General features: G+C 42.4%; 1 protein-coding gene across 1 annotated transcript; it reads right to left on the reverse strand.

The window, feature by feature from the left end:
• Window positions 1-22,661: 22,661 nt before the first annotated feature.
• On the reverse strand, window positions 22,662-52,880 carry CASR (calcium sensing receptor; the record flags this gene model as incomplete). The annotated part of the gene is made up of 6 exons (XM_079767326.1): window positions 22,662-24,163; window positions 25,417-25,540; window positions 36,889-37,119; window positions 46,122-47,006; window positions 50,776-51,082; window positions 52,696-52,880. The coding sequence occupies 6 exons, from the start codon at window positions 52,878-52,880 to the stop codon at window positions 22,662-22,664; spliced, it is 3,234 nt and encodes a 1,077-aa protein (XP_079623452.1).
• Window positions 52,881-101,558: the final 48,678 nt, after the last annotated feature.

A 101,558-nucleotide genomic window follows, 5' to 3' on the forward strand; every position in this document is an offset into this window, starting at 1 on the left:
ATTATGAAGTGTTGCTTTAATACAAATAGAAATCAGCATTGACCATTCACATATACGTATTTAAAAAGTCTAAAAGGCAAATTATACAAAACAATAGGAGAAACCAAGATGGAGGCAGAGGTAAACAGCTGAACTTGCTGCCTCGCACAACCACTTCAAAACTACAATTAAAAGACAAAACGGACATCATCCAGAACAACAGGAAGGCTGGCTGAGTGGAAATTCTACAACTAGAAGGAAAGAGAAAAGCACACTGAGACTCAGAGGAGCTGCGGAAGTAAAGTGCAGAGGTACGGAGGCGCGCGCTTGGAAAGGGCTGGCAACTGAGTACGTGGCTGTCTTTTTCAATCTGCAGGGAGACACAAGCTCCCAACTGCTCTGAACTCCAGTTCTGGGCGAGACTCTGGGGACCCAGACTCATACGGGGAGAAACTGGACTGTCTGGCATCGGGTGGAACTCGAGGGTGCCTTTCTCTCAGAGGTGCTTGCAGTGATTACCGAGGGACACAGAGACCCAGGGGCCTCTTAGGGCAAGGCTGACGGGAAGCCATTGCTGTTTGCTCCTCCCTGAGATTTCGCCCCACCCAAGCTGTGCACAGAGGCTTTTGCATATAAATGGCCTGGTCCTTTGAAAACTAAACTTACCTATCAAACTGCAGCTGAGTCACAGAGACCCAGAACATCCAAAAGAAGGCCCAAGGCCCCACAACAGCTTACATTGCTTCACAGCTCGGCGTCATCTGGGCACCTCCAAAACCCAAACAAAGAAGAAGAATCTGACAATCTCTCCATATCTCCTGCTGGAAGGCCTCAGGAAGAGGTTAAATTAACACCTCCTTGGAGATCCAAGAGCCAGTGTACCCAGTGGTCAGAGTGGGACCATCCAGAGTACAACTCCTCAGATCCATAAGGGACACATTCAGGGGACAGACTCAGTGAGCACCAAAGCCCCACTGAAGCAAGTCTTGCCTCATAAGTGTGTCTCCAGCACAGAAGTTCTCCCATCGTAGACCCAGCTGATCCTCACAACCAATTGGCCTGGAGGTCAATTCCTCCCAGTGATACCAACAACAATCAAGGCTTAACTACAACAAGACTGTGCACACAGCCCACAAAGGGGTGCACCAAGAGTGTCCACCTCAGGTAACTGGGGAGGCTGAGCCACTGGGCCCTATAGGACATCTAGCACACAAAGTCACTCTATCAACAGGAAGCAGCTAAAATGCGGAGACAAAGAAACAGGTCACAAATGAAAGAAATGGAGGATATAGAGTTCAAAACCACGGTTATAAGGTTTTTCAAGAATTTTCTAGAAAAGGCCGATAAATTTAGCGAGACCCTCGAGGATATGAAAAAGGACTAACTAGAAATTAAGCATACACTGACTGAAATAAAGAATAATATACAGAGATCCAACAGCAGACAGGAGGATCCCAAGAATCAAGTCAAAGATTTGAAATACAAAGAAGCAAAAAACACCCAACCGGAAAAGCAAAAAGAAAAAAGAATCCAAAAATATGAAGATAGTGTAAGGAGCCTCTGGGACAACTTCAAGCATGCCAACATCCGAATTATGGGGGTGCCAGAAGAAGAGAGAGAGCAAGATATTGAAAACCTATTTGAAGAAATAATGACAGAAAACTTCTTCCACCTGGTGAAAGAAATAGACGTACAAATCCAGGAAGCGCAGAGAACCCCAAACAAAAGGAATCCCAAGAGGACCACACTAAGACACATCATAATTAAAATGCCAAGAACAAAAGACAGAGAGAATATTAAAAGTTGCCAGAGAAAAACAGTTAGTTACCTACAAGGGAGTACCCATACGATTGTCATCTGATTTCTCAACAGAAACTATGCAGGCCAGACGGGAGTGGCAAGAAATATTCAAAGTGATGAATAGCAAGAACCTACAACCAAGATTCCTCTACCCAGCAAAGTTATTCAGAATTGAAGGTCAGATAAAGAGCTTCACAGATAAGAAAAAGCTAAAGGAGTTCATCACTGCCAAACCAGTATTATATGAAACTAGAGGCCCAGTGTATGAAGATTCATGCACTCGGGGGCGTCCCTCAGCCCAAACACCCTCTCACAATCCGGGACCCCTCGGGTAGGGTCCCTAGGCCTGGCCTGAGATCAGGGCTTATTGGGTCTTTCCTTCCCTGGTCTGCAGGAAGCTGGCCCCACCCCCGCTGCTGCCACTGCTTGCCATCTGTGCAGCACTGCCTCCCCTCCCCTGCCACCGGTGGCCTCCCTCTGCAGGCGACAGGCTGGGGTGCAATGGATTGGCTGGCCTGGGCCTCCCTCTTTCTTTGCTGGGTGGTGGGGCCAGCCATGCAAGGGGCTGTCTGCCTACCTGATTGCCCTTAACCGCTTGCCTACCTGCCTGATCACCCCTAACCACTAGTCTGCCTACCTGATCACCCCTATCCACTCTGCCTGCCTGCCTGATTGCCCCTAAGAGCTTGCTTGGGGGTGGGGCCAGCCCAGTGAGGGTCTGTCTGCCTACCTGATCACCCCTACCGCTGGTCTGCCTACCTGATCTCCCCTAACCACTTGCCTGCCTACCTGATCTCCCCTAACCACTGATCTGCCTACCTGATCACCCCTAACCCCTCTGCCTGCCTGCCTGATTGCCCCTAACCGCTTGCTTGGGGGCGGGGCCAGCACTGACTTCCAGTTGGTCAGCCTCTGGTTGTCGCAGGAGCCGACCACCAGTTGCCTGCCATCCGCTGCAGGCTCCCCGCTGGTGCCCAAGGCCGGAAAAGCCTCCCGTGGAGGCTTTTCCGGCCTTGGGCTTGGCCGCACCCCAGTGTCCTGGCGACAGATCGCAGGAGCCGACTGCCAGTTGCCTGCCATCCCTTGCAGGGTGCCCAAGGCTGGAAAAGCCTCCTGCGAAGGCTTTCCCAGCCTTGGGCTTGGCCGCACCCCAGCGTCCTGGGGATGGATCTCCTGGTGCCTAAGGCCGGAAAAGCCACCGGCAGGATGGTTTCCTGGTGGGCGTGGCTGGTGGGCGTGGCTGGTGGGTGTAGCGAAGGTACGGTCAATTTGAATATCACTCTATTATTAGGTAGGATGCTGAAAGGTATTCTCTAAGAAGAGGAGGAAGAAGAAAAAGGTAAAGATAAAAATTATGAACAACAAATACATATCTATCAATAAGTGAATCTAAAAATCAAGTGAATAAAAAATCTGATGAACAGAATAAACTGGTGAATGTAATAGAATCAGGGGCATAGAAAGGCAGTGGACTGACAATCCTCAGGGGGAAAGGGGTGTGGGGGGTGCGGGAAGAGACTGGACAAAAATCATACACCTTTGGATGAGGACAGTGGTGGTGGGGGTAATGGTAGGGAGTGGGGTGGGAACTGGGTGGAGGGGAGCTCTGGGGGGAAAAAAGAGGAACAACTGTAATAATCTGAACAATAAAGATTTATTTAAAAAATTATACAAAAAATATATATTTTTTTATCAGCAGCTCATCCTGTTCTTATCTCTGGACTGACTAGAATTCTATTTATTTTTTTCTTCTTTTTGTTTTGTTTTGTTAATCCTCACCCAAGGATATTTTTCCATTGATTTTTATAGAGAGTGGAAGGAATGGGGAAAGACACGGAGAGAGAAATATTGATGTCAGAGAGACACATCAATTGGTTGCCTCCCACACCTGACCCTAAACAGGCAGGGGTTGAGCCTGCAACCCAGGAGCCCAGGACCCTTCAGTCCTAGGGCAGACACTGTATACTGAGCCAAACTGGCTAGGGCTAGAATGCTATTTCTTAATATCCTCTTATGTTCGCTTATAGTAATATGTCAATAGGAAACTGGGTAACTTAATTTTCTTGCAGTTTCCTTCTGCTACTACCTCTAGGATGTTGGGGTTTAGGGAATAATTTTGTGCCTGTCTTTTACTTGACCTTAAGTTTTCATTTTTTTTTTTAATTTTCAAAGTTTCATTTTTATCCCTTCACTTGGCAAAATCAAGAAATGAAAATATGTGATCTGCTGAGACCAAAAATCCCCGTCCCACCGGTTACTTAATTCAATTACAGGGCAGCAACTTTCCACTGATTCATAGACTGACATCACTTTTTCCCCCATCAGCTTTCTAACTGGAAACTCATTTAAACTATTTTACATATGATGGTTACTTATCTTGTCACATCCTAGCCACAAATCTAAGTCATTACAAGTAATGTTAGAAAGTTCTATTCACAGAGAATATTTAAAACCAAATGTAAAGTTTCTGAGCAATAAACACCTCTATACCACCACTCAGGTTAAACAATTATTAATATTTTGCTTTATATTTTAATAAATTTCTATATATTTTGGTGAAACATTTAAAAGTAAGTTGCAGGTATTCTGACATTTACCCCTAAACTGTCCAGTCAGCACCCCCTAAAAATAAAAGGACATTATCACCCTAAGAAAATTAACAATTCATTTTTAATTTCATCTAATAACTAGTCCATATTCACATTTTCCAAATTTCCCTCAAATTCAAGTTTCACACATTACTTTTGGTTGCTATTTAGAATTTTTTTTTTTAAATCTAGAAAGGCCTTGAAAACAATGATACTGACTTTCTGAAGACGCTAGGACAGTTGTCTGACTTGTAGTATCATTTAGTTCTAAGAGCATATTTTTGTCAAATTAACTTTAGGACAACTAATTCCTATTACCATGTGAAAGTTTTCAGGAGTTGCAGTGGTTTGAAGCCACAAAATCTTTTGGTCTGACTGATTCTCTCATGGTTTGGGAAGACATGCAACCATAGAATGCCCAAGCAGGAAAGCCCACCCCACACTGACACTTAAAAGGGAAAGTGTAACGGTTTCCTATTGCTGCTGTAACAAATCACTTCAAAAATAGTGGCTTAAAACAACACAGAGGTCAGCAGTCTGAAATGTGTCTCACTGGGCTAACATCAAAGCTGTGTTCCTTTCTGGAGGCGCTAAGGGAAACTCATTCCTTGCTTTTCCCAGCTTGAGGCCACCTGTATTCCTTGGTTTATGGTCCCCTCCTCCAACCTCAAAGACGGCAGTATAGCATCTTCAAATTTCTCTCTGACCCTGACCTTAACTTGCCCGCTTCCCTCTTCCACTTTAAAGGACTCTTGTGATTACAAAGGGCCAACCTGAATAATCCAGGATACCCTCCCTATTTCAAGGTCAGCCAATTACCCATCTTAATTGCATACACAGCTGAATTTTCCCTTGCCCTGTGATGTAACATATTCACAGGTTTTGGGCACCAGGATGAAGGCATCACTGGGGCCATTATTCTGCCTAGGACAGGAAGTGACCTGAAAAAGATTAGTAAGTTACTCACAAGAGTCCTTTTAATACATTGCAACCTTACATGTTTGTTTGTTTTGCCTGGGAATTCAGTAAAATATGATTCTAAGATTAATCCTGTCTGTGAGACTTTAATAAAAGAGGCATTAGAAGGATTTTATTACATAATCAAATTCTCATAACCATGTGGTTCTGGAGGATAGTGCTGACTTGTGTATCTGATATATCTGAAGTCAGATTGTTTCACTTGTTAGTTTCACTGGATTTTGATAAGGAAGTTAAGAGTTTTCTGTGACTATAATTACAGAATCCAAATGACTTAAATCTTCCAATTCAGTTCGACCCAACATTCTAAGTTGTCTTCTTCCATCTCTTCAAGGTATAGTAAGAGTCCAAAAATGCAGGTGGGCTCACACATCTCCTCCCTGAGTTATCTGTTCAAATCAGATTTGAGGTGGATCTTGCTGTTGACACCTCGTCTGGTATAGTGTCCGGACTGAACACTTTATTGAAAGGTGAGGTTCTGGAGTGGTTTTGGGCCCACTCAACGTCCACAGGGCTTTCTGGGTGCTGGTCTCTTGTTATAATTTTTATAACTGCTAATGCAATAGAATTTTTGTTACTGGTTAAATAAATATTCTTTTTTTAAAAAAAATATATTTTATTGATTTTCCACAGAGAGGAAGGGAGAGGGATAGAGAGCTAGAAACATCAATGAGCGAGAAACATCGACCAGCTGCCTCCTGCACACCCCCCACCGGGGATGTGCCCGCAACCAATGTACATGCCCCTGACCGGAATCGAACCTGGGACCCTTCAGTCCGCAGACCAACGCTCTATCCACTGAGCCAAACCGGTTTCGGCAAATAAATAATCTTTTCTCAGGTTTAAGAAAAATCAGACTCCTTGATGTCTCGTTAAATGCAATGAAATCTGTCCCACTAACGTTGGTGGGGTTTTTCTGAAGTGGTAAATGAAAATTGTTAAGTATTACTAATCAGGTAGGGAAATCTAGTTTATTGGGAAAGGAAAATTATGAGGTTTTAGTTAGTAGAAGTGAAATGTCTTAAGTAAGTGAATTTAGGGAGTTCATTGGGCGAGTCAGAAAAAATAAGAAGGAAGAAACTATAGAATCTTGAGTATACAACAGAGAGATGAGCTAAAAAAAATAGCTAGAGTTGAACAAGGTATATCAGGGGATTCTTGAGTGCCCTTTTTATGAAACCTACTTTTTAAATGAATGATATTACACTGGGAAAACCACAACCTCCACGCTGGGAGAATGTCTAGAAGGAGTTTGGGAGGGGCTTGTGCAATGGACCCAGAAAGTGATCCTGAGGGCATGGTTTTGGATTACAAGTCACAGAAAGATCTAAATATCTTGGGAGCTTTAACTGTGCTGAATGTCCCACCATTGTGGTTGTGTCAGGGGAAGTAAATCAGAATGTTTTTGTGTATCTGCATTGCATCATTTATTCTACCCAGTGGAAGAGAACCCCAGGGCAATGAGAATGTAGAGCTTATTTCTTCTGTGTCTTCTTAGATCCTGACCAAGAGGGCCACCAGTAGGGGGAAACGGAGAAACTGGAGATACTGCAGGATGCTTGGGAGTTAAGTGAGGAGAGCATATCACCTCCATTAAGGAACCTGCAGGAGAGGGGTCTCTAGCAATGGAGGTGGTCTCCAAAGAATGTATAAAGGCCCCATGAACAAAAGGGTCAGCTTTAAACACCCGCTGTGTACCAGTCAGAATGAGGGTTTTCTGCCCAATTTAACTTCTTTTTTTAAAAAAAATATATTTTTATTTCAGAAAGGGAGGGAGATAGAAACATCAGCGATGAGAGAGAATCACTGATCGGCTGCCTCCTGCATACCCCCCACTGGGTACCGAGCCCAAAATCCAGGCATGTGCCCTGACAGGGAATGGAATCCTGACTTCCTGATTCATAGGTCTATGCTCAACCACTTTGCCACGCCCACCAGGCACCAATTTGACCTTTCTTTCTCTCTGTACCCCAACCTTAGAGGGGTTAGCCATACCTATAGGGAGGAAAGGTCATATCACACATGGGGGAAATTGGGAAATAGCTGACCACACTCCCTTTCTGAGTGCTGGCTTCTCTTTCTGCAGGAGGCCTGAGCTGAGGAAAGGGAGGAGGCCTAAATGAAACTACGTTATTCAGACTATAACATGAAATTGGACATTTTAATTACTGATTATGACCACGTGTCTTCTAAGAGTTTCCAGAGAAGTCATACCCAAGTTTTTTATTTAGAGGCAGAACTAGCCTCATGGAACAGATTTTAGATGGATGATGGGAAATAAACATTGCTTTAGGATTATATCTCATGAGTCTTGCTTGTTCAGTATGATTGTTACAATTGTGAAAGTCTAGGACAGAGATGTCTGGTGCCTTAATTAGCATGCTGGGGTAGGAGGGTCAAGAGACTGAGAAAAGAGGTGAGGGAGGAATGCTAATACCATTGTGTTTGTTTTATATTTGGCTTAATGTTTACTTAACTATATTGTATAACAAAAAAAAGTGATTTTAAAATGCATTCCTTGAATGTTTTACCTTCCACCTTACCTAAAGTCACTTAAGATTGAGGAAACTCCATACTGTTTTCCACAGTGGCTGCATCAGTCTGCATTCCCACCATCAGTGTACTAGGGTTCCCTTTCCTCCATATCCTCACCAGCAATTGTCATTTGTTGATGATAGCCATTCTGACAGGTGTGGGGTGATACTTCATTGTCGTTTTAATTTGTATCTCTCTGATGATTAGTGACTGAGCATTTTTTCATTTGTCTCTTGGCCTTCTGTATGTCCACTTTGGAGAGTGTCTATTTAGGTCCTTTGCCCATTTTTTTGGTTTTATTTATTTTTTTACAAAAAATACATTTTATTTTAACATGAAAATATCACAAAAATTAGTAAGCCTGAGACGTAGGGTTTTGGTGAAAAACAAGAGGCTTGTAGTGTTTTGGCTGCTGATAAAGATGCATGTATTGAGCTGGGTGAAAGCAGAAGAATGCACTTATTTCTTCCGCATGCCAGTATCTTCAGACACAGTAAGCCACATGCAGCCTTTCTCTCCTTGTCCAACAGAGGCAGGTCCATTTTTTGTTTTTTGTTTTAATTAATTAAATAAATAATTACATTTTTTCCCTCTGTCCTTTGCCCATTTTTAAAATTGGATTGTTTGTCTTCCTTTTGTTCAGTTGCATGAGTTCCTTATATATTTTAGAAATTAACCCCTTATCAGGTTATCATTGGCAAATATGTTCTCCCATGAAGTAGGTTCCATTTTCATTTTGTTGATGGTTTCTTTAGTTGTGCAGAAGCTTTTTATTTTGATGTAGTCCCATTTGTTTATTTTCTCCTTAGTTTCCCTTGCCTTAGGAGATGTATTGGTAAACATATTGCTATAAGAGATGTCTGAGGTGGAGTTTTCTCAAAAAATTAAATATGGAACTGCCATTTGACTAGTGATCCCACTTCTAGGAATATATTCTAAGAAATCTGAAACACCAACCAGAAAGAATGTATGCACTTCTATGTTCATAGCAGCACAATTTACGATAGCTAAGATCTGGAAACAGCCCAAATGCCCATCAGTATATGAGTAGATAAAAAAGCTGTGGTACCTTTACACTATGCAACTGTAAAAAAGAAGGATCTCTTACCATTTGAGACAGCATGGAGGGACCTGGAGAATATTGGAATGTATATGCATAGATGCATAGCCCATGGACACAGTGTGGTGAAGGCCTCTGAGGGGTGGGGGTAGGTGGAAGGGGTCAATGGGGGGAAAAAGGGACATCTGTAATACTTTCAACAATAAAGATAAATTAAAAAAAAATAAAGTCACTTAAGATTGGCTAGGGTGTAGGGAAATGAACTAATACTGTCCATAGCTTATCCAATCAAGAGCCGATAAGTGATTTCTTCTAATCTACTGTCTTGGCATTATTGGTCCTTAAATAGTAGCTAAAATACCTCAGGCAAGGCTGTGTTTCTTCCTCTTTTCCCCCTTCCCTTCTTTCCTCATTTCAATGAAGTTATAAAACTTTACAAAAGAAAGAAGCAAGCAAATAATAAACTACTTTTCTCCTTTGCATTCATTCCCTTTTCTTCCTTTCCAATTAAATTTTATTCGTGTTATTCTGTGTGGACTTACTATTCTGTGTCCTGCTCTCCCCCTTAACCTTCTAAACTTGGCTACCCGTTTTGACATAGTGCACACACTTGTCATAGCTGATGTTTGTGGCTCCCCCCCAATGGGATTATAGCATAATTTCATTTCCTGAGCCATCCCCTGGGTATTGGGCATCTGGACTCTCTCTGTTTGCATCACAGGACTCGGCAGTGTGTCAATGCTCCCCTGGGTGTAGGCCTCCTGGCACGCGGCCCGGGCAGTTTTTCATTTAGCCAAAACACATTGGTGCTAATTAATTTTGTTGCCTGTTGCATTATTTTCTTGGGAGTGTGTACATAAACGAGAAATGACTGGTGCAAAGGCTGAGAAGGATTTGTTAAAGACTTTTAAACCTTTTGCCAGAGGACAATCTAGAAAACTTGAAACCAGCCCTCAGTTGGTTAACTCAGGATAAGATAGATCATAATAGATCATGTCAGAAAATCCAGGGAGACTTGTCTTTCAAGAAGGCCTTTCTGAAAAAAGTAATTCAAATAATTACTTTTTTTTTTTTTTTTTTTTTTTTTTTACTTAAACAACAGAAATTCATTTTCTAACAGTTCTGGAGGCTGGAAGTCTAAGATCAAAGTGCCGACAGGATTGGTTTCTGGTGAAGCCTCTCTCCTCAGCTTGCAATTGGAGCCTCAAAAAATTACTTTTTGAACCTTGTTGTAAAGATCTTAGTTTTATTTAAAAATTTTTGCTTTTCAACTAAAATGTCAGCTGCTTGGCAGACGTTTAGGTTCTTTTTGTTTGAGCGTTTGATGCCCTGACTTCTTTTGTGACAAATGGAACCAGTCAAATTTTGAAATTCTTTTGTGTGATTTTTTTTTTTTAACTGATGAGTTTTTGTTATCCTTTGGCTGGTTTTTTAAAATTAAATTTTTATTATAGAAATTAAAAGTAACACAAAAAAGAAGAAATAGAAAAATGAAGCCCCATGTACCAACCACCCAGCTTCAGTAACATGAACTTTCTGCTGTTCTTTCTTATCTTTCCCCCTAGATGCTTATTCCCTCCCCTCACCTCATGGTATATTAATGCAAATCCTGAGTATTATATAGTTTCACTCATAAATACTTCCTCACCTGCCTCACACTTAGCACCCATGACACTGGAAACCAAACACTGGAGCCTAGATTGTAGCCAGAGGAACCGTGTGGTCATGTTTTTTTTTTGTTTTTTTTTAATGACCACAGTGTAGATGAGAAAGTAAATGGGATAAAATGTTATCAATAAATAAATCTGTGTAGAATGAGTACAAGTGTTTTTGTTTTTTTTTTCCACTTTTTTTTTATTTAGGTATTATACAAGTGTTTTTTGTACTACTTATTTTTGCAAATTTTCTGTAAGTTTGAAATTATTTCTAAATAAAAAGTAAAAGCAAGCAAACAAACAAACAAACAAAATGAGCATAATATCATCACACCTAATAATCCAGGAACATATTTTTCTTATTTTCTATAAGTCATGCTCATGGAAAGAAATTAAGGGAAAACTCCAAAAATATTTAAAAAGAAAATAAAAATTACTCATATTTCTAACACCCAGACTTAATCACTATTAAATGATTATGTATTTTTCTAGGCTACAAACACACACAGATAGACACACAAACACACATATGCACATTATATAAAAACTCAAATAGTAGTAACAGGCTTATAATCAAACATACTGATTACTATCTTCCCATTCCCTCCAGACCCATCCCCTGAAGTGCTTGCCCTTGCTTGCTCTCTTGTAGACAGCAGGCTCTCTCATGGAAAAATGCCAGCTGCAGCTCTGTTTTAAGCACAATATCCTTCTGATTTACCACAGCTGTTAAGATGAAAGGGAATCATATTTTGCTTTTCTTCCCCCCCTCAGGAGTGTTTTTCATTTTGTGTTTGATCTTAAAAATACTTTGTGGGCAATGAATATTCCAGATTGACTTATTCATTACTCACTTTAACATCCTTTGAGCATGTCTTCCTAGACGATAGAGGCTGGGCAGCAAAAGCTACATTTCCAGACTCCCTTGAAGCTATGGTTCTGCACATGGTCAGTGGGACACTTGGAAATAGGACCAAGCACAATGTAGATCCTCTGGCTACAATGTAGGCTCCAATGTTTGGTTTCCAGTGTCATGGGTGCTTAGTGTGAGGCAGGTGAGGTAGTGAAGTTTCTGTCAGAGCAAACCCATGGAGGGATTAAGTATTTCTCCTGGCTGCATTGTTCCTGATTATGTAGCATGCAAGCTTGTTCATCAGAAGTTTAGAAGCACCTTAATGCCCTATAACAAATCCCTTTCTGCTTAAACTAGTTAGAGTGGATTCTATTGTCTCCAACTAAGAAACTCTATAGGAGAAATCATTGAACTCTATGCTACTTCTTGAGTATCTATTAAAAAATCCCTCTAAACTTCAATCATCTGTGGTTTTAATGATTTTCTATATTTTTCCTATGCTTCTGAAGGTGACACTTTTACATCAATTATTTTATTTGGCAAATAACAATAGTTGGTAATTATGGCAGGTAATATATTATATCCTCTTTATATAAGAAACTGAGACAAAGGAAGGTTAAGTACCTTATCCAAAGATGTTAGTGTATCTGTTATATAGTTTAGAATCCCACTTTTGGTTTTCCACTATTTCACATACTCAGCCTGTTAATGAATAAATAAAACAGATAAAAGATAGTTCCTGAGACCAAATATAGTTCTAGCAAAACTTTATAGGAGGGGCAACTGACCTAACAGGGTTATTCTTACCCAAGTTTGTATGGTTATCTGTTTAAAACCTTATTACATGGTTATTATTTAAAATTACTTATTTTCTAATATAATTTAGTGCTTAATGTATAAAATTTTGAAAGTATAGATAATTCTAAAGAAGCCAAAGTCTCCATTTATAATTTGAATGTTTTTAGAGGCCAGGTAGAAACAAAACGTTTAAAGAAAATTGGGAGATTTTCAGCAATAACCACATCTTTGGGTTAATGTTAAGAAGAATAGCCACAACCAAAAAAAACACAAAAAAAAACCCACACAAAAAAAAACCAACAATACAAAAGATCAACAAAACCAAGAGCTGGTTCTTTGAAAGGTTAAACAAGATTGATGAACCTCTAGCCAGGCTCACCAAGAAGCAAAGAGAGAGGACCCAAATAAACAAAATTAGAAATGAAAGAGGGGAAGTGACAACTGATCCCACAGAAATACAAATGATTATGAAAAAAACTAGAGGCCTGGTGCACGAAATTCGTGCATGGGTGTGTGTGTGTGTGTGTGTGTGTGTGTGTGTCCCTCAGTCCAGCCTGCACCCTCTCCAATCTGGGACCCTTCGAGGGATGTCCAATTGCCCATTTAGGCCTGATCCCACAACAGGCAGTCAAACATCCCTCTCACAATTCAGGACTGCTGGCTCCTAACTGCTTGCCTGCCTGCCTGCCTGATTGCCCCTAACTGCTTCTGCCTGCCAGCCTGATCACACCCTAACCACTCCCCTGCCAGCCTGGTAACCCGTAACTGTCCTCCCCTGAAGGCCTGGGTCCCCCGCAATTACCCACCCCTGCAGGCCTGGTCACCCCCAAATGCCCTCCTCTGCTGGCCATCTTGTGGCAGCCATCTTGTGTCCACATGGGGGCAGCCATCTTTGACCACATGGGGGCGGCCATCTTGTGTGTTGGAGTGATGGTCAATTTGCATGTCACTCTTTTATTAGATAGGATACTATGAACAACTCTATTTCAACAAAATGGACAACCTAGATGAAATGGACAGATTCTTAGGAAAATACAAGCTCCCAAAACTCAATCAAGAAGAATAAAAAAACCTGAATAGGACAATAACTACTGAAGAAATTGAAGCATCGTTCAAAAATCTTCCAGCAAACAAAAGCCCTGGTCTGGACAGCTTTACAGGGGAGTTCTACCAAGCATTCAAAAAAGAACTAAAACCTATCCTCCTCAGACTATTCCAAAATATTCAAGAGGAAGGCACACTTCCAAGCTCTTTCTATGAAGCCAGCATTACTCTAATTCCAAAACCAGATAAAGACACCACAAAAAAAGAAAAGAGAAAGAACTATCGGCCAATATCCTTGATGAACATAGATGCTAAAATCCTCAACAAAATTCTAGCAAATCAGATTCAGCATTACATTAGGAAGATCATACACCATGACCAAGTGGAATTTATTCTGGGGATGCAACGATGGTACAATATTCGCAAATCAATAAATGTGATACATCACATAAACAAACTGAGAGACAAAAATCACATAATCATGTCAATCGATGCAGAAAAAGCATTTGACAAAATCCAACACCCTTTCTTTTTTTTTCCAATTTTTTTTATTAAGGTATTATATGTGTACATATCTTACCATTGCCCCCCCTACCCCACTCCCATATATGCCCTCACCCATCAGAGTTTTGCGCCCATTGGTTATGTTTATATGCATGCATACAAGTCCTTTGGTTGATCTCTTATCTCCCCCACCTCTCCCTAACCTTCCTGCTGTAATTTGACAGACTGTTTGATGCTCTACTGCCTCTGTATCTATCTTTTTGTTCAAGTTTATAATGTTCTTTATTATCCATAAATGAGTGAGACCATGTGGTATTTTTCTTTCATTGACTGGCTTATTTCACTCAGCATAATGTTCTCCAATTCCATCCATGTTGCTGCAAATGGTAAGAATTCCTTCTTTTTTATGGCAGCATAATATTCCATTGTGTAGATGTACCATAGCTTTCTGATCCAGTCATCTGCTGATGGGCACCTAGGCTGTTTCCAGATCTTAGCTATTGTAAATTGTGCTGCTATGAACATAGGGGTGCATATATCCTTTCTTATTGGTGTTCCCAGTTTCTTAGGATATATTCCTAGGAGTGGGATTACTGGGTCAAATGGGAGTTCCATTTTCAGTTTTTTGAGGAAACTCCATACTGTTCTCCACAGTGGCTGCACCAGTCTGCATTCCCACCAGCAGTGCACGAGGGTTCCTTTTTCTCCGCATCCTCGCCAACACTTGTCGTTTGTTGATTTGCTGATGATAGCCATTCTGACAGGTGTGAGATGGTACCGCATTGTTGTTTTGATTTGCATCTCTCGGATAATTAGTGACGTTAAGCATGTTTTCATGCAACACCCTTTCTTGATAAAAACTCTCAGCAAAGTGGGATTAGAGGGAATCACACCTCAACATAATAAAAGCCTTACATGACAAACCTACAGCCAACATCATACTCAATGGGCAAAAACTAAACTCATTTCCTCTAAGAACAGGAACATGACAGGGATGCCCACTATCACCACTCCTGTTAGCTATATTACTGGATGTGCTAGCTATAGCGATCAGATAAGAAGAAGAAATAAAAGGCATCCAAATTGGAAAAGAAGAAGTAAAACTCTCCTTGTTCGCAGATGACATGATACTATACATAGAAAACCCCAAAGACTCCATCAAAAAACTACTAGACCTAATAAATGAATTTGGCAATGTAGCAGGATACAAAATTAACACCCAGAAATCTATGGCCTTTTTATACACTAATAATGAACTCACAGAAAGAGAAACAAACAAACAAAAAAATCCCATTTACCAGTGCACCAAAAAAAAATTAAGATACCTAGGAATAAATTTAGCTACGGACGTAAAAGACCTGTACTTAAAAAACTTTAGGACATTGAAAAAAGAGATAGAGGAAGACATAAACAAAAGGAAGAATATGCCATGTTCATGGATTGGTAGAATCAACATCATTAAAATGTACATACTACCCAAAGCAATCTACAGATTCAATGCAATCCCCATTAAATGCCAACAGCATATTTCAAAGATCTAGAACAAACTCTCCAAAAATTCACCTGGAATTAAAAAAAAAGACCCTAAATAGCCACAGCAATCCTGAGAAAGAAGAACAAAGTTGGAGGGATCACAATACCAGATATCAAGCTATATTACAAAGTCACAGTTCTCAAAACTGCCTGGTACTGGCACAAGAACAGACATATAGACCAATGGAACAGAATAGAGAACCCAGAAATCAATGAGATACCATCTCACACCTGTCAGAATGGCTGTCATCCACAAATCAACAAATGACAAGTGTTGGCGAGGATGCGGAGAAAAAGGAACCCTCGTGCACTGCTGGTGGGAATGCACACTGTGCAGCCACTGTGGAAAACAGTATGAAGTTTCCTCAAAAATGGAACTCCCATTTGACCCAGTAATCCCACTCCTAGGACTATATCCCAAGAAGCCAGAAACACCAGTCAGAAAGGATATATGCACCCCTATATTCATAGCAGCACAATTTATAATAGCTAAGATTTGAAAACAGCTTAAGTGCCCATCAGCAGATGAGTGGATTAAAAAACTGTGGTACATCTATACAATGGAATATGATGATGCTATAAAAAAGAAGGAACTTTTAACATTTGCAACAACATGGATGGAACTGGAGAACATTATCTTAAGCGAAATAAGCCAGTCGGAGAAAGATAAATATCACATGATCTCACTCATATGTGGGATATAATGATCAACATAATTTGATGAACAAGAATAGATCGATCTAGAGACAAATGATAGGGGAGGGGGGCGGGTTAGAGAACAACCAAAGGACTTGTATGCATGCATATTAGCATAACCAATGGACACAGACACTGGGCCAGTGGGGGTTTGCCCGGGGTGGGAATGGCTAGGGTGGGGGGAGGGGGAGGTCAATTGGGGAAAAAGGAGACATATGTAAAACTTTACACAATAAAAGAGAAAAAAATGTAAAAAAGAAAAAAAAAAAAGAATAGCCACATCCTTCCAAAATCATTTCCTGATGCTTTTGTCAGGGATCAAGTCTTGTTCTGACCCTGAAGGTTATTCTTGGGCTTTGATCTCTTACCTGTTTTCACTATACTCATAAGCATTTGCCCATCATGTGCTGGGAACTCAGGCCTAGTTAATTGTTTTCATTAATTCTAGCCTCCTACTCTAGCTAGTTAGCCAGGTAGCTAGTGTCTAAATTTCAGGGGAAGGCAGCTGGTGACATATCTCCATAGCTCACTGCTCCCTCCAATCCAGCTCTTGATAAAAGTAGGTACCCTACCTCCGCTCCAAACTCCATGCTTGTGCAGGATTCATGGGAGGGCGGTGATGTGCTGGTCATTCCAGCAGAGGAGAAGGTCTCCTTAACTCTGTTTGATGCCTTGGTTGTTCCTCCAAACCCTAAATACACTTTCATGCTGGTTCTGCCTCCCTCCCCGCCACTCCCCCAATTTGGCCTTCTTCTATGAATTCTCCACTTCTCATACAACTGGCTGAGCAGTTTCCCTTAAGGCTAAAACACTTCTCCCTATCCTTGAAATGAAATGCAACTTGGTTCTCCTGACTGGTTCTACCTTGTACCTGTAGTATCCCTGACCCTTACCTCACCCCTTGTACAATAGCGAAGTTCTCATTCAACCCTGAGTATTCTTTCATGACCCGGGACAGGAAATCCGGGGTCTCCTGGAGACCAGTGATCTCACTACAATAACTTTCTTCCACCTACCCAAATTCCACCCACCTTTGGGAGATGCCTTTGTCCCCAACAGACTCCTAAAATGACCAGCTGGGATTAGACCAATGCAGGCTACCTCCTCCAGTGATTAACCAGCACTCCTTACTGATGTTCTCTTATTCTTCTATCACTGGTAAGTTTGAATGCAGATGAGCAGAGGGAAACTCTGGTTCAATGCAGAACTAGCTCACAGCTTATATTACTTTAGCCAGGCCAAAAGGAGAAATAACATTGACCTTAAATACAACTGTTGTAGACAGAGGTAGGGCAGCCCTGATTTCCCCAAAATTGAAACTAATGCAATTATTCAACTCTTAATGATCATAGGGACTTTCAGGGGGACAGTGTTATATGCTAATCATTACCTCTGAACTACCAACATACATTTTTAAAGTCTTCTAGGAAATGTTTTCATTGGAATGAAAGTCCTTTATAACTGTATAATTCATTTTTTCTTTTCCAAAGAAAAATAGTTTCCCATTGCCAGAGGACTATAAAGAATCTTGCCAGAGAATCTAAAGGAAAATCTCCTGACCTATTTTATTATTATTTTTAATTAAAATACATTTTTATTGATTTCAGAGAGGAAAGGAGAGGGAGAGAGAGAAACATCAATGATGAGAGAGAATCATTAATCGGCTGCCTCCTGCACTCCCCACACTGGGGATTGAGCCTGACCCGGGCATGTGCCTGACCAGGAATCGAACCATGACCTCCTGGTTCATAGGTCAGCACTCAACCACTGAGTCACGCCAGCCGAGCAACCTGACTTATTTTAGACAAGAGAAAAACAAACCCTGGTTTGTTGAAGCCACTGTTTTTCAGATTTCTACGACTAACAGATAATAGATTGAGAGAAAATGGCTATCGTCTAAAACCAAAACCCAGAAGGACTCAGAAAACAAGGTTTATACTTCTCCCCAAAAGGATCTGGAGAAATAGAATATTGTCAGAACTTTCTTCTGAGGGGAGAGCGGGGAAACTAGTCGGTGGAGAGAACGCTACAGAGAGCAGGTATGGATCTGTGAGGAAGGCCCAGGCTTGTTCCCTGAGCTGCCACCACTCAGGGAGGGAGAGGATGGTAAGACTGTGGTGCTAATTTCCTGTTGCTGCTGGAACAGATTTCCACAAGCCTAGTGGCTTAAGGCAACATAAAGATATTATCTTACAGTTCTGGAGTCTAAAAAGGGTCTCACTGGGCTAAAATTAAGGTGTTCACAGGGCTGGTTCCTTCTGGAAACTCAGGAGAATTGGTCTTCTTGCCTGTTCCAGCTTCTAGAAGCTGCCTGCATTCCTTGGCTCATGGCCCCCTTCCCTATTCAAAGGCGGCAATGGCCAGTGGAGTTGTTGTCACATTGCATCACTCTCACACTGATCCTTCCGCTTCCCTCTCCCACTTTTAAGGAGCCTTGTGATTACAGTGGGCCCACCTGTATAATTCAAACTCATTTTCCTCTCCCAAGGTCAGCTGATTAGCAACTTTAATTCCACCTGCAGCCTTAGTTTACCCTCGTGGTATAACATATCATCACAGGCTCTGGAGATTGGAATGTGGGCATCTTTGGGGAACCTTATTCGGCCTTCCACAAATGCCTATGCAGGTTTAGAGGCATGTGAGCCGTTTTTCTTCTGGTGCCTTGGAAGCTTGTTAGCCTTCTTGAATTCTTCATACCTGCATGGCAGGCAGCAGTCAAGTAGACGTGGCAGTGTAGGGTGCCTGGAGGGAGGGGCCTGAGAGCTGCCCAGTAGTTCTCAGGCCCCAGTGCCCTCTCTCATGAGAGAGCTGGCAGGCCTGGGAGGGGTGATGCAGCTGAGGAAACCACTGTGGATCCCATGTGTGGGGACCCTATGGGGATGCAATGCCTCAGAGAATGCTAGCATGGAGGCATATTAATTATTGGGGGACGAGATAAGAATGTTCTCAGAGATGTCAACAGCAGCTGCCCATATATGAGGAACCCCACCCCTTTTACACTACAAAAAAAACCCTCCTGGGAGGGGAAAGGAACAAACCTCTGAAGTCAGCCAAAACCGGTTTGGCTCAGTGGATAGAGTGTCGGCCTGCGGACTGAAAGGTCCCAGGTTCGATTCCGGTCAAGGGCATGTACCTTGGTTGCAGGCACATCCCCAGTAGGGGGTGTGCGGGAGGCAGCTGATCGATGTTTCTCTCTCATCGATGTTTCTAGCTCTCTGTCCCTCTCCCTTCCTCTCTGTAAAAAAATCAATAAAATATATTTAAAAAATACCCAAAAACCTCTGAAGTCAGACCCCCCAGAAATTTAAATTGATTCAGAAAACTGGGCACTCCCCTTCAGTGCTCACAGCCCACGGGTAAGGAGGCGGGGCAATGATTCGGGGCTGCAGTTTATTCTGGCATGGGTACACTATGAGAGGCCTACAGAGAAGGGCCCACCAGAAACCCATTGCCATGCTCTGATTCAGAAACCTTTGAAGTTACTGGGAAAAATCCCAAGTTGACTAAGATGAAGTTTCTGTCACAAGGCTGAATGGGAATTTGAGATAGAAACCAGTTTATTACAGAAAAATAATGCGAGTTCATATTTCATACCTTTGGTTTTGTGCTGAGAGCTATCCCAGCTACATGTCAATGAGGACAACGATGCCGAGTCTCCCTTTCCGACAAGGATAACGGGAGAGAGTGCTTTATTTGCAAGCACTTGGTGAAATGAAGCTCAGCGTAACCGGTGTGTGTTGTCTGTGATGAGCCCCCTTGCTCCCCTCCAGATCACTACATGATGGGTGAGCTGCACCGTGAAATCAATCTCAGGAACGATAAGTATGTGACATTTTGCATAGCTAATAGCTATTTCCACATAACTATTCTGACACATAAAAATCAAGCCATCAATCTTTCAGCTTTAAGAAAAGCAGACCGAGTGAAATGTTAAATATGAACCTTCACTCAGCTCGGTGCCTTGCTCATAGGTGTGAGCAGGGAGGGAACAGCAGGCTGGCCTGGCTAGGGGAGCAGGTGCCTCACCGGGGCTTTCCTGGGTGAAACCTTCCCTTAATCTCAGTCATGCTCCCATGTGGCACCCTCTATTGTCTTTTCGTCCAAATGAACAGCTGTCATATCAACAGGTTACTTTAAAAATCACGGAAAGGCAGCCCTTTGGAGGAAGGCGGTCAGAGGAAGGAGTTAGCAGCTATAAAGTTTGAGGCCTCACCCAGTTATAATTGCTATGTTTGGCCTTGGCTTAAGAGCAGCAACTGAGCCCTAGCCGGTTTGGCTCAGTGGATAGAACGTCAGCCTGCAGACTGAAGGGTCCCAGGTTCAATTCCAGCCAAGGGCACATGCCTGGGTTGCGGGCTTTATCCCCAGTGGGGGATGTGTAGGAGGCAGCCAATCAATGATTCTCTCTCATCATTGATGTTTCTATCTCTCTTCCCCTCTCCCTTTCTGAAATCAATAAAGATATATTTTTAAAAAGAGCTTAAAAAAAAAAAAAAGAGCAGCAATTGAGAAGAGAACAAAAGAAGAGACATGAACAGCAAATCTGACCGTGGCGATCCTAGTGCTCTGACGAATCCAACCACAGAAGCACACGGTTCTTCTTTTTTTAATGTTAAAGGGAATGTTAGTCAATTCACTGTCATATAAACTACCTGAGAGACTACGGCCAGACTGGGATGGTCTTCCATTGGTGCTGGAGATCTGGGTGCTGACACCACAGAGGCAGAGTGTGGAGCCTCTGGGCAAGTGCCTGACCTGCCTTCTTCAGCACAAGCGATATCACCAGGGCTCGCACCTGGACCTGGGCCCCGAGTTCTTGGGTTTATTATGGAGAACGTTATTGTCATCAGTGGGCTTGTTGTTAAAATCTGAATGATAAACAAGCTTGTTTTGTATTTTAAACAAGTGAAAAAATAATTACAATATTAGTAATAATAGTAACTAATATTTATTGTGTGCTTACTATGTGCTAGGCACCACGCTAAAGTACTTTACATACATTATCTCATTTTTTTTTTAATAAGAGAAAGTTTATTTAGGAAGTCACAGAGGTAGAAGAAGTGAGCCTAGAAGAAATGGGCTCAGGAAACAAGTGACAGAGGCAAAAGAAAGGCCTTTGGAGCTTAGGAGAAAGAGAGAGGCAAGGAAAACACGCCTGGGGAAGGGGGTCAGGAAAGGCATGGGTGTGCTAAAAAGAGAGGGAGAGAGAGAGAGAGGGAGAGAGAGAGAGAGACCCATACATTATCTTATTTAATCCACATAAGAGCTCTGAGGGAAAAGAATGATTATTATCCCCATTTTGGAGACAAAGAAGCTGGGGCTTAGCAAGGCCAGCGTTCCTGGTCTATGGTCACTCAACTTATAAGTGATCAACCCAGGGCTTGAACCTAGGTTTCTGTGCTTAGAGCCTGACATCTCAGCTGTATGCCATTCAACCCCTTTAACTACCCATGGGCAGGCTTCCACGGCTGGAGGGAACGTGGTATGGCATTGGGGGGATGGAGTGCCAGGCTAATGCCCTGGGAGAGCTCTCTTGAAACCACACTGTCTCACCCCAGCACCTGGTAGGGGACCAGTGACTGAGAGCTTATTCTCCACAGGCGCAAGGACACATCTGGCTTCAGGAAGCCTTTGGGGCAAGGACGGGTGCAGATGCTGGACTCCTGACCCCCTGAAAGGGCTCACATAGGGCTTAGCTTATGGGGTGGGGGAGGTGGGGTGGGCAAGGAATACGGAGCTCAGTAACACTGCCTTATATCGGCCAAACTGTGACTTTTTTCAGTTTACATTGTCCATGGACTGTTACAACAGAAGCATTTTCCTAAGGGGAAAGGTACCTAGAGCCATATTAATTTCAGATACAGCTCATCGGGTACAGCCCCCGTCCAACGATTTGAGGTGGTTCTTTATCCTCCTGGAATCTAAGCGTGGCCTCGCGCTCACATTCTGCGTGAAACCAGGTGCACTGGTGCAGCAGGAGGGCTAACCTTCTAGGTGCCACATGACAGCAGCAGCAAGTAGAAGACCACATATCTCATGGTTTCCATACGTAGGAGGGGACACATTCACCTATGGGTTTGAACGTGTAATGTTGTTCCCCTTGTTAAGGTGTTGGGCAACACTGGTGACCTTCTGCCTTTGAGACTCTTAACCCTAGTGGTGGCCAAGATGATGTCCTGCCACTCTGCACACTGTCCCTGGGCCAGGCTGTCCACAAGGCTCAGGGCGGCCCTGTCAGTGGGGGGTGGGTAGGGAGGGGGGAGGGGAGGAAAGGAAGAGGAGAGGGTGGAGGGTAAGTGAATCGTTTAAAGCCTGTTCCATCTCTGGGCTGCTGGGTCAGATAGAACAGAAGAAGAGAACAAAAGAAGAGACAAGAACGGCAAATCTGACCATGGCGACCCCAGGCTCTGATGAATCCAACCACAGAAGCACACGGCTCTTCTTTTAATTTTAAAGGGAACATCAGTCAACTCACTGCCCTATAAAAACAGTGCAGCTACGTTCGAGGCGTTTGGCATGTCTATTATCCCTCCTTCCCCAGAGGAAAAGAGTTGGGAGCAGCCCCTCATCCCCGTCGGAGGGTGTGTGGCTCCCAGGAAACCTCTGCATCCCTCCGGGCCCGGCCTCCTCCTCCCATTTTAGGAGTGCAGCCTGCTCTCCGTGACCGTGCTGCCTCCGCCGCTGATGACGAAGCTCCGGGAGTTGGACACCACCAGGGCTGGGGGCATCTCTTCGGGGTCCTCGGTCCCCGGCTGGCGGTCTCCGCCCGCAGGCGCTGGCAGGCCTGTCTCCTGGGCGGCCCGTTCCGAGTCGGGCTCCCCGCACTGCAGCGGGAGCAAGGCCTGGTGCCGGGGGAGGGTGTCGTTGCTTTGCTGGGACTCCAGGGAGTTCTGGTGCGTGGAATTCCTGTGGGCCGCCGCACTCTTCTGAGGCTCGTCAAAGCTCAGCGAGAAGGTGACGGTGCCGCTGCCGAAGATGACCTGCTTGCACCTGGGCTGCTGCTGCGGCTGCAGGGCCGAGGGCGGCGGCGGCGGCGGCGGCGGCGGCTCTTGCTGGGGCAGGGCGAGCGGCTGCTGCGGCTTCTGCCCCTCGGGCTGCGGGAAGGGGTCTTCGCTGTTGCTCTTGCTGCTGATGGAGGAGGAGGGGGTGGATCCCGTGGAGCCCCCGAGGCTGCCGGACCGCCTGCGGGAGACGTTGCTGCGGCGCAGCGTGGCCCGGGCGGCCACCTTGAAGGCGTGCGCGGCGGTGCTGCAGCGCACCTCCTCGATGGTGTTGCGGGACGGCTTGAAGAGGATGATGTAGACCTTGTTGAAGAAGATGCAGGCCAGCAGGCCGAAGCTGGCCGCCAGGATGGCGATCACCTCCACGGCCGAGACGAACTTGCCGTAGGTGCTGGCGTAGGCGGGGATGAAGGAGATCCAGACGATGAAGAAGATGAGCATGCTGAAGGTGATGAACTTGGCCTCGTTGAAGTTCTCCGGCAGCTTCCGGGACTTGAAGGCGAAGAAGAAGCAGATGGCGGCCAGCAGGCAGGTGTAGCCGATCAGGAAGCCCAGCGCCATGAGCGAGCCCTCGTGGCAGGTGATGAAGATGACCTCGTCCTCCAGCTCGTGGTTGCGGTAGCTGGAGGGCGGCGCGGTGTAGAGCCAGATCACACAGATGACGATCTGCATGAAGGTGCAGAGGAAGACCAGCAGGAACTGCAGGTTGAGCCCCCACCACTTGCGGTGGAAGCTGGTGGGGATCTTGGCCTCAAACACCAGCAGGACGCGGTTGGTTTTCACCAGGATGCAGGAGATGCAGAGCACGAAGCTGATGCCGAAGGCCGGCTGGCGCAGGCGGCAGGTCCAGTCCTGGGGCTCCCCGATGAAGAACAAGGAGCTGGAGAAGCAGCAGAGCAGCGAGAAGAGGAGGAGGTAGGAGAGCTCGCGGTTGGTGGCCTTGACGATGGGCGTGTTGCGGAACTTGATGAAGACCCCCAGCACGAAGGCCGTCAGGAAGATGCCCAGCACGGCAAAGAGGGTGAGCGCGATCCCAAAGGGCTCCGTCCAGGACAGAAACTCAATCTCCTTGGCGATGCAGGAAGTGTGGTTCTCATTGGACCAGAAGTCATCCGGGCACTTGTCGCAGGCACTTGCATCTGTAAAATGTCCCAGTGGAGAGGGAGTGACTGAGTAGCAGAGACTAAAATTGATGAGTGTGAAGGTGGTGGTGAGAGTACACAGGTTATTGGGAGTGGTCACTCTATATGGTACTTACCGATGAAAATTGTGATTTTTACATGATCAAATAATATATTGAACCCTGACATGTTTAATTCTCCACTTAATTTCATGTGCCTTTGATGATGCTATAATTTTTGGCCCTTTGTACATTGGGGGCAGGGGGTGTACATGTTTTCTTTAAGACTGTCTGCTGATGGTTTGCAGCAGAGAATGATCAGTCTTGCTGGACAGGTGGCTGCCCAGAGGTATGACATAGTCCACCAACTTCTCACAGAACGATCCAAGCTCAGCCTGACTCATTCTGGATATGTGGATGGGCTTTGTAGACATGCCAGAGAAGACATCCTCAGATCAAGGCAGAGTATCGCACACCTATGACCCGTGCCTTCCTCCAAGACTTTCCAGTGAAGGAGGCTATAGACTCATTTAATCAAGGAACGTTTAATAAGTCTCTGGCGTGTCCCTCGCAGCATGAAGTTTGGGGAAGTGAAAGGAACATGGGCTTTGCAGTCAGAGAGCTGGATGGGAATCCTGGCCCTGCTATTTACTAGCTGTATGGCCTTTGGGCCTCCGTTTTCTCATGTATGAACTGGAAGCAATAATAACCCCATTATGATGGGGAGGATGAAATGAGATAATAGCAATTATAGTTAATATTTATAGAGTGCTTCCAATATGCCCATCAAGGATTTTATTGAATAGACGTTTACTTTGAACTTACCATGTGCTTTACCAATATTAACTCATTTAATTCTCACTTTAGAGGTGAGGAAACTGAGGCACAGGAAAAACATGAGTAAGTCAGCAAGTACAGTGCCAGGCACCCAGAGGCCATCTGTCATGGCCTATTAACTCTGGAGCCTGGAACAGACAGAAGTTTGTCTATTCAGGGCCTCTGAGCTATAAGAAAAGAAAAACAATATTGGAAAGTAGTATCAAAGTAAACGAAAGATGTATAACAGGTGTGTTTGTAAGCTCTCATGGTGTTGTAAGACATCTAGCATTTCTTTTCTATCTCCCTCAGGGCCCAGCCCAGCATGATGCTCAGATACACCTTGTTAAATGAGAAACTGTGCTAAGCTTCATCTCAGCCTAGCCCTTCCAGGGACTTCACTGACCCCAGGTCCCCAAAGCTCTACACGATGCCCACAAAGGGCTGTCCCTTTACCTGTCTCATCGCTGTACTCCCCATCAGGACACTCCACGCACTCAAAGCAGCAGGTGGGCTCCCCCTCAATGATTCCCTTCCTGGTCCCTGCCAGGCAGATCCGGCTGCAATTGGAGAAAGGCACCTGGAAGATGGAGAGCACAAAAGTGAGGGGCTGCAGCTGTGGGATCAGTCTTACAGCTCCTCTGACACATACAAGGCGGAGGAGTTGGGCTCAAAGACCAGTGTGGCAGCCTCTAGGCCCTTTCCAGGCAGAGGATGGTCCAGAGACTCTACCTCATGGGGTCTATGAAGGGGAGAGATGCCTATGGACCAGTGAACATGCAAGTGCGCGCGCGCGCACACACACACACACACACACCCCACACACACACCTGTGGGATTCTAGGAAAATTAATTGTTGGGAAGACACCAGGACCAAAATCCTTCTTACATAACCCCCCTTCCATTCCCTCCAGGTCCCAGAACAAGCCATCTGTTTACTCTCCATGGAAGTAGAAGTTTGAGACAAACTAAAAGATACAAGGACATGGACCTACACACAGAGGGACAATCACAAGGGAAATGCGGAGATGAGGGGAAATTTGTTTGAAAATGAGACTGTAAAGTTTGCAGTGCATTGCAATTCTTGCAATTTTATTTTAGGCTTTGCAGGGAGATTTCTGAGATCCTCAGGGAGGCAGGCGGTACAGGCATGAAGGGGTTGAAGGTAAATGGATCAGAAAGCTATATCAGCAACTCTTAACCAAAAGAAAGCTGCGGTAGCTACATTAATTTCAGATAACATAGATTTTAGTTGACATATTTATTTCCTTAATGGGCTTTAAGTGCACAGAATTTAATTACTCATAAGCCTTGTTTCTTTCCATCATTACTTGTTCATGCTTGAGTCACTTTTAGTTAGTCATTTTGAATAACAACCACCCAAAACAAAAGCTAAGACTGAAACAAAAACACTACATCTAACTATATCCTTCCTCTGCCCCTGACTTCCACCCCCACCACATATTCATATCCTGGGTTCATCACAGGCAAGTAACACTAAATTTTCAAAGGACAGACCAACCTAATCTTATACAAACTCTACTGGAAATTAGGAAAAATAAAAATAAAAAAAGGAACACCCTGCACCTCATTTTTGTAAAGTCACTATAACCCTGAGTCCAAAACCAGACAAGAACAGTATGAAAAAGAAAAAAATAAATACAGGCCCATTTCACACATTAAGTTGTTTTCAAAAACAGACTTAAGTCAGGAATTTATGTTTGAGTAATTTATAAAGAAAGTTCTTCCAATGGAAACAGGAAGAGAATGGAGGAAGTAGAACACAGAAGGGAGGGGAGAAGCAAGGGTGTGATCTTGAGCAAAGTCCCTCAGAGGGTAGCTCCTGACTGGTCCCCAGGGGAACTCAGAACAGTCCTGATCTGAGGAGAAGGGGCTAGGGCTTTCAGACTTCCACCCCACTCACTGGTTAAGTCATTTCAGGGAAATGTAAACTCCTAGGCCCTTCTGCCTCTCTGAGCCTGTGGGCAAAGTGGGTTCTATTAGCCTGCAGGCAAGGCAGTCTTCTGAGAAAGAGCAGCAAGTTCTGGTTATTGGAAACAAAACTATACAGAAGTCTTGGAGGCACATGCGAAGTGTAAGGAATGTGAAAGGAACTGAGAAGAATACAACTATTTTCCACTTCTTGAAAATAGATGAAAAATATGAAAACAATGAACAAACTCAAAGGACATAAAAAAGAAAACACACCTTGATCATGTTAGGTTTATGCCAGGAATGCAAACAAGTTTAATATTAGAAAAATCTGTGTCATTCACTGCAATAGTAAATTAACACAGAAAAAATATGATCATCAACAGATGAAAAAAAAAAAAAAGCATTTGATGAGCCCTGGCTGCGTGGCTCAGTTAATGGGAGCATCGTCCTGTACACCAAAAGGTTGCAGGTTCGGTTCCCCGGCAGTTCACATAGTTTGTGGGTTCGATCCCTGGTCAGGCATATATGGAGACAACTGATCAATGTTTCTCTCTTTCTGTCTCTCTCTCTCCCCTTTCTCTCTCTAAATTCAATGGAAACATTTCCTCCAGTAAGGATTTAAAAAATAAAGAAGCATTTGATGAAATTCAATGAAGACTAGTGATAAAAATTTAATGAAAAAGAGCAGGAATATCTTTAACTTGCAAAAGGGTAACAAAATAATCATCCAAATAAGACAATATTTATAGCATTTTCTTTAAAACAAGGGTGCCCACTATCACAACTGTTATTAAATACTGCATTGGAGTTCCTAACTAGTAAGTAGAATAAGACAAAAAAAAAAAAAAAAGAGGCTTAAATATTGGAAAGGACTAAATAAAACTGTTATATTTGCAGATGATAAGACTGTCCAAAAGAGTCAACAATCAAATTATTTAAAATAATTGGAGAGCAGCTCCAGGCTAAAATATCACAGCCTAACAGTGTTTTTGAAAATGAAGCCCAAGTTTAATTGATTTTATAAACATTTTTATTGAATACAGTATACTGGGGTGACATTGGTTAATAAAATTATATAGGTTTCAAGTGTACAATTCTGTAACACATCACCTGTATATTATAGTGTGTGTTCACCATCCAAAGTTGTCTCTTTCCATTACTATTTATCCCCTCTTTACCCTCTTCTACCTCCTTCCACCCCATTTTCCTCTTATAGTCACCATACTCTGCACTTTTTTTCTTAATACCTTCACCTTTTTTCACTCAGCCCCCCACTTCCCCTCCCCTCTGACAGCTGTCATTATGTTCTCTGTATCTATGAGTCCATTTCTACTTTGTTTATTTTGCTATGGCCTTATAGCATAGTTTGATATTAGGTAGTGTGATTCCTCCAACTTTGTTCTTCCTCAAGATTGCTGTTGCTATCGGGATCTTTTGTGGTTCCATATTAATTTTTGGGATATTTGTTCTAGTTCTGTGAAATATGCTATTGGTATCTTGATAGAAATTGCATTGAATTTATAGATTGCTTTGGGTAGTATGGACATTTTAATGAACATGGAATATGCTTTCACTTATTTGTACCTCCTTTAGTTTCTTTCTTCAGTGTCTTATAATTTTCTGAGCACAACTTTACATCCTGGGTTAAATTCACTCCTCGGTATTTTATTTATTTATTTATTTTTGATGCAATTATAAATGGGATTTTTCTTAGTTTCCCTTTCTGAAAGTTAATTATTGGTGAATACTGGTAAAAATGCAACCAATTTCTGGATATTTATTTTGTATTCTGATACTTCATTGAATTCATTTATCAGTTCTGATAGGTTTTTTTTTTTTAATAGAATCTTTAGGGTTCTCTATATACAGTATCATGTCAACTGCAAATAGTGACAGTTTTATTTCTTCCTTTCCAATTTAAATGGCTTTTATTTCTTCTTCTTGTCTGATTGCCATGGCTGGAACTTCTAGTACTATGTTGAATACTAGTAAGAATGGTGAAAGCAGATATCCCTGTCTTGTTCCTGCTCTTAAGGGAAACACTTTTAGTTTTTGTACATTGGGTATGATGTTGGCTATGTGTTTTTTGTTTTGTTTTTAAAAAAATATATAGCTTTTATTATATTGAGGTATGTTCCCTCTATTCCCACATTACTGAGAGTTTTTAATCGTAAACTAGAGGCCTGATGCATGAAGTTCGGGCACTGGAGGGGTGTCCCTCAGCCCAGCCTGCACCCTCTCCAATCTGGGACATCCCTCTTACAATCTGGGACTGCTGGCTCCTAACCACTCACCTGCCTGCCTGCCTCTAACCACTTCTGCCTGCCAGCCTGATTGATGCCTAACTGATCCCCTGCCAACCTGATCGCCCCCAACTGCCCTCCCCTGCAGGCCTGATGGCCCCCAACTGCCCTTCCTTGCTGGCCTGCCTAGTTGCCCCCAACTGCCCTCCCCTGCTGGCCTGGTTGCCCCCAACTGCCCTCCCCTGCCGGCCTGATCTTGCCCCCAACTGCCCTCCCCTGCTGGCCTGATGGCTCTCAACTGCCCTCCCCTGCTGGCCTGGTTGCCCCTAACTGCCCTCCCCTGCAGGCCTGAGGCCCCCAACTGCCCTCCCCTGCTGGCCTGCCTAGTCGCCCCCAACTGCCCTCCCTTGCCAGCCAGGTCACCCCACCTGCCCTCTCCTGCCAGCCTGGTTGCCCCCAACTGCCCTCCCCTGCTGGCCTGATCTTGCCCCCAACTGCCCTCCCCTGCTGGCCTGATGGCTCTCAACTGCCCTCCCCTGCTGGCCATCTTGTGGCAACCATCTTGTGGTGGCCATCTTGTGACAGCATGGGGTGGCCATCTTGTGATGACGTGAGGGCATGAGGGCCACCTAGGCTTTTATTAGTATAGATAGATGGGTGCTGGATTTTATAAAATGCTTTTTCTGCATCTATGTGATTTTAATCCTTCATTTTGTTATGTGGTGTATTACATCTATTGATTTACGGATATTGTACCAATCTTTCATCCCCAGAAAAAAATCCCACCTGATCATGTTGTATGATCTTTTTAATGTATTGCTGGACCTGATTTGCTAATATTTTGTTGAGAAATTTAGCATCTATGTTCATTAGGGATATTGGCCTATAATTTTTTTCTTTGTAGTGTCTTTTTCTGGTTTTGAAATTAGGATAATGCTGGCCTTGTCTTCCCTCCTCTTGATTTTACAAAAGTATTTTTATTTATTTCAGAGAGGAAGGGAGGGGGAGAGAGAGATAGAAACACCAATGATGAGAGAGAATCATTGATTGGCTGCCTTCTATATGCCCCACACTGGGGATCAAGCCTGCAATCCGGGCATGTGCCCTGACCAGGAATCGAACCATGACCTCCTGGTTCATAGGTCAATGCTCAACCACTGAGCCACGATAGCTGGGCTCTTCTTGAATTTTTTGGAATTATTTAAGAAGGACAAATGTTAGTTTTTTTAATGTTTGGTAAAATTTACCTGTGAAGTTATCTGATCCAGGGCTCTTGTTTGCTGGGAAATTTTTGATTACTACTTCAATTTTATTAGTTGTAATTAGTCTTTCAGATTTTCTGTTTCTTCTTGATTCAGTTTTGGAAGATTGTATGTTTCTAGGAATTTATACATTTTGTTCAGATTGTCCAATTTGTTGGCATATAGTGTTTACAGTATTTTATTACAATCCTTTGTATTTCTGTGGTGTCAGTTGTTACTTCTCTTTCATTTATGATTTTACTTATTTGGGTTTTTTCTCTTTTTTTTCTTGATGAGTCTGAATAAAAGTTTGTCAATCTTATTTATCTTTTCAAAGAACCACTCTTGGTTTATTGCTCTTCTGTGTTGTTTCTTTTTAGATTCTATTTCATTTATTTCTACTCTGATCTTTATTATTTCTTTTCTTGTACTCACTTTGGGTTTTGTTTGTTGTTCTTTGTTGTTGTTCCTTTAAGTGTAAAGTTATATTGTTGATTTGAGATTTTTCTTGTTTCTTGAGGTAGGCCTGTAATGCTGTGAATTTCCCGCTTAGGCCTGCTTTTATGGTGACCCATAAGTTTTGGCTTGTTGAGTTCTCATTTTCATTTGTTTCAAGGTATCTTTTGATTTTTTCCTTGATATCATTATTAACCCATTTATTGTTTTGTAACATATAGCCTCCATGTCTTTGTGTTTTTTTTCAGTTTTTTCTTGTGATTGATTTCAAGTTTCATACCATAATGGTCAGAGAAGATGATTGATCTGATTTCAGTCTTCTTAAATTTATTGAAACTTGTTTTGTGTTCTAACATGTGGTCTATCCTAGAAAATGTTCCATGTGCACTTGAAAAGAATATAAATCCTATTGCTTTGGGGTAGAATGCTCTGAAGATATAAATTAAATCCATTTGATATAGTGTGTCATTTAAGGCTGCTGTTTCCTGATTGATTTCCTGTCTGGAAGATCTATCTATTGATGTCAAAGGGGTGTTAAAATTCCCTACAATGACTGTATTACTATTGATCTCTCCCTTTATGTCAATCAAGATTTGATTTACATATTTAGGTAGGTGCTCCTATGTTGGGTGCATAAATGTTTAGAAGAGTTATAACGTCTTATTGGATTAATTCCTTTATCATTATGTAGTGTCCTTTTTTTATTTTTTATTATAGCCTTTATTTTAAAATATATTTTGTCAGATATAAGTATTGCTATTCCAGCTTTTTGTTTGTTTGTCTTTTGAATTTTTATAAGGGTTTATTTGAGCCAAATTGACAACATGATGGGGAGCAAGACCTCAAGTGCTCTCCCCAGCTTTTGTTTTCATTTCTATTTGCATGAACTATTTTTTTCCATCCCTTTACTTTTAGTCTTTGTGTATTTTTCATTATGAGGTGGGTCTCTTGTAGACTACATATGTATGGGTCTTGCTTTCTTATCCATTCAGCTACCTTATTTTTTTGATTAGAGGATTTAAGCCATTTATATTTAAAGTGATTATTGAAGTTACATGTTATTGCCATTTTATTCTTTGTAACTATGTTCTTCTGTTGTTTTTTTTTTAAATTATTTTTCTTCTTCTTCTTAAAGAAGATCCTTTAACATTTCTTATAACACTGGTTTGGTGGTAATAAACTCTTTGAGCTTTTTCTTGTCTGGAAAGCTCTTTATTTCTTTTTCAATTTTAAATGATAGCCTTGCTAGGTATAGTAGTCTTGGATGTAGGTCTTTGCTTCTTCACTTTGAATATTTTATACTAATTCCTTCAGGCCTGAAATGTTTCTGTTGAGAAATCAGCTGAAAGTCCTATGGAATTTCCTTTGTAGGTAATTCACTGTTTTTTTTTTTCTTGCTGCTTTTAAGATTCTCTCTTTGTCTTTAAACTTTGCCATTTTAATTATGATGTGTCTTGGTATGGGCCTCTTTGGGTTCATTTTGTTTGGGTCTCTCTGCACTTTCTGGACTTGTGTGTCTTTTCCCTTCACCAGGTTAGGGAATTTTCAGCCATTATTTCTTCAAGTAGGTTCTTGATCTGTTGTTTTTTTTTTTCTTTTCCTTCTGGTACTCATATGATACAGATATTGTTATATTTCATGTTGTCTCAAAGGTCCCTTAAACTATTCTCATATGATTGGATTCTTTTTTCTTTTTGCTGCTCCAATTGGGTGTTTTACTGTTACCTTGTCTTCCAAATTGCTGATTTGATCCTCTGCTTCATCCAACCTACTATTTATTTCTTATAGTGATTTCTTCACTTCAAATTCTGTATTCTTCACTTCTGACTGTTTTTTTTATGGTTTCTATGGCTGTTTTCATGCTGTTGTAGTTCTCAATAAGTTTCTTGTAGTTCTTACTCAGTTTCTTGAGCATCCTTATAACCATGTTTTTGAACTGTATATCTGGTAAATTGCTTGCCTCCATTTCATTTAGCCCCTTTTTTTTCCTGGAGATTTCTCCTATTCTTTCATTTGGGGCATGTTTCTTTGTCTTCCCATTTTGGCTGCCTTTTTGTATTTGTTTCTATGTATTAAGTAGATATGCTATGTCTTCCAGTATTGGTAGGGTGTCCTTATATAATAGGTGTCCTGTGGGATCCAGTGGTGCAGTCTCCTTGATAACCTGAGTTGGGTGCTCTCGGAATGTTCCTTATGTGGATTATGTAAGTCCTCCTGTTGTAATTGAGTCTTTATTGCTATTGGCCCATTTGTGGGTGGGTTCAGCCCTCAAGCTGGCTAGCTGTGAGGTTCAACCTTGAACACAGTGTATGAGTTGCTGTGTAGGTACTGACCACATTAAGCAAAATTTGCTTCAGCAGGTTCTGGTGCCTGCTGAGATCTCCCTTTGGATATGCCACTTGTAAAACTAATTGGATCCTGCCTTGATTTTGTCTGAAGTTGGCCACTGGGTGTGTTGGTTCTGGGGTCTCTTAGGAAGAACTCTGGTGCAGGTCAATATCAGACACTGCCTATGATTGGTCTTGAGCTACCTGTCACTTTGTGGCTGCCTCTGCTGGGCCTCAATGTGTGTGGGAAGGACCAAGGTGTGCACCAAGGCAGAATTTCACCAGCACCAACTCTGGGGACACGTCAGCAAAAAGGCCTAAGGGACTCCTAGGTCCATTTCTGCCTGCCTCCACCTGCTGGCTGCCTATTAGGCTCAGTTACTGAAAGAGCCTCTGGTGGTACTTGAGTTGCATGAGGCAAGTTCTCAGTGAGTCACCAGGTAGGGTGAATGGTGTTCACCAGATTTATATAGGTTCAATCTCCATGCCAGTACAAGGTCTGAGGCTACTCAGCAAAAATCCCAGTGTACACCAAGTCTAGCTGCTACCTGCAGGGCATCTGGTTTCTAGAAAGAAGGATCAAGGAAAAGATGAAGAAGAGAACAAAGGATTCTTGCAAGCACTTTCTTAAAAGAAGGTTCCCAGATTCCATCACATAACACTGCCACTTGCATCCCATTCTGCAGGATTTAGTCATGTGGCCATACTTAGTTGAGACCGGGAAATTTTTAAATTCTGGATGGTCATGTGCCCAGTTAAAATTGAGTTCTATTATTTAAAAAAAGGGAGAACAAACATTGGGGGCCTCTAGCAGTCTCTGTCATACCAAGTTTTTCTTCATAATGGTTAAAAAACAAGCTCAAGGTCATACAGTGACTTATTGGAGAGCTTGGATTCACACCCAGGTAAGTATTCCAAAGTCTGTACTTTTCACTGTACGAAAACCCTGCTTTATAGTAGTGAAGAATTGGAATAATGCCAACCTCTGAGCCCTCTTACTGCCTCCTTCTGCATCCCTCAGCTAAAGAGAAATTCCACCACCAAAGGAGTGGGCTAGACAGCCATCAAGAAGAATCCATTTTGCAAAAAGCCAGCAAGTATCTTTAATTCTTCTGAATAGCTTCATCAAAGATACCTATCCAATTCTGGCCAAGGAAGACCATCTGAATTCCAAGACCCCAAAGAAGATGCCTCTTTTCCTTATTTGTTGTAATAAAATAAGGACATAATTATGGAGAGTATAGTGTAGAGGATGGAGCACTAGGGTCTGAGTCAGAGCACTTGGATCCTAGTCTCAACTCTTATACTGACCATCTATCTTGTCTTGAAATCACCCATTCCCACCTAAACCTCAGTGTCATAAACTTCAAATTGGGGTGTTGGATACAAAGATATTTAAAGCCCCTCTAGCTCAAAAAAAAAAAAAAAAGACCCTTTGGTTCTAAAGTGCTTCATTAGAAAGTAAATCGAGACATTGATTAATATATTATAACTAGAGGCCCGATGCACAAAATTCGTGCACAGGGGAAGGGGGGCTCTCAGCCCGGCCTGCACCCTCTTGCAATCTGGGACCCCTCACTCCTAACTGCCCACTTGCTTGCTCCTAACTGGCTGCCTGCTCGCTCCTAACTGCCCGCCTGCTCGCCCCTTACCATTTGGCTTGCTGCTGTGGAGGCGGAAGAGGCTCCCACCACCACCGCTGCGCTAGCCAGCCATGAGCCCGGCTTCTGGCTGAGCAGCACTCCCCCTGTGGGAGCGCACTGACCACCAAGGGGTAGCTTCTGTGTTGAGTGTCTGCCCCTGGTGGTCAGTGCACATCATAGTGACCAGTCGTTCTGGTCATTCTGCCATCAAGGTCACTGGGCTTTTATATACAAAAATGCTATATTAATAACAGTTTGAATTATTAATTTTTATATCCTTGATTTCATTAACAACTTTGTGAGCTATGTAGGGAAATTATTAATACATTATTTATAGGTAAATATAGAGGGCATTTTTGTGGTCATTTCTATAAAAATGCAGAAAAAAGTGGATTAGACCCTAATATTTGTTGAGTACCTATGTGTACTAAGTTTGAAGTAACATTTCTGTGGAAAAATTAGATTTAATTTATAACTCTGTCAACTACCTCAGGAACAGAAGTGACTGAGTTCATGAAGATTCCTTGTTATTCATTTTCCAATGTTTAAACCCACAGTGTGCACAGGCTGTTATAGGTTATAGAGAACTGTACAGGAAATAGGGTTATAGAGAACTATACAGGAAATAGCTTCCATGCAGGAAGGGAGATGAGACATACACCTATTAGAGACAATCAATTATGTACATTAATGGAAGTAAAAGATAACCTGGGTGATTTAACAGCAGGGAATCAGTGATAGTATAGCTGATCCATTTAGATTACAGTCAGTTGAAACTTGTGATAATTTAGACAAGGGTATAATTAGTGGACAGAATTGTGTAATCTCTGGAAGCCCCAAATCTCTGTCTGGAAAGGGTTGTGACATGTTTAAAATTGAGAATCCATTCTCTGAGGTAGAGGCTAGCAATGACTCGCACACTGTGGATAAGCTTCACTATCTATAGTAGACCTTTGCATGGATAACTATCCTACATATTGGGAACCAATAAAATTATAGCATCTGATCAGAAACCCACCAACCAACCTAAGGAGCATTTGGTAAAAGATGAAGTTGAATCTTTGGTCACGTTTTATAAAGTAGTTCACGATACTCAAAAGTGATACTAGAAAGGCAAACGCAAAGAGTAATGTAGTGGGTTTCCTCCAGGCATCTTGGGAGAGTTAAAGAGGATTTAACTCTTGTCCAGGATTTGTTTCTACAGAGGACCTGGGTCCTCAGTAGAGCCTATTACATTCTGGGACTCAACCATCCCAGAATGTTCATCATTTTAGCACATCATGTGTCTTTTCTTGGAGAGCCTATTCACTGGGTGATGGGCTTCTGGTTATTAATCAGGCATCTAGATGCAGTGATACTCAAGGGAGGAGGACCCTGATCATGGTCACAAACATCCTCCTATGTGTTACAGATCTCCCAAGGAGAAAAATAAATTACCATTTTGGTTGATAGGTCAGCAGCCCTGAGATGTTTGAATCATAGGGAACTACCTCTTTGTGAATTAATTATCCAGGCCCTGCCTTGAGTGATGTTTGTGTTTGCTTAAATATTTTGCTCTGGTTGGAGAAAGTTTTAGTTATGGGAACTATTACTAGCCAGGGAGTCAGATTTGTAAAGAATAAAATTGTTTTAAAATAATAAGCAGCCGAAGCCTGTTTGGCTCAGTGGATAGAGCGTCGGCCTGTGAACTCAAGGGTCCCAGGTTCGATTCCGGTCAAGGGCATGTACCTTGGTTGTGGGCACATCCCCATTGGGGGGTGTGCAAGAGGCAGCTGATCGATGTTTCTCTCTCATCGATGTTTCTAACTCTCTATCCCTCTCTCTTCCTCTATGTAAAAAAATCAATAAAATATATTTAAAAAAAATAATAAAATAATAAGCATGGGGCTCAGGTTCCAAGGATTCTCTGCTGTACACTAAACACTCATGGATTTCATGGGGAGCCCTGGCGATGCAGAGTGAGTGAGCTGAGGGAAATGGACTCATTCTGGAAGTCCAGTGGTGAATAGTCCAAGGCCATCCAAAGCCCAGCACATTTCCTGCCATGGTGGAGGCATCTGGTGTTCAGATGGACAGCACATACCTCTCTGGAGAACCCACTCCACAGGATCTTCTTCTCATTGATGAAGAGCCTTTCTCCTTTCTTGGCATAGACGTTGTAATATCCAACTTCCTTAAACACAATGGAACCATCCTCTGGAGAGAGGTGCCAGTTGATGATGGAATAGTTCCCCACCAAGTCACCACATTCATCAAAAGTCACCTGTTCCCCCATATTGTTGGTAAAGTTTAGGTGACGTAAGTGCTTCAGGACCTAAAGAGGAACAGAGATGAATATTCTGAGTACAAGCCACAAGGCTGCCACATATGGTTTATGTAGGTTTTTGCACAGAGCAAGGACAGTAAACTATCTTGATCTACCAAAGTGAAAGGAACATGACTTGAGGAAAAGGCCCGCCCCTTTTTCTAATTTACACTGGGGTACTTCATGTGTTAGCAGCAGCCCTGGTAAGCTAGGGGCTTTACGTGGTGCTTAAATTGTACCTGGGGTAGGAAAGACTTTCTTGAAATTAGGGAAGGAAAGGAGATATATCTCACCAAAGGCCAAGACAAGACTTCTACAGGTGCATTATCATGTGGTGGTGCCCCAGGAGGGATTGGTTTGTAAGCCAGAGCCATTCTTGGTGTTTCCTGAGATGGGCTTTGGGGAAGGAGTGAGGCACTAAGTGCCCTTAGGATCTGCACCATCTTTCTCTATGTTACTGCTTTTGTGGAAGTCTTGCTACCAAACTCAAACAGAGGGAAGTGAGAGGAAGAAATAAATGAGGCTGGGGGTGGAGACCTATTGTAATAGTTATGGCCGATCCCTTATTTTTACAGGGTCTTATGGGTCACAAAGCCCTTGTACAAAAGAAGTAATGATAATAATTACTAAACCTTCCTAGTCATTTTATTCCTTTTGGGGAACAATGCTAAATAATTTATATTTATTACCTAGTCTAATCTTCACAACTAATAGTACTATTACCTCACTTTATTTTTGGGGAAACTGAGGCACAGAAAACAAAAGTATCTTTTCAGAGCCATACAGCTAGCAAGGGGTGCAAAGCCTGTGCTCTTAATGGGTATGCCCTACAGAAGCATCATTAGGCTCCTGGCTCTGCTTCCTGAGTGCCCCTGACATGGGTCAAGAGGAGGCAGTGGGCACTCAGCAGCTTGTCTTTCATGTGGGATCTCCCCAGTGCTAGGGGTCACTGAGGCACCAAGAAAGAGTAAGGCGTGATCCAGCCTCTGAGTGTAGGGGTGCTCACTCCCACTGGATCTCAAATCAAATCTAGCTATCTACGGAAAGGAAAATATACTGTGACCAAGTAGAGTTTATCCCAGGAATGCAAAGTTAGTTTAACATTTGACTACATTAACATGCTACAAAAGAGAAACCGTCTGATCATCTCCATTGTTACAGAAAACATGTTTCTAACCTCCAACCTCCATCCCAGATAAAAACTCTCAGCAATCTAAGAATAAAAGGGAACTTCCTCAATGCTATAAAGGACATCTATGAAAAACCTACATTAGTAACATCATACTTAATTGTAAAAGACTGACTGCTGCCCTTGCTGGTCAGTGGACAGAGCATCGGCCTGTGGATAGAGCATTAGCCTGCCGACTGAAGGGTCCTGGTTTTGATTTCGATCAAGGGCACATGCTCAGGTTGCGGGCTGAATTCCCAGTAGCGGGTGTGCAGGAGGCAGCCAATCAATGATTCTCTCTCATCATTCTCATAATAAATTTATGTTTCATATCTCCATTTTTCATCTCTTTCTCCTTCTCCCTTCCTCTCTGAAATCAATCAAACTTTATTAACAAAAAAAAAAAAAAAAAAAAGACTGACTGCTTTCCCCCTAAGATCATGAACAAGACAAGAATGTCTGTTCCACTGTGGCTGTACTGGAAGTTTTAACCAGGGCAACTGGACTGGATCAGGCTGATTTAGGATAAAAACATAAAGATCTAAGTTCTACACTCAAACAAAAACAAACAAACAAACAAACAAACAAAAGAACTTTCACATAAAGTGAAAAGACATAGGATTCACTTTTTAAAAAATTGTGACCATAGAATTTATGGCTCTTATGTAATTGGTTGAACTTAAACCTATACTAGTATATTGAAAAGCGAATTACTGAAAACTACAGTATAGGATAATGGGCCAGTGCAATTTCTCCCTCTGAGCTATAAATATAATCAATGTTCTTGTGTTCTGATTTAAAAAGAAAAATAACCTTCCAGATTAAGTCAAAGAAACAAACAGGGAAATATTAGTAGAATTTGTTTTAAAATGTGCTAAAAGATTTTACTTAATAGTGGTAGGGTAGACATATCATAAGAATTGTGGTTTTCACAGGATAAAATGTTAACTTTATCTTTATAAAAGAAAAACAGAAGTCTTGGATTTTTTTGGGGGGGAAATATTTCCTTTGTGATCTTTTAAGAAAGCTACAGCTAAATATCACATTTTACATGTCAAATTAAAAAAAATAAATATTTTATTGCTTTTTACAGAGAGGAAGGGAGAGGGATAGAGAGTTAGAAACATCGATGAGAGAGAAACATCAATCAGCTGTCTCCTGCATGCTCCCTATTGGGGATCAAATCAGCAACCAAGGTACGTGCCCTTGACCGGAATCCAACCTGGGACCCTTCTTCAGTCCACAGGCAGATGCTCTATCCACTGAGCCAAACTGTTAGGCTAGATGTCGATTTTTTTTATTATGAGCACACATTTAATTTTCAGTAAACACTCAAAACATGGAATAAACTTATTATAAAACTTCCACCACTCTGTTGAGGGAAAGGGGAGTTGGAATCACCATCCTATATAATAAAAGGCTAATATGCAAATCGACCAAACAGCGGAACAACCAGTCACTATGATGCACACTGACCACCAGGGGGCAGACGCTCAATGCAAGAGCCAGAATTGGGGCTCACGGCTGGCGAGTACAGCAGGCCTAAGCTGGCAGTCGGACATCCTCCAATGGCTCCTGGACTGTGAGAGGGCGCAGGCCAGGCTAGGGGACCCCTGCCCCTGCGAGTGCATAAATTTTGTGCACTGGGCCTCTAGTACTGCAATAATGATTAGTAACAGCTGAGCATTACCTGAAGAGAAGGGTAAGTCCAAAAAAACAACTGTTCCATGTAAGAATGATGACAGCAGTACACCAGAAGATTAAGAGCTATGGATCAGTGTCTTCAGTTGACTAGGCTCTCAGGAGCTAGAAAGCATGTGCCCAGAGGGACAACTGGGCACATGGTTCTTTTAACAGTTACCTTGGCCTCATCAGAGAAAGAATGCCTGTGGCAGATGTTGCCTTTCTTATTATTGGCTAAATCAGTGGTCGGCAAACTGCGGCTCTCGAGCCACATGCGGCTCTTTGGTCCCTTGAGTGTGGCTCTTCCACAAAATACCACGGCCTGGGCGAGTCTATTTTGAAGAAGTGGCGTTAGAAGAAGTTTAAGTTTAAAAATTTTGGCTCTCAAAAGAAATTTCAATCGTTGTACTGTTGATATTTGGCTCTGTTGACTAATGAGTTTGCCGACCACTGGGCTAAATATGACTTTGGGCAAGTCATTTTGGCTTTTCTGAGTCTTACTTTCCTCACCTACAAAAGAATAATACTCAAGACTAATATTTACTGAACACTTACTATATATATGCAGTATCCTAAGTACCTTATACATATCAACTAATGTTATTCTCATAATAAATTTATGTTTCATATCTCCATTTTTTTCAGGTGAAGAAATTGAGACACATTAAATGACTTCCCAAGGTCATAAAGTTATTAGGTAGCAACTGGGATTTAAATCCAGTTAGTCTGGTTCTAGAGTCCAAACTCTCAACCATTTCACTATATACTACTACGCAGGTGTAGGAGTCAGATTAAGACAGTATCTACTAAGTTGTCTATCCCTAGTTACAATAGGTTTACTAGTATAAAACTGAGGTTGAGAAAATGGACATATTTTAGAAGTGGGAGGTGGAGACATGTATAATGTTGTGGCAACATAAGAAGCCATAATAGGAAAAGGGTAGAAACTGAGTGACATCCAGATCTCCATGAAAGGCCTGTACTTTCCCGCCCACGGGACTTTCCATTGTTTTGTATTTTTAATCAACTTACATAGAATAAAATACACCCATTTTAAGAGTATAGTTCTGAGTTTTGGCAAATGTATTTGCCTGTGTAACTGCAACTACCATCACTTCCAAAGGCACCCTGATGTCCCTTCCAAATTAATCCCACCGCCGATCTGTTTTTTATCATTAGAGGAAGAATATTGTATAAATGGAATACACAGTATGTATTCGGTCTGAATATTTTCCAGGTAACATAATGTTTTTGTGATTCATCTTCATTGTTGGGTGTGTTTGCCTTTGCAGTTTACATTTTCTCCAAGGAACAGATTCTTTCTACAAATCCTATCCAGCCTTCAAGGCCCAACTTGAATGACATCTTTTATTTTCTTCTTTACTTCAAACCCTAACCTGAATAGTGTTTCATCCTCACAGCAGGGGTATAAATAAAATCATATGAGTGTTGAATTTTTCGAGTTAAAAATTTCACCGTGTCCATTAATAATCAATGATTTACCCTCCCCCTCTACTCTTGGCATCACTTCCCAGCACAGAGGGACAGTGGCACAAGATGCACAAAGCACCCCATTCACATGGACTAAGAGGGAGAGTTCACACAGATAAGGATCCTATTGCTTCTTGCCCACTTCCTGTGCTAAGAGCGTAGGGAAAATCCTTGACCAATTCCCTTCTCTAACCTCAGCCTTATTTTCTGACTCCACCTTTTTCATCTCCTTTGGCTCTCACCTCAATTCACTTCCCCTCTCCCAAACCCCCACAGCACCAGCAATTCCTGGAAAGATCAGTTTTGTTTGGCTTCTGTTATTACCATGGTCCTGTCATCATGCATGCCTGTTTTTTTGGTCTACTGAGTGGTTTGTGTATGGTGGAGGAAAGTAGGAAGCATGTCTTGTGCACAGTCATCCGGACAGAAGGAAGAAGGCAGTTCCATACTTACTTACATGATGTCCCATTCAAACTTGATTGTTGGGAGTGTGACCCAGGTTCTTCCAATCACAGCTTAGAATACCCTGGCCAGTGCTTGATTCAGGGTTGAACAATTCTCTGCAAAGGACTCTAGGTAGTGTTGTCAGGTCAAATCAACTAGACTGTTACTCATTCATTCCTTTATTCTACACACATTCAGGTGCCAGGTGTTCTGGACATAGTGCTGAACAATACAAATGTGGTTCCTGCCCCCATAAAGTTTAGAGTAGTATAATGGGGGAATCACAGTGAAGAGAGCTGATGAGGAGCGTGAGAAGGGTGGGTGGGGGGGTCTCTGTGGAGGTCAGAAGGCAATTGTGTATTGTATGCTCATAAATTATTACCTGTTAGTATTACTTTTGAGGCATATGAGTTAGTTGATTGATAAATTTTAGGGGTGGTGGTGGTGGAAATGGTCAACAAAAGAAAATTGTAATTGACCTTACTATTTCAGTCAACTGAAGAACTGTGGAAGCTTAAGCTAGGTGTACAAATGGCAAAAATGAGGAAGAAAGAATGGTCAGAAAGTGTGTGTGTATGTGTGTGTGTGTGTGTGTGTGTGTGTGTGTGTGTGTGTGTGTGTGGGTGTGGGTGGTGGGGGGATATGATTTGAAAAGACTTTCAGGAGAAAGTAAATTTTGAAAAAGAGTTCAAAGTTTGCTGTGGACAATCATAGACAACAACGATGGCTCTTTGGGTGTGCGATAGTATCTAAGCAAATATTCTATGCCAAAAGTAATTAGTGTTTTGTGGGAAGGTGCCAGAATGGTTGGCTTATAGGACAATTGAGAGAAGGTGGAATTCCAGGCTGAGATTCTTGGATTAGATTGTATAGATTGTATGGGTGACAGGTTTCCATGTAGGTCTTAATAATGAGTGTGAATCATTGCTGGTCCATCTTCTGATAGACACATGGCCAAGATCTTAAATTCCAGAATGTCCACCCAACTGCCTGGAATCCTGAGGTTCAAAGGAGACTTACAGCACAGGACATTTTGGCCGGTGCCCACATCTTATTCCTCTTTAGAGCTCTGGCCTTATTTTTCTGTTTCCTCTCCTGGATGAATTGCACCAGACTGTATGTGAGTCAGGAGGCCACATATTTACCTGTACTAGGGTCAGCTGAGGTGTCTGTGTAGAGAACACTTCATTTTGGCTGTTTTGCTTCTCTTTCCACCTTCTTTTTGTAATAGCATCCTGATTTAACCTGGGGGATCTATTCCCTGCCTTACTCTCAGTCTATGAAGTTCTAGCTTCAGGGATGAATATGTGGCCCTGGACTGGCCAATCAATGTGGATTTTGGGACTTCTACAGAAGATCCTGGGAAGTAAGGAGAGCTTAGCAGCAAGGATTTTATGAACCTGAAACTGTTGTTAATCCTGAGGATTAAGGAAGAGAGACATGGAGATGAAAGCATCTAGTTGTACTTCTGAGATTTTCAGTATTATGAGCTACTAATAATGTTCCTTCTTTTATTTAAGCCTGTTGGTTTGTATTTTCTATAGCATGCCACTAAAAGTTCATATTTTGACTATAGCCTGATTCTTGGCTTTTTTCTCATACGTCCAAGCTTTGATCTTGACCATCTGGGTCTTATATCCTTGTCTGGGAGAGGATTCCCTGAAGAGCAGAATGTCAAAGTACCCACTGGAAGTGTCTTTCCCTTCAACCCCACCCTGGCTCTGTAGGCTTTCAAAAGCTGGGTTCCTCTTTCCAGGGGACATGCAAGGGAAGAGAGAAAAGACACTAGTATTTACTCAAAGATTGTCTATTTATTTCTTCTTCTTAAAACTCCACAACTTAGAGTCATGGCTCTGAATTCTTTTTGGTCTTTGACCTTCATTAAAGCTCCTCTTTCTTTGACAGGTTTGGGGACGGGGGTGTGTGCAGTGCAAGGAAGGAAACTTTAAGGACCTCATAGAGATTAGAAACTTTAGCCAACAATGATGTCTGAACACAAGAACAACTAAAATCTTGCGTGTCCTGACTCATTCTGCCAAGCCTCGACAGTCACTCCTTATCCCCTAAGAATCTCTTAAAATGAGTGACACAGGTTGTACATTCTTTGTGTCTCAATATCTTTTCCAAAGGGTCTATGGTGATTTGGTTCTGTGTACAAAGCTACTTTACTGTTTTTTTCCCCCCTAATTGATTAATTAGAGACATACTGAAATCCTACTATAATAACCACCATCTAGCCCTAGTCAGTTTGGCTCAGTGGATAGAGCATTGGCCTGCGAACTGAAAGGTCGCAGGTTCGATTCTGGTCAAGGGCACATGCCAGGTTGTGGGATCTATCCCCGGTGGGGGACTTGCAGGAGGCAGCCAATCCACCATGATTCTCTCTTATCATGGATGTTTCTATCTCTCTCTCCCTCTTCCTTCCTCTCTGAAATAAATAAAAATACATTAAAAAACAAAACAAATAACCACCATCTGTTTAGAATTTAAAAATTTACAAATTGCTTTCACATACATCATCTCATTTCATCTTCAAAAGAACCTAGAGTGGTCCTGGCTGGTGTTGCTAAGTGGTTAGCATGTTGGCCCGAGCACCAAAGGGTCTCAGGTTTGATTCATGGTCAAGGCCATGTATCTGGGTTGCAAGTTCAATCCCGCCACCATCTAAAAATCAAGGTACATTTATCTATCAATGGACACCCAGGTTGCTTCAATATCTTGGCTATTGTAAATAATGCTACAATGAGCATAGAAGTGCATATATCATTTGAATTACTGTTTTTGTTTTCTTCAAATAAAGATATATTATATAATTATATATAATGGAATATTACTCAGCAATAAAAAGAATGAAATCTTGCCATTTGCAACATCATGGATGGACCTAGAGGGCATTATGCAAAGTGAAATGAGTCAGGCAGAAAAAGACAAATTAGTATGGTTTCACTTATATGTGGAATCTAAAAAACACATAAAATCAACCAATCAAAGACAACACAACAGAAATGGACTCATAGAAACAGAGATCAAAATGATGGTTGTCAGAGGGGAGGCGAAGTGAGGGGATGGGTAAAAAAGTGAAGGGGAATATTGTCAATAATATTGTGGCAAGGTTACACAGGGACAGATTATTACTAGACTTAGTGTCGTGATCACATTGTAAGGTATGTACATGTTGAATCACTATATTGTACACTTGAAACTAATATAATATTGTATACCAACTATACTTCAAAAAATACAAATCAAGATACATATGCAAGACATGAATGGCTATGTAAGCTGTAAGTCAGGTCAGACTTATCTTCATAAATTCTTTGAAATGAAAAGATTATGATGTCTCTCCTACATGTAATTTAAAAATACAAAACTAGACTAAACCATAGAATGAGTATTGGAATTCCACTTAAGTTCTGATTATTTCCTATTGTAACTATTTCAGTGCTTCTTTTTTGAAATATCCAATACCAAATCCTTTTAAGGCAAGCTTTATCTGTACCCTTGACTTGCTTGTGTCCTAAGCTTAAATGGTCTATTGGGTGGTTTAGTACATTATATTTTGAGCAATATAATGGCAAAGTGGTGACTATACACAGTAATACTAGTTTTATGTCTGTTAGCATATGGAATGTAATAGATACTCAAAAAATACTTGTTACTCACAGCAGTATCTTTAAATTAAAGAATTAGAAAAATATCCTCCCTTCAGTACTAAATCTGTCCCAGGATATTAAAAACCTTTTAGGGGCCATACTGTAGATATTCTGAACCACTAGGCCCATGGTCGGCAAACTGCAGCTCGCGAGCCACATGTGGCTCTTTGGCCCCTTGAGTGTGGCTCTTCCACAAAATACCACGGCCTGGGTGAGTCTATTTTGAAGAATTGGTGTTACAAGAAGTTTAAGTTTAAAAAATTTGGCTCTCAAAAGAAATTTCAATCGTTGTACTGTTGATATTTGGCTCTGTTGACTAATGAGTTTGCCGACCACTGCACTAAGCTAAAGGACAATTGAGCCAAGGCTTTAAACAGATAATCAAATTAAATTACTATCAATTGTTCAGAGTCAGTTACTCAGACATTTGTAAAGGCAATTTGAATCCAAAGCTACATTTAGTGACCTTATTAGGAGCTTGTCGTTTTGCGGTAACCATTTTCTCTCTCTTGCCCAGATCAGCCGAACTCTCCTTTATCACACAGAGACTGCTATCTAAGTGAAGGATGTACCTGCCAAGCCTCAACCTTCTTGATGTCGGCACAGGAACCGTTGGTGAAGAGCCCTTTCCCAGGTAAGCACGTGTATATATCTTGCAGGGCATGAGCAATGGAGTAGACGGCTAAGTAGACGTTGTAGGATATCCGTAAGTGTGTATAATCCATGTAAGGGGTCTCAACACTGCTGATGTTCTCATCCCCTGTACAGAGAGGTCGGAAGATAGTGGAGCTGTTGCTTATCCTGCCACCACCTTCTTCTTGACCTTTCAGGAAGGTGTCCATGGGTAATGGTCCTTTAGCACCTTCTTGGAGGTGGCAGTTAAATGTTTCTTCCCAAAACTCCTTGGCAAAACCATTGTGGGCATTTTTCCTGGGATGGACTTTCTGCAAGAATTCCCGGAAGCCTGGGATCTGCCCGGCCTTCAGACCAAATCCAATAGTGCCTCCGACCACATGGAAGTACTCCGGCATGGCGATCAGAGAAGAGCTGGCCCATGCCTCGCTGGCCAGCCAGATCCTGCCCGTGATATTGCGCCGAACGATCTCCTTGATGAGGGGTTCAAGGTCTGGGCCACTAGAGAAGACGACGATGACTTTGGCTGTGGAATTCTGGATTACCTCTACTACCTGCTGGATCTCTTCCTCATCAGAGTACTGGGAGATGAGTTCACTGAAGTCAATGCAGATGTCCCTCTCCTCAGCTTCTTCTCGGAATTTCTCAATCCCTGGCCGGCCATAGTCATCATCAGCTGCAATGGTGCCCACCCAGTTCCAGCGGAAATACTCAATAATGTCTGCCATGGCGGTGGCCTGGTGCTCATCATTCGGGATGGTACGGAGGAAGGACTTGAACTGATTCTTATTGCTGAGGAGTCTGCTGGAGGAGGCATAACTGACCTGGAAAGAACACAGAATGAATGAATGGGGGCGATGGTAGGTGAGCCTCAAGGCTATGTGGAGGTGGCTTGTTGAGCATTTATTAATATAATTTATCAAATATGTTCTTCACTGCAGACACAATGAAAGGGTGAGGACAACCAGAATCTCCTGTGTGAGCATCCAAGCACCAGTCAGTCAATCTATCAGGGAGCATTCTAATTCGCAGGTGGTGGGTCTTCACAATGCTACCCTCAAAAATGGATCTGGCCATAAAGTCAGCTCAACAGTAGTAGGATCCATTTATTCTTTCATGGAGAGTGTTTTATGCACTGTCCCATCGTTTCTCCTCACCTCCTCAGTACTGCCTCGTTGGTTACACTATACCCATGTACACATCTTCTGCTTGTTGGACCCAGGGTCTGATCTGAACATTTTAGCTCCCCCTTTACTGTGATGAACACTTTTCCCATGACTCACTTCTGAAAGGTATAGGTTCCCTTTGGGTTATGAACCTAAGTTTCTTCAGAGGAGCCCCAAGGGGTTCCCCTTTCCTAGTCTGCCCGGTTTTTCTCTTCCTGTCCATCTCTAGTCTCTAGCTATTCACTCTCTTCCTTCCTTCTTCTCCCCCTCTCCCTCCCCACAGTACTTTAGATAAAAGTACCCTTAATTGTAGTCATTTCCAAGAACTGTTTATCTTTTAGGCTCAACTAGCCATTACGTCTATTAGGCTCAATTCCCCCGCACCACGATAACAATGATATGCATTATTAAATATAGTCAGAAATACATCCTTTCCCCTCTTGGGTTCAGTCACATCCAGAGCCCCTTCCTCTGTTCATTTCAGGTGATGGCCTAGGCCTCTTGACAGGTGTCTCTGAAACCTAGAGAGGCTGAAAAGGAACCCTGGAAAGCTGCCTTGCTGTGTTTCCACTTTCTTAGACAGAGCCCGTTCTAATTTGAGCATGGGCGGGGGAGGAGGGAGGGCACCAAGGGAAGAAAGCCTTTTCTCCGATGGTAAAAGATCATTGCCTGCAGGAGTATCTGAATATCATGTGAAGCATTTGTTAATACAGAGCTTCCCAATCCCTCCACCCACAACATTGTGACCAACACAGACAATGAGGTGAATGGAAGAGGCTGAGCAGCCCTGGTGGAGGGTGCTCTGACTTAGCCATCCAAAACTTTGAGGGCGTCTATATCTTGGCAGGCTTTGGCCCACCTGTAGCACTCCTGTGTGTCCTGGCTCACCAGTTAGGAAGTTCCAAGTTATTGGACCATTTCTTCTGAAGAACAAAGCATTTTTATACTTAATGGAATTTCTTCTAGGTAATGAGGGATGTTAATATCACTTGTTCTCCAGTTTTCTAGAGAGATTTTTAAATTTCTTAAAAATATGAAGTTAAAGAAATTTTGGAGAATGCCTTTTTAAATATTTATCACCAATTGAAACAATTAATTTCCTATGTTCAGTGTTTTTAAAATGAATTTTTCTAAAATGTTCCTTCTTATCATTGAATCATTTCTATACCAAAATATAAAAGGCATTGGTCTATGAAAAACTGGACCAATTTTGCTATAGGGCTGGCATATTTTTAAAATAAAAACTTTGAAGTTAAAAGTTATAATATGAAACTGACAAAAAATTGTTTTTGATCAGAATAAGCCCCTGCTTGCTGTATTGTGGAAGTTAATGAGATAGATAGTGTGAGATTAAATAATTTGTTGAGATGCTCTATTTGCAGACCCAACCAATAGGCTTCTAAATCAGGTTTTTGCAAATGAAAAACCTACTTGGGCATTTTAAAAATCCATTCATTATTGCTTACTTCTTGATTTTTGAAATTTGGCCAAAAAGGGTTTTAAAGGAATACAATTGAAGAACAAACATATCCCTCATGTATATGTTTCTCTTAAAGAATACATTCATAACGTTTGTCCAGTGTGGTGATAAACACCACTCTGTACTCCCTCCCCCTGCAAAACCCCTTAAAAACACACACAAAATTTTTTTTTAATTTATTATAAGAGGGGAGAATTTCGTGGATGATTCACTAAACTGTTCTGACCACAACGTATTATGGTTAGAACAGGCTAGCTGGTCTGCTCATTTCATCCACTTGGTGGCGTGAGTGGCACAGAAATACCACTGACCCCACCCTGTGGAGCTGTGGTTCCCAACTCTGCTGCACATTAGAATTGCCTGGGGAACTTTCCAAACTCCCAACACCCAAGCTGCATCTCATATCATCTCATGATCTCTGGGAAATAAGACCCAGGAATCAGTATTTTTAAAACTCTCCAGTGATTCCAACATGCATTCAGGGCAGCGAACCATTGCTGTAGATACACTTACACTGGTTTGTCTGATAATCACTGTAGTCTTCTCAGCACTTCCAATATTCAAATTCAAGTTAACGTTATCTTTCATTCAAATCACAAAAAATTAAAATCTTCCCCTTCATGTTCTTTATTGATGACAATTGCATCTTATACCAGCTGGACATGAGATAACTGCAATCTACTTTAACTGTGTATTTAAAATAATACTGCACCCTATGTAAAATTTACAAGGTACACATTTGCATTTTGCCCAACACATTCACTTTGTTAGATCATTTTAGCACAAAAGTTACAGAGCCAGGGATTCCCCATGGGAAATACCTTTAATTCCCTGAAAGTAAGGATTCGGGAAATGACGACAAGACTTTCTCAGTTGTCACGTATATGTAAAGGGATAATGGCTATCACCCAGCAAAACAAGGACCTCACAACGTAGAAATGTGAGTTTATCAAAGGAATTTATAAATTTCAAATATTAGACATAAAAAAATTAAATTTGATTTAAAAATGTGATCTATAATTTAATTACAAAATTGATATAAGGAATGTATCATAATTGAGCTGATTCTCCCACCCATGGACATTTAGGTTGTTTCCAATTTTTCACTATTATAAAATGATGTCATAGATCTATAAATATTAGCATGAGAAAAGGTTTGCTGTATAGTATTAAGGGAGAAAAATTAGTTTATAAAATGACATTTAAAGTTTGCTGTCTTTTTTTTTTTTTTTTTGGTGAAAAAAATATGCAACTTTGAACGAACATTTATCAAAGCACGTGTTTCAGTCAATGTGCAATTCATTGAAAATACAGACCTCTCCCCACCTAGACTTCCTGCAGGGAGGAGATGCTTCTTCATATACACTCTATAAATAGATGTTGAATGGAATAGAATATCTTCCATTTCTACAATGTGCAACCAAGTTCCTGTTTTGTGAGAAATATGCTTTGCTTCTCTCTGAGCTAAATTTCCAACCAGATAGTTGAGAGGAAGAGATGTTTAAGGGAGTAGAGTAGGATTAGGGACATATTTGGGGTTTGAACGGCTTGATTAATGCATATGGTCTCATTCCTTTTAGTAAAGGCAGAAGAAAGGTCATTTACTAAAAGAATGAAGTGGAAAATAAAGAACTGAACACGTTGGGGGGAGGAGTTCTATGCAAGGTATACAAATAAATAAATAGAAGTTATATACAAAGTGTTACATAAGGTATATTTAAATAAATTTTGGAAGACTTGTGAAGGTCTAGTTGATGTTGACATTGAGGGTCTCAAAAATCCCCAATGGTCATGATCCAATGTCCCAAGTAATTAAAAGGACTTTTGTGTCCATGTAAAGCCAGAGAGAGGAAAAGAGCAAACTATTTGGACACCTAGTACAGCAGTCCCCCAAGCCGGTTCTCCTGACCCCAGCCCACATTGCCCCAGCTAAGAAGGCCCGGATACCTGGGGGATGTAGAAGAGCCCCAGCAGGTTTGCCACGGCTGTGGAGATGCCAGAGCCGGTTGCCCCCACCACAGCAATGGTAGAGGGGATGTGCTGTGAGCAGTTGCAGAACTCATCAAGGTTCAAAGAATCAATTTTGTTCTGGGCCACAAAACTCAGGGTGGCCTCCAAGGCTTTAGAAACGGTGTTGCAAGTGTCGAATATCCGGTATCCCAGCGTCATGTTGGGAAGAAGGGCCGGGCTGCTGTTTATTTCCTCTATGGCAAATATCATAGCTTGTAACCAGCGAAACCCCCGAAAATTATACCTGGAAGAAAGGAGAAATGGAATAAAATGGAAGGCTTTCCGGTCAACTACTTTAGAGTAAGGACTGGGCAAAGCGGGGTTGGCTCTGTTACTGTTACTTTTTGGTTTCATGATGTTGGGTTCTTTGAGACTCAAGGTCCTCTCTGTAAATGGGGATAACACAGACCTCAGAGGGTGGCTGGGAACAGGCGATAATTATGCGCAATTCTCAGCCTGGTGCCCCACAGAGTTAGGGAATAATAAGAATGAAGACTGTTATTAGTAACAGAATTAATAATTTGTATCTGACACACCCAGCAAAGAATTTGAGGTTCCTTGGTAATAAAAGATTTAAAAAGAAAAAGGACTAGGGAAAATAAAAATAGATTAGGATTTTAATATGTAGGAATAACCTCAGATTTGCAAAGTCACAAATTTAGACCATGACAGTCCTGGAGGTCGAAGGGGAAAGGGCAATGAGTGGCCTCACCTTTGTAAATAAACAAATAAGCAAATATTATGCATAGGAAGGCTGTTCACAGACATTGGTTATTTCTGGGTGGTGGAATATGAGTTTTAAAACTGTGTGCTTTTGGCTTATACTTCCTCTTTTTAAAGAATGAGCATGGATTGCTTTTCAAAGGACATTGTTTTAAATAAAAGTCAAGCAAATTAACACAGAGAAATAGGGTTAGTGACACAGTTTTATCCTCCAAAGACCTGGTTCAGAGTCAAGGCTCCAAAAATGTGTTGAGTCAGAGTATCTGTGCCCAAAACAACTCTGCACGTTCTCCCTTTACATTGTGGGCTGTACTACTTGAACTCTATGACAGGAGGTGAGAAATACAATCTCCACTATATCGTTTGGGGTACTAAAGGTCCTGACCTAACTTTTAATGTTTTCTCTTACCCATTTTCTTTATGTTTCTGTTATTTAATTATTTGTTTAAAATCTGCAAAGTTATGAAGAGATATTATAGACTTTTTGATTACATAAAACATCTGTACTGTTAAGCTAATTTTGCTATCTTTCTTAATATAATACATATTATTTAATGTCAAGCTTCTTGCTTGAATTGGGCATACATGTGGCACATGCACAACTCTGTCCAGCAGGGTGCAGCAAAGGGGTTCCTGTCCACACGGGTTATGTGAAGGATATAATCAGGATCAGTAAAATTCTGCACTTAAGTTTCTCTGAATTCATAGGAAAAATGTGAGAATGTTATCTAATCTGTGAGCGCTCATTAGCACATAAACAAAAGTTCAGTTTTTTCTTAGAATAATCCTACTTTTCATTTTCATTTTTCAGCTACTAGGAAGACCAAGGAAAAGTGCTGGATCACACTTGGAAGTTGCAAATTCAAAATGAAGGTGCTATTTTCTCTCATAGAAGATGGGTCAAGACTTGGGGTGCAGTAATTTTTTCTGATGTCCCGGTTAAGCAAGGTGATATACTTTTGGAAAAATTTCTTTAAAAAGTCAGGGTGGGAGGATAATAAATTTCAGCATGATTACCAATCACCGTTTTTGAAAAGAGAAAAAACCAAGTTTGAAGAATTGTTTTGGGTTTGGTACAGCTTTTCTCCAACCACCCAGGAGAGAAGAGATTTTTGACTTGGCTCCTTCCCTTACCTGATACATTCCACAGACTCTGGCCTTGACTTTAGATCTTGATCTTTGGCTGCTACTCCAAAATGAATAGGAAAGAGTCCCCCAAGGATAATGTCCCCTTTCTTCTGAGCTCGCTGGTCAGGCCCATAGGCAGAAGTGTGCCAGGTAAATGCCAAGAGGATCAAATAGCAGCTATAAAGCGCCATCGTTCTGCTTCCTCTCCAGGGGGAGAGTCGAGAAGTGCTGAAGTTTGGGGGCCCCAAGAACTTTCCCCCGTGGTGCAGTTCACTCCTTCTGGTGGGGGCACATGCCTACAGAGTGATTAATAACAGAATGGGAATCGTGGTGTTTGAATTTCCATTTCTGCCGTTTCCATTGCAGACTAGTAAGGTGGATGGTCCTTGAGTCTTTAGAAGCCACATCATGTAGAGACTGCTGTGATCCTTTCTAAGAGAAAAGAGAGACACAAGGAAGTCAACTAAGCCTAAATCTCCATCTTATGACGACTGCAACAGAGGTGGCTCAGCATTTCTATTTAGAGAAGCCGAAGGGTAGCAGGGAAAGGCATGGCTCAGAATTTCATTTTTATAGCACTTCGTATAAGACACAGCAAAGTTTAATTGCTCATGTAGGAGAAGAACTGTGTTCAGTTATGAGGGCCACATTTAAATATATATATATATATTATTGATTTCAGAGAGGGAGAAGGAGAGATAGAAACATCAGTGATAAGAGAGAATCATTGATTGGCTGCCTCCTGCACACCCCACACGGGGGATCGAGCCTGAAACCCTGGCATGTGCCCTGCCTGGGAATCAAACCATGACCTCCTGGTTCATAGGTTGACACTCAACCACTGAGCAACACCGGCTAGGTGAGGGCCACATTTTAAAGAGGCCATTGATAAGCTAAGGGCTCCATTAATGTTGCTGCTGGATTTTATTCATTTATTCTTCTGTGTAATTAATGCATAGATAATTGGCAATTCCTTGAATAACGATAATACTACCTTATTCAGCACATATGTTCTTATGAGTCATATTTAAGTTTACTTCTGACTTTAAATCAAACAAAAATGTCAGGAAGGCCAGTTATTCTTTCTTTATTTTGGTAGCCTCCCTTTTTTGTGCTTCCTCATCACAGATCTCTGGTTGCAATTTATAACATGACACTCCACAAACCTTTGAAGACTAGTTCTTGAAAAGGATGCAGATAAATCAAGAGTCCAGTTATGTTCTACAAAGCTCAACAGCTGGATCTGCTTTAGCATGGCTATCCTAGGAGGAACTCTCTGTCCTTCTCCTACATGAGCAATTAAACTTTACATTCTCTATTATCCACTCTGTGGGTTAACAATAACATGTTGATGTCAGCTAACTACACAGCCTCCCTTGAGTTTCAGGCCCAAGCATCCAACCATCAACTGGACATCTGCACTTGAATGTCCCACAGGTGCTTCCAACTTGTCCCTCCACCAATTTCTATCTCAACAAATGATATGCCATCCACAAAGACACAACATAAGGGTCATCCTTATCTCCTCCTTCTTCTCATCATTGCCCTTCATATTCAAACAAGCACCAAGTCTTATAGATTGTACTTCCTAAATATCTCTGGAATCCTCCCACACCTTCCCATTTCCAAGGTCATGTTAAGTCCACCAACATTTCTTACCTGGATTTCTGCAACTATTTCCTCACTGGCCTTCCTTCCTCCAATTTTGTCCCTTTGCAATCCACTGTTGCAAATCATTTGAAGCCACAGAACAAGTGGTTTGGAGCACAGGCTCTGAAGTTAAACCTGGTTTTGAATCATAATTCCACTATTTCCTAATATAGACTGTGGGCAAGTCACTTAACCTCTGTGATTTCAATAAAATAATGCTTGGAGATCCATTAGCAGAGTGTAGCTAGTAAATTCACAGAAAATGCCAGTTGTAAGGAGTACCTTTCTAGCCTCACTTTTGCTAAACTTCCCCTTGAACTCCCCACTCCAGCCATAGTGAACTTTCTTCAGATCCTCAAATGCACCAGGCTTCTTTTATTTTTAAAAAATATTTCAGAGGGGAAGGAAGAGAGATAGAAAAATCAATGATGAGAGAGAATCATCCTGCATGCCCCCCACTAGGAATTTAGCCTGAAACCTGGGCATGTGACCTGACCAGAATCGAACCATGACCTCCTGGATCGTAGGTCAATGCTCCACCACTGAGCCATGCCAGCCAGGCCACCAGGCTTGTTTTATATCCCCCAGACCTCATACATGATGCTCCCCTTATTGTTCCACCTGGCCTAAACTTTGTCTGGAAAACATCTGCTTATCTTTCAGCTTTCAGATGTCCGTAACTTTGGAGGCATGACTGAGGGGTAGCAGTGAGGAAGACACAGAGAATTGTGAGGCCTTTGTGTAAATGGAGAAAAGAACTCCTCTGGGAGCAGACACAGTCCTGGGCCAATGTGAACCTACTGCCTGGGCAGTGAAACACAGGCTGGATTTCCATCTATGCTAACACCTCAGTTGTGCAGTAAGCAATTTATAGGACTTATCAAGGATGCCTTTCCTGAACCCTCACACCAGGTAGGTCCACCGGTTATAGTCTTTTATATCTTGGATCTTGGAGTTCCCTTCTTGAAAGTTTCATCAAACTTTATTATAATTATATGCATAAATGTCAAGCTCTTATCCATTGTCATATGCACCCCTTGCCTCTTAAGAGCCCCACTTTCTCCAACAGCCATTCTAGAAGAGGGTACTGAGCCCCACATGGTATGAGCAGCCCAGCAGATAGATACTCAGAATTCATGAAGGGCCTCCAGTAATGTCTGAACATTATTGACCATCATGGTTCTCTAACTCCAGTCCTGTTTTTAGATTTTTTGGATTATTCTGTGAGTCTTAGTCATATATTCAATCATACATTTAATAAATACACATGCTAAGGCCTGGAAATATAAAGTAACAAACACCTGCCCGTTCCCTGCCCTCAGAAACTCCCAGTCCAGGGGGCAGGCACTCTGGTGTAGAGGATTGCATTTTACCTCAATATCCAGAAATGATAAAAAAACTATTATAACTTCATTTTCAATGACTAAATTCAATTTTTCTCCCCAGCACGAAATAGTAACCACTGAATAAATGTTTGTATGAATGCATTAGAAAATGCACTTGGAAGGAGACAGAAACTAGCGTTTACTGAACCAGTCATGAGGCAGGTCCTTTAAACATTCAATGTATTTTAAACCTCACAACTGTAAAGAAGGCAACAACACCAAATCTACTTTCCAGTTGGGGGGATAGATTCTCCAAATAGTCAGCTTAGTCAAGTGAGAAATTCTGACATTGAATTAAGAATGCCCCAAGAACTCAATTTTAAGGAATCCTGTGTAGTGTTCTGAATTAGGAGAGGGAACATTATAACTGGCTTAGGTAAGTCGCTAAGACCTGTTAATATTTTCCTGTGAAAGATTAACTACTTAGAAAAGTTTATTAACTTCATTAGTCCATTCAAGAGAAAATTCATGGCAAGAAATAATAGATAAAGGAGATATTTCAGGTCAATTTGCAGTAGTTAACCCCACCAGTCTAATGTAGTCTCCAAACCACCCTTTTTAGTCCAATTACCAGGGTCTAATTTGCTTTCAAAGCTGAGAATCATTCTAGGTCCCTCCCCTCCTTTTTTAAAAAATATATTTTATTGATTTTTTACAGAGAGGAAGGGAGAGGGATAGAGAGTTAGAAACATCGATGAGAGAGAAACATCGATCAGCTGCCTCCTGCACACCCCCCACTGGGGACGTGCCCACAGCCAAGGTACATGCCCTTGACCGGAATCGAACCCGGGACCCTTGAGTCCACAGGCTGACGCTCTATCCACTGAGCCAAACCGGTCTCGGCCCCTCCCCTCCTTTCCCTCCAATATCCAATCACTTTGTCCTGTTGATTCTACCATCTCTTTCCACCCTGCCTTCCTCCTTTCATTCCTTTCCTCACTGCATCACCTCCACCCCAACTTCCTTATTGCAAAAGCTTTTTTTTTCTTTCTTCTTCACTCCTTCCTCCTCCTAGATATGGACAACCAGAGTGGTACCAAGCATGATTGTAACACTGTGGATGAACAATTGGAGTTCATTATTGTCATCGCAGCCTATAATAGTGAGAATACAAAAGTTCTTGAATAATCACTAACACTTCAGTTTTAGTACTTGTGATAGACTTCTAATTATATCCCTCACATCTATACTCCTTTTGTGCCATAGTAAAATAGTTTTCAGTTGGACAAGTGGTTGTTCAAAATAAAAAGACTCCTTTCTCCAACTTCTTTTATAATTGTGTGTGGTCATAGGACTACATTTTGGCCAATGGGATGTAAGTTGAAGTGCCCTGTGGCAGCTTCCAGGAACCTTTGCTTAAGAGAGAGTTGGTGCTTGTTGTTTGTCCTTTCATCCCCCTTTCCTCCACTCTGCTGTATGGAGATCCACTCTGCTGTATGGAGATCCACTCTGCTGTATGGAGGGGAAGTGATAGCTGGAGCCCATCTTGAACCATGAGCCAGGGAACTCCATGAGGTGAGGCTTTCATGGAGCAGAACCTCCATATGGACTTTTACATGACAGAGAAAAAAAGCTTCTAGCTTGTTTAAGCCACTGTTATATTTTTCCTTACTGCAGCTGTATTAACCATATCTATCCAAGAGTCACAAATAAACTCATTTGTTCTCCTTACTATAAGTTTATTTCATTTAAATCATATACAATCATATTTGCCTTCCTGTAAAAAAAGAGTATTGTAAACACAAGCTAAAGCTTTATTTGTTTTTTTATCTCAATGACAGGTACATTTGGAAGAAGAAATGATCCGTGGACCAGCTGGTTTTATGTTTAGAAAGTCCTTGAAATTGTGAGGAGTGTTCCAGTACTGACAGATGAGGGTCAATGAGTTCTTCATCCAAGAGATATGGTATGGCCCTGCCAATATGGCTCAGAGGTTGAGCGTCAACCCAGGAACCAAGAGGCCACCAGTTTGATTCCTGATCAGGGTACATGCCTAGGTGTGGGCTCGATCCCCAGTAGGGGGCATGCAGGAAGTAGCCGATCAATGATTCTCTCTCATCATTGATGTTTCTATCTCTCCCTCTCCCTTCCTATATCTCTTTCATACTTAAGGAGAGAGAGAAAGAGAGAGAGAGAGAGAGAGAGAGAGAGAGAGAGAGAGAGAGAGAGGTGGGATGAAAGGTCAAGGCAGACTGATCTATGGTTCCATAGATTTGTGAATTTCTAAATTCATATGATTATTTATTCACTCGAAAAACATTTACTAAGCCCCTCTATGTGCTAGACACAGGGAGTGTAAGGCACTTGGGGGGAAAAGTTGAGATTGTTACCTTCAATGTATTCATGGTTTAAAAGGAGACAAAAGGATGCATTATACTTACAGTGATGCATAAATTAGAAAGAAGCATGAACTAAATGTTGAGGGAGCACAGAGGGAAGAGTGATGTTCTCTCTGGCGGCTCCAGGAGAGAGAATTAATTCAAGTGAGGACTGGAACCTTCCTGAGGGTATGGTTTGTCTCTTTTCCTCATCATTGTAGCCTGGCACCAAGCACAGTGCTTGAAACTTAATAGATGCTACACAGATATTTTCTGAATGAATGAGTGAAACATGATCAGGAAAAACTAGAAGCTGGATGAGCAATTCTAGGACGGAATAGGGAAGGGGTCACCCCACAAGACTGAAGGTTCCTAAAGGAAGGGGCTTCATCATGAGCCCAGTTGCAACCCCAGCATGGAACAAGAACCTGGTACTGAATGGATGCTCAACAAATACATGTTGAACTTGCATTTGCCCAACAAGTTGGATGGCTCATCCAAGTTCCAGAGCTGAGGACAAATTAACAGAGGCTAGCCAGGCAAGGTTAGATCTAACACTGCACTATTTCAACTTTCATCAAAGTAAAAACCACCCTGACCTTTACAATTCCTGGAAATTGTGTAATTCTAGAGCAGAATGATTTTGCCCACATTTCAGCTAGAGGCAAGCGGGGCATAGACTTTCGAAACATAAAACCACTCAGTAAATTAGAGGCGTGGCAAGCTCAAAATCTATGATTTCTCAATTCCTAGACTGCAGAAATAAAAATTCTAGGTTGCCTAGCAAAAAGGTGATTATGAAACCAAAATGTATTTCCAATAGAGATGGTTTATCTTCTTTGGGGAAGTATGCTGATTTGTCTCTGGTTGATTGTGCTGTAATCAGTGCCCTCTTTTGTCACACGTATCACAAAGGATACAAACTGTGAGGTGTGAAGCCACTATGACAGAAAGGTGAACCGTGTATGTTTTAATGTGAGTGGACAGGGGAAACCCTGAGCAAGTTCAATCAAAACTCTGTGTGGGTACCTGGCTCAGATTACAGCATTTTTTTTTTAAATCTCTTCTGAGCACAAGTCCACAATGTGGATTATTATGCACACCGGTGCACATTTGCCAAAGAATTAGGGGTATTTTATCTGTCATCACCAATGTGACCATTCCCCAGTTCTGTGTCAGACTTCATTCCTTCTGTATTAAAGCAAGGGTCATGTTGTTTAAGATGAGGGCACTCTTTATGAACCAATGTCACCCCAATAAATTCAATAAAAATTAAAAATAAAATAAAATGAGGGCCCGTTGGCAGCACTGGGGGGACAGAAACTTCTGGTCACACTCGACTGCTTCCCTCCAGCCCTGCTTGCCTCTGCCCGCCAGCTGCACAGGTTTACCCTCCATCTCCCTGACAACAGGTGTGACTTTTGGAGAGTCCATGCCTCATTTAGCCCCGGTAATGGCTTAATTGAGTCGGAAAAATGCAAGGACAGGAGCGTGATAAAAACCAGCTGAGCTGGGTTCCTGTTAGTCATTGGAAAAGCTATCAGGGAAAGGAGGAGAAAGGATGAACCGGGGTGGGCGGGAGCAGCATGGGCACCCAGCAAAGTGGGGAGAAATGGCCAAGACAAAGCAAATAAAGACGATAAATAGGAGAGGAAACACACACTTATAAATGTTGTACTAGGAGCTTCCTGAGGACAGAGCCTGGTCTGTCTCGTTTGTGGCCTGGAACACAGAGGGGCCCCCTAAGTGACTAAGTGAATGAATGCATGTGTGGAGTATGAAGACATGATAAACCATCGTAGGAGTCTATAGGGCTAGCTCAAGGAGAAAGGGAAAGACGGAAAAGAATAAAAAACCAGAATGGGATTTGAGGGGTGGGGGTAAAAACCTCAAGGTTAAAAAATGACAAGAAAGGCACATTCTCTGCTCCAGCACCTCGTGAGCTGAAATGTACACTGGCTTTGGGGCTTAGATATGGCCAATGCCGGTGTCCCACACAGGCCACGAGTTAAGTAATGTGTTGTCCTGAAATGTTTCCCTTAAGTCAGCTCTGCTGACGGATGTGTGGACACCCACAGGCTTAATGAAATGGTTCAGGTGAAAAGCAGACGTGCAAGTCATGTTGTCATTAAAAAAAAAAAAAAAAAAAAGCCAGCCCCAGCCGGTTTGGCCCAGTGGATAGATTGGCGGCCTGTGGGCTGAAGGGTCTTGGGTTCGATTCTGGTCAAGAGCACGTGCCCAGGTTGTGGGCTTGATCCCCAGTAGGGGGTGTGCAGGAGGCAGCTGATCAATGATTCTCTCTCATTATTGATGTTTCTATCTCTCTCTCCCTCTCCCTTCCTCTCTGAAATTAATAAAAATATATTAAAAAAAGAAAAATGCTAGAGCTTCAAGTCCTGCAGGAAAGAAATATTTCTGTGGAATAATGTCACGGATTGTCTTTCAAAATCACCAAGGAGCCCTGACTACCAAGGGAATGTATTTTCGGTCTGGTGTCCCAAACTGTGCCACCACAGAATGTTCTGGGGTAAAGTAAATAGGAGAATTGATGTGCACTCTGGGCCACAAGGACACATTCACCTCCTAAAGATCACTGCTTAGAGAAAGACAAATACTATATGTGGAGTCTAATGAATAAAACAGAAACAGAGGGATGGATACATGGAACAGACTGACATTTGTCAGGGAGGAGAGGTGGCGGGGGGGGCTGGATGAAAGAAGGTGAAGGGATTAGCCAGAAGGAAAGGGGGGTGGGGGCTGGGTGGAGGTGGGCAAAGGGGTGGGAATGGGACATTTGTAATAGTGCCAACAATAAAAATAAAGTTAAAACAAGATGACTGCTTACTGTAACTTGCTCATTCCCAAAGCTATGTTGGCATCGAACATTTTCACTGCTCCCCTCCCTTCCCCTCAAGGACACTTGTTACATGCTGAGAAACATAGGCAGGCTTGGGGAATGCTGACCTAGAGGAAAACATAAAATCCTTCACCTGAGCCTCTCCCAGTTTCTTTGAATGCATTTTAAAAATTGAATTTATTGGGGTGACATTGGTTAATAAAATTATATGGGTCTCAGGGGTACAGTTCTATAATACATCATCTGTATAGTGTATTGTGTGTTCACCACCCCAAGTCAAGTCTCCTTCTATTCTGAATGGGGAGATATATCTGACCCTCACTGGGCATAGCATTTTTTGTAAGCCCATGTATGACATTCCAAAGGGTAGTATTGGAAAGCCGGCAGGTCTGAGGTAGGGTAGGTGAAAGCTGAGGCATATTCCACATTCTCTGGCCCTGGGCATATGTTCCCACTCTCTTCTCCCGAGGGACATTTCTGCTAGACGCAACAAGCTTGCACACCGAGCCCATCTCCCTCTTTCCTGCAGCAACTCTGACCTCGTATAGTGTCTCCCTATAAGTGCCACTGGAACATGCAGTGGTGTGCTCTCCGAAGGCGAAACAAACAAACAAACAAACAAACAAACAAACAAAACCAAAGGGTAAAAGAGCCTTGATTTGTAGTGTTGGCTGAATAGTCCCCCCATGGCAGATTTCCAGCTATCATGGTTTCACAATCAACTTGCAAAAATCCTTGATATTTAACCATCGGCTCTCAAGCTGGTAGAAGCCTGCTCGCTCCAGCATACCACGGGGACGTATCTCTAAACGAGCAGAAATACTGGTCTTCCTTGGAAAAACTGACCCAAATGATTTCATAGGCATATGCATCTTCTAGCTCCTGTGTTCCTCTCTGCACTGACTGTTAGGAAACTGCAAGCCAAAGTGTGGCCCCGCTCTAGCTAAGATAGAAACCAAAAGCGTGCATTTCTGTGTTTTAATATTATGCATGGTGTTACTTTTTATTCCTGCTCTTATTTCACCCCAATTTCCTCCCCTTATCAAACCTTTCATTTTCATAAATAATGATAGGGAATAAACACACGAACAAATACATAAATCTGGAGTTTGGCCGAGGACAGTAAGAAGTGTCCCCAGGGGAAACTTCCTGTGTAATTAGGAGGAAAGTGTCTGGAAAAGTCGTCCTTCGCCTCATTCACTGGGTGGATTTAAGCAGACTGTTTGGGGACACCAGGTCATCAATCTGAAATACAGAACTTTAGAGGCAGAAGGGAACGGGGAAGTTTGTCTGGTTCACACTGAAACCTTCTGACACAGCAATGTTTGCATCATGGTGGCCAAGTTTATCACGTGTAGGAGTTGGAATTCAGAAACTGAGTGAGGTTTAGGGATGAAAAGAAATTCATTTTCTTTCTTCTTTTTTTTTTCTTCTGATTTGTCAGTGTACCCTAGTGTGTCTTAATATCATTCTAGGTCTCCAGAAGACCAAACTTACTTTCAATTACAGCATAAAATCTATTCTGGACATTCTTGTCGTTTTAATTGGACCTCAGGTGCACAAAACTGGATTAGCCAGTTGGTGACATCCCCATCATTGACCTATGCCTGGTGCACTTTTATTTCTTTATTGTTATTTTTTCCTGTTCTTATATTTTTTCCATTTTTCTTTTTCTGTAAAAAGTTATCTTTATTGTTTAAAGTATTACAGATGTTTCCTCCACTTTATTCCCCCCTCCCCACCCCTGCCCCTTCCCTAGGCCTTCACCGCACTATTGTCTGTTTCCGAGGGTTATGCATGAACACATATAAATTCTTTGGTTAATCTCTTCCCACCCTCCCCCACTTCCTAGTTTTCTATCAGAATTTGGTTCTTTTCCCCTCAACTTTTGATAGTTCTTTAGATATATTTTGGATATCAGCCTTTTATCTGTGATATATTACTGTAAAGGTTTTCTTCTATTTGGCAGGTCTTTGTCTTCATTTAACCATCCTACCTAATAAAACAGTAATATGCAAATTGACTGTTTCTTCGGCCTGGTACACCAGTGGACCCCCTGCGATTGATCACCTGGGCAGGGAGCTTGGGGCCAAAGCCACGCCCACCAGCCAAACCACCATCCAATCAGAGCGAGTATGCAAATAAACCCGACCATGATGGCGGTTAATTTGCATACATAGGCGCCCTGAGCTGACCCCCTGCGACGGATTGCAGGGAACTGGGGTCCGCTCTGGCACCAGATGGAAAGCCTCGGCTGTAGGCTTTTGGCCTGGAACCGGAGCGGACACCCAGCTCCCGGCTTTCAATGGATGGTGGGCATGGCAGACACCCAGCTCCTCGCTCTGATTGGATGGTGGGTGTGGCGAGCGGACCCCCTGCCATCGAAAGCGGGGAGCTGGGTGTCCGCTCCGGCTCCAGGCCAAAAGCCTCCGCTGGGGGCTTTAGGCTGGGTGCATGAGCGGACACCCAGCTCCCCTGCCATCGAAAGCGGGGAGCTGGGTGTCCGCTCCAGCACCAGGCCAAAAGCCCCCACTGGAGGCTTTTGGCCTGGTGCACGAGTGGACCCCTTGCCATCGATTGCAGGGAGCTGGGGGTTTCTTCGGCCTGGTACACCAGCGGACCCCCTGCGATTGATCACCTGGGCAGGGAGCTTGGGGTCTGCTTTCGGCCTGTGCAGGAGCGGCCCCCCTGTGATTGATTGTAGGGAGCTGGGGGTCCGCTCCTGCCCAAGAGGCTTTTGGTCTGGGCAGGCCTGGGCAGGGGCTGAGCCGGTGATCAGAGGGAGCTGGAGAGGCCTGCCCAGGCCTAAAGCTTCAGCCAGAGGCTTTAGGCTTGGGTAGGGCCCAGCCCTCCATTGGTGTGAACTATAGAGGAAACACCTTTTCTGACTGCACACTGGCTAAGCTTCCCGTATGCCACTGGTAATATTCTTAGTAACTTGGATAATAAGAATCCAAAAAGGTGATCTAGGGTTTTTCCACCACACTTCTGGAGAAAAAATGAAGGTCCACTGCTGGAAGGCTAAGAAATGTCATATCCTGTCCTAGCCGGTTTGACTCAGTTGATAATGCCTCAGCCTGCAGACAGCAGGGTCTGGGTTTGATTCTGATCAAAGGCATGTACCTAGGTTGCAGGCTCCTCCCTGGCCGGGGCCCAGATCAGGGCTCATGCAGGAGGCAACCAATCAAAGTGTTTCTCTCTGTCTTTCCCTTTCTCTTCCACATTCTCTAAAAGTCAATGGGAACATACCCTCAGGTGAGGATAAAAAATAAAGAAAGAAATCCATATCCTATGAAAGACACATCTTGAAAATGCCTAAAGAAAGTTGTCATTTTTTCTTGGTGAAGGGACTGGAGTCCGTGTTGATGAAAACACCTTGGTGGCTGCGGTGACTGACAGTGGCTGTAGCAGTGGGGTGATGGGGCTGGTGCCTTCCCCTGACCAGCCCGGTTGCCTCCCACAAAGGGAGGCCAGACTGCGGCTTAGGTACGCTTCCTGTGGGGCGCGGGCCTAAGCAGTCAGTAGGACATCCCCTGAGGGCTCCCAGTATGTGAGAGGGAGCAGGCTGGGCTGAGGGACCCCTGATCCCCCAGTGCACGAATTTCATGCACCGGGCTCTTAGTACAATTAAAATACTTTTTATGTAGTCAAATTAATGAATCATTTCTTTTATTGCCCTTGGATTTTGACAGTGTTAGAAAGCTTTTTCTTACACTGGGTTTATAGAGGAATTCATTTTACTTTTTCTAGCTTAATTTATTAGATTATTTTTTATTTAATTTGTTTTTGTACCTTTAGTTCCCTGATCAGTGCAGAGTTTATTTTTGGGTATGGTGTGAGATATGGATCTAATTTTACCTTTTTTCCAAGTGCCAGTCTAGTTGTGCCAGCAACATTTATTAAAAAGCCCATCTTCACGTCTGTGATTTATGATGCCATCTTTGTTATTTCCGAATTTATTTAGATCTAGCCCAGGGGTAGATTTACCCTAGATCTGCTCTACTGGTCTGTATGTCTATTCTAGTGGCAGTAGCACCCTGTTTTAATTATGGAAACTTACAGTATGGTTTAATACCTGGTAGGACTAGTTCACCTTTGTAGTTTTTGTTCCTGGCTATTCCTGTATGTTTGTTTTTCCTTATGAACTTTAGCATCAACTTGACTAGCTCCATAAAAAGAAGCTTGCAAATATTTTTATGGGGATTATGTTCCATTGACATTTTTATGATACTGAGTTGTCCTATTTGAAAACAGCTATGACTTTCCTTTTGTTCAATATGAATGTTGTGTCTTTCAGCAGCATTTTCTCTTACAGGTTTTGCACATTTTAGTAGTGTATTCCTATTTAATATTTTTTTGTTATTATAAATGGGGCTTTCTTTACCATTATATCCTCTGGCTGGTTATTGTTTGTGTCTATGAAAGCTATTGATTTTGTATGTTAATGATATGTCCTGATATGTCACTGAGCTCTCTTATTATTTAAATTATTTTTAAAAAAATCTTTATTGTTCAGATTATTACACATGTTCCTCTTGTTCCCCCTATAGTTGCCCTCCACCCGGTTCCCACCCCACTCCAGGCCTTCCCCTCCCCCCTCACTGACCTCGTCCATAGGTGTAAGCTCTTTGTCCAATCTCTTCCAGCACCACCCACAACCCTTTCCCCCTGAGAATTGTCAGTCTGCTCCCTTTCCATGCCCCTGATTCTAATACATTCACAAGTTTGTTCTGTTCATCAGGTTTTTTATTCATTTGATTTTTAGGTTCACTTGTTGATAGATATGTCTTTGTTGTTCATAATGTTTTATTTTTACCTTTTTCTTCTTCTTCCTCTTCTTAGAGAATACCCTTCAGCATTTCATATAATACTGGTTTGGTGGTGATGAACTCCTCTAGCTTTTTCTTGTCTGTGAAGCTCTTTATCTGACCTTCAATTCTAAATGATAGCTTTGCTGGGTAGAGTAATCTTGGTTGTAGGTTCTTGTTATTCATCACTTTGTATATTTCTTGCCACTCCCTTCTGGCCTGCATAGTTTCTGTTGAGAAATCAGCTGATAGTCGTATGGGTACTCCCTTGTAGGTAACTGTTTTTCTCTTGCTGCTTTTAAGATTCTCTCTTTGTCTTTTGCCCTTGGCATTTTAATTATGATGTGTCTTGGTGTGGTCCTCCTTGGATTCCTCTTGTTTAGGGTTCTCTGTGCTTCCTGAACTTGTAAGTCTATTTCTTTCACCAGGTGGGGGAAGTTTTCTGTCATTATTTCTTCAAATAGGTTTTCAGTATCTTGCTCTCTCTCTTCTTCTGGCACCCCCATAGTTCGGATGTTGGTACGCTTGAAGTTGTCCCAGAGGCTCCTTACACTATCTTCATATTTTTGGATTCTTTTTTCTTTTTGCTTTTCCAGTTGGGTGTTTTTTGCTTCTTCGTATTTCAAATCTTTGACTTGATTCTTGGGATTCTCCAGTCTGCTGTTGCATCTCTGTATATTATTCTTTATTTCAGTCAGTGTATGCTTAATTTTCGATTGTTCCTTTTTCATATCCTTGAGGGTCTCACTAAATTTCTCAGAGGTTTCTAGAAGATTCTTGAGTAACCTTATAACTGTGGTTTTGAACTCTATATCCAGTATTTTGCTTTCATCTATTTCTTTCATTTGTGAGTTGTTTCTTTGTCTCTGCATGTTGGCTGCTTCCCTGTGTTTGTTTCTATGTACTGGGTAGCTGCTAAGTCTCCTTGAATTGATAGAGTGGCCTTGTGTGGTAGGTGTTCTATAGGGCCCAGTGGCTCAGCCACCCCAGTCACCTTAGGTGGACGCTCTTGGTGCACCCCTTTGTGGGCTGTTTGCACAGTTTTGTTGTAGTTAACCCTTGATTGCTGTTGGTATCACTTCAGGCCAATTGGCTGTGATGACCAGCTGTGTCTATACTGGAAGATCTGTTGCACAGGAGACATCCTTAGGGGGCAGGACTTGCTTCAGTGGGGCTTTGGTGCTCCCTGAGTCTGCCCCTTGAGTGTTTCTCTTATGGATGTGAAGAGTTGTAATCTGGTATGGTCTCACTCTGACCACTGGGTACACTGGCTCTTGGATCTCTAAGGATGTGCAAGGTCAGTCACTGTCTGGGGCCGCCCAGCAGGAGCTACAGAGACATCCTCTTTGTATGGGGTTTGGAAGTGCCCAGACGAGGCCCAGCTGTGAAGCAAGGCAGGCTGCTGCTGCTGGGCCTTGGGCCTTCTTTTGGAAGCTCTGGAGCTCTCTGACCCAGCTGCAGTTTGACAGGTTTTAGGTGGAGAAAGGACAGGCCATTTTGCAAAAGCCAATGCTCACAGCTTGGGTGGGATTGTAAATTGGGTGGGGCGGGGTCTCTGGGAATCACCAGGGTGGAGCAAACAGCAATGGCTGCCAGTCAGCCATGCACCAGAGAGGTCCCTGGGTCTCTCTGCCCTGCGCCCTCGTGCAGGAACAATGATCGCTGTGAGCACCTCTGAGAGAAAGCCGCCCTTGTGTTTCTACCCCAATGCCAGACAGTCCAGTTTCTCCCAGTATGAGTCTGGGTCCCCCAGAGTCTTGCCCGGAACTGGAGTTCAGAGCAAGCGGGAGCTTGTATCTCCCTTCCAATTAAAAGAGCAGCACATCCGGGTGCCAGCACTTTCCGCACCTCCGCACCTCTTTCCAGTCTCAATGCGCTTTCTTCACCTCTCTAGTTGTGGAACTTCCACTCAGTCAGCTTTCCCGCGGTTCTGGGTGGTAGTTGTTCTGCCTTTTAGTTGTAATTTTGATGTGGTTGTGAGAGGCAGCTAGTATAAGTGTTTACCTATGCCGCTATCTTGGTTCTCACTTAAATTATTTTTATTTTTCATTGATTCTTTCATATTTTAGAAATACTTTTAATTAAAAAATTGCCATATAATTGAGTTATTTTAAATAATGAATGAATACCTGATATTCTACCATCCACAACAAAGAACATCAATAGTTTCCTACCTGTACGTTCCCCTCTTGCATCTTGTTCTCCTGCCTCTCCCACCCAAAACCATCATCCTAAACCATATGTTCATCACTTCTTTGCTTTCCTCCACATGCACCACCCTTGTTTTAACAATTTAAAAAAAATCATAATCAAGATTAAGAAAATACACATCAGCCCAGCCGGTGTGGCTCAGTGGTTGAGCATCAACCTATGAACCAGGAGGTCACGGCTCGATTCCTGGTCAGGGCACAGGCCCAGGTTGTGGGCTTGATTCCCAGTGGGGGCATGCAGGAGGCAGCCTATCGATGATTCTCTCTCATCATTGATGTTTCTCTCTCTCTCTCTCCCTCTCCCTTCCTCTCTGAAATAAATAGAAATATATATTTACAAAAAGAAGAAAATACACATGAAAATGTTAAGAGTGATTAGATCTCAGTGATGGAATAATGAATTTTTTCCTTGTGTTTTTTAAAAATAAAATAAATAAACATATAATACATTTTATTTATTTTTATTTTTTAATAATACATTTTAAATGTTATTTAAAATGTTATAAAATATTATTTCAAGAGATGGTTATATAAATAGACATAAACATTAAACACAAAGGAAAAACATTCCAAAAACAGATTTCACTGTCTAGTCATACTATGTATACTTTGAAATATTTTTCATAAATATGCTAGCTAGATACTTTTTACTTCTTTATATCTTCCTTTTTTTTCTTTTTCTTTTTTTTTTTTTTTTTTGGTTAATCCTCACCCAAGGATATTTTTTCCATTGGTTTTTAGAAAGAGGAAGGAAGAGAGAGAGAAACATTGATATGAAAGAGACACATCAGTTGGTTGCCTCAGGCTAGAAATTGAGTCTACAACCTAGGTACATGCCCTTGACCAGAAATCAAACCCAAGCCCAAGACCATTCTGTGCTTGGGCTGATGCTCTAACCACTTAGAAACACAGGCCAGGGCTGATTTTGTTTTTCTTATTTTCACCTTCCCTCTTCTATCTTGCTTCTCTCTTTTGAAATAAACTTTTAATTAAAGTATAAGGTATCCGACATGTGCAATCATTAGTAAATTTTTACAATATAAACACATCCCTGTAACTAGCATTCAGATAAAAAAACAGAACCAGGACCCCAGAGACCCCAGTCATTCCTCCTCCCAGTCATCGCCCTTACCCAAGGTAGCCAGTAGCCTGACCGCTGCCATCACAAATCAGTTCTCCTTGCTTATTAACTGTATATAAGTGGAATTATGTAACATATACTCTTTTGTGCCTGACTTCTTTTGTCTAACGTTCTATTTGTAAGACTCATTTATATTGTTGCATGTAATCTTAGATTGTTTTTTCTCATTGTTATATATTTTTATATCACACATTATTCATTCCTCTGTTAATGAGCAGTTTGAGGTTTTACTAATAATGAATAGTGCTGCTATGTCCATTTTTGAACATGTCTTTTCATGGATATATGTTGTTTATACCAAAAAGTAGAATTGCTGGGACATAGAGTTTGTGTATGTTTAGATTCAGTAGATATTTTGCCAAAACATTTTTCTTTTTAAGTATGTTTTTAGAGAGAGAGGAAGGGAGAGGGATAGAGAGATAGAAATATCCATGAGAGAGAGACATCTATTGACTATCTCCTGCATGCCCCCTCCTGGGATTGAGCCTGAAACCCACACATGTGCCCTGACCAGGAATCTAACCAGGGACCTCTTGGCTCATGGGTCAACGCTCAACCACTGAGCCACACCAGCTGGGCCCAAACATTTCTCAAGTGGTTGTAGCCATTGTATCTTTCCATGAACAGTATATGTGAATTTCCATTGATCCATATCCTTGCCCACCCTTGGTGCTATCAGTCATTTTCACTATAGTCATCTCTTGTTTTCCTTGTATAAAAATACTAGAGGCCCAGTGCATGAAAATTCGTGCACTCGGGAGGTCCCTCAGCCCAGCCTGCACCCTCTTGCAGTCTGGGACCCCTACAGTCTATTCTCACCCAGCAATCAGAGGGCTCCTGTTAACTCATTAGTCAGGCTGTAACTACTCCCTTGCTCAAAACACTAGAATGGTTCCCATCTCCTTCAGAAGAGAAGCTGATGTCCTCACAGTGACAAAGTCATGTTTGTATGCTACCATCACCTCCACATATTGGTCAGCTACTGCCTCTTGCTCTCCCTCACTGCTCTAGCCTCCAAGGCTTCCCTGTGGTTTCTGACAGAACAGGACAGACCATCTCAGGGCTTTTGCATTGTATCTTCCTTTGTATGGAAGGTTCCTCAACCTCCACTACCTTTCTACGGACAGGACCCACTCCCTCACCTTCCCAGGTCTTGAATCCAGTCACCTTCTCAGTGAAACCCTCCCTTACTCACCTCTTGACTCTGAAAAATCTGTTTCCTAAGAATGATTTTAAAATGAACCTTTTCTTCCAACACTATAACTTTTTTTTTTTAAAAACCAGGCATAACTTAGCAAAGCAAAAATGCAATGGGATAGATACACAACAGTTTCCAGGCAATGTCAATTCATTCTTCAGTTTCCCTGAAATCTCTCACATAGTAATTGCTAACCTGCTATGACACCAGTATTTCAGAAAACACAGTTTGGAAATCATTGCTCTGTAGCTAGGGTAATTTTCTGAATCTGTAATCAGTTTGCATGATCTATGAACTAGAGAAAATGGCCATGAACCGTAGATTAGCCACTTCTTGCCTTCTCTCCCAGCCACATGGAGGGGATTTACACATTTGGTTATCATTCTCCTCTACCTTTCCCTGACAGAATCTTGAGAGCTCTATTTTTAAACTTAAATCTCTCATTATTAAATTCCTTTTTCAAATTTACAAAATGAATACATATTCCTCACAACCAGCACATTCACCCCAGAAGGGGAGGTCCAGGATGCTGTTTCCATGTGGCCATTAGAAGTCACCTTCACAAACCCCCTCTGGCCAGCACTCCCTGGTCTCTTCCGTTCTCTCTGGGAATCCTTCTAGGGACTCTGAAAGGCCTCTTCTTCAGGAGCTGGATGGTCCTGAACATTCTGCAATCTGTGGCTATTCAGTGAGCTCCCAGTGTCCCTCTGCCTGCCTGAGCCAGTGAGTGGTCCTGAAGAGCTGGTCAGGGTAAGAAGAGGCCACGGGAGGTTTTATGAAGAGCTCTTCCACTCTGATTCCCCCAAAGTTTCCAAACCTTTTTAAAAAAATACTTTTTATTGATTTCAGAGAGGAAGGTAGAGGGAGAGATAGAAACATTAATGATGAGAGAGAATCATTGATCAGTTGCCTCCTGCATGCCCCACACTGGGGATCGAGCCCGCAACCCGAGCTGGGAATCGAACCATGACCTCCTGGTTCATAGGTTGATGCTCAATCACTGAGCTATGGTGGCTGGGCCAAACTACTTTTTAAGTCTTCTACTCTCTTTGATGCAAAATAAACTCTTTTAAAAGTTTTGGGAAATGTTGCAGATTGGTGCAGCCACTGTGGAAAACAGTATGGAGTTCCCTGAAAAAGTTAAAAATGGAAATGCTTTCTGATCTAGTGATTCCTCTTCTGGGAATTTATTTGAAGAAACCCAAAACACGAATTCAAAATAATATATGCAACCCTATGTTCATTGCAGCATTGTTTACAACTAGAGGCCCAGTGCATGAAATTTGTGCATGGGGGGGAGGGGTGCCTCAGCCCAGCCTGTGCCCTCCCCCAGTCCAGGAGCCCTTGGGGGATGTCTGACTGATGACTTAGGCCCACTTCCTGCGGGGAGCGCGCCTAAGCAGGCAGTAAGACTCCTTAGCACTGCCGCGGAGGCAGGAGAGGCTCCTGCCACTGCAACTGTGCTCGCTAGCCATGAGCTTAGCTTCTGGCTGAGCGGTGCTCCCCCTGTGGTAGTGCACTGACCACCAGGGGGCAGCTCCTGCTTTGACCATCTACCCCTGGTGGTCAGTGTGCATCATAGCGACCGGTCATTCCACCAATCGGTCCATTTGCATATTAGCCTTTTATTATATAGGATAGAGGCCTGGTGCATGGGTGGGGGCTGGCTGGCCTGCCCTGATGGGGGCCCCTGATCGGGGTGGGTGTCCCCACTGGGGGGCGGGGCTGTCAGGGACAATGGGCCACAGTCATTCTGGTTATACTGGTCATTCTGGTCATTCCGCTGTTTTGGTTGCTGGGCTTTTAATATATAGGATAGCCAAGATTTGGAAGCAGCCCAAGTGTCCATCAGTAGATGAGTGGATAAAAAAGCTGTGGTACATTTATACAATGGAATACTACTCAGCCATAAGAAAGAAAGAAATCTTACTCTTTTGGACAGCATAGATGAACTTGGAGAGCATTATATTAAGTGAAATAAGCCAGTCAGAGAAAGACAAGTAACATATGATTTCATTCATATGTGGAATCTAATGAACAAAATGAACTAACAAGCAAAATAGAGACAAACTCATAGATAGAGAGCAGGCTGACAGCTGAAAAAGAAAAAACTCATGGATGTGGATGATAGTGTGGTGATTGCTGGGGAAGGGTGTTGAGAGGAGGTGGAAGAGAGTATAAGGAGGATAAATGGTGATGGGTGGATACTTGAGTTGGAATGGTGAACACACAATATAGTGTACAGATGATGTATTATAGAATTGTGCACCTGAAACCTGTATAATTTTATTAACCAGTGTCACCACAATAAATTCAATAAAAAAAATAGTTATGGGTAAGGTTATTATTCCCATTCTTATTCAGCTGTACCAATGCATTGATTACCTTAGACCAGGGATTGGTTGGCAAACTATGGGCCTCCTGTTTTTGTAAGTAAAGTGTTATTGATATACTGGCATGCTTATTCACTTGCATATTATCAACGATTGATTTGGGGCTACAAAGACAAATTTGAGTCCTTACAACAGATTGTCTGGCACACAAAGCCTAAAATATTTGCTAGTTTGGTCTTTTATAGAGAAAGTTTGTTAACCTGCACTAAACTGAACACAGAGAAAACTCTACTTTTGCCGGGACTCTACAGGGTCAGCTTTGGAAATAGTTATGCCCCATGTGAGCAATGGGAGCTGACTGCACTAGCTTTCTCCATCAGAGGAGTGAGTCCAACAGTCTGTTTTGTGGCCAGAGAAACAGGTCACTTCTTCCCCCGGGTTGCCAGCAGACTCAGGAGGCATCAGGGGTCATGTTTGTTTGCCATTTGCTCACATGAACAGAACAGAGTGGGTTGGGTGGTGGGGATACCCCTCCCCCCAGTGAGACAACTCCAGCTAAGGATGGGAATTCCAAACCAAGAAGTTGAATCATCAGCAGCCACAGGTTTTGTACCCTTCGATACTCCCAAATGAGTCAGTTCTCTGGGAGCCGGCTACCTTCCCGTGAAGATGGATCGAAGGGAGGTATGATTGGTGTGGTTTGGCCAGGAAAGAAGCACCACTACCTCTCAAGTAGCCCATGTTGGGTGTGAAGGAGAAAGCCTGAATGGACAAAGCCCAGTGCTTTATGTGAGGGAAGAAATGTTTGTTCTGGAGAGGAAGAGAGCAGGAGAGAGGGATAGAAACATCAATGGTGAGAGAGAATCATTGATTGACTGCCTCCTGTTCGCCCTCTACTGGGGATTGAGCCCACAACCCGGACATGTGCCTGACAGGAAATTGACCTGTGACCTCCTGGTTCATAGGTCGATGCTCAACCACTGAGCCACACTGGCCGGGCTAAACCTCTAATGTTTAAGTCAGTGATGGCGAACCTATGACACGCGTGTCAGCACTGACACGCGTAGCCATTTCTGATGACACGCGGCCGCATGCCGAGGATGAAACATTTGCTGCTCCTGAGGATGAAACATTTGCAACTAGAGTCTTGGAGTTAGTTTTTTCCTCAAAGTGACACACTACCCGAGTTATGCTCAGTTTTTTGGCGAAATTTGACACACCAAGCTCAAAAGGTTGCCCATCACTGGTTTAAGTTAAAGAAATGGAAGATGTTACCTGCCTTGCCAACACCGTGCAGCCAGTTAATGTCACAGCTGGTACTGGGACCCATGTTTCTTGACTCTGGGAGCCCTGCATACACTGGCCCTACCTCCTTCAGCAGCCTCATTTGTAGGTGTAGGGAGAGCCTACACCACTGTCCCTCTGTCTGTGCTCCAGCCTGCCCATCCCTTTAGGTCCTCTAGTGGGCCGGTTCTTTACTGTTTGGGGCCCTTTCCACAGCTGCTTCCTCTGCTTGGATGCTCTTCTACCCTCTGACCTGCACCTCGTAACTCATTCCTACTCATCCTTCAGGGATTGGATCCTACCACTTCTCAAGGACACTCCAGACCTTGCTCTCCAGGTGCTCTGTGTACCTGTCTAGCACTTCCCTGCCTGAGGCCCTCTGAGTCTCCCTGTAGACAGGAATCTGGTCTATCTCATTCACTGCTGTATGCTCAGGACACAGATGATGCCCAGGATTGAATGGACGCTTTACTGCAAGCCCTGTGGAAGCTGCACCACTAGAACTCTTTTTATAGTACAATAAAAAAAGAGTTCTAAAATCTTTACTTAGGGCATCTATATAAACGTAGAGTCTGACTGAAAACGAAGAATACATGGGCTAAAAGAAAAATGCTGAGGTGTTGCAAGTAGGTGCAGGATGGATTTGATGATCCCATCCCAGCGGCGTCCTTCCTGTGATCGCTATCTGGACATGCGGGTGTGCTTGAAAGGCCAGCGTGCAGCCAGGAGCCCTTCACACCCCTGAACCAGGGAGGTCCTGGAGTCTGAAGCCCTTATTTCGTCATGTTTAAAATGTTAGGAGAGAATGTAGACTAAACTGTTTGGGGTGAGGGGGCGGGGAGTATATGCATCTCTTTGAGATTCTGATAAAGATTATGGCTGCTCTTCCCAGAAAAATGCACATCTACCTATAATTCTATTTGTTTCAGGTGTTTCATGGACCTGAAAAGCAAGGTTATGTGACCCTGACCACAGAGGTAGAGTAAGAATAGAAGCCAAGTTTCCTCATTCCGCATCTAGTATCCTTTCCCTTACACCAAGGTGATTATTTCATCACAAGAGGCAATGGGGCATAACAGTTGAAGGCATGGGCTGTGGATGAAGCCAGAGGTCAAATCTCTGCTTTGACAAGTACTAGTTGGTGACTTGGGGCAAGTTGTTCAATTTCTGTGCCTCTGTTTCCTCATCTGTGGAACAGGAATAACAGTAGCAGGGTTGCTGTAAGAATTATATTAAAATAATTAGAGGCCCAGTGAATGAAAATTAATGTACTGGAGGGGGGGGGGGGTCCCTCAGTCTGGCCTGCCCCCTCTCACTGTCTGGGAGCCCTCAGGGGCGGGAGGCAACCCGGCCATCAGGGGAAGGCAATGCCCGATCACACCTCTGCTGCTGCCACTGCTGGCAGCGCAAGCTTCAGCCAGCCCTGGTTACCTGAGCCTCAGGCAGCCCTGGGCAGCTGGGCAGCCACCATCTGAGGTTTGCTTGTGCCTCGGGTTGGCCCTGGGTGGCTGGGAGGCCAAGGGGACTGGGGGTCTCTGGAGGTAGGCACGCAGGGTGGCCGGGCCCACCTGGGGACTGGTCTCGCTTTGCTGCATGCCTGCTGCCCCGGCAGGGCTGAGGGGACTGGACGCCGCCATCTTGTGGCTGTGGGTGCCACCATCTTTGAGAGTGTGGCAGTCAATTAGCATATTCCCTCCTTATTGGCTGTGGGCGCCACCATCTTTGAGGGTAGGGCAATCAATTAGCATATTCCCTCTTTATTAGATAGGATTACTTGTAGGCCCTTAGCATAGAGCCTAGCACATAGTAAATGCTTAATAAACGTAGATAGTTCTTAATATGATAGTGATGTCTCCCCTTTTGAATTTAGCAGAACAGTCACTTGCTATCTCTCTCTGGTCCCAGAATGCACCTGGTTTAGCTCACCCAGCAGAGAGGAGGGCTACCTTCAAACAGCAAGTGTATGATGATGAGATGGGACTGGTGCAGCAGCCAGGCAGCCACCCAACAGCTTGGTTAGAGAAATGGTGTTCTCTGAGATGCAGTAAGCATTCTGCCCAAAGGGTGGGTGACTCACTTCTACAATGGGATCGCCATCAGGATGTGTGCTGATGTCTCTAAGATGACCCCAGGCCAGATAATGGCACTCTGAAAGCTGTAGAAAGTCTGATGGCAAGCAGAACAAGCAAGGGAGGACTGCTGTAGCCTCAGTAAGGAGAGATGGGTTTCAGGTTTCAAATGTGCAAATCTCCCGCCCTTTATGTATCAATCAGATAGGTCAATGTGACAGTTTTGGAAGCATAGGTCAATGTGACAGGAGAAAGCTCTTTGGCTGAAGAAACTAGGTGGAGGAGACAGAAGACTAGAAGGGTCAGGAGACCATGGTCCTAGTCTGGGCTCTGCCACTGCCCCTGGCGACCAGCTGCTGCCCTTCCCTAGGCTTTGGTTTCTTCATCTGCAAGACGGCTGAGGTGGGCGACAGGGTGTGGTGGGCCTTTCTAAGTCCCTTCCACGCAGGAGGAGCATCAGTAGAGGGGTGGGCTTAGAAGTGGCCACTCTCCCTTCCCTGTCCCTTCCCCTCACCCTGTTCAGGTGAGAGGGTCTCACTCCTCCCTGGGGCTCAGCGGCGGTCCTGTGTCAGGGAATGGTGCGGAGAGGGTGCCCTAGGGAGCGGGCTCCTTTTCCCGCCGTCAGCAGCCCCCGCCCATGCATCCACGCACACGCACCCACATCCACCGCTGGAGCAGAAAGATCGAAGGTAGATTTTCAGCCCCAGCCCGGCCGGCGTGGCGTCAGCAGGGAAGAGAGGTTGTTTTGACTTGCAATGCGTGGAGCCAAAGGAGAGGCCCTCTCTGGCCTTGGCAAGGGGACACGGCCTTTGAGCTCTCCTGTTACATGAGGGTGACTCCTCCAAACTGCTGCCCCTGAAGGCCTATGCTGGGCTTGTGAGACCCTGTTCCATTTAAGGGGCTATTGATAAGACGAGAGACATACTCTGAGCAAAATCTATCTATATATAAAACCCTAATATGTAAATAGACCGAATGGCAGAACAACCAAACAACCAGTCACTATGATGTGCGCTGGCCACCAGGGGGCATGTGTGAAACTTGGAGGGCATTGGCAGCAGGTGGTAGAGCATGGAACATGGTGGGCATTGGCCATGGCAGTATGGTGGAGCAGGTGAGCAGGGGTGCCAGACCAAAGCTGGGTGCCGGTCACTGTCATTGAGGCGATCCTCCGGTGGTTACTGAAAATTCTTTGCTCTCACACACCGCAGTCCTGCCGGGCACTTGCACCTGCTGATGGCACCAGCCCCCCTTGCACCTGCTGCTGGTGCCAGAGCCACTGCTTGCACCCACTGCTGGCACTTGGTGCTGGCCCCAATCGCTCAGCACCGTCAGCAGGTGTGAGCAGTGGCTGCTGGCCCTGATCGCCCCTGAGGCCTTCTCCACCTCCCCCTGCTCTTGAGGGGCAATCGGGGCACCAACCGCTGCTTGCACCCACTTCTGGCGCTGGCTCCAATCACTCTGCACCATCAGCGGGTGTGAGCGTGGCCAGTGCTGTCAGTGTGTGGGAGCGGGGCTGCTGGCAGACAGGGGACCAGGGGCTGCAGTGGGAGAGGCCGGGTATGGGCACCAAGGATGGGCTGAGACCCATCTCTGTGCACACTGCAGCCTCGTAGCCCACAGTTCCTTACAAGATGCACAAATTCGTGCACTGGGCCCCTGGTGAATACATAATTAAAATCCAATAACACCCTGGCAAGAAGGCATCTCAGAATAAGTTTAAAGTCTAGCATTTACAAATAGGTAAATTGAGGCACAGAGAGGGGAAAGGCTTGCTAATGTCACATGGCCAGGCTTGAGTGGTACTAGGAGTTGGATATGAATGTTCCTTAATTCTCTCACTTCATCGAGCTTACTTAGGAATGGAAAACTCATTTTTAATTTTACTGTGCAAACTATAGTGTGCAAACTTTTTTGAAAAAAAAGTAAACTACAAAGGAAAGATCCATCTCACTGAAACATTAAAATATTCCAAATGACACAGAACTTTAAATTTGGAAATATATTAGAGGTCTTCTGGCTCACTCCCTCTTTTCAGTTATCACCTGTTTAACTGGCAGAGAAGAATATAGATTCCCAGGGGCCCTGCTCACTGTGGTAGCTGTTATTAAATAAATAGAGAAACCCATCTTAATAAAAATGCAAACAAACCCCATATGTTCACTCTAGTAGGAAAGCAGGAAATTTTGCTTCTAGCATGTGTCCTGATATTGAGGGTGGGGTGCAAAAAGTGCTTAGCAGACTTTAAAATGTATGTTTTAAATTTAAGACTTTACAATATGATATATTCTTAGCATAGAGTATCTCCCGACTTTTGTGGGATTATTAAATTTTAACTATAATTTCAGAAAAATGAGTTTTTCTACATTGTGGGGACTTTATTGCACACAGGCAGGGTTGTGTAAATTAGTTAGATTGTGACTGAGAATTCCAGAAAAGATAAATCAGCGAGTATATGGGTATCTGAGTAATGTATTTGACAGGAGTGGGTACTGGGGGATGGAAGATGTGGACAGGTTGCGGGGGCGGGGGGGGGGGCGGCGAAGGACACCTGGTGGGGAAAGTAGGGCAGGTGAAGGCACAGGAGGGGTGGCACAGTGGTGGTTCTGGTCCCCTCTTACTCAGTTTCCCCTCTGAACCTGGTGTGAGCATGGATTCACTTCAGCCCTTGCTAAAGGATAGCCTATCTTCATAGGGTTGTTGTTGTGATACATCTAAAACTGTCTGGCACATCAGTCCCTAATGAAGACATATGGCTCCTTCCCTATTCTACTCAGCCTCTTCCTCTTGTCTAAGTGGCCATTCAGTCTCTCCTATTTTCAGGGTCTTGATCCCAGCCAGAGACAGATGGGTCTATGTAAGTAGAAAACAAGAGGTTTGATCTCCATTTGAGGAGCCCGGATTCCTTCATTTTCTCTGTACCTGGCAACACTATTTATAACAGCAAATAATGAAATTCCATGTTCAACGAGTGAGGATTAGCATGCAAAGATGAGACAGCCTCATAACAGAAGACTGTGCAGTCCTTAAAAACATGTAATAAAACTACCTAAAGACATGGGGCAATACTCATGATATGCTGTTAAAAATTAAAAACAAACTTATAAAATAGCATGTACCATGAAACCAATTTGTTTTAAAAATATGAAAAGACATAAGAAGAAAAGATGAAGCATTATTAACATCCCTGTGTACTAGACAGGAAAGAGATTTCTAGTATTAGTCCCATGAGGCTAAAAACAAGCAACACAACAACAAAATTACCTGAGATTTGGGGGATTAAGTGACTTGCCCAACATTAGTCACAGCAAAGCCTCAGCTAGAACCAGATTTCAGATTCCTGATTCAATATTCTTCCACTGACCATTCTTCCCTACCATGCCCCCTACCCCACCATTGACCCCCTCTACCCCAGTCCCCCACCCCCCACCTTCACTGCACTATTGTCTGTTCCCCCATAGGTTATGCATATTCTATCTAATAAAAGAATAATATGCAAATTGACCATCACTCTAACACACAAGATGGCCGCCCCCATGTGGTCAAAGATGGCCACCCCCATGTGGACACAAGATGGCCACCACAAGATGGCCTGCAGGGGAGGGCAGTTGTGGGCAATCAGGCCAGCAGGGGAGGGCAGTTGGGAGGGACCAGGCCTGCAAGGGAGGGCAGTTAGGGGTGACCAGGCCAGCAGGAGAGGGCATTTGGGGGTGACCAGGCCTGCAGGGGAGGACAGTTAGTGGTGACCAGGCCAGCAGGGGAGGGCAGTTAGGGGTGACCAGGCCAGCAGGGGAGGGCAGTTAGGAGCAATCAGGCCAGCACAGGAGGGCAGTTGGAGGCAATTCGGCCTGCAGGGAAGGGCAGTTGGTGGGGACTAAGGCCTGCAGGGGAGGGCAGTTAGGGGGACCAGGCATGTAGGGGAGGGCAGTTGTGGGCAACCAGGCCTGCAGGGGAGGGCAGTTAGGGGGGACCAGGCCTGCAGGGGAGGGCAGTTGGGGGCGACCATGCCTGCTGGGGAGGGAGTTAGGGGCAACCAGGCTGGCAACAGAGGGCAGTTAGTGGTGACCGGTCCAGCAGGGGAGGGCAGTTGGGGGCAACCAGGCCTGCAGGGGAGGACAGTTAGGGGCAACCAGGCCAGCAGGGGAGGGCGGTTAGGGGCAATTGGGCTGGCTGGCAGGGGAGCAGTTAGGCATCAATCAGGCTGGCAAGGGAGTGGTTAGGGGGTGATCATGCTGGCAGGCAAAAGCGGTTAGGGGCAATCTGGTAGGCAAGCAGGCAAGCAGTTGGGAGCCAGCAGTCCTGGATTGTGAGAAGGATGTCCAACTGCCCGTTTAGGACCGATCCCAGTCCCAGTGGGATCAGGCCTAAATGGGCAGTTGGACATCTCTTGAGGGGTCCCAGATTGGAGCGGGTGTAGGCTGGGCTGAGGTACACCCCCACCCGTGCACGAATTTCCTGCACTGGGCCTCTAGTATGCATATAAGTTCTTTGGTTAATCTCTTCTCCCTCACCTCCTTCCATCTGAGTTTTGTCAGTATGTTCCAGACCTCCATGTCTCCCGATCTATTTTGTTGGACAGTTTGCTTTGTTCATTAAATTCCACATAGATTCCACTGACCATTCTAATCCACTCCTTCCTCAGACTGCTGGTGACCCTCACAGGTATATACATTTCAAGAAGGACATGTAACTAAAGTAGCCTTAATGACATGGTCACAGAGTCATTTTTAATGCCCTTAGGGGAAAATTTAAAAAAAATTTCTTTAAGAAATGATGCAGTAATGTGCTCAACAGATGTCCTCCCTGCTTCCTGAATCTCTCACGGGCAAATGGTGTGGGCAAGCTGCAGGGCACTTTATGCACATGCCCTGTGTACCTAGGCTACCAGAGCTGGTGGGGGGACCTTGGGAATCGCTTAGCAAGTGAGAAATCCAAGGGTCAAGACAAAGCAAATTGTCCCTGGCTGGGAATAACCCCCCACAAGGGCCTCTTCTGGTCCCCATTATCTATCTCACTTTGTAGAATCTACCCTGAAATAATGCTGTTGTCTTTTAGAGGTTATTCCAGAAAAAGACTGATCCCATCTCAGTCCTAGAAGAAAGTGGCCAGTTTGCCTTTGCTGGTAGAATTCTCAGTTAATGTGCCTGGAGCAGAATAGATGTAGATTCAGGTGTCTTTGTGGGGAATGTGCTAGCTTAATGGATCTAAAAGGAAGTGCGGGAAGATGGGAGTTAAATGTACAAATAAGAGAGAGGTGAGTAGAAGGTGAAAGATATTTTATATTTGCCATAGTTTTTCCTTAAATCCTCCTAACAATTTCCATGATGTTATCCCTATTCACAGGATAAACTTTGTGAGACTCATAGAGGTAAAGCAACTTGGCCAAGTCACACTGTAATAAATGATGGAGAAAGAATTTAAACCTAGGTTGGATTGTTCCCAGAAGACCTGACTGGTGTACTGGAGATTTTTGTTGTTGTTTCATTGTTACTGTCTTTCTAGCTGCAATAGATCACTAAAGATTCTGCATCTTTGATAAAAGATTTGAGTTCAGGGTTCAATTCTCAAGGTGGCTTAATAAACACTGTAGAAATAGAGCCTTTTCCATTCCATGAGGTGTATTCTTCATATTTGTTGAATGAAAGATTAATGAATTCAAGAGCTTCCCTTGAGCCCTTGTAGATCCTCACTCTTCCCCACTGTGGACCTTCTGGGTAAAGATTTGCTATGGTTAGGGGATGTCTGGAGTTGGGGTGAGAAAAGACTGGGGCTAGGGTGGAGACAAGAAATAATCAGCACGATCTGACACTTCAATGGCTCATGGCTTATTGTCATAATTTGGCAGCCTTTTTACATGTTTCTGGGTAGCATTTAGCCTTGGCTGGGGGTTGAGACTGGAACAAGAGCAGGAAGGAGTGGTGAAATGCAAACCATCTCCAGGAGGAGGAGGCACATTGCTGCCTTTGTGACTGATGCCAGAATAGACCATCCTTTGTCTTATCTGCTTTGGGATCAGGTATCTCTTCTCTTTCTCTGTCTCTTTCATAAAAACATTTTTTATTGAGGTATACCTTATATACAACAAAGTTCACAAAATGTAAAAGTACAACTTGATGAATTTTTACAAATGTACAACATCCATGTAACCACCATCCAAATCAAGATGTCAGAGATTCCCAACACCCCAAATGCTCCCTCATGCCCCCTGCTAGTCACTTACACCCCAACTACAATTCTGGTATCTATCACTTTAGATTAATTTTGCTTATTCTTTAACTTTGTATGTAACTCACAACATGAAGAAGCTGCTTGTTGCCCTGCAGGTTAATGAACCTTATATAGCTATTACTCACACCCCAGTTGCCATATATCATGGTTGGCTCATCATGAGTATACACATATGTGCATTATGCTGTTGCAATGGCAGAGAAACAGAGGATGGTACCAAGGAAGTCTAGTATGCTCCTAGCAAGGCTACCCAAAGGTCTCATGCTCTGGATCAAACCAAGTCCACAAAGAGCTGAAGGACATTGGGATTACACTATTTGCTATTCCACAAATAGATCTCAAATGTTTGAACCATTCACCAAATGTTTCATCAAAGTGGTATAATAGGTGGAACATCTCCATCCCTCTAACTTTTAACTGGTAGCTTTGTCACTCTAACCTCCACGGTTGACAGGGTTTTTAACTAGTTCCCATTTCTGGCTCCAGGAAGGCAACGTTTGTGGAGACCTAGCTCAACAAATTCCCCCTTCACTCTGGGCCACTGTGACTTGGGCAACTGTAATCTTGGTGAGCCCTGATCCCATTTACCCTAGTGCCTAGCTTGGGCCTCTGATTCTCCAGCGGGGCTGGATCTCCCTAATGCCAACAACCTGCTCGTCTGGAGCTTGGACAATTGCAGCCCCATCCTTGCCTGGACTCAGTAGGTGAATCCTAGATTCTGTTTCTATAGGTAGGTTACACCAGGCTATCAACCTCTGCAAATGATTCTTGCCACCACTGCTTTAAGGGCCATTTGGATCTTAAATGAGGCCAAGTTTACTTATCTACAAAATGCATGTGTCTACCTCTTATCTGTCAACCTCTCCCTGATTCACTGACACACTCCCAGTCTAAGCCACCATCTTCTGTCATCTGAATGACAGGCTCCTAACTGGTCTCCCTGATTTCACTCTTGTTCTGAAATGATCATTCTGCCTCTGCCACATCAAGTTAGAACAATCTTTTAAAAAAATCATTATTGTTGGAAGTATTACATAAGTCCCCCCATTTTCCCCCTATTGCCTTCTTCCAGCCAGTCCCCGCCCCCCACCCCAGGCCCTCACCACCCCATTGTCTGTGTCCATGGGTGATACATATATGCATACAAGTTCATTGGTTGATCTCTTCCCACCCACCCTCCCCTGCCTTTCTTCTGAGGTTTGACAGTCTGTTCCATGCTTCTATGTCTCTGAGTCTATTTTCATTCATCAGTTTATTAAAATGGAACTCCCATTTGACCAGTGATCCCACTTCTAGGAATATATCCTAAGAAACTTGAAACACTTATCAGAAAGAATATATGCCCCCCTATGTTGATAGCAGTGCAATTTATAATAGCTAAGATTTGGAAACAGCCTAAGTGCCCATCAGCAGATGAGTGGATTAAAAAACTATGATACATTTATGCAATGGAATACTACACAGCTGTAAAACAGAAAGAACTTCTACCATTTGCAACAGCATGGATAGACCTGGAGAGTATTATGCTAAGAACAATCTTTTAAACACCAATGAGATCATTATATTGGCTATGCAAAGAAGGGGAAAAAAATCCCAAACCTTTAGTATGACATGCAAATGATCTGCCTCTCCATCCCCATTTTGTATGACTCCTCCTGTGCTCATTATTTTCAGCTGCCCTAGTCTCCTACCTGTTCCTGAAACACACCAAGCTCTTTGACCTAACTCAGTGGTGGGCAAACTCATTAGTCAACAGAGCCAAATATCAACAGTACAATGATTGAAATTTCTTTTGAGAGCCGAAAACCGACTTCTGCACATGGGCCACGAAGTTTCAATCGCACTGTACGTGCGCGCCCGCACGTGGTATTTTGTGGAAGAGCCACACTCAAGGGGCCAAAGAGCCGCATGTGGCTCGTGAGCCGCAGTTTGCCTGCCACTGACCTAACTGCTTTCTCTACCTGGGATGCTCTTCCACTGGCTCTTCTCCTGGATGCCTCCTTCTTATCCTCAGGTCTGGCCTTAAATGTCATCTCCAAGGTCAGTCTGTCTTGACTACCCCATCAAAAGTTGGCTCTCACCCTAGTAATCTGACATGCTGTTCATTTTTTCTTATAGCACTAATCTGTAATCACATACTCTGTAACATACTTGTGATTTACAAATGCAAACATGTGATTGTTTTTCTGTTTACTTATTCATTATCAACTCTCTAATTCCAAACCTAGATTGTAATTCCTTGAGGGCAGGGACCTGTCTGTCTTGTACAGAGCTAAATCCACAGTACTTAGCAGAGTGTCTAGAATTTAATTGGAGTCAATAAATATTTGCTGAATCAATGAATGAACCTATTATCCAACCTCCCCTGTTCTACCGTCTCCATGCAATTTTCATCATGAGATCCTGTAGATTTTTCCTCTTCAATAACTTGATTCTTTTCACTTCTTTTCAGCTCCATCACTACTACCCTAGATTAAGCTACTATCAACCTGCATGTGGCTTGCTATGGTAGTCGCTTACATTGTCTCTGTATATTCATTCACCTCCAATCCATTCTTCTCCTTGCCTTGGGAGTGATTTTTAAATCATAAGTCTGGTCATTTCATGTCCTTACTTAAATCACTTCAGTGGCTTCCCTTTGCTGTGAGGGTTAAGGCCATGATTCTTATCATGGTCTGCAACGCCCTGCCTGGTTTAGTGCCCTTCAGCCTCCAATCTCATTTTCTGCTCCACAACCCATCACTCTCACTACTCCAGTTGTGACTATGTCCTGTTCCCTCCAGCCTTTGCTTCGGGCGTTCCTTCCACCAGGAGTCTGCTTCTCTTCACTCTGTGCTACATTAGTCCGGCTCTTTCTCTGGACCTCAGTTCACATGTCATTTACCTAAGGAAACTTTCCCTGAATCCTCCTTGCCCACTCCCCACCCATTTACACAACATTGGTTCCACTCAGTTACATGACTCCATAGAGTTATATTTCCCCAGTATTGCACTTAAAACAAGTCATAATCAGATTTTCATTTATGTAATTAATTTGTTTACTAAATTGTCTTATACATTTGGCAATAGCTCCATGGGGATGAGGGCTATGTCTATTTGGTTTACTGCTATATCTCCAGTGGATGGCACAATGCCTTAAATATAGTAAACACTCAATAAATATATGTTGAATGAATGCAAATAGAAAGCAGACATTCCAAATGATGAAATTATATCTACAAATTATGTATGAGTAACAGTAGCTCATTATTGATGAATCACTTGTTCATGTGTTAAAAGTCACTGATGGCATATACACTGACACCTTTCTAACTTATAGAATCTAGAAATTTCAATATTTATACTAGCAAGTGGAGAACCTGGTGTTTTCCCAAGTGGCATTCTCCTCTCACGTTCATCCTAAGATTGACTTAAGCACCAGTCCAGCCTGCCCAGCCCTAGGTGGGTAGTGGGGGAAAGGGAGAGCCGGCGTTCCTCCAGGTGGCAAATGGTGACTCTATACCCTCCACCTTCCCAGGACTGGATTGGATTAGAAAAATGCCCACTTTTCTTGTATCAATATAGAAACTCTATTTCTCCCAAAGACACGATTTCCCCCCCCCCCCCCCAGCTGTTTGAAGTATACATGTTTTCTGTACTGCAGAGCTTCACAACATTGAAGAAGAATGTTAATGTTCAAATTTTCACTTTTTATTATTTAAAAAATCTCTTTTTAATGGCAGCTCAGTTGGTTAGAGCATCGTCCTAATATGCCAAAGTTTTGGGTTCGAGCCCCAGTCAGGGCACAGAAGTAATCAACCAATGAATGTATGAATGAGCGGAACAACAAATTGATCTTTTTTCCTCTTTCTCTCTCCTTCCTCTCTCTCTCAAATCAATAAAAAATAATTAAAAAAATATTTTAAATTGTTGTTGTTTTTTTTTTTCAGAGAGGAAGAAGAGGGAGAGAGAGAGAAACATTAATGATGAGAGAGAATCATTAATCAGCTGCCTCCTGCATACTCCTACTGGGGATTGAGCCCAGACCCAGGCATGTGCCCTGACTGGAAATCAAACTCTGACCTCCTGGTTCACAGGTCAATGCTCAACCACTGAACCACACTAGCTGGGCCAAGTTTTCTTATCCTATGTTTAGAAGTTGTTTATTTGTTTGATTTTTGAAGATCTTGATGTTAATAGACCAAATAAATAAGTACTCCTAGAAAAAAAGATGCTGCTGCTTTTCAAAATAATGGCTAACGCTTAGTGAGCATTTTTTATGTGCCAGACTGTCCTAATGCCTGAAATTTAGTCCTTCCAACCACCTATTTATTAGGATGGTACAGTTATTACCCCCCTTTTTATAGATGCAACGGCTACAGTTTTAAACCTTTCTTCCTTTTTTTTATGCACCATGGGAACTCCTAAGAAATCTTCTAGATCTCAGATTCCCTCGTTCCATGAAAAAGTAATTGATAAGTTTCAAATGTCAAAAGAACTTTCAGGTAAACAGTAAATTGATCAGATCCTTTTAAAATTCCAAAATAGACATCCAAGACTATAATCATTCACCACCACCACTACCCCCCCCCGCCGCCCGACCAGCTGCTGAAAGCTAGGAATGCTAGCAGTAGTGATTCAAACTGTGTCCCCCCCCGGCCTTCTCTGATTTCCCTTGCCCAGACTTGGGTGTTGGAAAAATCAAGTAAAATGATCACAAGGTAAGGCAGCCATGGAGGGATAAACCTGCAGCCTGAGGGGAGTGGAAAGAGAGAGAATAGTTCTACCTACTTATGTTTTGATGATGTGCCCATCTTTGGAGTGATGGTGTCTGTAGCAGGTGTGCCCATCAAGAAATAAGATTCATTTGACACACATAAATAATAGCGCCTTACATTAGGGTTTGACAGTTTGCTAGAGAGCTTTCACTTCCATGACCTAATTTGATTTTCATAGCAGTTCGTGGAAAGTGGACATTATGAACATCCCATTAAAGATGAACAAACAGTGGCTCCAGGGGGATAAGGACCTGGCAGAGGCCCAGAGGCCTCAAGGGGCACATCCCTGGCACAGCTGCAGAGGTTATGGTTTCCAAGGCATCTGCTATCCACATGCACACGTCCTTCATAGAGAGCCCCTCGGAGGGCAGCTCGTGTTGGTGCTCGGAACACAGCTGACAAGGGTGCCTCTCTTGGAGCCAATGTGAGGTATCCCAGAAAAACAATCACACTGACTCGGTGCCAAAATCTTGTTACTCAGCTTAAACATTACCTTATTCACCAGACTTAGCTGGCTCCTGGCAACCTCGACCTATTTCCAAAAACCAAATCCTTCCTCAAAGGTGGAAACTTTGCCAAAACGAATGGTATTCAAACGAATGAAATATAAAGAGAAATGCCCAGAGTAATGTTTGCCAAATATTAATGATGGACTTTTAGATGCTTTTTAAAAACTTGTATTTTTTGTTCTTTTCTACATTATTTAAATCTATAAAAAGCCATGTTTTATTTTAATGAGAAACAACAGAAAGAGATTTCTTAAATAAAAACAATTGTTGGAAACAAATATGCCAAAATAGTAACAGTAGCTAATTCTGAGTGGTAGATGTAGATGGTTGTCATTTGTGCGTGTATGTGTATTTTCCTTCACTCAACTTCCCAACAATCATTTGAGCAACAGAAACATCATGGAATGAATGGAAACCTTTTCAAGGAGCTTTACTTAAAAGGAGACCACATTCATTTGGCTGTGCCCACACCAGTGTGTTGGTTTGAAATAAATCAGTAAGTTATTTTATGCCTCATTCATAGCCCAACTGTCTGGTTGTGCCCTTGGTTCACTCTTGGAGGAAGAGGGCTATAATCATAGTATGGCCCAGCTTCCTCATATGTGTAGGCAAAGACGCTATGCAGCTGTTATTCACAGTGGTGGGGCAGCCATGTTTGGAATGGTAGTAAAGGCAAGGATAAACTCATTCCCTCCTTTCTTCCACTCTCCCCATTCGTGGTCCAGAAAAGTCTGGTTTATGTCCTTTCAGTGGCACAGATTAGTCTCTTGGTGATGCATTCCACACTCCTGAGGTTAATAAATGACTCTGAAGAAAAGCAAGTCATTTGTCATGTACTTTTGTGTGACCTTTAGTTCAGTCGGCGAAGAAATATTGTGCTATGGGCACTTTCAAACACGGAATTAGCCTTACTGCCCTGCTGCCACGTGTGCAGTCAGGAGACCTGGTCTTTTCTTGGCTGCTTTCATTCCAAGAACTCCTTAGCAGCCAAGGGAGCTTAAATTTGGCTAAATTCTAGCCAGTAGAGTCTAGACCAGTGGTCGGCAAACTCATTAGTCAACAGAGCCAAATATCAACAGTACAACGACTGAAATTTCTTTTGAGAGCCAAAATTTTTAAACTTAAACTTCTTCTAATGCCACTTATTCAAAATAGACTCGCCCAGGCCTTGGTATTTTGTGGAAGAGCCACACTCAAGGGGCCAAAGAGCCGCATGTGGCTTGCGAGCCGCAGTTTGCCGACCACGGATCTAGATTATAAAGCATTCCTTTGCAGTCCAAGTACAAAGTAAACCACAACTGAGTTTACCTGACTAGTAATATACCTTTCCCTAGTAGGCTAGAGTTGGGACTCAGATGTGTTCAGCTTGTGGCATTAGATGACATTGATGTTCCTGGCCCCCCTCCTGCCCAGCTCCATTATCCCCACAAGGTTTATGAATATTCTGAACAGCAATATTGTGTCTCCATCCTCTTGTCTGAGCCAAACAAAGGAGAGATTGAAGAACTAGAGTCTCTCCATCTTTGCACACCCCTCTTTACGATACCATAAAGCTACTGTGGCATAGTTTTAAAGAAGTTCTGAAGAAAGCATTTATTTTTAGAAGGTAGCACAAATCAAAGATTTTAATGAGTAAAGTGAATATTCTCCATTACAGAATCTTTAAATGGATACTGTAGGCAGAAAAAAGAAAGCAGAGTCATAAAGTAGAATAAAAAAACCTAAAAGAGCCAATGACAGAATCTGGCACAGATATCAGAGGGACAATGGGATAAGAAAATAGTAAACAAAACAACAACTCAGGCCCTTCCAAAAGTCATCTTGGAGTTTTCAAGAAGGAATAACACAGCGTCAAATGTTGAGGAGGTAAATATGGGCAGACAATGCATGGATGGAGGTCCAGGACAACTGGCAGATCCTGCTCAGGAGGAACAATCACACAGGAGATATCAGAACAATATTTTCAAGTGCAGGGCTTGTGCCTCTCAGGAACCACAACTGAAAGAGTTGGGAGCCAGCTTGAGCAAGTCATCCTAGATTATCCCTGACCTCTCTTTGTGATGGTTGTCCAAATGGCAGATTAAAAAAGTCAGTGTTGGTTTCAGTAATTCAGGTAGATGTTTTTGATACTGACCTAGCAACTGTATCTAAATAGTATAGAAAAAAAGAGATAGAAGGGTCTATGCTACCTATAAGCAATATATGAGCCACAGGGTCAGGTGACTGCTAAAGCAGTAGGTTGTTAGCAGGGACCAGGAGGACTAAGAGCCCTTGACCTAGACTTCATATGTGGTATGGTGTTCAAGTATATGTCTATCTCAGTCTTAGGGAAGGGAACCCAGACAAGCTGGCCTATGTCCGGAGAAGGCAAACAGTACAATGAAAGATTGGAAATGAAGCCACGAGGAGGAAACAATTGTGGGAACTAAAGCTGAGAATTTGCCTGGAGAAAAGAACTCTTAGTTGGGACATGACTGAGGTCTTCAGGATATTGATAAAGGTCTTAGTTTCTTTTCTAGGTGGGTATGGAGAATAGGACTGAGCAGCCAAGCAGAAATTTCAGAGACAGGTTTTGGTGTGATATAAAGAGGAATTTTCTAACCATCAGAACTACACAGCAATGCTCTATATTTCCAACATAGCATGAGAAAAATTTCCTATTGCAACAATTAGGACTACACAATAATGAAAATACATGTCTCCCAAAGTGAGGGCATAAAAGTGTTCAGGAAGAGGCTGGGTATTCAGGTGTGAAGGGAGTGGAGAGGATATCCAGCACTGGGTGAGTGTGGGCACACAATCTGCATGTCCCACTAGAAGAATCGGAAATTCAAAAAACCATCTTGTACACATAAAGAACTGTTTGACATTAAAATTGGGTCTCAAAAGAACTGTTGGCCCAGAAAAAAACACACAACAGATTCAGAGACAGAGAAGCATCGATCAGATGCTCAAATCTCAGAGGGAAGGTAGGGGAGGGTGGGGGTAAGAGGAAGAGATCAACCAAAAGACTTGTATGCATGCATATAAGCATAACCAATGGACAGAGACAGCAGGGGGGTGAGGACATGTACGGGAATGGGGTGTGGGGGGGGGAATGAGGGATATGGACACATATGTAGTACCTTAATCAATAAAAAATCAATAAAAAAGAGAAAAGAAAAAGCAAAAATTAATGCATTGGAAACAAAATATTATCAAATTCCAGCTAGCGTCTGTTATTTTCACTCAATAAATATTTGTCCATTCCAAAAAACAAAAAAATAAAAATCCATCTTGAATTTATATTGCAACTTTTGTTCTTGAAACTTAAAGTGCTTTTACCTTTAGTCTCACAAGAGTCAATGAATCACAGAACAATGAAACAACTTGCTAAAAAATTGTAGCTATTTTGGGATCAAAACTTTTCCTAGGAATGTAATTCTCACGGGTTTTTATACAGTTACACAGATAAAGCTAGTTGAGTCTACCCAGAGGCAAAATACTATATAAACCCAAGGCAACCTTTTCAGACTCCATACAGGAAATATGGGGATATGTTTTAATAAGTCAATCAATTGAATCAAGCAGTTCTACTGACAAATATGTAAAGTAAATGAACGCAGTTACCCTAGTTGACCTTTGGCAGACACTCCTACTGAATGGGCTCAGCTGGGCCAATGAGGATCTCCTCTACAGTTCCTTCCAGCTCTAATACGTTGTACATGACTATCAAAGCCAGAGGCAGCTTTGAGACATGTTGCCCTAAAGAGCCAGCTAGCTTTTCACAGGCAGGTGGCTGGCAGGAGTTATAGAAGTGAAATGGAGAACTTACACCCTTCCTAATTTTTATTAGCTGCTTATTCACACTGTTGATGAGTAAAAAAACAAACAAACAAAAAACAAAACACAACAAACCAGTATCAAAAGCATCATATGATTCCAGCCCCAGGTGCAGAGTTAGCCTTTGGCTCTCCCTGGCACCTTTGGTGTTGCTTTCCATCCAGTAGGACAATTGCCTCAACTTCATCCTCCTTGAGGGACTGTCCCTGTCCCACCTTGCTGGCCATGGGCCCAATTCAAAGAGTCTCTGGTAGGAATTGCAGCTCCTGCCACGAGGAACATAACTTTAAGCTTTGTCTACTTGTAGTATCTCCCCTTTTCGTTTCTACTTTAAGAATAAATCCAGTTTACCTGCTTAACAGGGAGCTTGCATTAATTCTCTTACTTTCTGGGGTTTGGGTTTCTAGTTTATCTAGTACCCACTGTCTTACTTGGCAGGGGCCCTTCTCTATGTGGAATATTTATAAGGAACTGTCCCTTAAATGGCCATCCTGTCACTTCCCCTCCCCAAAGCGACACAGATTGCACTGTCATCCTTCCCTCTATGTTCTTTGTGGGATGCAGACTAAATAAATGAGCCGCACCTGGTGAATGTGTTTATTTGTGGTCTCCCTTCATACTTTCCCATGAGCTCCTTCCATTGTTCTGTCCCAAATCTCCCATTTTCTCCTGTGTTTCCCTCTCCTTCCATTCTCCCATGTTTGGAGGTGGCCACCTGTCACTCTCCAGGGCTGGTCCTCATTGAAGCTGCTGTCTCTCTCTTTAGTCTTCCTCCTTCCTTCTCAGGCACTTTAATAATTTTGCTTCCTGTTTTCTGGACTATCCACTATTGGGATGTTTTAAGGAGACAGCATTAGGATACCTTTTCCAAGTGTGATTCGAGGACCAGCAGCATCAGCATCACCTGGGAACTTCTTAGAAATGTAAATGATCAGACCCTACCCCACACCTGCTGAATCATTCAACCTGGGGTGGGGCCGAACCATCCACAGGTGATTCTGATACTCACCCACTGCCTTAGGAGGTGATTTTTGGCTGAAGATTCAGAACTATCCAAATCCTGCCTTCAAGGTTTCAGAGGAAATGCAGTACAGAGAATACTAGCTGGGATTTGAGCACCAAACCCCAACATAAATTCTAGTGACTGAGAGTGGACCAGACAGAGTAGCTTTTTCTCTACTATTAGTCTAAGTCAGTGGTCGGCAAACCGCGGCTCGTGAGTCACATGTGGCTCTTTGGTCCCTTGAGTGTGGCTCTTCCACAAAATACCACGTGCAGGCGCGCACGTACAGTGCGATTGAAACTTCGTGGCCCATGCGCAGAAGTCGGTTTTCGGCCTGGGTGAGTCTATTTTGAAGAAGTGGTGTTAGAACACTCAAGGGGCCAAAGAGCTGCATGTGGCTCGCAAGCTGAGGTTTGCCGACCACTGGTCTAAGTAATCTAGATCAAAGGCATGCAACCGTGTCTCTTTCTCCAAGGATAAACTCAAGCTGAGCATTTCCCAATCAAGCATGAGAAAAGTCGGCTCCAGAACACATGGCAATTGGCTGCTAAAGGTGCCAAATACTATACTTCATGATCAAATGTTAAAAGCCCTCCCTTCAAAATTGGGAACAAACAAGGATACCCCGTCATCACTTCTCTTTAACATTTTCCCAGAGGAAAATGCCAGTTTAGTAACATAATCAACAGATATCAAAGGTATCCTATGTAATAAAAGGCTAATATGCAAATTGTCCCCTCGACTGGGAGTTTGACCCCATCAAGGCAGGTCAGCCGGACCCATCTGTGCACGAATTTGTACACCAGGCTTCTAGTAAGGTTTATAAAATAAAAATAAAATGATCATTATAGACATGATAATCTTAGACTCTATGTGAAAATAATGAGAATTAATAAGAGAATATAGCAAATTTGCCAGACATATAGTATAAAGTCAACTGCATTTCTGTTTATCATCAACAACAGAATATACTATATACTTGGTAAATAGGTATAATTTATAAGAAAAAATTTTTTTCTCAAAATAGAATGAACTAAAGATGTGCAAGAACTTTATAGAGAACATTTCAAATGTCATCAAAAGACATTAAAGAAAATCTAAATAATGGAGAGCTCTACTGTTTTCATGAATAGGAAGACTCAATATTGTTATGATGTCAGTCCTTCCCAAACTGATTTATATGTTTACAGGAATTCTAATAAAAATCTCAACAGATGTGTGTGTGTGTGTGTGTGTGTGTGTGTGTGTGTGTGTTTGTGTGTGTGTTTTGCATGCACACAACTTGACGAATTGATTCTAAAATTTCTATGCATGAGCAAAGCGGAGAGACTAGTCAATACTCCTGAAGAAGGACGGGGAGGGGTGGCTCATCCTATCAGCTTACAAAAGACAAATAGTACAGAACACAGAGCCAGAAACCTTGATAATTGGCAGATGGCGCTGTATATTGGTGGGAGAAAGGGTGGACTATTCAGTAACAATATTTGGAAAGCTGGATAACCACATGGGGCGGGGGAGGAGGGATAAATTTGGACCTGTAATCAATTGCAAATGACTTGAAGATTTCAATGTGATAGGCAAAATTTTTAAAAAAATATAAGAAAATATAGAATGTCTTTACAATCTCAAGTAGAAATAAAGCACAAACGATAAAAGATGATGTCTGACTACATTAAACTAAGAATTACTGTTCATGAAAAGATCCTACGAAGTGAAAAGACAGGCTGCAAACTGGAAGGGGATAATTGCAGCAATGTAACTGAAAAAGGAGCAGTATCCAGAAAATAGGGCATTCTTACTGAAAGAAAAATAGAAACCTCCCAATGGAAAAGCAATGGGCAGAACACATCAACAGGCACTTCATAGAGATAAAGAATGTGAACAGACAAGGAAAAAACACATACACATTGGGAGTCAAATAAAAACCACAACAATCTGGCAGTAACTCAACTGTTGGCAAGGATGTGGATAAATGAGAACTCTCATGCACTAGTGGTGGAAGTTTAAACTGGTAAAATCCATTTTGCATTGTTTACTAAACATGAAGATAACATGTTCTAAGCCCAGCACTTTTACCCCTCGGTAGAATGCCCTAGGACTCTTGCACATGTGCCAAGAAGTCATGTATAGAAATGTTTATAACGATATTTTTATAACAGCAATACCAATTGCTGATGGAAAGAAGAATAAATGAATAAATTTATTTCACTCATACAATGAAATTCTATACAGCAGTGGAAATGAATGAACCTGATTACTCTCACAAATACAATATTTTTAAAAAAATGCACATTGCAGAAGAATGCAAAGAACATTATTCCATTTGTACAAAATTAAAAACAATTCAAATTAAGCAATGCATTGTTTAAGGATACAAGTGTTCCTGATATAATGTAATACATGTATTTTTAAAAATATTCTCATTTTGCAAAATATGCATTAAAAGTAACAGAGATCCTATGGGAAAAAAATACCAAAAAAAATCCTGCATAATTTTGTAACCAGAATATTAATGAAACCAGTAAAAATCCTAATGAAACATTAGGATAATTATAAGACACTTTACATTTTTAATAAATATATACTACTGCACGTATAAGAATCATCTTACAGAAAAGAGGAAGATGTCTTCCTAGGAGTAGGTTTAAGGAAGGGTTGAGTAAGCTGCCTTGGGACAAAGTGCCCAAAGATCAGGAAGAACTATGTAACGACCATTTCCCAGTCAGCATACAAGGCCACAGGGAGCCCAGAGAACTTCACATGGATGAGCGTTGTGTACAGTCTTTCACAGCTGCTGCACTCAGCTATGTCAGTGCACTTGGCTGTCAGCTGCTGCTCCTTGGTGGTAAGAATATTTGTGAACATCTATGTGTGAGGAAAAAAATCTCATCAAAACAATGTGACTTCCATGTATATCGACACAAATTTCTTCTTTACTGATTGCATAAGAACTAATGTGCATTATGGTAACCCAAGTCGTGGCATAATGAACTGAACACAAATATATCATAAAACTATAAAGTAAGGGAATGTGAAGGACAAATTTGGGAATGGTTATCTCTTTGAGAAAGGAGAGGATGGACTTGATTAAAGGCACACAGGGGTTCCAAAGACTTAATTTTCTTAAGCAGGATTATGGGTACACAGGTATCCATATTATTATTCTTTAGACTGTTCATACACAAGACATATTATCGCTAGTATGAATGACAATAAAAAGCAAACAATATTTTATATTTTCACATTAAAATATAAAATGAACAATCAAAAATTAAAGTTGGTTGTGAAATTTACAAAAAAATTTGGATTTCTTTTGCTAATTAAAATATACAAGCAACGTAGAAAAGTATAAAGAAGAAATGAAAAGAAACAGAAAGTATAAAATCACCCGAAAGTCCATCACCAGAAGACCTCCTTTTGGTGACTAGGTATGCACATGCATACATAGTTTTACAGCATTGGAATCATATACATTCTGGTCGGCAACCTGTTTTTATTTTCATTTGACAATATGTATTTATTGTTATAAGTGTGTAATAAGCATGTTTAATGACTTCATAGTGGCTCATGGTATATGAGTCAAAATTTACATAGCCAATCATCTACTGCTGGACATTTAAGATATTTCTTATTTTTTTACTATTACATTTTAATTAACCTATTTTCAAATACTTCTTTAACACTTGTCCAATATCCCCTTATGATTCATTTAATGTTATGTCATAAACTTTTCTTGTTGTTATTGGTTAGGGATAACTTACTCTTTTCAAAAAATCACACACACACACACACACACACACACACACACACACACATATATATATGTATACATACATACATACATACATACACACATTTTTATTAGAGGGAATGCTAATTGATGTTTTGTTTTAGTACTTTATTTTCTGAGGTTCAACTGTTCCTTCTATAATTGATTATGCCCTAAAAACGGGCATGAGTCTGAAAGCTTTTCACCCATCTCAGGAGTCAAGTGGTAGAACATGTTTTTAAAATAAAAAGCTTCAGGGAAGGCCCAAATCAAAGACTGAAATTATTATATTAAGGATTAGAAGGACACAAAGAGATCAGAGACAGATATGTCCACTCTCTAGAAACAGAAATGGGGTCCCCAAAAGGGTCAGTGAAGGAAGCCGCCAAGATAAGGAGGGACACGTGGTGGGGATGGCATGAGAAAAGTACAAGAGGGGTAAGGAAGGTAACCAGTCCCCGGCTATTTCAAGGGGGGACCCACAGATGCCAGAGATAGGCCCTGCCTTCAAGGAGTTCCTAATCCAGGTAGGAAGACAATCCCTTGGTATGAAAAAGCAAACACACCATATGATAAATGGCCAGGTAAGAACAAAAGACGTACTGCAGTGTAGGCTGTGGGCAGGTGTAGCTGGGGGAGCTTCCTGGCTAGAAGGTCTAATGGATAAGTGATGAATAGAGAGATGGGGTTACAGATTAGGGACTCAGCAGGAGTTTATCCTTTCAAAGAACAGCGGAGGCAGGGTTGAGAAGACGTGTAGCCCGGAGACCTGGTGCCATGAACCACCACGTGAAAGGGATGGCACAGGAAAATAAAATGAGGTTGGGCTGTGGAGCCAAGAGGATTTGTTTTTTCCCCACTTACTGGGACCTTTGTTTTCTCACCTCTAAAATGAGGATAATATCCTTTCAAGGTTGTTGAAAAGATGAAAAAAAATATATTAATAAGCACTAACATAGTCACTGGCACATTAGTGCTTAGAAAGTGATAATTTTATAAGGTGACTACTCTTAGAAACAAAAGCACAGCATAGAAATGAGAAGATAAGAGAATTAAAAAAAACGACAACAAGTTGAAGATTTCCAGAAATAAAATTGTTCACATAAAAAAGGTACAGTGTAAGGGGTGATACAAATTAAAGAGGGGTGGGTTAGAGCAGGGTACTTAACTCATGGTCTGTGATCAGCATCACCTGGGAATTTGTGAGAACTACAGACATTTTGCCCAACCTCACACCCTTACACCATGTTAATTAAAACTGATGAACATAGATGCTAAAATCCTCAACAAAACCTAGCAAATCGGATCCAGTATTACATTAAAATATACAAGCAACGTAGAAAAGTATAAAATATGGTTATGTTCATCAGAGATATTGGCCTGTAGTTCTCCTTTTTTGTGGTGTCTTTATCTGGTTTTGGGATTAGGGTAATGTTGGCTTCATAGAAAGAGCTTAGAAGTGTGCCTTCCTCTTGAATTTTTTGGAATACTCTGGGGAGGATAGGTTTTAGTTCTTCTTTGGATGTTTGGTAAAACTCCCCTGTGAAGCAAGCTTTTGTTTGCTGGAAGTTTTTTGATTGCTGCTTCAATTTCATCAGTAGTTATCAGCCTATTCAGGTTTTTTTATTCTTCCTGATTGAGTTTTGGGAGCTTGTATTTTTCTAGGAATATGTCTATTTCTTCTACGTTGACCAGTTTATTGGAGTAGAGTTGTTCATAGTATTTTTTCACAATCCTTTTTGTGTCTGTGGGGTCGGTTGTTACTTCACCTCTTTCATTTCTGATTTTGTTTATTTGGGGCCTCTCTCTTTGTTTCTTAGTAAGCCTGGCTAGAGGTTCATCAATCTTGTTTATCCTTTCAAAGAACCAGCTCTTGGTTTTATTGATCTCTTGTATAGTTTTTTTGGTCTCTATGTCGTTTATCTCCGCTCTGATCTTTATTATTTCCTTCCTTCTGCTTACTCTGGGTTTTTCTTGTTGCTCTTTTTTTTAAAAAATATATTTTATTGATTTTTTACAGAGAGGAAGGGAGAGGAATAGAAAGCTAGAAACATCGATGAGAGAGAGAGATCAACCAGCTGCCTCCTGCACACCCCCTACCGGGGATGTGCCCGCAACCAAGGTACATGCCCTTGACCGGAATCGAACCTGGGACCTTTCAGTCCGCAGGCCGACGCTCTATCCACTGAGCCAAACCGGTTTTGGCTCTTGTTGCTCTTAAGAACAAGACAGGGATGCCCAGTTTCACCACTCCTGTTCGACATAAAACTGGAAGTGCTAGCCATAGTGATCAGACAAGAAGAAAAAAATAAAAGGCATCCAAACTGGGAAAAAAAAGTAAAACTGTCATTATTTGCAGATGACATGATATTGTACATAGAAAGCCCTAAAGTCTCCATCCAAAAACTATTAGACTTAATAAATGAATTTGGCAATGTAGCAGGATACAAAATTAACACCCAGAAATCTATGGCTCTTTTATACACCAATAATGAACTCACAGAAAGAGAAACTAAAAAAAAAATCCCATTTACCATTGCAACAAAAAAATTAAGATACCTAGGAATAAACTTAACTAAAGAGGTAAAAGATCTGTACTCAGAAAACTACAGGATGTTGAATAAAGAGACAGAGGAAGACATAAACAAATGGAAGAACATATCGTGTTCATGGATTGCTAGAATCAACATCATTAAAATGTCCATACTACCAAAAGCAATCTCTAGATTTGATGCAATTCCCGTTAACGGCATATTTCTCAAACCTAGAACATACTCTCCATAAATTCATATGGAATAATAAAAAAAAAGACCCTGAATAGCCACAGAAATCCTGACAAAGAACAAAGTTGGAGGGATCATAATACCAGATACCAAGCTATATTACAAAGCCACTATTCTCAAAACTGCCTGGTACTAGCACAAGAACAGACATAGAGACCAATGGAACAGAACAGAGAACTCAGAAATCAACCCAAGCCAGTATGCTCAATTAATATTTGACAAAGGAGGCAAGAGCATACAATGGAGTCAAGATAGTCTCTTCAATAAATGGTGTTGGGAAAATTGGACAGATACATACAAAATAGTGAAACTAGACCACCAACTTACACCATACACAAAAATAAACTCAAAATGAATAAAGGACTTAAATGTAGGATGGGAAACCATAAAAATCTTAGAAGATTTCATAGGCAGCAAAATATCAGACATATGTCGGAGCAATATCTTTACCAATACAGCTCCTAGGATAATGGAAACTAAGAAGAAAATAAACAAATGGGACTACATCAAAATATAAAGCTTCTGCACAGCAAAGAAACCATCAACAAAACAATAAGAGAGCCCACTGCATGGGAGAACATATTTGCCAATGTTACATCCGATAAGGATTTAATCTCCAAAATTTATAGGGAACTCATACAACTTAACAAAAGGAAGATAAACAATCCAATCAAAAAATGGGCAAAGGACCTAAATAGACACTTTTCAAAAGAAGACATTTGAAAACATGCTCAAAGTCACTAATTATTTGAGAAATGCAAATCAAAACAACGAGGTTCCATCTCACACCTGTCAGAATGGCTATCATCAACAAATCAACAAAATTACAAGGGCTGGCGAGGATGTGGAGAAAAAGGAACTCTCGTGCACTGCTGGTGGGGATGCAGACGGTGCAGCCACTGTGGAAAACAGTGCAGTTTCCTCAGAAAATTAAAAATGTAGCTCCCATTTGACTCAGTAATTCCACTTCTAAGAATGTATCCCAAGAAAACAGAAACACCAATCAGAAAGGATATATGCACCCCTATGTTCATAGCAGCACAATTTACAATGGCTAAGATTTGGAAACAGCCTAAGTGTCCATCAGTAGATGAGTAGATTAGAAAACTGTGGTACATCTACACAATGGAATACTATGCTGCTGTAAGAAAAGAAGGAACTCTTACCATTTGCAACAGCATGAATGGACCTGGAGAGCATTATGCTAAGTGAAATAAGCCAGTCAGAGAAAGATAAATATCACATGATCTCACTCATTTGTGGAATATAATGAACAGCATAAACTGATGAACAAAAATAGACCTAGAGATGTAGAAGCATTGAACAAACCATCAAACCTCAGAGGGAAGGCAGTGTGTGTGTGGGGGGTGTGGGGGGTGGGGGGGGCGGGTGGTTAGAGATCAACTAAAGGAGTTGTATGCATGTATATAAGCATAACCCATGGACACAGACAGAGGGGGGTGAGGGCATGTGCTGGGGGGTGGGAGCGGCTGGGGAGAGGTCAATGAGGGAAAAAGGAGACACAGGTAATACTTTAAATAATAAAGAATTTTAAAAAATTTTAAAAAGAAAGTGAGGCATGAAGAGGTTATTGTAGGGCTAATATGCAGTCAATTCAGAATTTAAATCCAGGTGGTGAGACTCAATGCTTTTAGCTGATAGTCTATGCTGCTTCATTCCAATCATAATTTATTTAAACACTCTCTTATTATTGGACACATAGGTTATTTCTAGTGTTTCACGTTCATAAATAAATACTGTGAAGAACATCTTTAGGCATAAGTCTTTTTATTTTTTTAGGTTTGTGTTATAGTTCTTCAGCACTTTAGTTATTATGACCATACAATAGTACTGAGCATGTTTTTGTTTATAGTTTCTTAGATAACTTGTTTCTTTTCTATAAACAATTTTAAAGTGATTATTTTCAGGATAATTTGTTATGAGGGTAACCATTTTATCTCACTCCACCAGCATCTTTAAAGCTGTAATAGTCTTATTTAAAAAAAATAAATCTTTATTGTTCAAATTATTACAGATGTTCCTCTTTTCTCCCGCCATAGATGCCCTCCACCTGGTTCCCACCCCACCCCATTTCCTTACCCCCGCTACTGTCCTCATCCATAGGTGTAAGATTTTTGTCCAATCTCTTCCCGCACCCCTCACACCCCTGTCCTTCTGAGAATTGTCAGTCCACTCCCTTTCTATGCCCCTGATTCTATTATATTCACCAGTTTATTCTGTTCATCAGATTTTTTATTCACTTGATTTTTAGATTCACTTGTTCATAGATATGTATTTGTTGTCACTTTGTTATTCATAATTTTTATTTTTACCTTTTTCTTTTTCTTCCTCTTCTTAAAGAATACCCTTCAGCATTTCATATAATACTGGTTTGGTGGTGATGAACTCCTTTAGCTTTTTCTTGTCTGTGAAGCTCTTTATCTGACCTTCAATTCTAAACGATAGCTTTGCTGGGTAGAGTAATCTTGGTTGTAGGTTCTTGTTATTCATCACTTGGTATATTTTTTGCCACTCCCTTCTGGCCTGCATAGTTTCTGTTGAGAAATCAGCTGACAGTTGTATGGGTACTCCCTTGTAGGTAACTAACTGTTTTTCTCTTGCTGCTTTCAAGATTCTCTCTTTGTCTTTTGCCCTTGGCATTTTAATTATGATGTGTCTTGGTGTGGTCCTCTTTGGATTCCTCTTGTTTGGGGTTCTCTGTGCTTCCTGGACTTGTAAGTCTAT

This window comes from Cnephaeus nilssonii, assembly GCF_951640355.1.
Source record: "Cnephaeus nilssonii genome assembly, chromosome: 3".
Classification (NCBI taxonomy): Eukaryota; Metazoa; Chordata; class Mammalia; order Chiroptera; family Vespertilionidae; genus Cnephaeus; species Cnephaeus nilssonii.